Source organism: Gavia stellata, chromosome 8 (assembly GCF_030936135.1).
Source record: "Gavia stellata isolate bGavSte3 chromosome 8, bGavSte3.hap2, whole genome shotgun sequence".
Taxonomy (NCBI): domain Eukaryota; kingdom Metazoa; phylum Chordata; class Aves; order Gaviiformes; family Gaviidae; genus Gavia; species Gavia stellata.
Window position 1 is genome coordinate 45,467,235 of NC_082601.1, and position 143,132 is coordinate 45,610,366.

Below are 143,132 nucleotides of genomic sequence, written 5' to 3' on the forward strand. Positions count from 1 at the left end.
CTAAAAATTGTACTTTTTCATCCCCCAACTTTACTCTAACCAGGGCTTCTGTTGGGGAGGGTTCCGATTCTTCCCCCGGTCTCCCTCAGTCTGAATCTATTGTCATCATGTTAGCAGCCTGATTTGGCATCTTCTCACGACCTTGTCTTCTTAACTGCGGGCACTCCCTTTTCCAGCGTCCTTTCTGTTTGCAGTAAGCACACGGATTTATCTCCAGCAGCATTCCGACCCTCCGTACTCCACCAGGAAATCTTTTTCGCTTTATGGGAACTCTGAACTTGCTAGTTTCTTGGGCTATGGCTACTGCCAGCATCTTACTATCTTTAAGCCTCTCCTTTCTCTGCTTTACTTCCTCCACCTTTTCCCTGTTGTTGTACACTTTGCAGGCACGCTCTAACACTTTGTGCAATGAGCGGGCATCTGCCCCCTCTAGTTTCTGTAATTGCCGTTTTATGTAGACTGTCCCATAAAGATGTGGCCCAACGAGACAGCGTCTGCTTCATTGTCTGGATTCAAATCAGTGTATTTTCTTGCAGCCTCCATTAGTCTTTCAAAGAAAGAAGAGGGGTCCTCATTCTTTCCCTGAATGACCTGATACAATTTAGACCAATTCTTTGATTTTGGAATTGCATTCCAGACACCATACAGAATCACTCGTTGGTACTTGGATAATAATAACCTTTGAGCCTGGACGTTAGGATCCCAATTGGGATTATTGGAAGGGGAATGATCCTATATCCATCCTGCTATTGCAGCTTGAACATGCACTCATTCTGCCTCCTCCTTAGCTTTAGCCAAAAATCAATCTTTTCTCATCATAAGAAACTAAATTATTCAAGACAACTTGCAGATCTTTCCAGTCCGGATCCTGATTTTTGATTATAGTCTCCATAACCTTTGCCACCTGCTCGGGGTCCTCCCTATATACACCTGCCATCTCCTTCCATGCCTTTAAATCCGATACCGAAAACGGCACTTTTACCCAAACTGGTGGTCCGTCTGGTCCTACGGCTTGTCTGAGGGGGGCTTGTACGTTAGCCTGTACATTCCGAGCATTTCCCCTCCTAGTTCTCCCCGCCACCAGACTAAAATCCTCTTCGCTGGAACTGTCAGAATCATTGTCTCACTCTTCTCTCCTTCTGTTCCTACCCCTCCTTGGTACAACCAACATCTCTACCTCTTCCTGTTGCTCTTCTTCACAACTCTCTTTATATTTATTGCATTGCTTGCTGATGCCGCACGCTGAACAACAATGCTTAGGCGCTTTCTTTTTCTCTGCCTCTAGGGCTAATACACCACTTTCACTTGCACTCAAGCCACACTCCTTACGTATGTTATAATGATCCCGCAAAGCAAAGAACAAATTCACGTATGGTACCTCATCCCATTTTCCTTCACGCCTACAGAACAGCACTAACTGTAACACAATGTTGTAATTTATACTTCGTTCTTAGGCCATTTCTCCTGATCATCCAGAGTATACAGAGGCCACCAGTGATTGCAATATTCTATCCGTTTTTTCCGAGTAAGGGGATCACCCCCAAACTTGCTCCAGTGGTTTAGCATACACCCCAAAGGGGAACACTTAAGAATCCCCCCTTCAGTAGATTGTCCAGCACCCATGATGTAAAATGACCACGTAGATGTGTCCAAATCAAAATCCAGATTCAGGGCGTCCCTGTAGTAGCATACAAATCACACAAAATTATACAGTAGTGTACTCCCGATATCAATACCAGCAACTTAACAACATGTACTGAATTCAGATACGACTTATTTGCAAGCAACCAATACCAATATCAATATTAATATCAAATACCAATGTTGTTAGTCTCCCAGAGAGCTGTCACAGAAACTCACCCGACCAGGGAATCGGAGGGCCTCCCCGAAAATGCTCCAGTGCGCTCAGGAGTCCTCACAATTCGTCTGGTCCATCAAGATTCTGGAGAGCAGGTCCCATCTGGGTCGCCAAATTCTGTTACCGAAAATCGTAACGAAGAAAACTCTCCAAACCAAATGATAGTTTAGAAAGCCGACATTGGTTTATTGCAGCGGCGGGTGCATGGGGGATTTCTCCTCCTAACATGCATACCAGGTTAAAATCATGACAGGTATTTAAAACAATTACCAAAGTTAGTTAGGCCTACTGGTTCTACCCCTTGATTAACTATTGGTTAATACTTTTCTTACTTCATCTTAAAGTTACAGTTCTCTTTTAATTCACCACACCTGCTGAGAGAGTAGGGGGCTTAATTGGGTTGGGGTCTTTTCTAGCTAGGAGGTGTGTTCTTTAGCATTAGAATGAGATTATAGTGAGACAGGTTAACTCTAGGGCACTATTTTGGAAGTCCATTCTATTTTTCTAAGATTTGTCCTTGTGTTAATCATTATTGTTAGTTAGTAGAGAGTTGGTGAAGACAGTCTTTATCTTCAGTATGTCTAAGTGCCAGGTGCAGTTGTTATGAAGTATCTTCTTTACATTCTTCTGATTCTTCTTGCTTGTTTTTAACACTTGTTTTTGACCTTGTTTTTCAAGATGTTCTGTAACATCAAGACCTGATCCAGACTGCCCAATTCTGATTGAAATTGTGTCAGTTGCTCCTGCTTGTGTCTGAAGTAAATAGGAGTTAGGTCAGATTTGCAACTAATACAGATGTGTACTCAAAACCTCCCCTGAGATCCGAAATTGGTGACTGCTGCTTTCAGGGCCATTAGTTAATGAAAATGCCCTGAAGGCTGTAGTCAGTAAGAATAAGGCAATGTTGAGTCATGCACATTGCATTCTAATGGTGAGCAGATGGACCCCCTTTGTCTCCTGAAATGGCTGAAGAAGGGCAGTTTTCACTTGGGGCTGCTCTGCTCAGAAAAGAACTGGATGGAAAGAGCTGCCCAAGTGCAGCAGCCCTCCTACCTCTGTGTCTGTGTGTGTGCGTGTGTTTGTGTGTGTGTGTCTCTGTGTGTGTGTGTGTGTGTTCAGAAGTGCCTTTCTCCACCTTGCTGCTTCTCGGTCTGTTAGTAATTGAGCTGCAAGTCATCTGTGAATGAATGGGTGCTATTTCATTCTAGCCCATGTTGCCACGTGGCTGAATGGGGTTTCATCTTCTGTCTCTGAGCACGGTAAAGCTAGGCAAGCATTAAAAAAGAGAGACATGGAAGGACCATCTTTTGGCGGCGGTCCTCCACTTTTCACAAACTGGAGAGTTCGTGAAACTCTCCAGGCAGGCGGCTGTACCTGACTGCAGATATGCCGGACATCTAACCCCACAGCAAATGTGGAGTATGAGACCTTTTCTCTGCTATGGGACAAGACCCTGCTTGTAGGCAGTTGCTGGAGAACAGCTGATTCGTGTTAAACTTATACCTTCATTTTCCTGTGCAGTATCGTCTGCATTGCAGTTCTATCCACAAAGCTGAGATGCTTTTTCCCCTGCCTTTCAGGATTGCTGCAGGCATGTGTTTTAAAGATATGTTGATCTAGCCAGCATGCTGTAAGGGTATGGATAAGATCAGGTTTCTCAGTGATACTTTTTCTTCCCACCAAGTTAGACTGGTAAAAGAGATAATTTTCTACTAAGAAAGCTCATTCTATATGTTGCTAAAAACACTGGGCTGCTCAGACATTAGAGAAAGGGGCTAATTACAGAGAGAGAGGCTAGATAAGTCTCTCCATAGTAGCAACAGCACTGTGTTGAATGTGAGTTGTTTGCTAGCTCTTGTGACTGTCCTTTTCCCAAATAAGTATTGCTGGACTTGCCTCGCAGGTAGGAGAGCTGAGTCCCTGTGAGATCAAACACCTTGCCTGGTCCCTGGCAGAGCTGTCATTAGATGAGTGCGAATCTGTGACCGTCAATGTCATCCTTGGTGCATCTTCTGTGCTGCCTGTGGCACGGGAGGGATTTTTTCTATCTGTAGGAAAGAGAAAAGGTTTTGGGTTGGTTAAGAAAATGGGGAAGGTTTCTTCTCTGTGGCCCGGTTGTCCTGGGAGTCCCCGTGCTGCTTTGTAAGGGAAAGTTGCAAGGCTGTCTCTGTGGTGGAGCTGGTGAGTGCAGCACTGGTGACAGGACAGCTATGTTTCTGATGTGCCTGTTTCAACCCCCGCCAGGGGCTCTGGTGTTGGTGTTCGGAAGCTAGACAGTGCCTGTGCTGTCAGGTCTCATCTCAGAGCCTGCAGCAGGGCTTTTGGGGATGGTGGCTGATAGTGCTCTGTGTCCCTCTAGCACTGCAGCAAAGGAGAGGTTACTAATGCAACATGGCTGCCTGTTGCCCTTGGCTGGATGCTCTTTTGTTTCTGCAGGAGGGTAAGAGCTGTGTAAACAACGCTTCTCAGGGGATGGGGGGGAGGATTTGGAGCCCTGTAGAGCAGCTCCCTGCATGGACTGTTACCTGTGCCTCTAAGGAGACCAGGGCCAAGAGCCTGGTTTGGTCAGACCCTGCTAGGGTGGAGAAGGGTGGCTTGTCTGAAGTGCTGAGGTGGGTGGCTTGCTTCTGTGCTGGGCTGTGTGCAAGTGTGATCCCCCCCTCTGTGCTTCCTTGGGACTAGCTGCAGTCTGTGCTGTTTGAAATGTGTCCTTTGAGCCAGAAACGCAGGCAGCCAACTGAGAGCCAAGTGTGAATTGGGAATGGTGGCTCCAAGGTGAACCTGATGGTGAGAGTTGGATATTGTGAAGGAAAACAGAGGTGAGCTCATGGGGCAGAGAGGGTGTTGGCAAGGGAAGAGGGGCTTGTTGGTCCCTGTGGGGTTGTATGTACAGCCCCAGGAATGGAGAAGGAGCAGTGATGTAAACCCTGTACCTCCTCTGAGCTGGTGGTCCTGAGCATCCGTGGTGGTGTGAATTTCAGCTTCTGGGCTCTCCTTTTGAAAGCGTGGGTCTCCCCTGGGGAAGATGGCTGATGCTTCACTTTGTGGCTAGTTTGCAAGTGTTCTTGGAACTGATAAGCCCTGTCCTGAGGAAGAAGCCTGGAAGGGACTTGGTCTTCCCTGTCTCAGCTACAGCTGTGTCTCTGGCAGCAAGCTCTGTGAGAGGGATGATCTTTCCACCTCCAAGCATGGTGAAGCCCAAGACTGGGTCAGAAAGCGGTGGCTGCAGTCGTCTACATCCTGCAGGACGTCCTGAACCGTGTGTGTAGGCTTGCAAAGTATGTACACCCATGTTGGTTTTAATTTCGGGTCCGTTGCTGTTCAAAAATGGCAGCTTGGCAGTGCTGCCTGGTGTCTGTATCCTTCAAGAGCCATGGTTATGGTGAAGAAGCTACTGGACAAGCTGGCTGTGGCCTCCCCCTGCTCAGGTGCCAGCACTCTGTCTGGTAGCGTACAGCTGCAGCGACACCTCCCCACTGTGCTCTCTGGGAATGCAGTGTATTCCTACCCCTCAAAGTCCCCGTTAGCTCGAAAAAGTAATAATCTGTAGTGTTCACCTTCTCTGCCATTGGAAATTAAGCAGCTTTGGCAGACCGTGTGTGTTTTGGGAAACGCTGGAGCCCCCCGAGGGCTTTGTGTGCAAAAGCCGAGAGAATCCAAGAAAGCTGCTTTTTGCAGAGAGCACCGGTCCCCTTCTGCTTGCTCACCAGAGCCTTCAGTTTGGGTGTTAATAAGTGAAAATGAGGGCCCTCGTTCTCCACGGAGAAACATTCTTGGGCACTGTGGTAATTTCATGCCTGGAAGGAGTCATATTTGCTGTATAATTTTTGTAACTTAAACCAACCAAATTAGCCTTGAGAAACTATAGTTCTTAATGAGAGTATTGAACTCTACGCTCCATTAGTTGGAAGCATCACCAGGCTCCTTGCACAAAGGGTGGACATCGGGTTTGCAAAGTCAGCAAGTAGTCTGATTTTATTAACGCTGGGGGCAGCAGCGATCCCTGGGTTTAAGGTTGTTCATAGTACTCCGAGCACTTAGTAGAGTCAGGCACACAGTCCCATCAGGTCAGCTGCCCTGGCAAAATGAAGCAGCTAAGTGACATTTACCTTCCTTCTGTTCCCACCGGAAAACTTGTAAAAAGGAATAAAGGACAGTTTGGCTACTACTAGAGATTGGGTTAATAATGCCAGTAAATGGGATTCCAAAAGCAATGGAAGCGGGGGAAGGTGAGAAATGCCAGCAGGCCCTGGTGTGTGTTTGTGGCTCGTGGGACTGCACCCACAGCAAAAGGCTGTTTTGGCTCAGGGAATGTTTGTTCTGGGGTTTTACTGCTATGAATCTTGACTGTGCCACTTAAATACGGTCTAATCACGGAACAGGGTGGGGAGGCCTTAAGTTCTCCACTTCGGAAGGATGCTGCAGCCTGGAGACGTGGGTGTGTCCTCTGGCTCTGCCGTGAATGGGATTCTAGAGTTTCAAAGTTCCGTTGTTGCTCCTTCCAGGTGAGCTGAGAGATGGCCACTGGCAAGATGCATCTGTCCATGGGGTCCTCCAAAATGGCTGATGGATTCCAGAGCAAAGTGGTAGCACCTCGTTTTCCAAAGCTAGTTAGAGAGACAGAGGAGTCTGTAACTGTAAGTACCTGCTGTGGCTGGGCAGGACCTGTGTTAAGGCTGGAAACTCCCCCTGTGTCCCTCCTTCGCCTTCCCCTCCTGTTGTCTAGCAGCACTGTGAAGCTGGACCCCACCTCCCCATCGCTTTGCTGCCCGGCTTCTGCCGGAGGTGGCTGTCATGGTGCAGTGGGGGATGGAGTGCGTGCTGCTTTGGGGAAAGTCCAGAGTCTTGCCTGGAGGCCAAGTTAAATGAATGTCCTGGGCATTGCACTGGCATAGCTGAAGCGTGAGTGTGTGCTTCGTTCCATCCTCTTTGTGTGGGCAGTAATATCTTCTGTCACGTAGGCATACTTGCCAGTGCTGCTCTGACCGTACCTGCCCTCCAGGCAGCCGGGCATGTGGTGGGCTGCTTGAGCTCTGCCTGAAGACGTGGCTGGTCCCAGACAGAACAGGTTGCAAAACAGTAATTGTATCTCATATCCTGTGTGGAGCACGGATCCAGCCCTGCAAACAGCAGTGGAGTCAGGGCGATTCCTCCTTCCCATCCAAGATGTCCCCTTTGCTGACTGGAGCTCACTTGACTGGAGATGACCTAGTGCTCAGGGTCTGTGAATGAGATATCTCTGTGTACTTCTGCAGAGGGGTCTGTGAGGCCAGAACAGAGAGAAAACAAGTGCTAATTAAGAAGAAATAACTAAAACTTGGGCCCATTCCTCTCCACGTCAGTCTTGGCACAATGCTGCTTTTCTGCTTTCCTCTGACTCACCCAGCTGTGACATCACACACGTGTTGGTTGTGAGAATTGTGCAAGGATAGAGTTTGGGGATTTCTGATAACTCATCCCCACTGTCTTCAAAGGTCACTGGCTCAATGCAGCAAAACTAAAAAGAAAACAAATGCCCGAAGAGCAGAGATCCCCAAACATGTCACATCAAATCACGAAGGAGAAGCTAACGGCGGGGCAGAGCCACTTGGTTAGAGCGTGTGTGTTCAGCTCTATATCATTAATTTACTGATGTTAAATATTTCAGCAGGTAACTTAGGGGACTTCCAGGACTATCCTAGTGGCTGTGATCACAAATTATTCATCAGTGGCAGTTGAAGAAGAAAAGCCTTTCTGAACAAAGGCATCTGTGTAACTCTTGCTGGTGTTTTGCATTTCAGCTGACTCCTTCGGCCTTCCTGAAGGAGATGTCTCTCACCACGGAGCAGAGGCTGGCCAGCACTGGGGAGATGAGGCGGCCCCGGATTATCCAGCTTCTAGACATGAGTGAAACCTCCCATCAAAAGGTAGCCTTTTCCTGCCCTTTTCCTTGCTGTGGGTGACATTTGAAGAGGGTGCGTGCTTGTGACAGGCCTGACTCCAGCTTCTCTGAATACCTCGGTGACTAGGTCCTGTTGTCCTTTCCAACTCCCGAGTGACTAGTGATAGGACAAGAAGAAATGACCTCAAGTTGCGCCAGGGGAGGTTTAGGTTGGTTGTTAGGAAAAATGTCTTTCCGGAGAGAGCAATGAAGCATTGGAACAGGCTGCCCAGGGAGGTGGTGGAGTCACCATCCCTGGAGGTGTTCAAGGAACGTGTGGACATGGCACTGCGGGACATGGTTTAGTGGGCATGGTGGGGTTGGGTTGGTGGTTAGACTTGATGATCTTACAGGTCTTTTCCAACCTTAGTGATTCTGTGAACTGCTGCTGGTGGTGGAGTTCCTTCTGCTGGGGGAAAAGTAAAACATTTTTCCCCCATGAGGCATTGAAGTCCTGATATGCTTAGTAGCCAATACAAATAACCTCTGCTGAACTTGGTGGGTTTTGCTGGAATTTAGCTACCAGTGCTAAAGCCCGATACTGGGGGAAGGCTGGGGCAGGACACCAGGGTGCGAGCTTGCCATTTTCCATCCTCCTGCTGAAATAGTCATATCTCGCTTCGGTACAGTTGCTGGCAAATGCTTGGGGCCATAGGACTCCCTCAACGGTGGCAGCATTGGCCTTTGAAAGCTGAGGGCCTACGGTAATTATTCAAGATTTAACAAAACCAATTGCATTAATGCTTTGGGTTGGAACAATGTGTGGGACCCTTGCAGGGTGTTAGAAATTGCAGGCTGCCAGGTATACAGGGGAATCACGCCGGGCAGAGGCGATGTGGAGGTGCTTTATCTGGATCAACGTTTACTTTAAAGCTGCTTTTCTTACAGGACTGCTCAGTACAACACGCAGTCCAAATGGGTAGATTGCTGAAGTAGGCTGTTGAGTGGAAAATTGCCAGCCAGAGACCTGTAACGAATTGGTTAAGGATTGCCCTAGACAGCACGGGAGGTTGGGAATGCGTCAGACGAGTGCACAACTAACTGGCAGTGTGCCGCCGCCACACATGGAGACCTGCCCATGTCTTTCGAGGGGGAGCAGTGCAGCTGGAAGAGGGGAGACAAAGCAGGGAGGAATTTCCTCAAAGTAATGCCTCTGCTCTGTAAGCATTTGTTGTTTGTGTATGTTTTCAGCCATGCTTCTGCAGTGGTGTTAATTAAGAGCAATAATAGAATACAGTAAAGCATCCCTTTTAAAGCTCATGGCAAAAGGAGATCTCAAGTCCAGTCTTACTCAAGTTGCCCAGTAATGCTGAGAAAAGAGCTGAACCTTATCACCATCCAATGTTCCCCTCACATGTCTTTTTCCTAACTACTGTTACTTTCTTGTTGGCCTTACCTCCTCTGGTACTGTTCTCTTCTTACTGATTTCTAGGCTCTGTATCAAAAAATGATATCTGGGGATGTGTGGGACTTGGTCTCTCTGTCTCAGAGCAAAGATCATCCCGAAATGGTTTCCCATGGAGTCTCACGTAAATTCTTGGGTTTCGCTTTCTCCGTGAGCGCTCATGGCTCTTTCAGTAAGTGCTCCGGAGCTGTGTGACCCCGTTAGCACAGGGCTCTGCTGGAGGTAAGCGCTGCCTTGCATTTTGGAGAAGGAAACCTGGAGAAACACCTCCCAAAGGAGCTTATTAGCTTGAACGCGCTCAGCGTGGCCCAGAAACTTTTGCTGAGCTCAGAACACAGGTGGGTGAGCTCCTGTTTCCCTAGTGTGAGCTGGGCAGACGTACTCACCAAGAGACTGTACTTCCCAGGAGATCAATGTAGGAATCTCATTCATGAATCTTCTTCCCAGCAGCTGAACCTCTCACTGCTCTCTCTTGCATCTCCAGTTCTCCTCAGTTGACCTGGACCAGAGCTTGTTTCAGCCTTTTCCATCAGAGGTGGTGTTTCAGAGCTACGTCCCCTGCGAGGTCTATGAAGCGCCGCTGATTCTGAGGAACACCGACAAGGTAAGTGCTGGGACGTGGAGGTTTAATGCCGTGCTGGAAGAGGAGAGCAGTGTAATTCACGTGGTATACAGCATAGCAAGTTATCTGCTGCAGCGCAGCACGTCAGAATCAAATGTCTCAGCACCTTTATTTTGCAAGCTGGTGGAAATCTTCCCATGCTGGAGATTCTCCCCCTGATTTTGGCCATGCGTTGGTGGTATCTAGCCCAAAGGAGCTTTTCTAGTGAGCATCCTTCCTCTCGAAATCCCCGGACTGAGGGGAATGTCGAGGGCTGTACAGTCCGTATCTGCCCTCATGCTTTACCTCGAGTGTGTATCGTGTCCTGGTGGCTCCTTGGTTAACCTTGGTTTCTGGCAGGGCATCTCTGCCTCTCACAACCTGTTTAGCTGCCTCTGCAGCTCACTGTCAGAGCACAGGGGTTGAGTCTTCTCTGCTTTATGTTGGAATAAGTTACAATTAGTGGTGTTAGCACTCCAGAAGGGGTGTTTTGAAACAGCAGTGGAAGCGGACTGATTTAGCAGGAGCAGTGGGAGGCCTTTAGGGGCCACTTTAGGCTCCTGCTAAGTTTAATTCATTTCTGCCCAGGTTCTTCTAAGGCAACGTGGCTCTCTGCTTTCCCTTTGGAGAACCACAGCCCATCCACAGTAACATGCTCTTGAAGGTCTCCACCTTTACTTGAAAAAATTGTGATCGTTTTGAGATTTCCCAAGGAAGTTGAGAAGGGAAAAGTTGAAAAACGTCAGCAATTTTGTTCCACTGTAAAGAGGAGAATTGAGACCTTCTGAATTTCATCAGGGGAAATACTTGATGGAGTGAGGCATGTGCCAAGAGCAAGCTGGTGGGAAAAGAGAGGAGCGAGGAAAGGAGCTGAGTTAGAAGGTGCTCTGGGAGAGAACATTGTACAGGCAAGGGTTTCTCTTGACACCTAGCAGTAAGTGTGCTGGCAGCAGAGAAGGGTCAGAAAAAGAAAGGTGTAATTAAAGACAGTCTTGTGTACTGAAGAGTAAGACGTATCCATGAGAGGAGGGCGGCAGGATGGGAAGATGGAAGTGTGCACGAGAGCGGGTGAATTAACCACCTCTCCAAATCTCCCTGTTGGGGGAAACAAACAGGTGGACAAAAAAGCGCTGTTGGGGCATATGGCAGGTGGAGGAAAAGCAAGAGAAGTCAAAGTATATTGTGAGATGACAGGTTTTGACAGGGACACGGTTGAAAAGGAGACCCTTTGGCAAGGGAGGATGCAGGCGTGGTCCCTCAGTTATTCCTGGAGAGTGCTGCGCCATTCCTGGTCTGGCGTTCAGCTCGGGGATATTGGAAAGATGCAGCGTGGATGCCCATGCCCCAGGGATACCATTTATGTGGTCCACAGTGATTCTGGGCACTCTTTGCTGTAGGTATCCTTTCCTGATTAAAGTGTGCCTCAGTTTCTCTTTCCCTATGGCTTTGCTTCATTCCCACTAAGTCTTTTGGCTTCAGGTGCTCCGTTATCCAAGTGGCACTTCAAAATGTTTGTCTTTGCCAAGTACCAGCCAACAGGCAAACAGTTAATTTGCTCTATTCCTGCTTCCTCAAGTGGAAAAGAACATCTGCATCAACATTTCTGCCTTTCCCAGTAAAAAATCATAAACTTGTACAGCTGCACCTTGGGATTTGTATGCCCTGGAAAGAGGAGGCAATGTGTGAACTGTTGATTTTTTTTTTTTTCCAAAATGAATTAGTTTTGAAGCTAGTAAGACCTCAACCATTGGATAGTGCTGGTGTGAAAGTAAGATCGGCTCTAAGGAAAATCCTTGGCATATTTAAGTACACAAAGTTAGAGATGATAGTCCTAAGAGAGGTTATTATATTTTACTTTCGTTGGCTTTTGATAATGTCCTAGAGAAAAGCAACATGTGCTCTGTCTCAGTTTTCTCACCAGTTTCCCAGATTCTTCTGAATCATACTGACTTATACTGCATGGTAGCCTGGTGCTGTCTGCTCCATCAAAATCCAGCTGACAGCAAAGTGTATTCCAAAGAGAGGCTCTGTAATCATTCAAATACAGAAGCGCTTTGCTACATACTTCCTGTTTGTACCTGTGTTTTGTACAAGTGCTTTTCTGTCTTCAGGCTGCTCCTCACGTCTTCTGGGTGGCTTTTGCTGAAGGTCTTAACTCATCTCCCAAGGGACTTGGTGACCAAAATGTTTGTCTGCAGTGTGAAATTGGCTCTGGGAACTCGCTGCCCCAGGGCATTGCTGGGAGGAAAGAGTGTTTGGAGAGTTCAGGACTGCCTCAGCCGTGGGTTATCAGGCTCGGGTGGGTAGTGCAGAATGGATCTCCACTTTTGCCAAGCCTCATGTGGGTTCGTTGTTTCTCAGTGAAGCTGCCTGTCAGTCAAAATCACCTGTTTTAGACTTTCTGAGATGAGGTTTGGTGCTCAGGGGTTGATATCCGTGTGCTAGAAAATGCCTGTGTGCAGTCTCTGTGTTTGTGGCATCCCAGAGGGCAGAAACTTGCAGCAGGGTGCCTGCAGGGACTCCCGGGTGTGGGGAGGAATGCCCAGAGATCTGCCTTGCCTGCACTGGCAGCTGCCTGGCTACAATCAGCAGGCAGCAAGAGGCTCCGGAGAGCTGAGATTGGCTTTTAATAATGAAACCACACTGTGAGTCAGTGCTGGTCATGCATCTCAAGGCAGAAAATGCCTTTGAAGCCCATAATTGATAGGCACAGCCTGGGGGGTCGTCTGGCTTGCCATTATTGTGGTAAGTTGACTGCTCTGATCTTCTGCATCAGCCTTTCCTTGTAGAGTATCATGCTTCTTCCTTGCTTCTCTACAGCCCCCTTTAAATTCTCTTAGCCATCTCCTTGTTTCTGGGGTTGTCCCTTTGTTTTCCTATGTTCCTCCTTTTGCTCCTCAGCTTGCTTTTATTCCCAGTAAGGCCACAATGTCTGTGGTCTCCTTCTCTTGTTGGTCTGCCTGCATGACTCTGTAGCATTGCAGCTTGACTGCCCTGCTCAAACCCGGTATGTTAGAAGTGAATTTCTTCCTTGCCCCAGTATAACACGTCCTGTTTTGCCTTCAGATGATACATTCCCCCTTTAGAGGTGTGATGGCATGGATGTGCGCAGGCAGAAGCAAGCAGGTTCTCGGGGTTTGTTGACTATGTGGATGACTTGATTCTCGTATCGTATCGCCATGCTGCTGGTGTCTTATCTGCTTGGCACTTCCTTCACAGCAGGGCATTGCCCTACTGCCTCTGGCCTGGAGCTATTTTGCCCCAGCCGAAGGGATTCAGGTCCACCCTTGTGTATTATGTGTATGTACCTCGAGAGGTAAAAGTGCTTTGGAAAGGTGATTGAGGAAGGATGTCACCAGGGCATGGCTAGGTCTCTTCTCCTCGTGTTTCCACAACTGGCAAAGTCATAGTTTCATGTCTTTCCTGCAGGTTCCTCGTCTGGTGAAGGTCGTCCTGGAGAGCTCACCTTATTTCAAGTTGATCGGCCCCAGGGATGTGTACCGTAAGGTAGCACCTGGCATGCGTTCCACTTTCCGCATCCTTTTCACCCCTGAGGAGAACAAGGTGAGAGTGGAGGTGCCAAGAGGTTGGTGCCTTCAGGGGAAGCTGCACCTGCAGGGCCGGATTCAGACCAGGGCATCTGGTGTGGGTTTTGTGGAACTGTCCTGGTTTTGGTGGGGTTGCACTGGATCTAGAACTGGGGGAAACTCTTTCCCCATGGTGAAGATTATGCTCTCACAGGCTGGAGGCTCTTCCGTGTTCCAGACTGTTTTTATCCTTCAGCGCTGGCACATTTAACGTAATGTCTATTGGCTTCAGGGATAAGAGAGTCTACTGTCTGTGGTGGGGCAGCCTCTCAAGGTGTCGGTTTGTAGTATCTGTGCGTTGCTGCATAATTATGGGTTTGCTCCACTAATTATAGATACAAAGGTCTGTTTAAAAGTGACCTGTTATTTGGGGGACCCGAAGTAAGCCTGATCAGAGTGAGGACCACCACCTTTGAAAACTGCAGTCACCTTAATGTATATCACGTTGGACACAGTAGTGACACAGCTGAACGTTGTGTCTAAAGTAATCGCTTTTTTTGCATGCCGGTTCTAGTCCACACCCTGCTGTGAGGTCTGCTCCAGGCTGCAGCTGGTCACATCTTGGCATTGCAGGGTGCTGCTAGGCGCTGCAGCAGGGACTCGCAGGCTGTGCTTTCCCTCCCTGTGCTTTCTTGAGCGTTTGTGAGGGAAGGTGCACGTGGAACAGTAGGAAAGTGTCAGGGAGGGGTGTTGATAAGATGTTTAGCCATCTCAATGGCAGGGGTGTAATTATTATGGAAAATCCTAGAGGCATGAGTAGATCCAGAGAGGTTTTCTCTTTCCCACTTGGCAGCCACTTCCCTGCCTGGCTCTGGACTGGAGCAAAGATGATGCTTTTTCATCCCCTGTGTTTCCAAGCCTTGCAGCCGTGCTGTCCCTGAGGATACTCGCCTGTCTGCGATCCAGCTGCGAGTGTAGGGGAGAGGGAGTGCTGTGCCCGTGGCAGGGAGCCAGGCTAGTGCAGAGCCACTGAGCTCTAGATGTCCTTAACTCAGCGGGAGGTTGATGTGCTGCAGATGACAGTGAGACATCTGCCTGGCAGAGCATGTCTAGGACTAAAGGGGCAGGTACAGTCTGCAGGCAGACCCCTTACCCCAGAGCCTGTGGGCAGTAATACCGGTGTGGCTGTGTCTTCATGCGTGTTATTGTGGTTGCTCTGTCACCTGGCGCCTATTCCGTGCCACACATACTTTTGCTTGGAGGTTTGAACACCAGTGCCGTGGCCCTGGCAAGTCTGATTCTCAGTGCTGTGATGCGAAGGGTCAGTGCTGTTACCTGGAGGCTTGTTAATACAGAGGATTTAGTCCATGGCAGGGAAGGGAGGAAGCATTGCAGGCAGACAAAGACAGGCAGGCTGACTCCTTCCACCAGCACCCTCCCACCCCTTAGCACTGTTTTTCGCATGACTTTGTTGGAGAGGCAAGGTTAGGGGATAGCTCTGAGCGGGCTGGTGTTTCTGCAGCAGGCCAGAGGTGCAAGATCTCTTTGGGCATAGCTGTTTTCTCATCTTCCATTTGCGGCTTAGATTCAGTTTAACACTTTGTCCTGTCCTCAAACAGTATGGATATAGAAAACTAAAGAGGGAATGCCCTGTGGTGCCTGGCTCCCCATGCTTGTGAAATAATCTGTTCCTTTGGAGGGACTGAGAAATTATTTAACATCATTAATATTTAGGGTAAAAATTATGTTGGCCTCGGGCAGTTCTCCATGCTACCCAAGTGACACGAGAGCTTAATGTCACTGAGGTAGGCTTTGCAAAGTACACTGGTGCCTTTAAAATGTGATTTATTAGTATAAATTAGTGTTCATCTTTGGGGTGGAAGAGGTAAACGGGCGCCCATGAAGGGCGGCAAAGTGCTGCTCTTCAAGTTTCGAGAGGCAGCAGAGCAACACGTGAACATCACCACAAGTAGAAGTAGGGTGAGATAACCCCCAAGAGCACTGATGATCAATACTTTGTCCCTTGTCTTGCCCTTGAACAGGTGAGCATCTGGATAGGGAGCTCTGCCAGCGAGAGGTCCTCTGCACAGCTTTGGCGACAGCCTGGCGGGTTTCTGCTGAACTGGGTTTTGTGCCCCGTGCAGGGGTTGTGCAGGGCATTGGTAGAGGGGTGCGTGCTGCTCGGTGAGGAGCACTTGGGGGTTTATACAGCTGAATCAGAATTTTGTACAAATCGAAAATTTTGTCTCGTCCTTGGTGGAGCGTGAGTCAGCGAAGTACCTGAGTGCTGTAGTTCAGCTAGAAATGCATCAGTAGCACGGTCAGGAGGTGTACAGCACCTTGAAAACCCCTTAGCGAAGAGGCAGGCTCTGGGAAATGGTTCTGTAAAGCCACCTGCGTTGGGCTTGCAGTTGCTGGCATGCAGAATATCTGTGGTTTAGCTGTGGAAGGCTTATGAGTGCTCCCTTGGCACAACCTCTGCCTCTCTGCTGCTCCATGATCCACTGGGATTGTGGACAACCCAGTGAATCGGGATGCAGGTACAAACCCCTCTGTCAAGGTTGGCAAGTCTTCCTGGTGTGGAGCTGGTTTCTATAATTCTCTTGATTTGAATCTGTTCTTCCCCAGGGTACGTCTGACTTCAGTGAAGTCGCTCACGATTCAGGGGAGTAAAATTGCAGCTAAGCCCTAACTAAAAGGACCATGGGAGTTGTTAGTGGCTGAAATGCCATGTGCCATGCAGGCCTTTCTTGAAAAATGAGCCATTTCCTATTGTCTCGCAGTCATTTGGGAATGTGCCACGTGATTGGACTGTCAGAAAGTGAATAAATAGCTGACATGTCTCTTTGTTTATTGGCACTTGTGTTACAAATATGAAATGTTAATTCTTCTGTTGGGCAACATATGCAATTAGTTGTTCTTGCTGCTTCTGATTGACGCATTTCTGTTTTATGGCTCCGGTTGTACAGCGGGGGTGTTCTCGTGCCACCTGTGTTCCCGGGTGTCCTTGCGTGATGGTCTGACAGTCTCTGCCTAACTGGAAACCATTGTGGAACTGACTGGCAAATAAACAACAGCCAGAAATACTGACATTTGTGTGTCCTTTAGGCTTATCAATAGATTATCTTAAAGGAAGAAGGAAGGAAGACGACTATAGAACCACAGCACAGCCTATTCTGTTTTGTCCTCTTGTTCTTTTCACTGTAGCAATACAATATTTTCGGGCAATCCAGGTTCAGTCTGTAAGGTTTGCAAAATTCATTACCGATGCTCAGTGGAGGCTGAATTAATGCTCATTGATTAATATGAAATATGACAGGACGATGAGCTGTTCCATTACTGAAATGAACTCCTTTAAAATTCAGTCCAGCCGTGTTAGATGTTTTGTAGCACACGGAAGCTATTCCAAGTATACTTTCAAGAAGACTCCTGGGAGGAGGAAAGGGGCAGAAGATCAAGGCAAATGGCCCTGCGCAAAATGAACCTGGAGCAAAGGGTCTGATTTCAAAGCATCCTGTGACTTGGTAGCTGAGGGAGGCAGGAGGAGGGGTACCCCTTCTCGTCTGAAGCCATCTTCATCCTCCAGCCTCCCTCTTTTAACAGCCCTTATTTTCCAGCCTTGATGGTATCATGGTTTCAGCAGGGAGCTTGCCCTGTTTGACTTACTATGCTACCTCCTGCTACAAGGATCTCTTCTTTGCAGTTGCCTGCTGCAAGGAACCCAGTGAGGTGTTTAGGATCGGTTCTACAGTAAAACTGACATCCGAGTTTGCTGGCATACTGGGCAGTTAAGGCTGATATCCCTGTGACAGTAATGAATGTTAGCCTGAGTTTGCAAAGAGCTTGAAGTGACACCTTTGATACAAGCAGTTGCTTTAATTTCAGCGGATGCTAATTCAAATGCCATCGGTGATGCTTTGCAGGCCAGAGCTTGTAACTTACTGCTTATCAAAGGGGAGTAAGAGAAGAGGAACCATCGTACAATGAACTGTATTTTCCCTGAAACTGAGAGCGGAGCTGTATGAAGCATGAAGTTGTATTTTCATGAAAATCTATAGCCTGAAGCTGCATCTAAACACAATGGTCTTTAAAGCATGGAAGTGATGCAACCCCTCCCTCACCCAGGCATGTTTACTTAGAGACCTGGTTTTAAACAGCCTGCTAAGGGTTTGCAGTTGCAAAGTCAAACAAGATTTTAAACTGGCTTGGACTGTACCCCTAGACTGTGAGTAAGTGCATAGCAGAGTTGGTAAGACAGGGCAGTGCTGCTGTGGAGAATTGCAGCCTTGATCTTCCAGGGGAGGGCGGTTCAGCTTTCAAAAGCTTACAGGACCATGGATTCACAGCAGTGTGAGCAGCCAGCTTCTGCCTAGCACCCCTCTTTCCTTGGTTTTCCCCCCCCACCCCGTTTGGCCTGACGCTGCATTCAACTTTGCTGCGAGGTCCCACTTTGGGGTCCTAGAGCGCGGTTGAAGGGTCAGCACGTGCTGAAGTGCTTTGAGTCAAGCTTTGTAGAGGATGCAGCGTCCCAGGGAGTCCCTGGAGAAGGGGCTCAGCACACAACATGTGTGTATGTGAATGACAAGAGGCAGCTTTCTCTCTCAAAGGTGACGGTTGTCTCTGCGAGACCAAATCCTTGTTGCTTTAGCCTTGTCTTCGCACGCCTGGAGAAGTCCCTTCCCCAGGCGCTGCTGTGCAGGCAGTCCCAGTGCCCCTCACTGGCAGCGGAGCTGGGAAGGCTGCCTGTGCTTGCTTTTGGGGAGGATTGATTCCTTGGGCTCTTATTTGCATTGCTGCTGATCTCCTCCTTAGCAATGACAATGACTTGAAAATTATTTCCTTTTAATTCCCTCAAATGGCTCCAACTGTTGAAGTTTTCTTTTTTCTTTATCCCCCTGCTGATCTGAACTCCTTGCATCCTCCTCTGTCTATCTGGCATCTGGAAGGGAGAGATAAGTAAATATGGCATGCCAAGACTTAATAAGGCACGCAGATTTCAATTGGATTTACAATGCCTTTGTTACAGTAGTGTGGCCAAAATAACAAAAAAAATGTAAATAGGATTCTTTATTTGCTAATGCAGTTTCTGAGGATCTAAACAGTCCAGGATGTGAAGTACCCAGCTAATAGGTGCTTTAAATTCACATGGACTGCCCATAGCTTTTATTTTAGAGGGCTTAGGCTGCAAGGTTGAGTACAAAATTGCTAATTCAGAAGGACTTGCTGAAGATGAAATGCATTCCTGAAATGTGATCTTCCAGTCTGTAGGTCATTTGCTGCAGTTCCTTTCCTGGTATTTTGCCTTCCAAATATGAGAAGCAAAAGCCCTTCTGCAATATCCAGTGTGAATATTTGAGATACCCAGAATAAAAGATCCTTCTTGATTCTTTTTCCACCTTGGATGTGACAGCGTCTGTTACTGCAACCTTAAACCCCAGCCAAACAGGCGGTTGGTAAGCGCTGGGTGTTAACTTTTGTGCTAAAGCTGTAGCTCTGTGTCTGTGCCTCGTCTGGCTGCTGTAGGTCCCTTGCAGGCTTGGAGAGGGTGGGTATGGGAGCAGGAAATCCCAAGGGCAGAGGAATCCGAATCTTGTCTGGTTGAGGGGGTTTGCTGCTGTGTGCAAATCCTAAATTGTCTGCTTGCTGCTTCAACAATTATAAAAATACCAAACGAGATAAAAGCACTGAGTGGAAAAAAGATCAGGAGAACAAGTGAGTGATAAGAGGCAGAGCTTTTATCAACTGGTCACTAAGAGCTGCTGGAGGTAATGGCTCCTGGCCCTACGAATCAGTTTTACCACTGCTTTCAGCGGGGGGCAAGGTGATACTTCCAGCCCAGCTATGCCACACTGTAGATCTGGAGATTGATCTGCTCAACCCTACAGCAGAATAATTTTGGTGATTTGATTCACCTCCCTACTGCTAAATGCCAGACAGCTTGAGGGGCGGGGGGTCTGTCTGGCTCTTTTCTGAGCAAGCCAATGACTGGGAATAGCAGAGCTGAGTTTGCTCTGGTCGGGATGTCTGACCTGCCTCAGGGAGGCATGCTAGCAAGGCAGCAAGTCGCTTATTCTGGAGACTGTACAAAAGAGAGGTGATGAAGACATCAGCCATGCAGCGGAGAGGAAGCAAAGCTGTTTGCTGCCTCCCCTGAGGCTAGGAGGAGATGTAAAGGGAAATTGAGATTAGACAGAGGAAGAGCTCTCTTTAAGCCTAGGGCAGAGCTGGAACAGGCTGCTGAGGGCAGGGGTGGAGTTGTTAGTGCTTTCAAGTACTTGTCAAACATCTCTTGAGTAGTGTGGGTACAGAGCTGAGCCAGTTCTGGGGTGGGGAGGTGGATCAGATAACCTTTTAAGGGTGTGTGTCCCCAGCTTTGTCTCCATAATGCTATGGGAAGGGGTGGGAAATACACCTGTACCCTACACTCAGCTGATATAAACCAATTATTGTGTCCAACTTGTTAAGTATTTCACCAGACTGACTCTTGATTGTGCATGTGGCAAAGTCCTTCTGAAAGTGTACCTGAGCATCCCCTGCCAAGCTTCAAGGAGGTCACTGCATTGCTGGGATTGGAGTTGGCCCTGTGGCACAACTGGGTTCTTAGTGGTGCCTTTAATAGTCTGCAGTGGCGATCAAGGCAGGTTCTTGTTACTGCTGTAATCCCGTACATGAAATGACTCTATTTTGGTGCCTCAGAATCCAAGTGTCAGATGATTTTGTCTGGATCTGGCAGCTTGCTGAGAAAGCAGGTGACTCAAGGGGGTTGTTCCTTCTTTGCGAGTTAGCAGCCCTGTTCAAGTCGTGCTCCTGGACTGAAAGGTCATTAAGGCAAAAAGGACTATTATATTATTGAATGCCCCTGTTGGAGTCCTAGAAAACAGCAGCTTTCCTTCTGCCGTGGGGATGGTACTAAACGGACTGTGCTGAGATTGCTTCTTTCCCTGCAGGATTACTTCCACCAGGTCACCTGCATCACGGAAAGGGAAAAGTTCGTTGTGCCGATCCGAGCTATAGGTGCCCGAGCCATCCTGGACTTCCCTGACCAGCTGAACTTCGGTGTCTGTCCAGTCAAGTACAGCACCCAGAAAACACTGCTGGTTCGCAACATCGGGAACCGGGAGGCCCGCTACCGCATGAGCACTCAGAGGTAAAGGAACTCAACATCTTGCTTGTGCAAAACACTGTTGCGTGATAATAGATTTGGTAAGCAGTAACAAAAAAGAACCAGAGCATCTGAGCTGCTGTATTGCAGGCATAGCTGGAACTGGGCAGGACATGTGGGTCTGGCAGTTGCTTACAGTGTTTTAAGCATGATACAACCTTCGATGAAACTCGGCAAGCTGCAGGGAAGTTTCATACTGCAGTGGTGTCTCCAGCACAGCATCTCACAAGACCACTTCTGTTAGTTTGAAAGAGCAAGTAAAGGAAGGCAACCTGACCGCCCTTGGGCTGTATGGGATAGTGCGTGGCAGATGACAACTCTAGGAGCTCAGTTCGTGTAGACCAAATGAGTGTTAGAAAATGACCAGCTATGAGCTGGTGGAAGAGACATTGAAGAGTTGATCAGCAGCTGTGTCTCTATTGGCAAGTAATTCTGAGCAATTGCAGATCAGTCGATCAAAGCTGAGGGTACTGAGGTCCTGACAGTAACAACGTGTGGTCCAGGAACTTTGTTTTCCGGTAGGTTTGGTCTGGTCCCTGGGAGCAAATATTCTTACGTAGAATGAGCTCTTAAGTGGAGACGAGCAGACACGGGCTTCAAGACTGCACTACAGCCCCCAAGCAGAATGCTACTGAGAGCCCAGGCAAAAGATGCAGCAACTCTGTGGTGCAGGGGTTGGGGGCATTTTCTCCTAGAGCTTTATCTCTCCTAGGTTTCCTGGAGAGTGCTAGAATGTTAGTAGCTAGCTTGCAACCTGCTGATGGTAAGTACCTTCTGAAATGGTTGCATACCACTCTCAGCCAAATACACCCGTGCTCTGGGAGGCCACAGCACAGGGTATTCCGGTGGTCCCCTATCAAATGCCTGATGTGAGTGGTGTTGCAGTCAGCCTGTGCTGTTCCTTTTGGTCTCAGAAGGTAGTCACCGGTTTTGGGGTTTGCTGAATTGGAGAGGGTAATGCGTTTTTGACACCGCATCTGCAAGGAAACCAGTTCAGTTGGTTGATAATGAGCTGAGAGTTGTTTGGTCCCAGAGGTCTTGGTGTAGGAGCCGAGGTCAAGAATGCAGCAAAGACCCACTGTCTGACTTGGTGCACCTGAGTAGCCTCAATTTCTTCCCCAGGAAAGCAGGGCTCGAAAGAAGACTTCTTACTTTTGTCCTGTGAAACGTGAGGGTCCAAGAGGAGCTTCCACCAAAGCCTGGCAAAGCTATTTAAGCAGGCCTCCAGGATGCTATTTCAGCAGGCTGCTGCTTATCGCTGTGGAGAATACATAGGCAGGAACTTGCAAATCGGTGTACAGTTTTCCTCGGGGCTGTCCAGATCTAGTTGTCACCACCAAACTAAATACCCAGTAAAGTCAGGCATGTTTTTGCAGTGTCCTTGCCAACTGCTCTATTGAGTGCAATGTCATCAGCTGTCACTACTTAGGTGAGCAAAGTTCAGCTGGCGCATGGCTCCAGTTGTCCTCATTATTTTGGTGTGCGCATTGCGTCCTCTAATCATGGTAAAACTCTCCAGAACGTGGTTTTAAGGTGACGAATTGACCACCAGCAAAGCACTAAACCCAGTAACTTTTGTTTTCTAAGTGTGGCTGTACAAGAGCCATGAAGCTCAGCTGCCGTTGTGCAGAAGCATGTTTTACCTGACTTAGCCCTAAGCATTAAAGCATCGAGTTTTGTTTCTATCAGCCAAGAGCTGTTTACCTGGTGACAAATCATAACTGCTCATCTTAAATCCACAGTATGCCAACACATTTTCATAATTATTTCCAAGACATTGCACAGACTTTGTCTGGTGGGCCAGGCAAACAGTTACCGAGCTTGGAGTACAAGCCGGAGTCCCAGATTGCATTGCTTGTGAACAGAGAGAAAACCTCCTGTTAAACTCGCCTTGCTATGCTCCTGTTAATGGCGCTTCATTTCGCTAGGGATTTAATTGTTCAGGCTGTAAATGGGATACTCCTTTTGTGTTTTGTTTCCATGCTGTGGTATCACTCCAGTCTGCATTTGCATTCAGATTTTTCCTGTTGTTCTTTTCTTCTTAGAGCAGCTTTCATTGAAATGCCAATAAAACTCGCCCTTTCTTAGGCTAAACCAGGATGCTTTCAAGGTAAAAAAAAAAAGGATTCTGCAAATTGAACCATAACTAGTCCCGGGTCTTCAAAAAGACTTTTATTCTGTGTCTGATTTCTAGGCTGTGATCTCATTGAAACAGGTATTGCCTTGACATTTGCATCTCTTGAGGTGAGGTTTCTGGGTGGCAGGAAAAGAAAAATTCCTGAGGAAATCAGCATCAGGTCGTGCATGCGAATAGCTGTTACCATTTCTGTGCTCTTCACAAGCCGTTTTCTGATGGTATTGCTAGCAGTTGGACTCCTGAGGCTGCAGAGAATCGGACGCAGAGCATGGGGGAGATGAGGTCATTTTATGCCATGGGATCTTCTGAGGGCTGGATCTCTGCAGAAGCGGGAGTCAGTCGCTCTGTTTCTGATCCTGTATGTTGTGTTTGTCTTCCGCTGGCTGTGGTTTGTTTGCTCCTTGCTTGCGCAAGTGAGCTGAAGGGAACTAGACTGCCAAAGGAATACAGTCCCCAAATCTCCCGCAATAGTCCTGATAGCTCTCTTTGCCTTGCAGCCCTTTCTCCGTCGATCCCTCCGTCGGGACTCTTGGGATTGGTGATGCCATGCAAGTGACAGTGGAGTTTCACCCACTGAAGACGGGGCACCATTCCAGGTCCTTGGTAGTTCACTACGACACAGGTAAGTGCTGGGCGCTGCGTGGTGCACGCTCTCTGCGTCCTTCAAAGCAGAGCCCTTTCTAAGCAGAATAATGTTAAGTTTGCTTTGTGGGCAACTTCTAAAAGCTTTTCTTCCAAAAGCTCTGCATGTTTCAGTGCTTAGAAGTGAACAGATAAGGGGCAGAGGCTGAGCCTGTCCTTGTTCTGTATGTCCTGTGCACTGGTCCCTCGCTGGGGGACCCTGGTGTCAGCATGGTGTTCTGCACCAAGCACCTTCTCGTGACAGTCTTCCACCATCATTCCCCGTTGTCCCAGCCACCTCAATTCCCTGTCCAGGTGTACCTGCCCTGCCCCAGCTTTACCTTGGATAAAAGTGAAGAGTAGTTGGTGTTGAGGGGGTTGTTAAAGTAGATCCCCTTGAATGGGAATGAGATTTTGGAATGCTGTTTTTCTGGGAGTTGCTGAGTGGAGGAGGTAGGAACCTCGACTCTCCATTGCAGCATGCGTATGCACGCATGAAGTTTTAGTCCATGACAACTCTATGTTTGAAGCGTAATGTGGGGAACACATGTCTCTGTCAGACTCTCTCCAGTGCCTGCTGTCTCTTACACACCTCTGTCCCATGTACTGCTTCTCCATCGTCTTGCCACAGACCTTTTTTTCCATGTTGCCCTCTACCCATCTACAGCCCATGCTTCCCAACATCAGGACTAAAGTAGCCAGGAGTTGAGGGCTCTTGGGATTTGGCAGGAAGTGCTCAGTGCCTCCCGAGATAGATGTAAAATGTATGCTAGGGTACGAGAAGCCAAGATCAGGCCACAGAAATACCGTCAGCTTTGTAAGTCACTTTAAGAGTAAGTGGGGAGAACTCAAGAAAAAGGTGCGACATGTTAAAATGCTTCTGTCGGCCTTGGTTCAGCAGAGGTATCTCGTGATGCTGAACTAGACGCTTTCTCTGTTGCGTGTATGCATTTGGTGTGCGTTTTCTCTTGCTTGAAAGAGAGGTTTGTTTTGTCCCTATTCCTGACTGTTGGTCCTGGGGAGCATGATATCCTAATCCAGGTGATAGTGTGATGCTTTAGCCCAGCAGTGAACATTTTAGTTGTCTCGAGTTTGTAGGAGTTACAAAAATGCTCCTTTATCTTCCAAATGCTCTTTGTGGCTTTATGAGTTGTCACAGCTTTGTTCAATATTTGTCAGTTAATGACATATTCCCAGAGAATGGTTTATGCTCACTCTGAGAAGCTCATGGGATGGGTAGCGCTTTCTTGAAAGAACTACTGAAATTTCGGGTAGAGAAGCACCAAAAAGTGCCTCATTTGTATGCATCTAGAGAATCTATAGGATAAAATTCCAAGGGCTAGATCTTTCTTTGATTCTTGTTCTTAATGAAAGAGAGTACTGGAAAAGTACTACTTTTTCCCTGGAAAAGTACTAGTACTTTTGTGTAATTTCTGACTAATAAGATTATTTCAGGCCCTCAGGTTCCTGTTTTGTGACAAATCATGACAAGTCTTTCCTTATTCACATTTCCCAGGCCATTCGTGGCTTTACAAACCTCTCCCATTTATCTCCCATACGGATTCCTCAACCGAGAAATCTGTTCAGTCTTCATATAGAAGCTGCTCCATACTTTTAATCGTAGTTTCTGCCCTTCTCTATTAATTTCAAATGCTTCAGCTAGTTTTTTTGAGATCAGAACTATACCCAATACTTCAAGACCCACGTGGCCATGGGTTTAGACAGTGAGGTGACAGTTTTCATGGTGTTTATTTTGTAGTAGTTTGTCTTGATCGTTGTGGAGGATTAGCTTGTGTTTCCATAAACCTGAGTTGTGCATGCTCGAAGCACTGTGCCTGTCTCCCATTTCTTGGGTCCTGGCTCATCTGCTTGCCAACGTATGCCGAGGATTCAGCGCAGGGGAAAGGTAATGCTTATAAAGCATGGCCGTCTCTGTAACTCTTCTGAAGTTCAGTTATTTTTATATGCTAAATTGTCCATTCTAGGAGGCAGATTGTCCAGTCCTTGGAAACATTGCTGGTGTTCTCCCAGCGTAACTCAGCTCTGGCCACAAATCCCTGCCACTCCAGACTGCCTTAAGAGCAAAGAAATGGAGGATTGTACAGGCATGAAGGCTGAATTCTCCATGTGCAGACATGAATGACTGACCGTAGAGATCTACTGTTTTAAGGGCGAGTCTTGCCTCATTCCCCAACCCGGCTCCCAGAATGAATGTGATTCTGCTGCGTTGCCTGGCTTAGGATTTAAGGAGTCCGTCCAGCTCTCCCCTTGTGGTGTTGCATGGCAGCCTTTTAAAGGCAGGTGCATCCACTGGCTGCCTTGCTGTAAGCCCTGCAGTGAGGAGAAGGCTGTGCCTTTGCAGAGGGATGCCCTCCAGGCCATGGCCGGGTTGCTGCGCTTGTCAGTTGGGGCTGGCTCGGAGGCTTTAAGCACCACTCCCTAGAAATGCCATTTCTGGAGAGCATGTCTGATGTTTGCTGTTTGCATCTCACCTGGGAAACACTCACCCACAACAGGAAGAGTGGGCTTGGTAGTGATGTTTGAGCTCGGTTGACTCCCAGGAGTTTGTTGGTTGGGAAGAATGAAGGTTTGAAAGCTCTGGGAATGAGGGAGCCTTTGGTGGGAGTCTGTTCTGGAGGGTGCGATGCTGGCAGGTACCCCAGCAAGACTCCAGCCATTAATCAGTTGATGTGCACAGGCAAGGCTCTCTCCTCTTCAGCTTGTTCTGAGGTGGAAAGCAAAGATGTCCTCGCTCTGGTCGTTGAATAGCTTGGGAATATGCAGCGTAGACTTGCACCCTCAGGCATAAGCAACAGGATCCAGGCTGAAGAAATGGGCTTGCAGGACTGTAATGGGCGGTCTGGTGTGGACCGTGCCCTACCAGTCTCATTTTGACATATCTTCACAAACAGCAAGTTGAGGGTACTGCTTCTACAACACAGTGAAGTTCTCTTCTGCGTGCCATCCTGCGGTGGGCTGTCCCTTCACTTGTTCCTCTGAACCTCCCTTTTCTGCCCACATGCCCCCAGGCATCTTTGCTTGCCAGCAACAAGGGATCCTCAGGAGAGACCAACCACTGGTGGTGTGCCTGCAGGAGACCCTGGTCAAGCTATGACTGTGGTGGGACTCCTCAGAGTCACCTGAATGACTTTGATGCAGAATTCCCCATGACCTGGGTGGGATGGCAACCCAAAGGCCACCTGGGCACGTCTGAAAAATCTCACTGTAAATGCTGTCACCTTGGGGATAAACCTCTACAAACACACCCAGAAATAAGGTGGTTTAGATGGTGTCCAGGACATCCTTGTGCTGTACACAGGCAGCTCTCAGGATGAGATAAATGTGCTGATCCGTGGAACTGCTAATACAGCTAAAAGCTGTAACGGTTTCTTCTGTTACGTGTGGTTTGCTCTCTTCCTGGTACTTCCATCAGCAAGTGAGGTGAGCAAAGACTGCCCTTTGCTTTGTTGCAGGTGAAGATATTCACACGAGCCTTTATGGAGCAGCTGGAGATGTCAACATCAGGCTAGACAGGAACTCCTTGGCAGTTGAGAAGACTTACCTCTCGCTGTCAAACCACGGATCCGTGGTCATCCACAATCGGAGTGAAATCATAGCCCACTTCCAGTGGAAGGCTTTTGCTACACAGGAAGAGGAGGATCAGCGGAAGCTGAGGTGCGTTTGAAAGATTCGCTTCCATAAGATACGCTGCCCAAGGGTAAAACTGACGTGTGGGCTCAGGGGTGTTGGTGCTTTTGAATGGTTTAGGACAAGTAAACCATCCCCAGCATCAGGGTGCGTGTCACTGAGTTTCAGGGTACTGGAGCTCAGCACTTCCCATTCCAGTTCCACCCGTACCCCAGCTGAGGAAGATGTTTTGGAGAGGAAAGGTTGGTTGCAATGACTGGATAGCAAATTGGTGGTTTGTGGGAGCACAAAGCACTGAGGTCCAGACATCCCTGGGCTACAGAGGGTCCATGAGGCTGAGGAAAGTGTCAGCACTCGTTACCTGGGACGTAATGTAGCTGCAGATACCATAACTATTATGATAGTCACTGCAGTTTTTTCCCCTCCAGCTTTGATAAGGTGGCAGGCTCCTTTTCCAGCGATGTGCAGGGTAGGGTGAAAGTTGAGGCCACCCTGCTGTAGGGTGTTAATTGCCTCACGCTGCCCTGGTTTCCAGCACAAGGAGCTATTTGTGCCCTTCCTTTGAGGCTGGGGAGAGTTTGGAGGTGGAGGGTTCTGCAGGGAAGGTAGGGCAGCACAGGACCTGGAAGTGCATTTGGGCTTCAGCCACCCATGTCTTCATGGTGGTGAGAGATGGGTCAGGCTCTTGAAAGTGTGTCTTTGCTCAAGCTTTGAAATTCCCATTTCAGGCAGCAGAGAAACACTTGCAGCCCGGGGGGGTGAATTGGAAATGACACTTCAAAGCTTGGGTGATTTAGGGAATCCTTGTGTGACTTTTCAGACTTGGATGGATGTAGGTATATAGGAGTTAGTCTGAACCCATAGCTGATCAGGAAACTGCCTTAAAGTGGAGCACTTTCTGAGGGCCTCTGAGCAAATAAAGTGCAACGTAATTAGGTCAGAAATGCCTTGAAGGCCAAAACTAGTTTTCCACTGTTCTCTCTTTTTAATGACACAGTGTGTGACTTCTGTGCAAGCTCAGTGTGTTGAAAGGAAACCTCCTGACCTTCTCTTGGTACTTCCCTGGCCCATTCCTTGACCATCTCTTCCCAGCTGCCTGTCTCAGCCTGGACCCTGAGTGTTCCTCTTTCCCCTCAGAAGCAACCAGGTTTCCCCACAGTAGACTTCAACCGGATTTTTTTTTTCTTTTTTTCCAATTACATTTGATCTCGTGCCAGTTTGTGTCTTAGAGTCTGAGCAGGAGGTTTTGTTCTTCCTTACTTGGAAGTCTTAGGGATGGTCATAGCTCTAAGGCCACTGTCCTGCTGTCAGAGAAGCAGGGATCCCCTGGTGGAAGGCAGTATAGGGAACTGGGAGCAGGCGTTGTTTGCTTATCCCCGCGGGTCCAAAAAGGAAGGAAAAAGAGTGATGCTCGTAACCTGCAGCTGAACCCCAGGTGCTTCTCCCCTTGCCAGTGAAGCCCTGCAGTGGGTGCTCCTTGATCTTTATCTGCCTCCCCCGAGCAGCTCTATGGTGGGAAAAGGCAGTTGAGGTTGGTGGATTCTCCATCAGTTGTGGCAGTGGCTTTGAGCCAGGAGGCTCTCTTGAGGGCTGCTAGCTTTCCAAAACCTCTTCTTAACTTGTGAGTGTGGAGTAAAACTACCTGCCACGCCAGGGAGCAACAAGTGATCATCTGATCCATTTGGGACCCCATGGCTCGGGGTCAGCCCCTTGCTGAGCTGCTGCTGGTGCTGCTGTTCCTCCCCGAGTGCGTTGCTGCCCCTGCACTTACCCGGCAGTCTCTGCAAATACGTTGCTTATTGAATTATCTGTTTGGTTTGTCTCTCCCCGTGGCCGCAGGCTGTGTCGCAGGCTGCAGAGGCAGGAAGAGGACAAGACGGATTGCTTCCTCAAGGAGTGCATGGTGGACCCCACTCTCCGAGAACGCCTTTCCCTTCTCTCCCGCACCTTCCGGAACCAGAGGGCAAAGGTGCAAGGAGACTCCATGCTTTTCTCCGATGATGTCTTCACCATTGAGCCGATGGTAAGCTGTAGCTGAGAACCTCCCCTCCTCCTCCTCCTGCTCCTCCCTGAATGAGGTCACTTGGCAGATCCCTGCATCAGCTGCCTTGACATGCCGAGAGAAAAGGTCAGGTTTCTAGTGAGGCTGGGAGAGCTTGTTACAAAAACCACTTCTGAACTGCGGGCTCCTGACAGGCAGTGAGAGCCTGCCTAAAGCTGAGCTACTGCAAGGGCTATAAATAAGTGTTCTTAGAGTGCTCAGAGGTATTGATTATTATATGTAAGGGCACACCTGACGCATACTGTATGGGCAGTAACAAAGGGTATTAGAGCATTGTCAGTTCACATATTGACCTGAAGAATGAAACGGTCCTGTGTGGAAAGGAGGCCAAATTCAGCCCAAGTTTAGTCATGGAAACACCAATCCCTTTGTATAAGCTGGACTTACACCATGTCTGAATCTCCCTTCCAATGGCATCTGTGAGCCTGGACACAAGACTGGCAGGTTTTTTTTGAGTTGTATGGCACATAGGTACAGAAAAACCTTTGCTTTTCTGTTTCTGCAAGCAAAACCCCATGCCCTTCAATCAACCAGAGCTCTGATTCTGAGTATTTGCATGGTCTGAGACGAAGAACGCCTGCTGTCTGAGCAGTGCAAAATCCCTTCTCATCTTGGAGTGAACCCTAGAATAAGCCCAACCTCTTCTTTTTTTAAAATAGGTGAAACTAATTTTTTTTTTTTAACCAAGGAAGGGGATCGTGTTCTCTTCTTGGTTACTCCTTTAGCCCATCGAAGGCTGAGAGCCAGCAATGCCAGCACAACTGCAGTTTCACACCACTGTAGCTGACAGCAGCATGGTGTGACCAAGAGACTGTGTCAGAGCAGTAGGAGTATTGTAGAGTGGGAGCTGATGAGCTGAGCCTGAAGGGCATCATACGATGCATTAGAGTTGATTTTGGAGTGTGTCCCAGGGCTCCTGCTTCGTTACAGTTGGAGTATGACTCCAGAACTAGCTCAACCCCGCCTTGAGCTCCTGAAGTGCATTAAGGTGAGGTGCAGAAGTCTGGCTGCCCACAGTACTGCGTGCTGGTACTCCATGTAATGATGTACAGACGTGAAGTGTAGCTAGGTCCCTTTTCCTTAGACTGGCTGGTACCTCTGAAGAAATCCTGCTTGATTCGCTGGAATTTGTTTGCCAGTTGGGTTGCTTCGTTGTAGCCCTAATTTAACAAAATGCCTCTCCCGGGTGCCAGTAAAGGTAAGGGACTTGGGACAGTTTTTTGCAACCGCTTCCAGACTCTTTTATAAATGTTGTTGGCAAGTGTTGCTTGCTCCTTGCTCTTCACTGATGCTCTAAATATAGGCTACAGGGCTGTGCTTGAAAACAAGACATGTAACGTTTAAAGATAAATGGTTTTCTGTCCGCTTCTGTTTTAGGAGGGAGATGTCTGGCCAAATTCTTCGGCTGAAATCAAGGTGATCTTTAAACCCCGAGAAGCCAGAGTGTATCAACAAGCGGTCTACTGTGAAATCTCAGGTACAGCTCCTTTCTTCTGCTTCTGTTACCCATGGTGAAGGTGAGGCACAAATAGTCTTCCAGCCCCCTCGGTTCTTATGTAGTTGCTGGGAAGGGTGGGTGGTCAGCAGGTCAGGGCTGGCACATGCCCGCTGTCCCTGCGGTTTCCAGGTGATCTCCTGTCCAAGGCCAGCCCTCGCGATGCCTGGCTACAAGCTTGGATCACTGATCCCAGACCAACCAAGGCAGTGAAGGGATAAGCTTTCATGCCATGGGTTTGCCAGCATTTGCTCTGCTGCAAGGTGCCTGGAAAGGCCAAAGAATGACACAGCAGAACAGCTTTCGTGGACGAGCACTAAGCCCCTATAGACCATATACTTCCAAGATGAATCTTTATTACACGGATGCATCATCAGACGCCTGAGGCAGCAGGAGCTGAGTTACAAATGTGCTCCCAGATCCTGGATCACCTCCCGCTCCCCAGATGCTGTCAGACCTCAGGTGACTGAGCCCCGCTGAGTGCGGGGTGTCTGTGAAAAGACCACTTCTGGCCAGCCTGTGCTTCTCTCCCTGTGTGGGAATTGTCACCTCGTGGCTCGGCGTCTATGGTGCATACGGGTAGCGTTGCACAGGCCTTGCTGTACTGAGCAGGGTGAACGTCCTCCCTGGGAATCGGAATCCGAGCAGTCCGCTAGACAAGCTTTATGCCCATCCTGTCTTACGGAAGTGCTGTCAAGTCTTCTTCTGGGAGCGGTTACTGTTGATGTGCGTATGGCCGTTAGCAGGGAGCTTCGCCTTGCTTGGGCTCGTACTTCTCGGCTCCTGTGCTGTTGTCTCTGATTGCATCAGTATAGATGGCAGATTTTTATCTTCAGTTCTGTTTTGTGAGCTTTGTGCCTTCACTGCATGGATTTCAAAGCTCATCTAAGTGTGTGGGAAGAAATTCAGAGATCGTGTTTTAAACTCAGCATCCCGTTTTCAGGGTGCAAACTGATCACTAAATTAGAAACCAGCCCAAGGGCATATGTCCTGAGGGAGGAGAAGGGTCCCGTATCTTCTCCCTGGAGCATCTAGAGCTGGTCCCATCCATCGTGGAGTCAGGGACTAGCATTGAGGCAGGCTGGAAAATCCAGGGCAACAGAGGGAATTACTGTACTGAAATGGCAATCTCTCCCCAGGCCGAGAGGCCAGGCTGCCCCTGTGCATCAAAGGTGAAGGCATAGGGCCCCGGCTCCGCTTCAACTTTGACCAGCTGGACATCGGGAAGGTTTTCATTGGATCAGCCCACAGCTATGAGGTGAGCAGGAGGGGTTCGCAGGGGTTGGGCTGGATCCTCACGGCTCCCGGGGCAACGCTGAGCCTCGTGGACCTGGGGGATTCCTGGCAACTGAGGCAGTTGTGAGCAGGGAATATTTGACATACTAGTCAAGTTTGGGGGGTTTCACAGAATCTGGATACTTTTGGTGGGGTCTGAAAGGTGTATGTTTTCGTGAAGCCCTAGTCCCTGCTTTTTGGCAACGTCCATTTGAGATCAGCTGGGAGGCTTCATGCAAAAAAACCCCCCTTGACACATGAAAGCAGCACTGGGTCAAAAAGAGAAGTATTCAGAGGCTTTTGTTTCAGCCCTAGATGCAAAGCACCTTTGTACTCTGGCTCTTAAAAAGCAGCTGGAACAAATTTACTGTGTTTGAACTCAAGTCCCTTGCAAAGAGTTTTCAGTTAAGTGCATCCTACCGATTCCTGGGAGTCAGAGGAAAGCCGTCCAGCCTCCTGGCTCAGAGCTGTCCCTAGGAAAGAAATTGGGAGTGCTTCCCCTCGCTGACGAGCCCCTCACCACGCTTCGGGCTTGGTGCACCTCTGGCTCTATGAAGAGCAAAGCATTTCTGGAAATGAAGCAAAGGCACTTTCTATATATTTGCCTCCCCCCAATGATGTCAAGTCTTCTGCAAAAAAAAAAGATAGAGCAAGTGAAAGAGGTAGAAGACGAGGCAATACATCATGCCAGACACTTTCAAAACCTTGACTGTGGCAGGGAAGGACACATTAAGGTGTTTTCTTACGGAAATATTGTGTGCTCAGTGCATTTTTAATGCTGATACTTTATTGATTCTCTCTCTATCAATTTATGATTTTCATTACTTGAGAAAATGTGATGAAGTAGATGAAGCTGTTAGTGCTTTGCTAAGCAGCTAGACTGGAGGTAAACCTCAGCTCAGCGTCGGATCCCTAAGTGCAATTTGTAACGAAGGTGTAAAACACACAAGAGGCGAGAGTAGTGTTCAAGTTACCATTGTGGACTTTGAATACATGCATATTTTCAGCAGCAGCTGCAAAGTTGAAAAACAAAGGATGTTTCTATGCTTCTGTCTCAGTTTTTCTGACAGGTTTTGCAAGGACAAAAATTAGGGAAAAGAAATTCAAAGCAGATAGCTAAGTCCACGGAGATGGCAGGATTTCACCCTGCAGCAATCAGAAACTTTACAGCTTTGCTTTGGGTAGGTTTGTTGGTGATTGACAGCGTGCCGGTACTCACAGGCAGATGTGGGCATTTCTCGCCCAACATGAAAAGAGCTGAATTTCAACAAACGCTGCAGGATTGTGTTACTTGTTCGAGGCAGTAGATCTCTCGAGCATTCAACAAAATATGGTTTGGTTCTAAATTTGCAGTTTATTCCAGTAATGGTAAAATCTTGGATGGTGGCTGTGAATATTTAGGAAAGAGAACTTCTTTGGAATAGATGGAGCTGCTATGCACCTCACGCTCATTCTTTCCTGACATGTCTGTTGGAGCAAAGACTAAGAAAGTATCACCTTAAAGAAGAAAGAAGAGAAACCTAACTTCTATACAGTAGCAGAGTTGGGGAGTGCTTCTGAAGTTGGTTATAGTGCTAGCCTGAGGGGTCTTCTACATGCAGTGAACTTGTTGGCTGCAATGGAAGCTGCCCATGTTCTGCCCTTGGCAGGACCAGGCTCATCAGGAGCAGAAGCAGTTGTGTGATGATCCACTAGTAACTGCCCTTCATTGCCCTTAGGGACGGGTCTGAATCAACTCGCTGATGCTGAGCAGGTCCTCTGCACTGCAAGTCAGAGTGGACTGCTCTGTATCAGTAGAGTAAACCCAGCGTGACTCTGTTTAGATGAAGTTATCACTGCTTTGCATGTAAAAACCCAAAGGCAGAACTTGTCCTGTTGCATATTCTTTGGCTTCTGCCAAGCAGCAGCACACGGCATCTTCTGTCTTTTTACAGATGTTACTTGTTTAATGGGAGAACAAGTCAGCCTTGTGTAAGAAAGGAAGATTCCTTATGTATTTCCATTTTGCTTTCTTGCTGCTGCAGGCGGTCCTGTTTAACAAAGGAGCCATCGATGCTTTCTTCCGGTTGGTCCCTCCAGCTACAGCTCTGGGCTCCTGCTTCACCTTTCTGCCCCGGGAGGGCACCATTTTGCCGGACGGGCTCCAGGTCATCCGGATCTCCTTCAGTTCCACCATCCTGGGGCAGTTCACAGAAGAATTCAAGTTCAGTGTGAATGGATCCCCTGAGCCTGTGACCTTGACTATCAGGTGAGGAGGGTTATAGGAGCTTGGTGGGCACATCTGTAGCTCTCTCTGGGTAATCAGCTCCCCCCTACCTCATTTGATGATGGAGCAGAGAAAAAAGGGGTTGTCTAAGGTCTTTGTCTTGGCTCAGATCCTAGCACCCCCCACTAAGAGCCAAGACTTTTTAACCTTGACTCCAGTTTGAACCTTGCAATTGCAGCAGCCAAGAAAGTGTAATTGTCTACGAGAGGAAATCATAGAATGGTTTGGGTTGGAAGGGACCTTTAAAGGTCATCTAGTCCAACCCCCCTGCAGTGAGCAGGGACATCTTCAAGTAGACCAGGTTGTTCAGAGCCCCGTCCAGCCTGACCTTGAATGTTTCCATCTACCACCTCTCTGGGCAACCTGTGCCAGTGCCTCACCACCCTCATTGTAAAATATTTCTTCCTTCTATCTAGTCTAAATCTACCCTCTTTCGGTTTAAAGCCATTACCCCTTGTCCTATTGCTACAGGCCCTGCTAAAAAGTCTGTCCCCGTCTTTCTTATAAGCCCCCTTTAAGTATTGAAAGGCCGCAAGAAGGTCTCCCTGGAGCCTTCTCTTCTCCAGGCTGACCAACCCCAACTCTCTCAGCCTTTCTTCATAGGAGAGGTGTTGCATCGCTCTGATAGTTTTCGTGTCCCTCCTCTGGACCTGCCTCAACAGGTCCGTGTCTTTCCTGTGCTGAGGACTCCAGAGCTGGACCCAGTCCTGCAGGTGGGGTCTCACCAGAGCCGAGTAGAGGGGCAGAATCACCTCCCTTGAGCTGCTGGCCACCTGTGACCATGCCTCCTCTGCTCTCAATACGCAGTTTAACTTTCAAAGTCTTGGGTTCCTCTGGGAAGCAGCTTTGCCTTCATGGTTGAGCCAGGGTGGCTCTGTGACTTTCTAGGACACTGTTTGCCCAGAATTTGGCAGCAGCAGATTCCTTTTGTGACCCTTTGACATCTCTGTGTGAGGACCCTGGGGCTTTAAGTGACTGCCCGTGCTGGAAAAAAGTTTGACTGGAGGCCGTACGGGAAAGGTGTGGAGATGCCTGCTGCCCTGTCCCGGTACCCAGGAGCTGAAGTGACTCCTTGCTACAGGTAGCTCATTCCCCCTTGGGCCATGGCAGACAGTGTGATGGTATCAGCTTTGGGCAGTAGATGGTCTGGGATGTCCCCCTGAACACCCAGCAGGGCCAAGAGGGCTTTGGAGAGGGGCCAGCCTGGGTGATTCTGCAGCCAGAAGCAGTGTTTTTAAAATCCTCTGTTAACATTCCATACAAAATGGGTAGCAGCAGCATCAACATCATCTCTCATGCTAATGCATTGGGACAAGCTGTCCTCCCGGCTCTTGTGCAGTGAGTGCTACGGTACCTCCTTTCTGCAGCCAGAAACGTGCTGATGCAGGAGACAGGAAGCTCTGCAGCAAGTACTGTCACAAGGACTCGGGCATCATCCCCTGGGCTGGTGCCATTGCAAAAGAGAATCCTGACCGAGCAAGAGGGGAGAAGAGGGGAAAAAAAAGCTGATGAAAGGAGAGGCAAAGCTCATTTCTCAGGACCACAGCAGCATGCGAACTTGTCCCAGCAAGTCTTAACCACGAGCTGGTGGGATCATGTGGTGTAGGCAGGGGAGCTGATGCTGGGTGCTCTGGAGCTTTGGGGCTGGTTGAAGTGGTCCTTTTTTCCCCACTGGTGCCCTGGCTGCCAGTGCCCAGCATGTCCTCCCCTTCTCTGTGGCCGCTCTGCCCTGTTCTGCCAGCACGGCCCTGAGCTCGGTGCAGACCTTATGTCTCAGTGAAAGAGGATTGCTGGTCCTTTTTTATTTATTTCTTCCCCATCCTTGTATTCCTCCTTTCTAGGTGGTGGCTCCTATGCAGCCCATCTGAGGGTACCCCAGCATGCCCACCTGCTCCGGTACAGCTGTCCCTCAGCAGTAATTCCCATTGCAGTCCACTCTGCTCTGAGATGTCATCTGCCTCCTTGATTTCTGCCTTGCCTTAGTTTCAAGGATCCCTATTCAGTCCTTATCTCTCATTCTCCAGCCCCGCAGCTCAAGCTGTTTGTTTTCAAGGCCTTTGAGATGTCCACCCACCAGGTGAAGCTGAGCCTCCCTTGTCGGGAAGTTTGAAGCACTGGATTTAGTCCTCCATGGAGAAAAACTCCCAGCTCTTTTGAATGGAGGCGAGCTGGCTGGTGGGAGACTGGGCTGCAAAGGAAGGAAGGAATGGGGATGAGTGTTGAAGCGGTTCCTCTCCCACCTTGTGTTATCCTTCGTGCTCTGCAAGGACCCTGATCTCCCTTCACAAGTGCATTATTTAATGCTACTGTAAAACACGGTAGTTGCCAAAACCACTGCCTTTTCCCCCATTTTTTTGCGAGCTGTACTGTTATCAGCTGTGGTGCACAGGGCTCCGGGTTGGCTCCTTGCTCAAGCCTTCTGGGCAGTCATTCAGGTTTAACTTCCCTGAGCACAGATACGGCGCACTCAGCAGAAATGGCAGTCATTTCTCCGCTTGCCTGGCAAGGCTCATCCTTGGCAGTTTCCCAGTGTGATCCCCAGTCATGGTTGGTTTGGAGGTAGTTTTCCATCGTCTCGTGGCAAGTGCTGTGGCAGAAAGCACGCCTGCTCCCTTTGCTGTGTCCAAAGCAAGGTGTTAGGGCTTGGGCAGTTAGGTCTGGTTATGTGAGGTCCTTGGAGAGGGAACTTCATCATCATCATCAGGGATTTGCTCCCTGACTTAGTCTCAGGAGCTGCTTCAGCTCCAAGAATCGAGAATTAGTATTGGATTGCAACTCCTGAAAGTCAGTTTTTGAGTGCTTTTTAACTATGCAATCAGAAGATGCCCAAACCATAGGTGATTCTTCTTGGGAAGGAACCCAACCTTACAAGGTCCTGAATGCTTGTTTCTTTGGTGTTTAGAAAGGGATGCTGGAAATGGGACACCACGGATGAACGCAGGTCCCTCCTGCGGGATGCTTGAGTCTGGTCATGTGCCAAACAGAGTCAGTGGCAGTCCTGTGACTAAAACTAGAAGGCAGCGTTCACTGTGGTCCTTGATTTTTAACTAAGAGGCAGAGCTGGCATTGATTGGCATCAACCATGAAATAAATTAATGGCTGTTGTGCAGCTCCAAGTGCTGATTTCAGGGGATTTTGGTGAGTTTTGGAGTTTGGAGCCTGGCTGCTGAATTTAAGGACAGGTGAGGAGGTGTGGTGGGTTCAGGACACCCGTGTTCGGTGGTTGGAGACGTGTGTTGCTCTTGGATGTGTCAGCTGGTGCACTGGTGACAAGCTGATCCTTTTCCCCAAGATTCAGCTGTCCGCTGTGTAGAACTGTTGCTGCTCTTGTGTCAGTGGGTGTCTGGGAGCTCCCCTGGCATCATGCCTCCAAATCCTGCATGCCTCATGATTGCATGGGTCAAGATGATCTGAGGACAAGATGTTCATATACTCCATGGGAACACCAGTTCCAGCAAAGAAATACCAAAGCAGAGAACCTGCAGCTGGCAAAGCTAGTACAATGGGTCCACTTTTGCGTGGAGACCTCTGTGTCAGCACGTTACAGATGGGGAAACTGAGGCACGGAGCCATCACTTGTTCAGGGTCCTTCATCAGGCCAGCAGCAACTTGGGGGCATACCCTGCCTGACATGGTGCCCTAAGGCACATCAGCAGCTCTCAGCTGCTGACCACTTTGCTTTGGCTGTCTCCTGTCCACATGGATGCTGTGCTGAGCAGAAAGGCGACGGGTTGATTTGAAACCCGCTGTGGTTCTGAGACCAGCTTTTATCCCTCCGAGCAGTAACGAAAGCCGAACACTTTGCATTTCTCTTTAACCAAACCAATGCCTCCTCTGCCTGTCTTTGTCCTCACAGGGGCTGTGTCATCGGACCAACTTTTCATTTCAACGTACCTTCCCTCCGCTTTGGTGACGTCTCCTTCGGTGAGTGTTCCCTGGGCTTGGAGCATAGGTTGAGAGGTCTGTGCATCACCAAAACAGAGCACCTGAACAGAAGAGCACCTGTCACTTGTGTTCCTCCATAGCAGCCTTTGAGGTGTTAAAACCAGGGCTGCTGGTGGCTTAGGCAGTGTTGTGCCATCATGAGGTCAGATAGGACCAAAGGAACAGAAAGTCAGTGTTTTCTGGTGTCCCTCATAGTCTGTTCAGCCCCAAGCTCCTAATGCTTGGCAGCAGAATGGCTGTGAAAGTCCTTGTGCCAGAAGGGCCCAGGGGATGGGACTGCAGGAGAAGGGAGTTGAAGCCACATGCTAGCCTGTAGCTGCTCTGGGTGAATGTGCGTGTTGCAAGGGGAGGACACCATTTCCCCCACCTGACCTTCAGTGTGAGCTGTTGATTAGTGCTGTGAGGGCACCTCATTCTCACCTCCCAGGTAATATGCCCAAGCAATAGCTCGGCATCGGGCACTGATGTCCTCTGAGATCTGGGCTCCTTCTCCTTCCCTGCCAAAAGCCCAGGTCTGCTGATGGAGCCAGTGGCTGAGCGTCCAGAGCATCTCCATTAAAGTGCAGATTCTCGTTCTCCACCTCCGTCTCACAAAAGGCTTTGTACTGAGATGTTCTAAAGTTGAATTGTGAAATCAATTGTGATTGAAGGGCCATTATCATTCTGCACCCAGGATGCCTCTGTGTTTTCATGCTGCTCATGGACTTTCTAAGAAAACTCATTACCTTTCCTGAGCTGCTTCCTCCCCTCCCTACATCACCACTCTGCCATTTCTTTATTTCCTTTTGAAGAAATAAAACCAGAAACACAGCAGGCAGAAATATGGTTATGTAATAGGAGCTTCATCCTACTTAATCTGATTTCGTTAATAAGGCCTTTTGAGCTGAAGGCAGCTACTGTATTTTTGCTTCTTTTAGCTCTGCTGCTGACTGTTGTCTGCATCTGGAGACTTCGGTCTCCTTTGGGACTGTGAAGTCTGTGTTTGTCCTTTCTGTGTGTCTCCTGCCTCCCTGCTGGAGTAGTTGCTGGAGGTGGGCAGTGGTCACTGTCGATGGGCATGGATGAACTACCTGCTGTGTCTGCAGTTGGTTTTCCTCCCCACCTGTATTCAAGTAACGCTTGGTAAGCAGGCCATGGGAGATGTCTCCTCACAGAGCTGGCCGTCCAAGGCAGATGTCCACTCCAGAGCAGGTTGTGGGCTGATGTCCTGTCTCTGCAGCACATCCCCACCAGGTGTGGTTGTATCACTGCTTTTCCATTATGGAAAGCAAGTATCAAAGGTAAAGTGATGTAAACCCTTGCGGGCAGTAACCAAAGCCAGTGTGCAGCATGGATGTGATGTCCCCGTTTGTTAGGTAAGGTGAGACACGGTTCCTGCTAATTTCTAAGCAAGCATCAGGCTTGCCTCCTGTGAAGTGGGCTGCAGGTTGTCACGAGCTGAGTCTGATTGCCCCCAAACAGGAGATGCCTTGAGGATGCTGCCTAGAGAAACTGCATTAGAGTGCTTTGCATCGTGCTGTAGTAGCCAATTGCATCCATCCTTTCTTTTACTGGAGCTTCTCCTCGATGACAATACACTGCTTTTATATATTGAAAACTGTGGGAGTGTTCGTGGAGTTAACAGGGAATGTTACGGACTGAATTTTCAGAAAAAATGGTCTGTCTGGATGTACGCTCATAAGCGAGAAATAACTGATGCTGGTTTTGGGGCATGTGAGAGCGCTCCTCAGGTAAAGAGAGACAAAATTCTGGTGTTCGGCATCGCTAAGAGTGGGCATTGCCAAGGAAACAATCTCTGTGATCAGCATAAAAGAGAGCTTAAGTGACGATGAATTCCTTGCTTAGCTTCTCAACTAGCTGTGGTTCAGATTGAGAAGAGCTAAACTCCAGGCACAGTTTTATCCTAACAGGATATTCACACCAGGACTCAGGGGGATAACTGGGGTGTAAATTCATATTTGTGTCATTTCCTAGGCTTTCCTTGCACCTTGTCGTGTCGCCTCACTAACACCTCCTTGGTGCCCATGACCTTCAACCTTCGCATTCCTGGGGACGGCTCGGGAGAGCCCAGTGTTACCAGTTTTGTTCCTTTGTCGGACAACACTCACTCATACTGGAGAAGGGGAGCCCAAGGTCTTGTGAAGCCAACCGAATTTACCATCACGCCGTGCAGAGGGACCATCCGCTCCCAGGGGGTCGTGGATATCCAGGTATGGGAAGAGTCCGGCCATACGTGCTTCAGCAGGTGGAGCTGAAGCTTCACTGATGCATGAGAGGGCTTTAGTGCTGCCAGCATAACGCGAGTAAGATATATGCATTAGTGTTAGGCTTTTGTTGGCTGGGTTACTCTGGGACGTTTCAGAAGGAGCACCGTTTTGTTTCCAAAATCCTGAGCGGAAGGTCTTGTACCGTATAGTCAGGTACAGAAGCCACTCCTGTGTTTTTGAGAGCTGCTTAGAGCGATCTCTTGGATTTACAGTGGGCAGAGGAAGGATGAGGACAGAAGGTGGCTGTTAAAAAGAGAGATGTCATTGGATAAAGCAGTTTGCCTTTCTTCCCAGTCTAATTTCTCCTGTCCTTTTGAGCAGGAGGAGCTGTATTCACTGCAGCGATCCCCAAGGGGGACTGCAAAAGCTCTGGCAGCCGTGAACTGCACAGCATCTGCTGGGCCACGTTTTGCTCTCAGCTTCCCCCTGTAAAGCTGAACTCATTCTGTTCAAGTCAGCAGATTTCCTCTGGATTTATGCTATTCTAGTCGAGATTACAAACTGGTCCCTTAATTTTAATACAGTGGTGAGTAGAGCATTAGTCTAATTGTGCTTTAATTTAGCTTGCATATACCCTGATAACTGCACGGTGTATTTAACAGAGCAGATCTTGTCAGAAGACTTTTATTACTCGCAGAGCCTGTGCTCTGTACATGGACCAGCAGAAGAATTAGGGCAAAATCCTCCCTTTCCTTACTGTGGAAGGAGAACCGGAGGACACCACACATGGACGATGGCTTTTGGGAGCGATGAAGTATTTGATGGTCTTCTCTTCCGCCAGGTCACCCTGTGTTCCAACACCGTGAAGAGATACGAGCTGGCACTGGTGGTGGACGTGGACGGCGTTGGCAAGGAGGTGTTGGCATTGCCTCTCACAGCCAGGTATCACCGCTTCCCTTGCAGCTCATCGTCTCTCCTCGTGCACCCCCCACCAGCACACTGCCTTGAACGCGGTTTTCTGGCTCCATCTCCAAATGAGAAGCGTTGCTTAATGAGCTAGTTCTACCCAGCTAGCTAGGAGAACAGCAGTGCTTTGAAAGCAGCCCTCGTTGAGAAGCACCTGTGCTCAACGGACAGGCATGGGGCTGAGCCTTTTTCTAAAGGGAACAGTAATTATATTCATGTTTGGCCTGGCTTTTGGTGCTTGAGGTGTAAGAAATTTCCAAAGGGCTGCCTCTCCTTCTTCCTGCAAGTGGTGGACTTGTGCTGGGTTGCAACCAAAATGCAACATTCATTTGGGACACAGTGATCAGCCTGCTGAAAGCTGGTGTCTGGTTCAGTTAACGAAGGCATGTGCAAATGGGGAAGGGGCTTGTGTCAGGATTGGTGAGGGGAAGTAGAGGCAAGATCTTAGGACGGGGAAAATAGTCCTTGATGTGGAAGGTGAGCTCAGGTTTCTCTGCTTTCCTCTGGTCCTTCTGAGACGTACTGTTCTCAGATGTAAGCCAAAAGCTGTTCTTGCTGCAGCCAGATTCGATGCTGTTGTGCTGCAGTGGGTGTCAGTTGAATTGCAAGAGGCAGAGTCTTCCAGTCAGTGCCTGGGCTGCAATTCCGTAAAAGAAGTGCAAATGGGAGCAGACAGTGTATGGACCCGTGAGGGTCAAGGAGCAAGGTGGCTACAGAAGTGGGGAAGGGGTGACCAGCCACTGCGTGAGGCAGGTGGTGGCTTGTGCCCTCTGCTGCTGGGGTAAATGGCTGAGTTTTCAGGCAGGGCAAGAGAGGTATGGGAGAGGAGGGAGTAATTTTTACTGAGATTGTGGGGTCTTGTGTTCCCTGAGGCTTGGTGAGCCCTGGTCATGGGTGGGAAGGCTCCCCTGGAGCTCATGCCTTGCTGGGAGCGTCAGGAGGGTGCAAGGTGTCTTTGCAAGCCTCCTGGGGCAAAGGTGCCCATCAGACAGCTCTGGGACAGGGCACAGTGCTCTGCCTGGGCACTTGGCAGCCTCTACAATGCTGAGACTCAGGGTTTGCTCCTCCTTTACAAGAGGTTGTTGTATAAAAAGAAATTAAAGGCAATTTATTGCTGTAGGGGTCTTAAACGTCCATTTGACAGTGACACGTGTTATGCGTCATTTCATGCTATTTGGGGAGTAAACAAATTCTACGTTCTCTCAGTATCTCCAATTCCCTTTTCGTCATCTCTTTGCCTAGATGCGTCGTTCCTCGGCTGCGAGTGCTCAACCCGGTCATGACATTTGGACGGTGCTTTCTAAAGTACCCGTATCGGCAGATGCTGACGCTTGAGAACGACAGCAATCTCCCAGGCTGCTACACAGTTCTTCCTCAGGTTTGGCATCGCATCCACCTCCTTTCCTCAAATGTTGTCAAGGGGTATATTAGGAAAAAAGGAGTTTTGGAGAAGACCTTGCTGGTTCATATTCAAACCTAAAGGTTTGCTGAGAACAGGAACCTACCTGAATAGAAACTTTAGAAAGCAGTTAAATAGGAACCTGCCTGAATATAAACTTTAGGAAGCAGTTCATAGTCTAGTCTTTGGGGTGCTTTCCCGTAGGAGAACTTAGAAGGTCATGAAAGGCTGCTGCAAGGAGGCTGCCAGCACAGGAGCGGGTGTTTGTGCCTGCAGCAGCTCTCGGACCCCCTCAAGATGCTAAGCCCATACTAGTCTTGCATCTGTTTTTGTGCCTTTCTCCTTTCTCCTAGGGATTTTTAAAAATGTGTGTGAATTGTCATTGTGGCAGATGTCAAGGAGTTCAGAGTGACCTTTGAGGAAGCTTTAAAGTTGGTTTTGATTCTGTGCCTTATAGGAACACAAGAAGGATGCTCCTGTGTGGTACTCCAGCCCCACGCCATGCGGGATTATCCAGCCTCGCAGCTTGGTGGAGGTCCCGGTTACACTGGAAGCCCAGGTGACGGGAGAGCAGGACACAGTGGCTCGTGTCGCGGTGTTTGGGAGCGAAGGATCCCCGCTGGTGAGTGCTAGGGGAGATGTGTGCCTTTGTGCGACTCATCTTGGTGGGGCATAAAGTGTACAGGGATTCTTCCTGGGAAAACATGAACTTGTAATATATGGCTGGCGTGGACAAGGAAAGAAGGGATCCGTGGCATAAGCAATGGCTCATGCCCAGAGAAGAGGAAGGATGGTATTCTCTTAGGTGGTAATCTAAGTGTCTGACACAGCATTTCATTATGGATATGTGAGATGGGATAACAAGCCCAGTCTAAAATGCAGCACGATCCCTGCCTCTCCTACTCTGCTGTATTATTAGATGAGCAGCAACCGCTGCTTCATTAGGACTTTTGCTCAGGAGCTCACAGGGACCTCCCTGAATCCTGCTAAAGCAAGCACGTAAGAAAACATGCTGAAGTGATGTTTTGTGCAAAGCTGGATTTAAGCTTTTCTGAAGTCAGGCCCATCATGTTTGAGAAATATCCATCAAATCTCTTTGCCAAAACTCCCAGCCAAAGACACGTGAGTCTCCACACCATTTGCATACACAACAGCAGCAGCGACAACAAAATGTAGTCGAGAGAACATTGTATGTAGTGTCCTGGCTTCATCTAGCTGAAATCTAGATGAAATTTAGTTACACTTTAAATGAAAATGATACTAACTTTTGAAGCTTTTGAGAACTTTTGAACTTTTGAGAGGGTAGTGAAACATTGGAATAGGCTGCCCAGGGAGGTGGTAGAGTCACCCTCCCTGGAGGTATTCAAGGAGCGTGTGGATGTGGCATTGTGGGATGTAGCTTGATGGACATGGTGCTGTGTGGTGTTGGGTGGGTTGGTTTTTGGTGTGTTGTGCCTTGTTGTTGTTGTGTGGTGGTTGGCTTGCCTTTTTTTTTTTTTTTTTTTTTTCCCAGGTTGGACTTGATGATCTTACAGGTCTTTTCCAACCGTAGTGATTCTGTAAATATAAGGCATGCTTCCCTTCAAAAGAAGGGTTTCCCCCCACTAGAATTTATGTCTGTTATTCATATAATACCAGGAATACACACAAGCACAAATCAGAGGCAAGTAACTTGCATGATCTGTACTCTGAAGAGCCTGCTTTGCTTCTGACTTGTGCTGGTTGTCACAGGTGTCGCTTTGGGAGTGTTAACGAAGTTAGTCTCCAAGTGGGGCTGTGCAGCAGCAGAAGTCAGGGAGGGTGCTTTGGGGCAAGACTGAGCAGGAAAAGGGGTGGGAGCAGGCACAGGGTACAGGGAAGAGAGCTAACAGTGTGGAGGAGGTGTGAAAAAGCAAGCGTGGGAAACTGGGTTTCTTTACCCCCTGATACCGGGAGCTTGTGGCTTTCAGATGGGATGGCTCCAGATCCCACACGTGCTCCAGGCCTTCTGTTTCAGTCTTACCACACTGGAAATTTCAAACCACCCTAATTATCCCTCAGTCTCGGAGTACCTTTAGAGCTGTCTAATCTTTTTAAACTTTCCCTGTTCTTCTTGATCTTTCCTACCTGCTTCCTGGAGCAGAAGATCCATTTAGTGAGCGTTGGAGAAGGACCAGTTGTCTCCGTGCACCCGAGTAAAATAAATTTTGGCCGTATCCAAGTTTTACAAGATGCTTCCCAAACTCTCCGCCTCTGCAATCAGACTGTCATCCCTGCATCCTTCTGGGCAGAGATGGTAAGTATCTGTGGGGCTCTTTTCCAGCAAAAATGGTCCATAGCAGCCTGTGACTTGACCTTTCTATGCAACATTTCCATATCGCTCCCTGAGGGAGAAAGGGAGATATTCCATCACAACGTGGCAAGAGGAGCCTGGCTCTGGGGGCAGTTTTCTCTGGGGAACCCCTCAGTAAAATAGAAAGTTTGCGTAGATGTTTGAGCAGAAATGAGTCTGGATCACTTTTACAAGTTGTCCCTTTGTTTTGTGGAAGGTATTTAGCTCTGAGAGTCATGCTTTTGGAGCTCTAGGCGATGAAGGGAACCCTGTGGCCCTTTGCTCCTGAAAGGGCATGGGTTTCCCTGTGGTTTCCCTGTTCCCTCTGCATCTGCTTTGCCTCAACCTCCAGCTGACGACAGAGACTAGGGTGTGAGGTCTGTCCTCCAACTGCTGGTGGTGAGGCGAGTTTCACACTTATAGGGGGTCACCCCAGCTGGATTGTTGCCCAAAAATATGCTTGTAAGGGTGGTGTAGTGACGGAGTCTGTAGACTCCGTAGGGTTGCAGAGCATCTCTGGAGACTAGCTGCAGAAGAAGGTTATTTAATTCATGGAGGCTGCCTAGTGTGACAAGCTGCGTAGCAGGAGGAGAGCTTGGCTGCTTCCCTGGCAGGGGGAGCGGGGCTGATGCAGGCGGGAAGGGCTCTGGTGCTGAGGCTGGGTGGGATGTGCTCCCCACTGGAGGGGGGATGGAGGCAGGAAAACAGGGTTTGGAGGGGGTTTGTGCTTCTCTGTGCTAGGTGGGTTGAAGTTCTGGGGCTGGTTAACCCAGGCTGAATTTCCCTCTTGCTGCTTTTGCAGCTTGTTCGCTCCAGTTTCTGTGCCCAGGAGCATAAACATAACCTCAAAGTGGGGGATTCCCAGGGCAGCTTTCTTTGGCTCCACAAGGAAAATCTGCTTTCCATCTCTGCAGAGAGCAAGCCACCTCGGATGGGTGGTACTGGTGTATAAATGATGGGGTTTGCATGCTTGTACCCAAGACTGACCTGCAGAGCTCCGTTTAGGTCCTGCCATCGGGGTGTGATGCCTTCCCTCCCTCCCCTGGGCAGCTTGCAGTGCACCCAGGGAGCTTGCAGGGGTGTATCTGCCTCTCCATTGCCTCAGTGCCCTAACTTATGGGACTGGGCAATAAATCCCATCCTGCTTCCCAGCGATCTCTGCAAATATTGTGCTAATCAATAACTCGAACTGTAATATGAGGTGGTTCAGGGATGGTTTCTTTCCCTGCAGCAAAGATGGCCTCTGCTGTTCCATAGCCCCTCTGCTGACTCCCCAGCATGGAGTTACCCCATGGTGAGCATCTCAGCTTCTCAGGATAGCTGCTGCTATCCTGGAGATGTTCGAGGAGGCAGGTGCTGGGAACCTGCTGGATCAGCCGTTTCAGCAAGGGCTCTTCAGACCCTTCAGGACGGTGATGCTGAGCCTGCCTGATGGGAGCAGCACCGTGGCAGGCGAGGTGTGCTCGAGCTACTCCCTTGCCCTCAGCAGCTGCCTACTTTGGTGCTGTTTTGTTGCCTCGGTTGAAGTTTTGCCCTTTGCTGCTGCCTGGCAGTTTATTGATGGGAAAAAGAGGGGACTGAATAATTTTGGAGATAAAATTTGAGGTGCAGTCGGGTGTCAGGGTGACCTGCACATGTAGCTCTGAGAGCAGAACTGGCTCCGGCCGTCCCTTAGCCTAGCTGGTGGGTGACCTGGGCATCCTTCATTCATTTGCGCCCCTGAACCCAAGTCTTGTGTTCTCGAAGATGCCAAAGCTGCTGCTTTGATTTCCTGCTTGGAGATTGCTGCAGGACAGCGAGCTAGGATTTCCCTGTTTCCCGTTTGATGGCTAATCTCAAAACCCTGGCTCTTTGCAGTTAGGCTTCTGGATCACGGTCCCCACTCGAAAGAAAGAGCTCTTGATTGAAATTTTCAGAGCAGTGTTGGATCGGCAATATTACAGCATGCTGACTGGCAGCTCAACAACCTGAATGAGATTAGATTAAGGGGCAGCAACAGGGCAAATAAAAGGCTGGTGTCTTGTTCAAAACAGAAAAGGAAAATGCTGTAATGCAGATGGCCATGGTGGTATCCTTAACCACCACATGCAAATTGCTGTTCCTGTCAAGTCGAGCTTTCTTCTTGCTTTATGGGAGAAAAGAGCATTATCTGAGCAAGCTGAGATGTTTTTTGTGGATAACTTCACTTTGGGATAGAGACTTAAGGAATCACCTGGAGTACTCCTCATCATGCACAGGCTTCCCCGTGCCCCTCTTGTGTCTGTCGGACGAGTTGCGGGGAGCAGCACTGAGCATCTCTGCCACCAGAAGGAAGGAAATAAAAAACCCCTCCAAAGTTGTGCCTTGAGATGGGACTTTTTGGGTTTGTAGTGGAGTGTAGGGACTTCATACCCTAGTCCTTGGTTGGCTTATCCCTGCTTGCCGGGGTAGCTGCAGGGCTGTGACCCTTGGGGCCAGCGTGTTATCCCGTGCTCATCCACTGAATCCTGTGTCTGTCTGACGTACCTTTCTTTGTCAGATTGCTTTCCCAGCTGCCAGGCAGCCCTGTTAGAGCATCCTGTGGATCCCGCAAGGGGAGGATTTGCCTTTTTTGTGGTAAAAAAGACTGGAGGAATAGGTCAACATGAAGGAGCTGCTGCAGCTTAGCTGGGGGCTGATGCGACCTGCTGAAAAAAGTGGCCGTTTCTCCTCCTTGCTGTCGCTGTCATCGTCTTTTCCTGTTTCCCTAAGTATCTGATTTTTGCTGTATTGACAAGTGCAAAAGAGTTGTATTGATTAATGGAAGCGTTTGCTTTCCCTGCAGAAAGGCAGAGAGAAAAAAGCATCTTTCTTTGATCATTTCCTACTTGTTTGTTGTCACTCTGTCTCCTCAGGCATCTTTTATTTGGCTACCAAGAATGACATGTCTCAGCATCACAGAAGGCAGCTGCGTATCACACCTGTGAGATCAGGAAGGAAAAGACAAGGCCTAGGGTGCAATTTTTGTTCATCAGCGGCAGCTTTCTTCTGCCTGCATAACCACCATGCTGGGTCTGTTATGTGCTACCGCAGGGAGGCAAACAGTGTTTTCCTGGTGCCTTGTAATGAGGGAGGAGAGAGGAAAGCTTTCTTGGGACTTCCCCTTGTAGTGACGGTGCTCTGTTTCCTAATTTTGGGTTCCTGTCTCCTTTGACGGGATCCTTGACCTCCCTAATCCAGAGCCCTGTGCTCCTGATGGAGCTCACTGCCGCGTGGTCTCCAGCAGCGGTCATCCAGCCAGATGTGTTGTCGTCTTCAGGAGAGCACCTGGGGAGCAGATCCCCTTCCACCTTCCCAGGGATGAGCTGCCCTCAGATTCAACTGGAGCTGATGTTGCAGAAGAGACCATGTTTTGTTTATTTAAAAAAAAAAAAAAAGAAGCTGCACCTGTTTATCTTCTCACTGGGATTCCCTAGAGAGAATCAAGTGATTTTCAGGCAGCATATAAAGAGTTTTGGTCAAACTCAGTGTAAGCAAGGAGAGAACATGCAGTTCCCATTCCCATATTTGCTTCTCTCCTCATTTAGTGCAGGTTTTGTTTCATTTCCTGATTTCATTGCATATTATCTCAAGCTTTTGATGACATTCCCTTTATTAAAGAAATGGTCATATGGAGAGACAGCAAAACAGGGAGATAAACTTCAAAACAGTGCCGATAAAGGGATGCTGTTTTAGTGATTCTGTTTTTTGTTCTGGCTGATGTGCGATTTTGTTGTTATCTGAGCGAATTACGCAGGCTGCGGGGAGGGAAGGCTTTGAAGAGCCTGGAACTGAGTTTATTAGTTTTGCCAGTGCCTGGAATAATTTTGATGCCTTTGGCATGGTCCATCCTGGGATGCAGGCATGCAGACCTGACGTGCAGTCAGCCTAAGGAGTTTTCATAGCTGGGGCACCTCCCCACGCTGCCGGGACCCTGAATGCTCAGCAAGTTACTGCTTCCCTGTCCTCCCGCTAGTCTTACCCTCGTTAGCAGAGGTCATTTGGGGGGGGTTATTTAAAATGCTTTCCATGACTTTGAAGTGCTGCTTGGTTTTCTGGTGTTCTTCTCCCTTGGGCTGGCTGGTGTCCTGTTAGAGCTCAGTGCCACCAGGCTGACAGATGGAAACTCAAGCTGACTTCACCTGGATCAGGCACTTGGATCATGTCAGGCCTGCAAGCTCATCCTTGCTTTTCATTAAAAAAAGAAGAAAAAAGCCTTTTCTCTTAGAATACTGCGGTGTTTTGGGTGAGTAGTGCCTGTCGTCCCAAACACAGCACTGAACTGTGGGGTGCGTGTGCCACTAACACCGTGATGGACACTTTGAAGCCGTACATCTACATCCCAGTGCATTTCATGCTGGCCGGGGAACATTGCATGCGTTTCTCTTTGTCCGCTGCAAGCTTGCTCCCTGCAACTGTGGTTTTAAATGGACCGGGGGTCCAGCCCCCTCATTGCCCCATCTGTAGCGCAAGGTGCATGAGAAACCAGAGGAGGAGAATGCTTGGGAAGCCCGGGCCATGCCCACAGGGCATGTCTTGCCCTTTCTTTCTGCTTAGTTCTTTACTGCCCTGCTGTAAACACTTAGAGCTGAATGTTTCAAAGCCAAGGACAGTGGGACACCTCGCTGCAGCTGGTGATCAGTGGGGACCGAGTGCTTCAGTCCTTCAGGGGCTGTTGAGAAGCACTGCCTAACTCTTGGGAGAGACGACTTTGGTGTTGGGGTTTTGATCAACCAGTTTTGCAGAGTTATTCTTCAGGCTCTCAGCAGTATCCCCCAGGCACGTGGCTGCCACGGTGGGATTTGAGCAGTCCTGGCTTCCTCTGGCCTTGAGCCTTCATGCAAACCCAGCCACCATTGTTGGGAAGCCAGGAGAGAGAAAGTAGCTTCCCTTGGTGCGCACTCCAAAAGAGAGACCAAAAGAGGAGGGGGAATAACCTTCTCCTGAGGATGAGCATCTCTTGGGTTGGGCAAAACGGGGTTAATGAAGTGAGTCTGTTAAAGGAGGGTAAACTACAGGTTGTATAAGCTCCTGCAGAGTTGCTGTTTGCAGACACCGTAGCTTAGATTTAGGGAAATGAAGCCTTTCTGGTTTTTATCCTCGTATCTTTAGTCCTTCCTTTTCCTGCACCCCTCAAGAGACCAGGGTCCATGGTTTCCATGCTAAGTTAGTGTTTGGCTTGTCTTGCAGGCTGGCAAACGCTCGCGCTGGAGGATTGAACCCAGTAAAGGAGTGATCCCCCCCGAGACGGAGGTGTCTGTGACCATCATCGCAAACTTGGACGACACGGAGAAATTCAGGGACGAGGTGAACCTGTTCATAGAGAACAGCCGTTCCTATGTCATCCCCGTCCGGGCTGTCGGCATTGGCACCACCATTGTCACCGACAAACCCTTTGGTCCGGAGCTCAACTTGGGACGCCACTTCAGGTAGGCTACCTCTCAGTTCCCGCTTCTGCCGTGGGCTCAGCCAGGAGGAGTTTTGCTGTAGTCCTTCAGGCTAGTTCTCCTTCCGTGCTCAAGGTCCTGGCTCCGTTTCACTGAAGCCACAGGAATTCCTTTAGAAGCATTTTGTGGCCATTTAAAAGATGTTAGATGCCCTCAAAAGCCACCAAAATGGACACCAGTTGCTAAATTGTCACTGAATTGCCCTTACTTATAATACCTTTATTTCCTCACTTTATCAAATAAAGATACGGAGGAAGAACAGTAGGTCCCCGAAGCCTCCGGCTGGAAAACACTACATCACGAGTATAAACATATATCCCTTTGCAATAACATGGCTTGCTTTTTCACTCACTGTGGAGTATCATCTTGCAGCAGCGGAAAACCGTGGAGGTAGCTTGTTAGCAACTCCTCGACTAAAGTAATGGTGCTGCTTTATTTCCCCTCTGCCCGGGAGTCCTGGAGGAGCAGCAGAATTTGTCTTTGCCCTGTATCATGCCTCAGTTCACTCGTCATCCCCAGCTCCCCTGCCAGGCTGCTCTTTATGAGACGTAGTTGCTCTTTCCTGGTTTCTCCTGCCTGCTTTCCTCCCTGTCTCCTCCGTCAACGCCGCAGCAGCAGCCCGGGGCACGGGCAAGCGAGGGTGGCTGCAGGCCCAGCTCTGAAAGGGAGAGGAGGAGAGGTCTGCTGAGGTTGGGCGGGATAAATTGAGAGTATTCATTGAAAGAGCTTGGCTGGGAGGAGGGGATTTGTTGATGCTACCGTGTGTGTCTGAAACCAGGCACGTCCTTCTAAACAGGGGAGGGAAATAAGCCTTTGCAAAGTGCTGCTTGCCTTGTGTTGGAGACCTTTTGGGGCGAGAGGCACCATCTTCTCGAGGTGCCTGTTGCTTTCCCTGGCCGCAAAGAGGGTCCACAGTGCTCCAATACCTACATTTTTGGTTAGAAAGAGCAGGTTAATCCTACCTTAAGCATTTAGGATAGATTTTCAGCAACTTAAATATGCATCCACAAGCCATCCACATCAGCAGGGACGTTGCAGGGAGGTTGGTGCTTGCCCAGCGTGTCCTGTGCTCTGTGCAGCTGCAGATTGGCTACACAACACAGGGGACAATGTTGGGGTGGTTCATGTCATTGTGCTCTGCCCCCCTTCACCCGCAGGCTCTGTTTGGAGTTGTTGCCGTTGGTGTCGGCTGCAGAACTGCCACCGAGTGAGCTGTGGTGGGACTCCGGTAACATCTCCGATGAGTTGGGCTTTCCCAGAGCCACAAATTCTGCATCTCCCCAGAGCTGCTCTGAGCTTTCATCCGTTGCTCTCCACAACACACACCATTTCATACTAAACTTGTAAACCTCATTATTTTTTTTTAACAGTCTGTTTCACAGACTTTTTTGTTCTATAGTACATGCTTGTGTGTTTGTATTTAGCTGCTTATGGCAGACATGCATTTTGTAAGCCACATGTTCTGTACCTTTCAAAAAGACAATAACTGTTCCAGGAACTCTTCATTTCCTGGTCATGCTCAGGTTTATAGAGGGTAAAATAATGACTCCAGACTAGCCTGCGGTTAGTGTTTCTTTACCTGAAGGAATCAATTTCCATTGAACATTCATCTGGCTTTATATCTAGCTCTAGTTCTTCATCTCTGGTTGTCGCTCCGTTCCCTCAGCAGCTAGAGCTGGTCTTGCTGCCGTGTTCGTATTGGGAAAACCTCTGTTGATCCTGTGTTCTCAGAGTGCATTTGTCTCCCTAAAACACAAACCCAGCTGCACTGTTGAGGCAAAGGGCGATATGTTGGGGGCGATGAGGGTTGGCTGCTCCCTAAGGGATGGGGGGATGAGGGGGATCCCACCAGTGAGGCAGGTGGTGCCCAGGTCACCAGATGAGTCTGTATACCCTGCAGCCTCCCCAGTAGCATCTTTGGAGGAAGCCATCTGAGGCAGCAGCTCCCAAGGGGAAGGTGAAATGGCAGCGAAGCTGTTCCTCCCTCCACTTGCAGCCAGGCCAGGCCAGCTCAGTGTCTGATGCAGCGAGACCTGCAGGAAGCCCCTTGGAAAAATACTCGGATTATTAAGCCCCAAAGGCTGGTGATGCTCTGTCTGCAGCAACTGAGATGATGTTTGTGTTGGGTCTGGCTGAGATGGAGTTAATTTTCCCCATAGCAGCCCTCATAGTGCTGTGCTTTGTATTGGTAGCTAGAAGGGTGCTGATAAGGCACCGGTGTTTTGGGTACTGCTGAGCAGTGCTCGCACAGCACCAGGGCTGTCTCTCCAACATTCCCCCCTCCCCGCTAGGCTGGGGGTGGGCAAGATCTTGGGAGGGGTCATAGCCAGGACAGCTGACCCAAACTGCCCAAAGGGATGTTCCATCCCATACGACGCCTGCTCAGCAATAAAAGCTAAGAGAAAGGAGAAGGAAGGGGGGGCATTTGTTATTACAACATTTGTCTTGTGGAGCAACCGCTAAGCGTACTGAAGCTCTTCTTCCCGGGAAGTGGCTAGACATCACCTGCTGATGGGAAGTAAAGAATAAATCTTTTCTTTTCCTTTGCTTCTGTGCGTGGCCTTTGCTTTTGCCGTATTAAACTGCCTTTCTCGTGACCCACGAGTTTTTTTCCATCTTATTTTCTCCCCGCCCTGTCCTGCTGAGGAGGGGAGTGATTGAGTGGCTTGGTGGGCACCCGGCATCCAGCCGAGGTCAACCCACCACAATGTTCTTCAAGAAGCTTTTCCCTGCTGTACACAACCAGAGCAGCTGCTGGATGGTGACAAACTTCGGGGCAACCAAGGTCTGGCTCTTGCTGTAGCTTTGAGCTGGGTCAGCCTTTTGGGAGGTGGCTTTATTGCTGAGTGTGCAGTCGGATAATGCCTTCAGGGTGCTGAAGCTGGGTGATCGCTGGGAAATGGCAGCTCCCGTGACATTTTCCATCTCTGCTTCTCTTCTAGCCTGGACCCCTGCTGCTATCACTTCAAGATGACGAATAAAGGGCGACGCACCCAGTACCTGTATTGGACAACAGAAGGTTTCAGCCCATTTCACCGGCATCATCGTCTCCCTGCCATTGGTACCACCAAGGGCAAAGACTCTGCCCAGAACCCCAAACCTGCCTGCCCTGTGTTTAAGCTTCAGCCTCTGAGGATGGAGCTGATGCCGGGCAAGACTGTGGAGATGACGCTGGAAGGCTTCTCCAGCACTCCGCAGGTGAGGTCCCCCATGAGGGCTGAGCCTTTCCCATCAGATCACGTCCACTGGGAGTTCTTTTGCAGCCCCTTGACATTTGCCTGCGAAAATGAGCAAGAACTTTCCAGAAACTGTTTTAATGCCACAAGTTACCACGGCAGCACCAGTTGCTTTTCTTGCTGGCCACCATCAGTTGCTAAGGCTTTTTTGTGTTTCTAGAGCTACCATAAACCCAACTTGCTGACACCAAAATGGGGGCTGAAGGAAGTATTGCTACTTCAGGGGCCAAGGGCAGGTTATAAGGTGTCATGTGCTGAGGCAGAAAGGAAGGGCGGGGCAAATAAGTTCTACTTACACTAGGGGCACAGGCAGAAAGTAGATTAAAAAATGCAAGGTCATCTATCTGGGGGAAGCAGCGAGCAAAACAAACCACCTGTGAAGGGAGGGAGTGTCTGGGAGCAGCATCATTTTTCCTCTGTAGACAAACGTAAGCAGAGGGCTTGTCTAGCACTGAGTCCTGGAGGAGAAAAAACGAACAGGGTGTGTCAGCTCTAATGATCATTCCCCATGTGGGAGTCTCTTCCCAGGGATCATTATAATTGACAGCTTGACTTTTGTCAATATTTCCAGAACAGCTCGCCCCAGTCTCTCAGCTAGCCCCGGTGTCCCAAGGGCAGCCAGGTCTTGCAGCACCCTTGGATGGCAGCTGAGAGGGGAGGGATTTCAGCAGGGTCACTGGGTGTTCCTCCTGGACCCTTCTTTCCAGGGGAAATCCAACTCTGCAGAGAAACTGCCAGCTACCCCTGGTGTGCATTCCCTGGCTCCAGGACCACTGGGCACAGATGTTTAAGCAACTATGGACTAAATCTGCATTAAGCTCCTGCTGATACCAGTGCTTTGAAAGGTTTTTTAAAGGGTTGCCTGAGTGGCAGCTTGAGGAAGACTTGGTTACTCACTCAATTGACTGTGATGGGATTGTCCCTGTGCAGTTCTGAGCCCAAAGGTTTTGCTGAAGAGGGAAAAAGGTACTAGAAAGGAAGGAAAATGATCAGGGCATTGGTGAGGGTGTCTTGCCCGGAAAGGCCAAAGGGGATCTGTGAGCTCAGCTGTGGCTGCCTGGTTCGTGCCGTCAAAGCCCAGACCCTGGGAGTGGGCTTTCCACCTTACTTGGGGTCTTGGGAACTTAATTCTCTTCAGGTTGGCCAGAAGCCCAACTGCCTGCACTGCACGTGCAGCACAGATGATTTTGGAGGCTGTAGACTCCGAGGAGTTGTTGGGTTGTGGTGTTGTACCAGAGGGAAGAATGAGAAATGACGGGAGGAATTTGGGAAAGTGAAACCATGAGAAATCAGGAAAAAGTCTTGAACATAAGAGCATCCAGCTTCAGGAGAGGGTTTTCATGTGGAGTGCAAGACATCTCTTTCCTAGGGAGATTTCTTTTCAAAGCAGCTCTAGGAGGGCACAGTACATCCTAGGAATGAGTGATCCCCTCTTTACCTGAAGGCAGGCTGGCTATTTGGGTTTTTCCCATGTATCCTTTCCACTAAGCTTCCAAGGGAGGGTTTGCTGGCATTGGCCCTTCTACCACTTGTTTCCCTTAATGTAGTTATATATTTTTTTAATCAGTTCCTACAGCTTTCTGTAAGGATTATGCTTAGCGATGGGGCACATCAAAACAAGAATCATTTGGGGCAGGGATTATTACAGTTGTAGACAGCACGTGACTCAAGTGCCTTTTGTGGATGTTGGGGTGTAGCGGTATGGATGTTTGAGTGCAGCATAAATAGGGTGTAGCATAGAAAGAGAGAGGGCTGTTGAGGAGACGAGTGACTGTCACTTTAGGGCAGTAATACCTGTTGATGGCCAAGATCCCATGGCACAGTTTTTATCCAGGCTATCAAAATCCTTTATTTCCACGATCGGGTGGCTAGCAAATGCGGGGTGTTTTCTGGACGCCCTGCTAGCACCCGCTGGGTGACGTGTGACTCTTGCATGCAGGTAGTGAAGGAGCGGCTGCTGTGTCACGCCATGGTGGGGAGCAAGGCAGGGAAGGCACAGATCATGCAAGTGGACGTCACCTGTGAGTTTGTTGCTCCCATTCTGCAAATATCCTGCAGAGAAATCACTTTCCGGGTGGAGAAGGTAAGTCTTTGGATTGCATGCTGGCATTGAATAGCTTGGCTGATGACTGAGAGCCCGTGGGGTGTGTGTGCTTGTGTTCAAAGGGGGAAGTTAAATATCTTGTCCGAGTCCTCAGGGCTTTGACTATTGATTTGAGCAGGACCAAGTTTTTGCCATTAACACCGAGATCATTATTTCGCTCCTCTGGGCTTGGGGACAGTCTCACCAGCCGTATTCGGCCTTTCTTGAGGTGGATACAGAATTGAGCTGCTGAGCCAAGGGCACAGGGTGAGACGTGTGGGACCCACGAGAACAGCGTGGGCTTTGCGCAGCCCCCTCGTGTGCTGGGGCTGCGGGTGGGAGAGCAGAGAGCTGCAGCTGGGCGATGCTAAACCTGCTCCTCACCCCTCCTGAGGTGCTTTGTAAAGTGAGTGAGGATGTTTTTAGGGATGGGACTGGTTTTTAACTTCACCGAAGTAAAACCGAGATTACAGCTGCTCTGCTGAGGGGGATCGTGGCCACTTGTAGAGAGACACCAGTTTCTGTACTCAGGATAAAGGGAGGTTTTTGAGGATCCTCCTTCAAGGCACGGTGAAGTCTGAACACTGATCCTGTAGGGGAGCTGAGAAAAACTGATGTAGCTGTCAGCTCCTCAGGCTGATGAGGGAAAACTGTCATCTCTTGTCTCTCTTTGCCTTCTCTGCTCTTGGTATGCTCTTTGCATTTCCCCAAGCCTCACTTTCTTCAAAGGACCCGCAGATGTCCTTCAGCTGCAGTGATGGTAATACCAACACAAAGCAGGAGCCCTCTAGTTTCTGGATCCTGACTCCTGCATCATCTTTCCCTCTCCCGCGAGGTGTCTGAAAAAGAGAAGATACTTCATTATTTAGTTTCTGTGTTTTCAGGTCTCTCCTCTGGTTCCCAGGCTTCCAGAGAAGCACAAAATCCTGTGAGCAGGGAGTTCAGATTTAATTAGAAGCTTTTCAGCTCTGCCTGATGTCTGCCTGTGGTCTGCTTGATGCCACACGCTCTGATTTATCAAGTACTACGAAGCTGCAGCTGATTGATGTCAATACACCCAGAAGTAGTTTCCCAAAGCCTGTCTAGTTTATATAAACCACGCAGAGACAAAAGCTCTGGGTTCACTTTCTCTTTTGATCTTGTTCAAGCAGCTGCCTCCTCTCGGGGTCCTATCCCCCCATCTGTACATGAGACTGTTTCCCTGTCCCCCGGGGGATGCTGTAGTTTCTAAAGGTGAAAAGCCTCTGATCTCCTTCAAGGAAACCTTTCTAGAAGGGTAGAAGTGAATAAAAATAGTAAATAGAGATGTATGCTCTTTTGGGGTTGAAAACCTTGAAATGCATCAGAAAAGGGAAGGAGGTCCATGGCCGCTTCAGGTTGTTTTTTTTCCTTGTCTCCTGTTTCTGTAGCAACCCAGTGATGTCCTAACTCTTCAGTACCAGCCTCTTTCATTAAAAAGCATGTCCTCCCTGCCACTCAGCGTTGTCCTGGCCTTGGAGCAACCCTTCGTGATCTGCGATGCGGACCGGCAGCCCCTCCCCGCAGATGTTCAGGTGAGCAGCCGTGGACCTTCCTGCTGGTGGGGTTTGAAGAGGGAGGAGAGTGGTGGTGCATTTCTGTTGGGAGGTCCTCTGGTAGAGAGGTTTATTCTTTAGAATCAGCAGTAGACTGGCCTGAACTAAATTAGGTTTGAAACGAGTTGCTGAAGGAAACGAAATATCATCTGAATTGGGGAAATGCGTCCTGGCTCTAAGCCATGAGGAGAGGGGAGCGTGCAACTAGGTCTGGGCACGCCATGTAGTAAAGGTGTCTCCTGGAAACCATCCTAGCTCTCCAGCAGCCATCCTTGGATAACCTCAAGAGCAGCTTGCTCCCTTCAAGGGCAGCCCTGCTTTCAGGAAGGCTGAGGATGCTCCTCCAGCCCCTCCCTGGCACCTGCCCCGTTGTTGGTGGAAGGTGTTGGGTATGGACTCTGCTAAACGTGTTGTGGTAGGCACGGCCACCATTTCTGTGCCGTGCCAGTGACTAGCACCTGCAAGGGTGAGGCTGCAATGCCGTTGCGCTTGTGCTGTGAGGAAAAAGATGTTCCTCTAGAGTCAGGGCAAAAGGCCCTGGCTTGCGAGAGTGCTGGTTTGGTTATGTATTCAGCGTATAGCTTCTGTGGGTCCAGAATTCAGGAGGACAATATTTCTTTCCCTCTTGTATGGATGCAGAGCCCAGAGGCATGAGCCTGAGATAGTCTCAGACCAGAGTGTTGTGGTGCTTGCGGGCAGGCGCACACTGTAAAGAAAAGGAAGGATGAACTGAGAAGGCCACGTTGGGGTCACACGTTGAATATTTACATTTTCATGCCGTCAGACCTTGGGACTTCATCACACTGGTGCTTAATACTCTTCATCTCCTTGCAGCCCATGAAGCTGGAGATAGGAGAGGAACTTCATCTCTCCATCAGCTTTAACCCTGCTTATGAAGAGGGTTTGAATATCTGGGTAGCAGAGAAGGCTCTGAAGATACGCTTTCTCGAGCACCCTCAGGAGGAGCAGGTCACCGTTCGGGGAGAAGTCTACTTCCCCAATCTCCATTTCCCAACCATGGCCGTGGACTTTGGGTGCCTCTTGAATGACACCGAAGCTGTGCGTTATGTCAGGATGACAAACTGCAGCCCACTTCCTGTCCGGTACCACTGGTCATTCCTGATGGACAGCCACGTGAACCAGATGAGGTATGTGCGCCTCTACCCTCTCCTTGAAGCTCTTCTTCCCGGTGTCCTGTTTGTACTTTGCAAAGACCAAGCTGTTTGCCTGGCATCCGACGAATTGCTTTCAACTTTCCCTTGTGGAAAGAACACCTACCAGCTGTGGTCAGGCTAGATGCACAGGGAATAGGTGATCTCCACCAGTTTGATGCTGGGAAAGAGGCAGCATTCTGCAGGAAAGCTGGTGTGGAAAGCTGCTTTCTCAGACCTTCGTGGCCTGAGGCAATTACCACCTTGGTGAAGTGAGTTTTCATCTGCTCAACTGCACGTTACATTCGCCAAACAGCTCTTTAGTGTCTTACAGCGAAATGGCAGGTTCTGCTGCAGGTTTGGGTACAGCTGTAGGTGTTGGTGGGAGGACTTGTCTGAACATCCCCTCGGAGCAGGGCCACCCAGCGCTGGTCTGTGGTTTCCAAGCCAGTCGTGCAGTCCTGCTGGAGCAGATCTATAAACACATTTCTAGCAGTTCCTCCTGCTGTGGCCTCTCTACATAGTACAAAAGTCTAGTCTGGGCAGTTTTGATTACAGTAGCAAATGGTTTTTCCATAATGCCTTAGGAAACCGAGCAAAGTTAGCCATTGTGCATTGAAGTGCTGCTATTACAAATAGTAGAGATCCTCAATAAACAGTTTTGTTTAGGGCATTGGGATCTGTCTCAGAGGAGACAACCTACTGGGAAGTGGAAATTAGCTATGGTTATGAGGAGGGCTTGGGGGAGAAGACCTGGGCGTTGGGGTAGCCCATTCACAGCTGGGTCTTGGCAAGTAACAAGAAGTGTTTAGTGTGGCCCTTCTTGATGCACGGCACCTTCAAGAACAGACCCTAAAATGCAGAGGAAAGTCTGCAAAAGCAGGTGGAGAGAGGTGGGCAGGGGAAGAGGAGCAGGGCTGTAAGCTCTGCTTGGAGGCCCCTGTCATCTCCTGGTAAATGAGATTAGGGTTTAATTACCAGCTAAAGGGAAAATCTAATTTTGATGATAGAACAATGCATGTATTTTATAGTAAGAGAAACAAACGTATTACAGCAAAGCCTGTGTGGAATTAATTTCCTCTGGAGCCACTTGTTGGCCGATTGCCTGTTTATCTTGACTCTTCTTTTTTTAGAACCAGTTTAGGTTTTTGGAAATGTAAATGCTGAATCAGTTTTCAGCTTTTAATTACCCCGGTCTCCACCTAAAAAGGCTTTGCTGGACCTGAGCCTGCAGGTGCTCATTCTTCCAGTGGACACGGAGTCACCCAACTCTGCTGAGTCGGTAGCAGCTGAGGGTCCAGAGCATCTGGCAGGATAGCAGCCTCGGCTCCAAAGGGTTTGGCATAGCCCCTTTGCTGGCTCGTTAGCACTGTGGATGTTACAACAGCTCCCTTTTCTGCTCTGCATTTTAATTAAGCAGTAATGTACTCTCTCTGGGTCCCTCAGCAGACACCATGTGATCCTCTGTGGCAGAGCTGGAAATGAAGACTGTCTCCAAGCTATTCACACCTCAAATGGCTCGTGAAGAGCCCTGCAGAAGGGCAACATGTCAGATGTTATTTCTGGTCCACATTAAGCACTGTTGGTATTCTAAATTGTCCGATCAAGGTCACTCAGTCTGACACTGAGGGAATCAAACACGCGGTCCCATGAAGGTGAGATCAATAGAATTTAACCGTCCATACATCTAACCTCGCTGGAGCCAATCATCAGAGGCTCCCAGCGTCAATCAGACACACACACACATTTATTTTGGCCAGGAGAGAAAAGTGTTGTTTCTCTGCCTGGAGAAGATGCTGTGTGCTTGGATCTCTTTTCTTTTTTCCTCTAATTGTTCAACCCATTTTTTCCTCCTTACTCTTCAGTCACTGCTGCTACTTTGAGCAGAGCAATCATAGAAGCAGCAGAGTCCAACCGTTGCTGTGTGGCTGGACATGCCCAACTCACACCAACCCATGCCCCTTCTCTGACACTGCTGAGCCATAAATCTCTCCTGGGTACTCTTCTTCTCTGTGGTTAGAGACAGAGTGAGAATAGGCTCTCCTTACCTCTTGGACCTTTGATAGCTCAAAGCTGAGTTAAGCCTTTGCACCCAGATGTTTTCTGCGGTGTTGGAAAGGATCTCCAGAATGGCCCAGCAGGAGATAATAGATCTGGAGTCAATTTCAAACATTCCATCATCTTTGTTATCTTAAAGGTTTCTTCTTGAAAGACAGATTTGTTTCCCTTTCTAAGGGCAGTACCCAGCTCCTCAGCTTTGTTTGGGATTCCCATCAAAAGGAAGACATTAAATCCAAGGGATATACAGGGATTTTCTTAGAGACCTGTGACAAAGGCTGCCAAAGGCTCACCCCCAAACTTAGCTGTTCTCTAGAGTTGTTATCCTTTATTAAGGATCCATGCCTTGTCATTTCCTTTGAGCATTGCTGTTCCTGCATCACCTCTTTGTCCCCTTCACGCGAGACATGTTCCCTCCCTGGGATAGAGCTAACACACGCCTTGCGCTCCGTGTGCCAGGATGGATCAGCAGGGGCTCTGCACCTCCGTGGCACATGTCAGGCCCCCTCCATGTGTTGATCTGACGTCTGGAGAGTGGGAGAGTCTTGGCTACAAATCCAGCATAATGAATTGCCAGTAGATTCTTTGGGGAAAGGGATTGTTGGGCTAAACATGTAGAAGATGACTCTTTCCTGTCCATCCAGGATTTTTCAGCCAATTTGTTTTGAACAAACCAGCAGTCTTTCTCTACCCAAGTGGATCTTCCTATAGCATTAGGAATTCCTCATGCCTCTGCCCTCTCTCCGTGCATGTCCCCTGGCAGGTTGCATTGCAGGGACCCTGCGAGCCAGATCCCAGCCTTGTTACTGACAAAAAACCCCCACAACCCCAAGTCTGTTATACTTGATGAGTTTTTTTGCTTTGTTGTTGGTTTTATAAGAAGGAAGAAATGGAAAATGTAGAGAGTGAGAAACAGTGCAAGGCAAAAATCTGACAGCAGTGCTGTGTCAGCCACCGGAGGGGAGAGGTAGCAACATGAGCAGCGAGAATATACATCCAAAATGCCTACGTCCACCGTGCCCCTGATGGCGGGGAGTCTGGGATGGGTGACAGTAGAGCATACCCCCTTCTCACCCCGCAGTGCTGTCAGCTCCTTGGGGCAGTATGTTTTGGGCTTTGGTAGCCCTGTGGGTGCTCTTTCTCCTGCTTCAATCTCATGGGTAACTTAGAAAAGGAGGACTGAGTCGTGATGGAAGTGTGCTGCTGAAGGTGTCCTTCAGCTGCCTGTGGTTTGGCAGCAGCCGAGAAGCGGTTTGCTCAGTGTAACAGAGAAGTGGCCTCTTCTTTCTTGGAGACGAAGTCTCTTGGAGCAAGGGCTGGGTGCCAGGAAGGCTTCACTTCTGGGGTGGCAGTCCGGCTGCCGTGAACGGCTTACGGAGAGGCTCTGTACTCGTGGACAGAGGCACTGGGGAGCTGAAGCAAGGGAGACTTGGGGAAATTTGTGACCTGTTCCCCTCCAGAAAGGATAAAAAGTAAATACAGTGAGTGCCAAGGAGGGGTTTAGAGCCAGGAGTGAGTGAGCATATGTTGTTACCAAGTCTGTATTAGAGACATAAACCCGTATACTAGGTGTGGTACAGTGATGCTTTATCAGAACAAAGGTTGGAGGGTGATGATTTCCTATTTGAAATGTGTCTGTAAACTTGCTTCTTCTCTACGTTCACCTTCAGCATGGTGACCCTCGCCATGTACCCTCCAGCTCTGTGCCTTCCAGCATGACACTGCTTTTTCCCAGCTCATTTGCTGGGAAGCTGCAGGTTTGCGACAGCTTCTGCTGCCCCGGGGCTTCTGACCAACGGTTTCACTGTTGAGCACCTGGAGGACTTTTACCTGGGCCATCGCAATGGAGGTTGGAGCCCAGAACGGCTGCGTGGGAATCACTTCAAGTATTACACTTGGGTTTTCTGAGGCTCAGCCTCCTCCTTTGTATAAGGGTGACAGACCCCGAGAGCTTTCCTTTGCCCTGGCAGATGGGGGAGCAGCCCCAGGGTGTTGGAGGAGTGGATTTAGGGCAAGGGAGGTGAAGGAGAACCCATTGCTTGGGTGAAAAGTGCTGCACATCCCCCCTGAGGTGCTGTCAGGCAGCTGATTCTCTCCCTGGCTTTGTCCTGTGCCATCAGGACGAAGCTTGGGAGATGTCCATGTGTCATCCATGCCCTGAGTGGGCTGAGGTTGGACGGGGGTTGCCTTCTGGTTTTACAGCTGGCCAGCAAACGCTGGTTGGAAGGTGACTTCTTGCTCTGCCAGCAGTGTTCAGCTAGGGAACCTGGGGAGCAGCCGACTTCTCTCTTTGCTTTCTGAATGTCTTCATTACCCAAGGCACACAGTGGGAACCCAAGGTACGTTTGCACTGCAAACAGCATCCCTCTCCCTATAAATGCCATTATGCCTGTGCTGCCGGGATGGCTCATGCTTTAATTGCTGCTGGGCTGCTGCTCAAGGCCCCGTCTCCGCAGAGCTTTACTGTTTATGAAACAAAATGTTGATTTTTTCCAGACCTCGTTTCTCTTAATCTCTCCAGCTGTTTCTCACCCATTACACTTTTCCTACATCCTGCAAGCTCTGCATCACACAGCTTTCCTTAAGGGAAAACCCATCTGAACCCACTGGCATCACTCTGCCCAAGAGTGTCATTTCTAGTATTGCTGTGCTCTTTGCTGGTGCATCCCTGTCTTCACAGGAGAGCTGAGAAATCTTTGCACTCTTAGGAGCGGGAGCTCAAGCCAAATTTGAATCCCTGTGTCAAATCTTCACATGTTTTTGGGTATAAATCTGCACTGGGGATTTTTGTGCTGATTCCTTCTAGTCCAAGGTGCTTGCTAGCAGACAGGTGATGGAGAGCTCAGCTCCCTGCCAGTCCCATCATCCGCCCGGAGCTGGCTGCTGCCGAGACAGGGATTGACATCAAAAACCCTTCCAGAGAACGGGGATTTTGTCCTGTGTGAGGCTGGACTCTCCCAGGACAGTGAAGCTGATGCTCCTCCTTCTGTACAGCCACTCTTTCCCCTCGAGAGGCTAATACTGGGATGGTGGATGGACAGCAAGGGTTTTGGGTTGGCTTCAGATCCCTTGCGGCTTACTGGCTGGTTTAAGGCAGACGAGGAGAGTACCAGTCAGGGAGATCATTTCCCAAGACATCATCACGCATTTCTTTTTCAGAAAGGGTGGGATCTGCCCGGCATGTGCCAGTGCTCTGTTTTCCTGTTGTATCACTGAGGAGGCAGGAGGTTGTCCCAGCATGGAGTAGAAGCAATGCTTGCTTTTCCTCTAAAAGTCAGTTGGCCAAAGCCAGTGTTGTGGTCCCCAATGGCTTCTTTGCCAATGGTTTCTTTGGCCACAGCCACAGCTCCATGTGCTGTAGGTGAGGAGCCACTCCGTGCTGCGATAGACTCTGCTAAATGACACTGTTAAAAAAGAAAAAATCATCTCTCATCCAGCTGGCCCATCTCTTCATCCCTGAAAATAGCCACAGTGTGAAGAACCACCATTCCTGCTGCCCTCGTAGCTGCCAGGAGCATTGATTCACAGAATCATAGAATATCTCAGGTTGGAAGGGATCTATAAGGTTTATTGAGTCCAACTCCCTTCTCCTCGCAGGACTATCTAAAACTAAACCATATGCCTAAGAACATTGCCCAGATGATCCTTGAACTCTGACAGATTGCCGTGCTGCTCGCAGAAGCAGGTGGATTGTCTTTGCCCACTCAACAAACAAGTAGCAATTGGGTTAAGAGAGTATGGCCCCTGTGTTCAAACAGCCCTGGTGAGGACTTTGGGATGTTGAGGAGGTATCACCATAAATCTACACCTCCTGACTCAGAGAGGGAGGCAGGCAGGGGCAAAGTGGGGGGAACCCTTTAGCTCTCTACAGCAGAGCAGCTTGGGGAGGACTTCAGCTCACAGGGAGATTTCATGGGGCTCTGCAAAGGAGCTGGAGTTGTTATTAACAACTCTCAGGAGTTGTTATTAACCCACAGTATTCATCAGAAGCGCTCTAAGAGCCGCAGTTTCATTTCCTCGCTAGGATGGCTCACAGGTAGCAGTTTTGGGACAGCCGCTGTGATGATGGCCAGGCTCATGCGCTGAACTGGTGCGTGGCCTGGTGCGTAGCTGGAGGGCTTCAGGGTGCTCCTGGCCCTGGATATTTGTACTCCCATGCTGCAGGCATCTCCCTTACCACCCAGGAGAAGTAGTGTTCAGCTGCAGGCTGCCCAGAGGCACTGCTGTTGCAGCTGAGCTGAATTTATTTCATCCTTATGTAGATGCCCAAGTTCGTGGCTGCTGGAGGTGTTGAGCAGTTTGGTCGCCCATCGGTGCACCCCAACACATATTAAGGTGCCTCGGATGAGAGGAGCGAAGGTTGTGCAGATGGGCCTGGAGATGGGTGATGCTCTGCAGGGGCAAGCGAATGCCTTCGTCCCCTCCAGTCCTGGTTTGTTCTTCCACGCAGACAGTGCCGCGGTCGTCTTTGGGGTCCCCCATGGGGTCCCAGCAGGAGGCAGAGGGAGGGCTGGGGAGGGGTGATAGCACCGCTGCTCATCGGTCCCTGCTTGGGGAAGGTCGCCTGGGCCAAGCCTTGTTCTTGCATGTGGTTGCAGGAAGGCCAAGTCAGGTGAGACCTCCTGGGGGTTGTGAAGAGCAGGGCCTCTAATCCAGAAAAGAAAAGCAGCCTTAAATAATAAGCTACAAAGCTAAGGAGAAATATTCATTTGGGAGCATGTCATTAAAGGCACCAAATTCCCAGCTGGGAAGGAAGCATCCAGACTGCTGTAAAAAAATCTGCCTTGTTTGCCTATGGGGAACACCTGCAAATAGGCACAGTGACAGGCAGGCATGGTTCGAGTGCGTGGCATTAGAAATAGGAGCAGAGTTACTGTGCGATTTGAAACAGGAAACATAATCTGAGTCACCTGGGAACGTTTGAAAAAGTTATACCATCTACTTTTTCCTGAGAGATGTTGGTCAAACCATAAACTCAGCTCTGTTTGTAAAACGAGCCGTAGAACTGCTTTGTGAATCATTTGCCAAATTGCCGGTTTGCATTTAGAAACTGCTGGGGAGGTAACCACTCTGTCAGTAAGTGCCACGTCAGTTCCAACCTTCTTTCAGCAGAGCTGCTGCCCTTTTAGCGCGAGGTGCTATTGGAGCCATTGTTCTGGGATCAGGGAATACCTGCAGCACAGCAGGGAGCTGAATGTTGTCATCGGCGTTTGCTGTATATTGATTAAAAATGGCCAGAGCTTCCATCCCCAAAGTACTAATCGCTGCTGCTTTGGCGCTCATCAGGGATCAATGGGCTGCTTAATTGTGAGTCTCTGCCTGGAATTGCTCGACGTGTCTTTCCGTGTTGCCTTGCGCGTGCGAGGGTGTCCCACGCTGGGCTCCGTGGGTGCCCCGAGCGGTGCTGGGCTCTGTCCGGTCCGGGCACAGCAGGCTGCGGGCTCCACCCCTGCTCCTGCCTGATGGTGCTTTGAGAAAGCCACCAGCATCCCTGCTTGCTCGTAGTGACCTGTGGCTGCGGGTAATTATCAGGGGAAATATTCAGGATAAAGGTGTAGTAGAGCTGCAAAATTTCTTGCTTTGGCCCTCTGCGTGAGGAAGACATGGTCCGCGGCGGTGGGTGCTTTCAGGAGGGCACCGGTGGGTCTGTACTGGCTCATCGCGGTCCAGATCTGCCCCTTTGCATCTCAGCCTCACCTTTTTGCACAGTTTGTGTCTCTTCTCCTTTTCTGCTGCACTTTTCACCTCCCTACAAGCCATTCCCCTCTGTCCTCTTCCATTTCTCCTTGCAGCCAGTTGCCAGCTGCCTGCACAGCTGCTATACCAGCATCGTCCCTGGGCAGCCCCAAGCGTTGTCCTGCTCCATCCTGGTTTCGGAGCTGCTGGGTCAGACCCATCACTGAGCTCACACCACCAGTGCCCAGCCAGGGGCCGCATCCTGCCAAGGGGCCGCTGGTGCAGGCTCCCCTTCCTCCCACTGCAGGTCTGTGACCAAAGTTACGTTCTTTTCCAGGTTCAGCCCTCCAGCACCTAAATTTTTCATCAAAGCCCAACCACCTAAGAAGGAGGGAGGCCGGTCGGCGCGCTCAGCATCTGCAGAGAGCAGCTCCAGGGACGGGGGTGCGGAGGAGCCAGCCGAAGCCCTGGCAGCAGTGGGGGATCCTGCCCAAGAGCCAGCAGTTGGAGATGACTCCCTGGAAGCAAAGGTAGATTTTCTTCTGTGCCTACCACCTGCGTTGCCTCCCCCAGCTTTCCACTGAAAAGCCGTGCTCGTGCCAACCTCCCTTTTTGCTGCCCTGCTGCCACATGCCCTGAGAGCGGGCTGGGCATCAGGGCCAGCGGCTGGACGCGGGGCTTCTGGGGAGGGAGAAATAGGACAGTTTTGCTTGGAGAAGGCCACTCAGATTCTCCTGACTTATGTTGGGTTTGGGATTTTTTTTGTTTTTTGTTTGGTTTTGGGGTTTTTTGTTTACAACATCAAAGGAGGCTTGTATCTGCATCATGATGTGAGGGCTTTCAGTTTCCTTTCTGTCTCAAGCTGTGCCAAGTACTGATCTGCATGTAGCACCTTCTCAAGCCCAGCTGGAGCCACCCACTTTCACGCTTCTGCCTTCCCCCAAGAGCCCGTGTTGCAGTGATGGCCGCAGAGATGACTTTTTATAAAAGAAGGCTTTGCAGACAAAGTTGCCTTTGATGTGCTGACCTTCCTGGTGAAGCTTGCTGCTTTGGAGCTTGACCTTGGTACTAGTGGGAGCTGGCATGTTGTTGTGCATCGTGTGGGACAGAGGCTGCTCCTAGGGCCATGGAAAAGGATGTAAGAGAGCCCGAGAGGCTCTGAAAGTGCCAGCGTTGACATTAAGTTCAAGGAGGGGACCTGCACATGCTTACATCCAAATATCAGCAGTTTTAATGTTGTAACTCTGCACATTTTTTCTGAATCAGGAGAAATTATACGCTGTAGACGTAAAGAATAGTGTGGCTGAATGTTTTTTGGATAGAAGCATGAAAAGATCTTTATTTTGTGCTCTGTTGACATGTATGCATGGGAAGTAAACCAGGGAAATACAAGTGGACGTGGCTAAGTAGGATCCAAAATTGCTTCAAAGGATTCTTCTGGATTCAAAGGATGCTTCTAGATTGCAGTTTGGTCTTCTGCTTGTGTCACTCTATCAAGGCAATCGCCATATAACCTCCCTGGGGAGGTGGGAGACCACAGGCCTAGGAAAGATGTGGGTTAGCATCTTTGGGAATATACACTTGACAAAGCTTTGCTAAGCTTGAAAACGTAGAGACAACAGAAAGAGCATCGAGACGAGAGAAAACTCTTCCCTCCCCAGTGCTTTATCTACTGGGGAGATGGAGCCTCTGATTAGGTCTAAGGATGTCCTGTAAATATTCTTGCAGATTCTGCTGAAGTCACGGCCACAGCACAAAGCACTTCTTCACATTAGTGAACAAGGGGGTGTTCTTAAATGTCAAGAGCAGTCGCAAAGCCCTCTTTTATAAATAGGGGTCAGAAGTCCAGGGATGAGTTTCCTCTTGAGACATGGTGCCTTTGAGGTTCAATACCAGCTCTTGGCTGCTGCAAGACAGAAAAACATCTCAGCTGCCTTCTTCAGGAAGGTGCTGTTGGAGAAGAATGACCGAGCAGAGATCCTCAGCTCTCCAGCACCGATGAGTGCATGAGATGAAACCTAAGCACCATCTGAAACGGGATAGTTGTGCTGAGCACTTTCTAAGTCCTCATTTTCCTGTTTTTAATGCGTCTCACTTGCAGTTGTGTTCCTCTTTTTGTCACAGAAAACCTAACCTGTCAAGGCATGGGGTTCTCGGTGTGTTCCTCGGGCAGGAGTGAGCAAAGCCAGGCTGGCACGAGGGTGCAAAGTACCCTTGAGGTCTCTGCTAGGACTCAGTGCTGGGCGCACGCAGCTTCCTCGTGCAAGCTTGCGTGTAGGAAGTGCAGATGGAGCCCATGTCTCATCTGTGGGTGGGCTCGGACCCACGCTCAACTGATGTGAGGGACATACCCCTGCTTGATTTGTGCCCAGGTCCCATCTCAGCTGCTCCTGTCTTGGTGAGGTGGTGGAGCCTGCAGCAGAGTGGTCTCACCCAGACCAGGCAGCTGCTTTCTGCAGCTCATGGTGCTTGTTTTCCAGTTGCTGTCATCCACTGCTGCGGAGCTGGAAGGTGCTGCAGAGATGGAGGGTGCTGCGGAGACTCAGAGCCGGGTGAAGATCAAGGAGTTGATGCCGTTCACGGAGGCAGAGCCCCTCACCTTGGGAGTGGAGGAGGTAAGTGGGAATGTGACTTGCTTATGTAGCCCCCGCTCCCACTGGTGGCCCTCGGCGCTGCTCACAGAGTGGCGTCACAGCCCTCCCAGCACGTCGCACAGCACTGCTGAAGCAACCGGTCATTGGAGAGGCCGTGCAGGACATGTCGTAGGGTTGGCCAAGGACGTTACCTGTGTGGCGCCTATGGAGGGCATTATTCGTCCCGCTCTTACTAATCAAGTGGTCGATAGGAAATTTTTGCAGTAGATTTTGCTGCAGCATCTTGAGAGAGCAGCATGCAAATCGTAGAGAGGAGACGTCCCAAGTTACTTTGATGTACTGTATTAATGAATGTATTAGTTGGTGAGTATGGGAGATTTTTCCCATGGTTTCTCCACTGGAAAGTGTCATGGATGCAGGATGAGATTAGGATGATTTTGCCTGTGTTTGAGGAGCAGGCCCCTCCAGTCATGTCTGTCCTTTGCTTCAAGCCATGGCTGCTCTTCTGCATCAATTTGGATGCTTGACATCTTGATCTCTCCTCCCCTCCCCTCCCTCCAGGTTTTTGACATCCTGCCGCTGTACGGTGTGCTGCAGCCGGGCGAGAGCGAGCGGGTCACATTCACCTTCTTTGGCCACGCAAACATCGTGGCCAGCGTCACGGCACTGTGCAAGGTGGAGGGAGGCCCGACCTATGAGATCGCGCTGAGTGGGGAGGCTTCGCTCATTGACTACCTCCTAGACACCACGGAGATCGACTGCGGGCTGAAGGTACCACGCGCTTCTCTTGGCAGCGGTCTTTAAAACCATCGCCGGCGGGTTGCTGCTGACCTTGGTCTAGGGGTCTCTCCCCTTCCCAGCTACTTTGTCAGCTGTACAACCTTTGAGTGATAGGTCCTGCATCCAAGGTGGTTTTTAATGGCCATCTCCATCCCCCCCCAAAGCTGGGAATTGCTCCTCTTCAAGGTTCCTAACGCTGCCTCCTGGGGCAGGCAGGATCCCAGCGGTGATCTCCAGAGGGACGTGCCTTGAGACATCCATCCACTGATCCGCTCCTAAAGCCTGAGGTGCAAGGAGATGCTCTTTTTCAGTGCTCTCGATTAATCAACAAAATAAACCAGGGAGGAAGTTAACTTGGGCTTCCTGTCACTGAAGCTGGAGAGAATGTCCCAGAATAATCCCCACTTTACTTCTTTTTGGTTAAAAACCCCACAGATATTTCCAGCTGTTGGCCCTGCATGTGTTGCACCGTCTGTCTCCCTTTTTGCTGGTATTTTGCTTGCAAGTACTTGTATGCAGGTGGCTTTTCCTCTGAAATGCCTTGATGCCTCCTTCTTTGTTTCAGCTAGATGTTGGATGACACCTTAAAGGGCAGAGGGCTTGTATCCCCTCGTTTCTTTGTTACTGGTCTTTACATGGTTGTTATTGCACCTCTGCGTGCTGCCGTAAATATCTATTCCTGTGTCGGGCTAAGAGGTACTCTGTGGCTGTGGGCTCCCCAGGTTAACCCGGGAGAGTCAAGTGCCCATATGTCCTCTGCGGTCCCTGCTGCTGTGCTGTGTTCATTTCCTTTCAAGCCAAAGAAAGAGGAAGGAGATTCCCAGCATCAGGCCTGTGTCTGTAACTTCCCGCTCCTCTGTCCTCTCTTCAGCTGTTTAACAAAGTCACCAAAGCAGAGGTCACCCTGCAGAACAGCGGCAAGGTGGGCTTCACCTACGCGGTGCTCAGCCCCAGCGCGGCCACTGCCGACAGCCCTCTGCCCGGCGTGCCCCTGGTCATGCCCAGCACGGTGAGTACGGAGGTAGCACAAGCGATTAACCCTGGCCCTTTGTCAGGCTGCCTAGGAGAGGGTTGTAGATGCCCTCTTCCTGCGAGCTTCCCAACACACAGCTCTGCTCAGACCCGCGCAGTTGTTGCCGTAAGCAGCATTGTCGGCCCTGGCAGCTTGACAGGGCTCGCTTTCGCTGCAGCTGTGTTGTGCACTGGATAAGGGCTCGGGGGACCAAGTGGCAGGATGTGTCCCGCTCAGGAGCTTGTCCCTGCAGCGTGGAGGGGAGCGGGGAGCTGAGGGTCCAGCCCCGCGTGCAGAGGGCAAGCCGAGGAAAGCTGCGGCTGTGTCCTGTCACCCCGAGCCATGTTGCCATCTGCTTGAGTTTGCTCTCGACCTGGCTGGCGTGAGCCCAGCCCGGGGATCGGACAGTCCTTCTGGAAGCCTGGAGAGGAGGTGACCTTCCTGGCAACACCTTCTTCCCTAGATCTCATCCTCGTCCCTGCTCCTGCGTTTCCAGAGATGTATGTTTGCAGGTCATTGTGAGTCCAGATAGGCTCGTGCACCCTCGGTGTAACCGCACAGGCAGGAGATGTTTGGTTGGGGTCGTTAATAAGGGGTGAGGCCCTTCAACAGCAGCCTGGGAACCACTGACATGCTGTGAGAGGAGCTACTGGGTCTGCTGAGAGTGCAGGCAGTTCACGCATCTTCCACAGCGGCTGGTAAAAGAGCTTTTATTTATTTGGTCTGGCTCTTGCTAGCAGAGGTGTGCTCATGCTGAGCGAAGGGTAGTCTGTGCTGTGAGAATGCATCCCTACAGGCCCTCTGAAGGACACAGTGCATCCTGGTGTAGGAGACTTCAGCTTTTGGGTAGAAGAGAGCTAGAAGGCGATGTTGTCTGATGCTTTCTTATCTTTGAGAACGTGCCTTCTCTTCTCAGCGTGTCTATCGTCTGAGCCATCCCTCCACCAAACCCTCTTTGGTTTACATTCCCTCCCTCTTCTCTGGTGCCCTGCAGGGTTACATTGGACCTGGCAAGGAGCAAGTGCTGAAAGTCCGTTACCTGCCAGGAGTGCCGGGAGTCTTTTGCAGGACTTTCCAGGTCCAAGTGGGTCACCTGGAGCCGAAAGAAATCTCCCTCAAAGGAGAGGGGATCTTTCCCAGGACCTACTTGGACCTGCCGAAGAACACCAAAGGTGAGCACTGCCTGTCTGCTCCCCAGGTAGGTCCCCGGCTTTTTCCCCCATGTCATATCATATGGCCATAGGGCAGCTCCCACCCATCTCCACCAGGCCTGGAGGTTTCAGGGCTGTCATACCAACACTCAACCCTCTGGTTGCTTCCTGAGCGTCTAGCAGATGAGCCCATGTGGGCTTTGCCCCGGGAACCATCCTGCAGAGCTTGCCAGCATATCTGTTGGTGGCCTGCAAAGATGATGCCTAGACAGAAAAGCTTGGGAAAGCTGTAATGCGGGCTGGCAGGGATTTTGTCAGGGTTGGCTTTGCATCGCGTTGCAGGGGATGAGATGCTCCTCTGTGGGGTGGAAGATGGGTGATTCAGAGAGGAGTAGCAGCATCCATTTTGCATAGATTGCTCGAGGAGTTTGTTTCTGGGAGAGGCCAGCATCGGGGGAGTGGGACTTCCCAGCTTAAGTGGGCATGGTGCTGTGCCCACACTTCTATTTGTGGATGTTTTCTTCCTTCAGGAACCAAACAGTATGAGAAGATCCTCAGAGGCAAAAGCAAAGATGGAAGAAGACAGCCAGAGGGATGAAGCAGTGGTTCTGGGGGAGGCTGCGGCCGTGGAGCCACCCACGAACGACTCGGGCACCGTGGTGAGAATGGCTGCTGCCCTGTTTGTCACGTGCCACCCTCCCGCCATGTCACTTGGGCCCCTTGCACCCTGCAGCAGGCTTCCTGGTACCCTGCTGGCACTTGGGACCTCCCTGCCCGCATCTGGCCATGATCACGCATCAGCTCAGCGTTGCCCCGGGGGCTGCCCACCTCTGGTAGTTGTCCCTCCTGTAGATGCACCAGCTTCCGGACTACCCCAGGGAGCGATCCTGAAGACCATGCTCATGTGATTGAATTTATGGTACTCTGTGAATGGAGATGCAGGTCATTGCTGGGGTATTTGTGAGTCACACGCCAAGCCCTGCCAGGTTTACAGAGCTTCATAGCAGCAGCCTGACTGCGCCCTGGGACCGTGCTGTCAGTGTTCGTCTCCAAGAGGCACCAGCTTTGTCGTGGTTCCGTTTTGGAGAGAGCTTTTGTCCAAGCTGCTTTGGCAGTGGCTGGGGTCAGGCAAATACTTGGAGCGCTGAAAGGTTCCTGGCTTGTCTGTCTGTTTGTCTGGCCAGATCAGCTTTTATAACAGTGACCGGACAGGCAAAGATGCTGGAGTTCATTTCCCCCCAGATCAGGTCCTGTCTAAGAGAGCAGGAGGTGTCAGAGACACTGAGCAGGGAGACAGGAGGACCCCATCGCCCCTCTCAACAAAGCAGGGTGGGATCCTCTTTCAGAGACAAGCCTCTCCCTTGGGAAGGGCCTTTGCTAACCAGCCACCGTCTTTGCTTTCCTCAGTTCGACACTCGGCTGCAGATGCAAATGGAACAGATGCTGATGGAGGAACACGCCCTGGAGCAGCAGAAAGTTCTCGCTTCCGGTCCCTCTGAGGACACTGCCTTTGACTAGCGTGCTCATCGGAGGCTTCTCAAGTTAGTGGGGACTCCCGTACCCTATGTCCAGGCACCCCAAGGGTAACACCCGGTGGCACACCCCTGCTCCTGAGAGCTCCTTGTGCCTGCAGAGCTGGGAATAGCTGGGCACTCAGCTCCCCACCGATGATGGGTTCTGTTCTTAGAGCTGAGGGGGTCCAGTGCTGACCATCAAGCCCATCCAAACAGCACAGACAGCATCCCTGCTGACCAGCTCTGAAAGAGGCAGCTCAAAGCTGGCGTCTTTGTTCCAACTAACAGATCCCACTAAGCAAAAAGAGCCGGGAACGGCACAGGTTGACAAAGCCTTGACAAGCCCTACATCAGGTGTCTTGGGTGCTGGTGGGACTGCAGGGCTTACCTAAGTAACTTGTCCTTCCTTTTCTCCTTCATGAGGAGGGACGGGCACCATAAGCTCCAGTTCAGGAGGAAGAGGCTCTGCAAAACAGATTGTTTAGGTGTTTTCGTGAGTGGGATTACTCTGGCAAAGGACCTTCCCATGAATCTTGTAGGTGTTGATTACTGCATTTACCAGTGCTCCTCTGGGGACAGATCTGGTTGCAGAGCAGTACAAATGAATTTTTTGTTAAGGTCCCACTGGTAGCGGAAAAAGCCTTGGACCTACACTCCCCGTGACTTACCAGAGACTTATTACCAGGTGGTAAGGCTTGGGTTTCACTGGCTAGAGTTGAGTTTTTACAGCAGTGAATACAGAAATACCCACTTTATTTGCATCTTCCATCCACTTGGAAACATAGCCAGGCTGTGGTTTAAGGGCGCTCCTTACTCCTCCTTTCAGAGCTGAGCTGCCCGAGGAGTATGTCCTGGACTTTGGCTATGTCATTCTCAGGAACATCCACACACACATCGTGAAGATCACCAACACCGAGCAGTTCCCTGTGTCCTTTCACACCGATGGACGTGTCCTGTGTGACACAGGTAACCAGTGCTGGGGAGACTTCACGTGGGCTTGAAGGAGCTGCCTCTGACAGATTAGCTTAAGCCACTGGACATGGGGAGTTTTTCTGAGTGCTTATTTGTATAGCTTTGTCCTCCTTAGTACGCCCTGCTTGGTGCCTCGGAGCCTGAGTTGTCCTGGCCAGCAGTGCTCAGAGACCTGGCCTGCCTGTGGCTGCCCTAACACGTGATTGCAGGGGCTGGATGTGCTGATCACTGTGGTCACCTCTGAGCATCTTCTGCTCTTGGCTACCGTGAGCATCATCTGAGTTTTTGTGCACGCAGTGGGTTTGCGTTGCAAACAGATGGCCCCTTGGTGGTTTGGAAGTGCTTTGGTTTAGAGTTCATAATGTCTCAGCACTTCTGTTCAGCCTTTATTGAGCAAACAGCCTGTGAGGTCCTCTGGTGTATTAAAATAGGCTTGCGAAACAGGCCTTGAGGTAAGGCTGCAGTGCCATCAGACAGTGACTGGCTGTGTCTGAAGGATGGTCAGGTGTCTCCTCTAAGTTGTTTTCCAGGGAGCACCACAGCCTGTGAGAATCGTAGTTGGAAGTTCTGCTTTGGAGAGGTCTGCGCATCCTTCCCTGGGTTGCCTGATAAAGGAATTACTGGTGCTCGTCAGCTATTATGTTTCCTTTTGACTGTGCAAACCTTGGATTCTGGCTGTGAAAAGCCTTTCTCCTTGAGCGGTGGCAAGGGAGAAAGAGTGGCAGGCTTCTCCAGAGAGGCAAAGAGCTGCCCTCTTCTTCACAGAGCTACCAGCCAGGACACCCCTATGGCCTTAATGTGCTTGTGACACATTTCCTGTCGCTTGAGTGTCTCAGCTGCTTTATTTTCATCTGTTCAAGGTTTCAGCGTGGACCTGGACCGTGTGAAGCACCTGCCCTGCTGCAAGACCAAGACATTTGCAGTGCGCTTCGACCCACCAAGTGCCAATCTGCCACTGGGAGCGGTGGACGTGCTCCTGCCCATCAAGGTACCTCACGGTCCCTTGCCTCCCTGTGCCCACACCACCTTTTGGGGCAGGCAGCAGGTTGGGGACAGCAGTAGATGTCACTTGGGCTCTCAGCTGGATGCTCTGTCCTTCACTAGGCAGCAAGAGGCCCCACGTTTCACGTCCACCTCCGTGCCAACGTGACTGTGCCGTCCCTCTGCCTCTCCAGGGACAGACTGGAGTTCTCCGCTGTCCAGTGTGGGCAGTGCCAGGAAGAAACCGCCCAGCTCCACAATCAGCTCCAGGTCCCCTGTAAATGGTTCATCACCATGAATGAGCCTGTTAAGAAGGTAAAGCACAGACAACGTGTAGCGCCTAACTTCTTGGTTGGGTTTTCTTTGCCTCTCTTGCCTTTTCTGCCCCTGTGGCTGCCTGAGCACTTGGGCTACAGCTCGTTGAGGAAGCTTTAGAGAGTACCGAGCAAATCGGGTTCGCCTGGACCTGTTCACTAGCTGGTGCTTCACTTGTCTGCCATCTTCCCCCATTCCTCCTCCAAGGACAGTGCCTCCCCATCTGCCTGCCCTGCCTATGTGTCTTCCCTCCAGTTCTAGACCAGTGGTGGCCGCGGCTGGTTTGAATGTGGATGCTCTCAGCACCGTGACAGTATCTCAGAGCACTGCAGGACCTGAGGGTCTGTTCTCGCAGACCAGGGAGACCTCCCACAATGTTTTTTGTGCTCAGGTGGACAAACGTTTGCCAGCGAGGGTGCATCAGAAGCTGCTGCAGGAGTCGAAGGCCAAGCCCTGTGTTTTCAAGGTGCTGCCCTCGGCTGGAGCCCTGGCCCCAGGACAGCACTGCAACGTGCAAGTCAGGCTTTCCCCCCCAGAAGAGGTGAGATTGGCAGGTGTCACCCCCAGGAGGTGTGGCAGGGCAGTGTGGTAACAAGAGCCCAGCACAGGGAGGAGGAGATGAGGTCTGCCTGCACATGGAGCTTTCTGCAAGCCCCGTACCCACGGTGCCTCAGTTTCCCCTGCAGCGCACTCTTCTGAGAGGGGCTTTGAAATGCCAATGGGGAGCTGGCACAGAGAGCATCAGGGCACTGCGGTGTGGCTCCCTCTCGGCGCATGGGGGGAAATCTGCCTGTTTCCCCTCATCTTCCTCCTTGCATGGGCGTGCTTGCAGGCTGTAACCATCTTGTCTCTGGCTTTAACCAGAGCCAAGCACTGAGCATAGAGGAAGACCCTTATTTCTAGCCCGTGAGAGCTCCTCTGCCTCCTTCACGTAGCTGACGTTTGCCTGATGCAGCATTGCCAGGACTGTGTCTGGGCAACATAACCCTGAAGAAGGAGGTGAAGCAGCCCCTGAGTCCTGTGGGAGCTGAGTCCACCCATGAGGACCTTTCTTATGAGCATTGCGCTCCCTCATGACTGACTAGGTGGAAACATGTGGTAGTCTGTTTTAGATCCATCTGATCCCCAAATATGCAGTTCCACTTCACAGCAGGATGCATCCCAATTACTCAGAGCCAGCGTGCAGGTGCCGTAGCCCCTGCTGTAAGTTACTATCTGTTTTCCATTCACCTTAGAGGTACTGGTAACATCCCTGACCTTGGGGCAAGGGTTGAATTTGAGGACCTGTCACCTGGGACTTCATGGAGGAGCTCTCTGCACTTCTCTCTTTTCAGAATTCCTACAGAAGCGAGCTGAAGATTAACATTTGCTAGAGCAGCCAGCCCCTCCAGCTGCAGGTCTCGGGGCAGGGGCTGGAGCCACAGCTGGAGTTGAGCCCCGCAGTGCTCGAGCTGGGAGCGGTGCTGCTGTACAGCCGTGGGGCGGAGGGGGACGGTGGTGGTGAAGAACCCATGCGAGTTCCCCATCGAGTTTTACTCGCTGGAGTTCAACCAGCAGTACTTGCTGAGGAGCAGGTGAGAGGGAAGGTCTGGTCTGCACGTGCATACTCCTGTAGCTCCACAGGGCTCCAGCGTTCCCAGGCTTGTGCCGGGGAGATGGAGGCAGTCCCCAGGGCAAAATCTGGTGGCATTTGAGGGTTAGCCAACTGGGCTGGCAGGCTGTGGCGGGGCTTGGATAGTCTGTGTTGTTGGGAGGAAGAAATGAGGGAGAAGATAGGTTGGGTGGGGAGTCTGTTCATGGGATGGAGGTGAAGAAACACATCCCGTCTATGGTTTCTCTTCCCTACGCACACAGATCCTGCGGATGCTCAAGGACTGCGTTTGCCACACCACCTTCTTGCTGCTTCCACACGCCCCGGGTGAGAAGCTGCCCCCAGAGGTGCTGGAGTACTATCAGGACCAGAAAAGACTGCAGGATGAGCAGGCAAAGCGCAAGACTGGGGAACCAGCAGGCCAGGACAACGGTGAGGGTTTGGCATTGGCTGTCCTGAGTGTGGACACAGCAGGGAGTCCAGCCCACCTCCCCTGAGCTCTCCGTGACCTCATTCTCCATGGAAATCCCATGCTTTTAGCAGCCACCGGTTCCCCAGCTTGGTGGAGGAATTCCCAGGTGAAAGTCTGTGGCTTGGAATGCGCACCCTCTACCAGCCCTGCGTGCAGTCTAAGCAAGCTCATATCTGCCTACCGTGGACTGGGGGAATAATCAGGATATCCCCTTGTGTCCCTCATCCACAAAGAGTAGGACTGGATGAGTTCTTCAGCCGGTAGAACCAGGTCTAATATCACAAGCTCTTTTGTATTCGCTCCTTCCCAGTAACAAAAGCACAAGCTCAAAATTCTGAGGGCAGAGACAGCCTGGGCAGGGAAACTCTGCCTTGGGAGTTTCTCTTCTTGGGAAGTTTTCCGTCTTTTGCACGTGGCCGTGCAAAGTGATGAATGGCAAGAGCAGATTGCCTGGCCACATTCACCCTCCTCTTCCCTCCCCATGTCCTTCCTCCTCAGCAAACTTTGAAGATGTCCAGTCTGTGTCAGACCAAGGAGGAAAGCACTCTGCTGGGATTGTTCACACCATCTCATCCCATAACTCAGTCGTTCCCTCCTCCATTCTTGATGAAAGCCAGTCCAGCAAGGTGGACTCTAAAGTTGAATGTGGAGAGGAGGAGGAGGAGGAAGGCGCTGAGGAAAGACGTGGGACAGGTAATAACGCAAAGCCCTTCACCTATTTTATGTCTGTTGTGGCAACAGGGCCTCAGTGGAGGACTTCAGTGTCACCTCCATCACTTCACTGCAGCCTGGTGCCATCTTCGCTCCTGTGGGCCCTGAATGCACTCTTGCATATGAAGTCTGTAGGATCCTGAGAAGAGTCTGGGGCAGGGACAAGGGAGGGGCAGGGACAAGGGAGAGGCCAGGGAGGTTTTTCCCAGCTGGCTGGGCTAGCATCCCTTTTTCTCCCAGCAATTCCCAGTCTCTTGCTCACCATTCCTCGCTGGCTTCGATATCCTATAACAGCCGCGAGCTCCATAGCCCCCCACCAATGCTGTGCCATGGGCATCTCGATGCATTTGTATCTTGTCTGCTGGTTGCAGAGCAGTCCAGTTGTTCCTCCTTATCTCCCTTCTGTTGGATACACTTGTAACACCAAGCTGCCCCCCAAGGACCTCACCTCTCAGACTTGTGACATAGAGAAACCATTAAAGTATGGTTTCATACACATGGCTAGGGCTACTCCAAGTTGCATTCAGTTGCAAGGCTAGCACGACCGTCGAGCAACCGGTGCTGAGTGTCTTCTTGTCTCTACAGGGGGGACAGCAAGACCCTGGTGCTGCGAACCAGTACCCCACTGCCCGTGGCCTGGTGGGTCAGTGGGCTGGAAAACCTCGGCGAGGACTTCTCCACGTCACAAGATGAGGGCATCGTTGCTCCCCGCACAGAGTTTGGTGTGCATCTCTATTTCAAGGCCACAAAGGCTCTAAGCATTAAAAAGATCATCTGACTGGAGGTGAGGAGGACTGTGCCCTCCCTGGCAGAGCAGGGCAGAGTGATCGCTGTGCTTTTACGGATGGAGACTGTGCTTGAAGGGTACCCTGCCAAGAGGGCAAAAGGATGAGCCTTCCCGAGATTCCTTTCTACCTGCATTGCTGAGGGCCAGGCCCTTAGCAGCAAGGGACTCTCACTGAAGGATAACGTTTTGGAAACTAGGTGACTCCTAGGGTGCTCTTGTAGCTGAGCTTCATGGGGCAAGTATGCTGTGGAGTCTGCAAGAGATGTACTGCTGTACAGCACCTCAGGAAGAGGTGCTGCCTCTGCGTGGCTTACGTCTGGGTTACGGGGCTTCGTCCTGAGCCCGTACAACACCAACTTTGCTGCTGTGCATGGTTGAATGCTGTTGTTTGGTTGTCCAGACTTGGGTGTGCTCCCTGCAGCCATCCTGGAGTCCATCTGGGGCTCTTAACATAGAGCAACAAACTCTCAGCCTGGGATTTTGTTCCCCACGGTTTAGGGGCTGTGTTTCAGTGAGGGTGCTGGGTGGTTGAAGAGGAGAGGGTTGGTCGTCAATGCTCTGGGACACCTCACACTTCTTGTGGTTGCTCTAACATTGCCTTGCTTCCCAGGGTGCTTTAGCAGCAACACTGCTGCTAGAGGAGTGCCAAGGTGGGCTGACAGGGTTTCTTACTGTGTCAGAATCTCCCTGGGTCAGCCCATGAGATGAACAGGTTAGGAAAGCTTAGGAGTCGCACAAATGCTTGTCAAGCAGGGGAGGCCAGGGTGGAAGCAGCTGGCAGAGGCAAGGCCTCGTATGTTGTCTACAAAAGAATTGAGGAGAATGGTCCAAGCAGTGTTTGTTTGCTTCCACCTCAGGTTTCAGGTGCAGAAAACGTGCTGGGGATCGTTCAGATTGAAAATACCCAAATCCTTGCGGAGGTGTATGATGTTGCTCTGAGCATCAGCATGTCTAAAGGTGAGTGGATGCCCCCGAAGCCAAGTAGTCCGGGTGCATGGCATTGCCTTGGCAGGTGGGCAACCAAAGCACTTGGGACAGGATGAGGTACCACGCAGGCGTGGCACGGATACATAACGCACGTATCCTCCAAGCTGCGTGGAGTGAAGCACTGTCAGGGCACAGAGAGAGCCTTGAGTCTCCCAACTCTAAACTTTGAAGTGTGCAGCTTCATGTGCAGATTGATTTGGGGCCTTTGAAATGACAGTGATGTGAACAAGCAGTTGGCAACTCCTGAAGGCTCGGCATGGCACAGAGAGTGGTTGGATCTGTGCTTGGAAGCAAGGAGATGGAAAGCGAGCTCCTTAGCTGCTAAACCCTGCGGATATTCTCCGAGTAAGGGAGAGGGCAGCAAAGTAGCTAGAGAAAACTTCCCAGAAAGGAAACTTGCTGAGAAGGGTTTTGTGCCACCTGAGAACTCCAAATCTGTAACTTGTCACTTGGTGTAGTCTGCAGCAGCTCTCAAATATTCACCATTTCTTACCTCTCTCTGTGGGTTTTCTGCAGGTACAGGCAGCAGCGTGGATTTTGGGATGCTTAAGGTCCTGGATGATGCAAAGCAAGTGCTGGCTCTGAAGAACCAAGGGAAGTACGAGATTGCGTACAGGTGGGTCCAGCTGCGGGGTCCATGAATGCATGGTGCCACCACCTGCCCAGGCCTGCATTCTCCTTCTGTCCATGGTTAGAACCTGTTCCCATGCTGGCTACCTCACGGTTCAAGCAAATACAAAACCGGGGCTCTCTAATCTCAAATATTTTAATAGAGAATCCAGCCACGCACCAGCAGTTGTTCACAGCTCAGCAGGAACCAGAAGGAGAGACCCTGAAATGTAAGCCCCTCACTGCGGAGGTTCATTGCCTGTTTTGAGGGTCAGCTCATTTCTCTTTATGAGACTCTTTAAAGGAGGGAAGGAAAAACTTTGGTGTCAGTTAGCTTACAGCACTGCTGACTGTCTGCACTCTGTGTCAAGATCTGGGATTCCCCGAGCAGAGCTGGACTCTTTCCCTTGTATTACTTTTTATGGTCCTATGCAAAGTCCCGGCTGTGCTGGTGGCACCGGTATTTTTAACTGCAGAGGTCTGTTCCTTCCCTTTCACCTCAGTTTCGAGCTGGAAACCGCAGATACCAACGTACGCGACTTGGCATCCCGCTTCACTCTCCAGCCGCAGAAGGGCGTGCTGACTGCCTCGTGCAGGTCCGGCTGCTCTTCCACCCCAAGATGGAAATGAGCATTGAGGACAAACCCATCCTGCAGTGCCAGGTGAGCTGCCTGGGCCAGGCGGTGTTAGCACACCGTGTCTTGGGAGTGTAAGCAGGACCTGTGTCTTCGGGAAGGAAGGCTTTATTTGGGGAACCCTCTCTCATCCATATGAAATCAATCAAGTCTTTCAGAAACCATTTGTGGTGCTTCCTAAGCAGAGCTGAAGCTCTGGCTCTGGAGGAGGCGTTTAAGCAGGGAGGGTGAGCTGATGGGGACTTGGGGTGGCATCAGGGGACAGAGATAGAGGCTGTCCTCTGCTGTATTTACCAACCCCTCCTCCGTTTGCAGGTGATTGAGCCCAGCATCTGTGAAGGAGGCGAGACCATTGCCATCATCCCCGTAAGGGTGTCAGTGAAAGCCCTGTTCAGCAAGTCCAGCACTTACCCTGCCTCGCTCATCAACTTCAGTGCCAGGACGAACGGCAAGAAGAAAACCTGCACCTTCTATTGCAAGCTGAGTCCTAAAGCCCTGGGTTAAAGGACAAGTTCTGTTTTGGTTTTGTGATCCCCTGCGGAGAAATAAAGGCGAGCTTAACACCAAGCGACCAGGCGATTCCATAGAAATCCTTTATTGATTGCAGACAAAAGTGATAAAATACCCCTTACTACCTTTATAGTTATAAAATTCCCAAACGAGGGGTAAAAGGAAAAAGAAGGAAGAGTAAGAACAGACAAGAAAAAGCGAGAAATAAAAAAGAAAGAGATATCACCACCCTTGGTTCCAGCGATGTCTTCTCCTGCGTAGTGTCTGGTTCGTGGTTCCTGGATGGTGGAGTGCCATTACCCAGTCTGTCCTGGTGTCTTTTGTAGTCTCTTTCTTCCTGGGATCCTCCCTTCAGGTGGAGTCTTGACACACAGGTGCACTATGTACTTGGAGTACTTGGAACGTTCTCGAAATGAGTCTGGGGGTGTGTGGGGTCTTGGTGGTCAATACAGCCCTCCTCCGGTTCTGACCACGATGTGACCTTTTCCTTGTGTATGCGTCTCATCAAAATGGGGGAGTTAAGGCAGGAGACGACACCGCCCTGCCTCCGCGAAGCTCGCCACTTCCCTTTTTCCCACTGACTTGCAAAACCGGTTTGTTTAAGGCATATCTAATAGGCCACACATCCTGTTTGTTACACCACCCCATGACTTTAACAGACGTTTTGTCAAATTTCGAGCCTCAATTTCTTCCTCTAGGGTGGTGATCCTCAGTATTGGACAGATGGAGAAAAGAGAGATGAGATAGAAGACATCGTACAAGTACGCGAGACATCGCACTATAGCTATCCCTATCAGTAAAAATATAAATCTGATTACCAATGTTAGCCCAATTTGTACTAGCCATCTTCCCCACCCTGTGAGTCCCAGAGGTTTTAGCACAGATATAACCCATGACCCAGGGGTGAGTCCATTAAACCAATCTTTAGGTGGTTGTGATTGGAATAGGTCAGCAGTCTGCTTGGCGATTTCCTTCATTTTGGCACGGGCTTCTTCAGTAGAGGTAGTAGCGCTGTGAACGGTGATACAACATTTGCCGTCGGTCAGGTTTAACATTCCACAAGCACCCTGTTCTTTAACATAGCCAATGCTAATCTATTTTGTAACGTCATTTTAGACATTTGTTGGACTTCTTGTAAATTCAGTTCTCCAAAAGCACACCCGGTCCAATGACTCAACACATGCAACTGCCAAGCCACATTTTCCAAAACAAATCGATGTCTCTGTGTTGCGTTAAAGGACTGAGCAATTTGGCAGAAAATAAACCCCCTTCCATTCCAGCTTGTCCTCAGATATCGGAGGGGCTGGGGGCGGCTGGGCTTAGATTCTGAGTGATGCCCAATTTCCTGTATTACAAGTCCGATCATGTTCAATACATACAGTGGCACGTTAAAAGGAATGCAGTTTCGAAATTTGTCTGTCAGAGCCCCAGGACTTTCACTGATTCGTTTAGCAGAGCCCCAGCAAAAGGACTTGCACTGAGCAGAGGCACAGAAATCGCAATCAGTTATTTTATTGAAAGCGACAGAACCAGAATCGAGATGGCCATTGATAGATCCACTGACTACAGTAGTGCTACTAATTAAGGTTAATATTGCTAGCAAACTTGATAGTAATACAAGAACCCGGGGATAACTTTCACCCAGAGGATTATCCAAATTCCACATTATCCACCCCGTGACTATAGTCACTCGGATCAAAATCCAAATCACACTTGCATAAAATCGCTTTTGGGGATATCCCTCACATTAGACGACTTTTCCTCACTCCAGGGCTCACCTTCAATTCTGTACAGCCAGAGATCATACGCACCTGATGAGTTAACACCTGGGTGAACACAGATTTGACACAAGCCAATATCGTACAGAAAACAGTGACTACAGTAACTACAATAATCACAGATTGCAATAAAGAAGCAAGCCATCCTGATAGGGAAAATCCCAATCCATGTAACAGCTTGCTCAACCAGGTTGTTTCCGTCTCTTCTCTCACTTCACGGCTGGCCTTTGCCACACATTCTATGTGATCTAGTTGTTCGTCAAGGTCTTTAGTTACATTTGGTATATGAACACAACAAGTATCATTTACTAAACCCAAATATCCGCACACTCCATTTTCATACAGCAATAGCAGACCTAAGGCTGCTCTGTTTTGCAATGCTGTTCTCGATGTTGCCTGCAGTTGTTCATTTAATTTCTCCAGTCCAACCCGAGTCGCATTAGCCAATGCTTCAATTTGTCCCGTAAGGTTATACAGCATCATGCGATTCTGGAAAGCCATTATCTGGGGTGTAAAGATAGATTCCAAAGTCCATCCAACTACCGTTCCTGTGGTCGGATGCTGCCAAGGGTCTTCTGGTTCCCATCTGATCTACCCCCGTAGGGGTGGCACAAGAGGTTGTTTTCACCAGAGAGGACAATGTGTCAACAATGCCAATGCACGCCGACGTCGCCGACCTTCCACTGGCAAATCGGTAGTCCATCACTAGTAACCCAAACAGTGCGTCCCCTAGAAGGCAATGTTAGCTTCTTACAATTTATATGGGTATCATTAACTGTCAAACGTGACCAGGTGTCATTGATAGAGGTGGCATAGTTACACCAAATACAACCCAGCCGAAGGGCTCGAGCTATCAGGCCCAATTTCTGAGTTCCGCTCTTTTTGCTATTGCAATTGTGAACTTTAGTACAGTTCCAATTATAGTGTTTTGGTTTAACCGAACAGGAAATCTTAAAATTAGTATATACATCAAAGAGGGTATTTGATGGTCCAATAGTCCCATCCCAATCAGTGGTCTGCATGTGATGCCAGTCACCCGTTTGGGGTGCGTCCCATATTTTGGGTAAGTGCATTCCCCAGGGAAATTTGTCACATGTGGCTTTGATTGTTGCAGGAGAATATTTACCCTCCCAGCAGGTCTCTTTTTGGCCAATGTACGACCAGCCAAGAGAATATGTTGTAATGTTTCCAAACTTCATCTTGCCCACACTAGTTTTTGTCATGGCTGTAAAGGTTCGATTTAGATCAAGGGTTAAAATTCCCCAGTCCAAACCTGAAGCAGCAGGTAGAGGCAAACATGCAGTTATTTGTCTGACATTATGCATGTGCCCAAAAGCACAGGTCAATCGCAATATAAGGTTTGAGGAAAAAAAACATCCACAGGTAGTCAACAATAGAATACTCAAACTATATTCTACCAGCATCATGGTTAAAACTTGCAGTTGCCAAACTATCATCAATACTACGAAAGCAAGTCAGATTGTTAGAGCTAATTGCTAGCCTTGAGGACACTCCAGCTCCACGTAGGATAGGCCGTGGTTCCAGGTGTAATTTGTTGTCGTCAATGTTTCTGCAAGGGAAAACAAAAGAATGCTCGGTCGTCTTCTGACCGGCAGAGTTATGTTAAAAGGTAGGTACCACCCATCTGGTACTAATTCGGTGTATTTTCCCAGAACCGTCCTTTGCTTCCCAAGCATAGAGGTTCTTTGGGGTTGTTAATACCATTGCCACTGTTGAAAACATATCCTTTATATCTAGGGTTGCCATCCATGTGTGAGATGCTCCCTGGATTTGGGTCACTAACTTTGCAATATTTGGTACAGCGTCAGTTAAAGGTGCTGCATTGGCATTCAGTCACCTATGATCCGTTTGGCTTTTTTACCGACCAGACAGGAGAATTATATGGGGAGTGAGTGCGAGTGATAATACTTCTTTTTTCCAAGTCTGTTACCACCCCGTCAATGCCCAACTGCACGGTCGCTGGCAGTGGGTATTGTCTCACATTAGTAATTTTTGATGGGGGTGAGGGTATGGACATCTCCAATAAATTTATGCTTTTTGCCTCATCCCCTTTTCTGTTAACTTGCCCAGCGAAGCTCCAAACTGAGCCATCAGGGAGTTTCCATGTTCTACCAAATACTAAATTAAATCCCAATACGTTAGTATTGGCTGCACCTACGAATACCTCAGTTTGAGTCAATTTATCTTCTCCCGGGAGCCATAAAGTGATCTTCGCCGTGGGGCATTCCTTTATGATCCCATCAATCCCAGCGAAGTTTAGTTTGCAGTGGCCAGGTTTGACATTTAGGCGTTCTGCCATCTCCTTAGTAATCACTGATATTTGGGTGCCAGTATCAATAAGAAAATCTACAAAAACTCTCCGGGGTCCCACTGGTATAGCAATAATTGGTTCCTGATGTTTCCTGGAAGAGCTGCTGCGTAGCTAACACCCTCCGGGCAGGATGGCTCACTGTTCTCCCGAGGGACATGCGTTTTTTGACACATTATCTGTCACACCAATCAAATCCCTCTGTGGCGCTGAGGGTGGGGGTTTGTCAGGGGCCAAAGGTCTCCTTTGGGACCAACCTCCCTGGAGCGAGTCCCTTCTCCTGCTCAGCACTTTTACCAGAGCTCGGACATCAGCAGTGCGTGAGCCGTGTAACAACCGTCGAGGCACTCCTATCGCCACAGCCTGTTGCCAGAGGTCATCGCGCTCCTTACCAAATTTAGTTTTGACCTCAGGTTTTGGCTTAGGAGTATGGACTTGACGGACTCAGTGAGGGGGGTGGTTGTGGGGCCTCTCGACAGTCAAATAGACCCAGTCCATCCTGCGTCCATAATCTACCAATTCCTGAACAAACTCCCCCCAAGTAGTTGCACGAACCTGTTCTGCCTGTCTTCGTCGTGCACCACCCTGTTGCCCAGCATTGTGGGTGGCCCGTTTGTGATCTTGCACATTTGCCACATGCATCTTTAGACTATCTGGGAGTGTACGGATAAGGGGGGTCAATCTAGCTGGATCAATAGGGGCTGACATTGGGGAGCTCCTTAACAAGGAACTGTCCATGGGACAGTTCGCATAGTGGTACGAACATCGTCCCTCCCCTCATTTGTGACTTCAGTTTTAATAAGCGGCCATCTGGATACCGGCTCTGGGGTATAATCCTAATTGGAACCCTCCCCTGGTTCATCAGAATCATCATCATCATCATACCAGGTATCTCCATCCCATGTTTCAGGGTCAGCGTGTCGAACAATTTTGCGGATCTGCGCTGTGGGATCGCTAGCTGTCTGCATTGATTCCAGCACAGAGCGCAACTTTTCCCGAAATGGACTTTCTATAGGTTTTTTCACCAACAGCCAACAATAGTGTCTTAAGCAGCTCATTTTACTTCTTTAAATTTGCATTTCTATTAGGAGGGTATCTACTTGCCTTCCTAACAGTTCACGTTCAAAATGTAGTGATTTCTGTAACACATCATTGCATGACTTTAAGGTAACATTCCACATCTGCAGTTCGTTCGGGAGGCAGGAACTCCTTAGCCTCCTTCTGCGCACACAATAAACAAGCTCCTAAAATAGCGCAAACAATTCCTTTACCCTTACCATCCTTAACCTTCTGCTCACTCCTGCACTGTTCGATTCGCTCTATTAGTTTATTTTCATCTTTCCAGAATTTCTGGGCTGACTCTAGTCCCGTGTGGGACGGTGCACATTTATATTTTTGTAGCAGTTTATCCATAGCAATGCTGTCCATGACGCCAATTTTTACTGTCGCGTTAAAAGGAATGTAGTTTCAAAATTTGTCTGTCAGAGCCCCAGGACTTTCACTGATTCGTTTATCAGAGCCCAGCAAAAGGACTTGCAGTGAGCAGGTGCACAAAGAGCGCAGTTAGTTTTTTGAAAGCAACACAACAGGTTCGAGATTGCCGTTGATAAATTCACTAACTACAATAGTGCTACTAATTAAGGTTAATATTGCTAACAAACTTGACAGTAATACAAGAACCCGGGGATAACTTTCACCCAGAGGGTGGGAGGCGCAGCGCGTACCCAGAGAGGCGTCCCTGCCTGGGGTGGGGGAAGAGAACACAGCCCGTCGACTGCTCCGTCAGGTATCGACGTTCTTCTCTCCCACTTCAACAATCATTTTCTCCCTCTTTTATCCCCAGAACTACGAGGTTCCCCACCCACCCCCACCCACCCCCACTATGTGACATGTAGCATGATTTGGGTGGAGAAACGAGTGCTATAGTCGTACATGTTTAGCATGATCTTTGTAATCTTCATTAGCATATGCAGGGGTGTGAGTTGTAATATGCATTTCACCGGTAATGAGGCAAAGGTCAGTGATCGGACACGAAGCCTTTGGAAGAAACAAAGAACCATTCAGGTTTCTGTTATCTTGCTCTCTTTGCTGACCACAAGCAGGGCTGTCCTGCCTCCACAGGGCCCCCTCCTTATCTGCACCCTGTGTTAGCCAGGCGGGTCTCCACTCCCCGCCTGGAGATAGCAAGGTCAGTCTTAACGGCTCTTTGTGCACAGGAATCCCACCTCATTATCCAAATTCCACACCTTCTCCTCCTCCTTAGGAGTCCTCCTCTTGACTTCTCCTCCTCCTCAGCAGACCTTGCCCTACTCCTCTTCCTCCGCCTGACCCTCAGAAGCCGTTATTCTCAGCAGGCCTCCTCTTCCTCCTCCTCCTCTTCAGGAGTCCTCATCTTGCTCAGGAGTCCTGCTCCTCCTCCTCCTCTATAGCAGTCCTCCTCCTCAGGAGTCCTCCTATGTCCTCCTCAGAAGTTCTCTTCCCATTCAGGAGTTCTCCACCTCTTCTTCAGGAGTTCGCCTCCTTCTATTCCTCAGGAGTCCACCTCCCCCTCCGGACTCCTCCTTCAACAGAGTTCTCCTCCTCAGGAGTCCTCCTCTTCCTCCTAGAGGAGTCCTCCTGCTCAGGAGTCCTCCTCTTCCTCCTAGAGGAGTCCTCCTGCTCAGGAGTCTTCCTCCTCCTCCTCAGGAGTCCATCTCTTCCTCCTCCTCAGGATTCTTCCTTCACCTCCTCAGGAGTCCTCCTCTTCAGGAGTCCTCCTCTTTCTTCTCCTCCTCCTCCTCCTCAGGCCTCCTGCTACACAGGATGCCTCCTTCAACAGAGTTCTCCTCCTCAGGAGTCCTGCTCTTCCTCAGCAGTACTCTTCCTCAGCAGTACTCCTCCTCAGAACTCCTCCTTATCTTCTTCAGGAGTCCTTTTCCTCCTCCACCTCCTCCTCCTCTGAAGTCCTCCTTCACCTCCTCCTCAGGAGTTTACCTCTTCCTGCTAAGGAATTTTCCTCCTCCTCCTCCTCCTCCGGAGTCCACTCCTTCTTTCTCCTCAAGACCTCTCTTCCTCCTCCTGAGGGAGGCCTTCTTCTCCTCAGGAGTCCTCCCCCTTGTCCTCATGACTGCTCCTTCTACTCAATAGGAGTCATCTTCCTCAGGAGCCTTCCTCCTCCTCCTACTCAGGACTCCTCCTTGTCTAGATTCTGCTCCTCAGAAGTCCTCCTCCTCTTCCTTCTTCTCCTAAGGAGTCATCTTCCTCCTCCTCCTCCTCAGGAATCATCCTCCTTCTCCTACACAGGATTCCTTCTGGTACAGAATTCTCCTCCTCATGAGTCCTTGTCCTCCTCGGGAGGACTTCTCTTCAGGAGTCCTCCTTCCCTTCCTCCTCATCAGGAGTCCCCCTGATTCACCTCCTAAGAAGTCCTCCTCTTCAGGAGTCCTCTTCCTTCTCTTCCTCCTCCTCAGGAGTCCTCCTATGTCCTCCTTATATGTTCTCTTCCTCTTCAGGAGTTTTCCACACCTTCATCAGGAGCTCATCTCCTTGTCCTCCTCAGGAATCCTCCTCTGCCTCAGGACTCCTCCTCCTCCTACACAGGATGCCTCCTTCAACAGAGTTCCCCTCCTCAGGAGTCCTGCTCTTCCTCAGGAGTACTCCTCCTCAGAACTCCTCCTTCTCTTCCTCCTCCTCAGGAGTCCTCTTCCTCCTCCACTTCCTCCTCTTCAGAAGTCCTCCTTGACCTCGTCCTCACGAGTTTACCTCTTCCCACTAAGGAAGTCTCCTCCTCGTCCTCCTCATGAGTCCACTCCCTCTTTCTCCTCAAGAATTCTCCTCCTCAGAAGAAGACGACCTTATCCTCCTCAGGAGTCCTGCCCCTCGTCCTCATGAGTGCTCCTTCTACTCAATAGGAGTCGTCCTCCTCAGGAGCCTTCCTCCTCCTCAGGTCTCCTCCTTGTCTAGATTCTCCTCCTCAGGTGTCCTCCTCTTCCTCCTCCTCCTTCTCAGGAGTCATCCCCTTCTTCCTCCTTCTTCTCCTAAGGAGTCGTCTTCCTCCTCCTCCTCAGGAATCCTCCTCCTTCTCCTACCCAGCACTCCTTCTTGTACAGAATTCTCCTCTTTGGGAGTCCTGTCCTTCTCAGGACTACTCCTCTTCAGGAGTCCTCCTTCTTTTTCTCTTCCTCAGGAGTCCTCCTCTTTCTTCTCCTCCTCCTCCTTCGCAGGACTCCTCCTCCTACACAGGATGCCTACTTCTACAGAGGTCTCCTCCTCAGGAGTCCTGCTCTTCCTCAGCAGTACTCCTCCTCATAACTCCTCCTTATCTTCCTCCTCCTTACGAGTCCTCTTCCTCCTCCACCTCCTCCTCCTCCTCTGAAGTCCTCCTTCACCTCCTCCTCAGTACTTTACCTCTTCCCACTTAGGAATTATTCTCCTCATCCTCCTCAGGAGTCCACTCCCTCCTTCTCCTCAAGAGTTCTCCTCCTCCTCCTCAGGAGACCTTCTCCTCCTCCGGAGTCCTCCCCCTTGTCCTCATGAGTGCTTTTTCTACTCAATAGGAGTTGTCCTCCTCAGGAGCCTTCCTCCTACTCAGGTCTCCTCCTTATCTAGACTCTCCTCCTCAGGAGTCCTCCTCGTCTTCCTCCTCCTCAGGAGTCCTCCTCGTCTTCCTCCTTCTTCTCCTAAAGAGTTGTCATCTTTCTCCTCCTCCTCCTCAGGATTCCTCCTTCACTTCCTCAAGAGTCCTCCTCCTTCTCTTCATCCTCCTCAGGAGTCCTCCTTCACCTCCGCAGAAGTCCTCCTCTTCAGGAGTCCTCCTCCTCTTCTTCCTCCTCCTCAGGAGTCCTCCTATGTCCTCCTCAGATGTTCTCTTCCTATTCAGGAGTTTTACACTACTTCATCAGGACTTCTCCTCCTTCTCCCCCTCAGGACTCCTCCGCCTCCTCAGGAGTCCTCCTCTTCCACCTCCTCCTCTTCAGGAATCCTCCTCCTTCTCCTACCCAGCACTCACTCTTGTACATAATTATCCTCAGAAGTCCTCATCCTGCTCAGGACTGCTCCTCTTCAGGAGTCCTCCTCCTTCTCTTCCTCCTCCTATGTCCTCCTCAGAAGTTCTCTTCCTGTCCAGGAGTTCTCCACCTCTTCATTGGCAGTTCCCCTCCTCCTCCTCCTCAGGACTCCCCCTTCAACAGAATTCTCCTCTTCAGGAGTCCTCTTCCTCCTAGAGGAGTTCTCCTGTTCAGGAGTCCTCCTGTTCAGGAGTCCATCTCTTCCTCCTCCTCAAGATTCCTCCTTCACCTTCTTAAGAGTCCTCCTCTTTCTCCTCCTCCTTCTCAGGCCTCCTCCTCCTCAGGACTTCTCCTCCTACACAGGATGCCTCCTTCTACAGAGTTCTCCTCCTCAGGAGTCCTGCTCTTCCTCAGGAGTACTCCTCCTCAGAACTCCTTCTAATCTTCCTCCTCCTCAGGCACCTTCTTCCTCTTCCACCTCCTCCTACTCAGAAGTCCTCCTTCACCTCCTCCTCAAGTGTTTACCTCTACTTGCTAAGGAATCCTCCTCCTCATCTTCCTCAGGAGTCCACTCCCTCTTTCTCCTCAAGAGTTCTCCTCCTCCTCAGGATTCCTCCTTCACGTCCTCAGGAGTCCTCCTCCTTCTCTTCCTCCTCAGCAGTCCTCCTCTTTCTTCTCCTCCTCCTCCGTCTCATGTATCCTCCTCCTCAGGAGTCCTCCTCTTTCTTCTCCTCCTCTTCCTTCTCAGGTGTCCTCCTCCTTCTCTTCCTCCTCCTCAGGAGTCCTCTTTCTTCTCCTCCTCCTCCTTCTCAGGCCTCCTCCTCCTCAGGAGTCCTCCTCCTACACAGGATGCCTCCTTCTACAGAGTTCTCCTCCTCAAGAGCCCTGCTCTTCCTCAGGAGTACTCCTCCTCAGAACTCCTCCTTACCTTCCTCTTCCTCAGGAGTCATCTTCTTAATCCACCTCCTCCTCCTCTGAAGTCCTCCTTCACCTCCTCCTCAGGAGTTTACCTCTTCCCACTAAGGAATTCTCCTCCTCGTCCTCCTCAGGAGTCCCCTCCCTCTTTCTCCTCCTCAGGAGGCCTTCTCCTCCTCAGGAGTCCTCCCCCTTGTCCTCATGAGTGCTTCTTCTACTCAATAGAAGTTGTCCTCCTCAGGAGCCTTCCTGCTCCTCCTACTCAGGACTCCTCCTCCTTCTCCTACTCAGGACTCCTTGTACAGAATTCTCCTCTTCAGGAGTCCTCGTCCTCCTCAGGAGTCCTCCTCTTCAGGAGTCCTCCTTCTCTTTCTCTTCCTCAGGAGTCGTCCTCTTTCTTTTCCTACTCAGCCTCCTCCTTTTCCTGCTAAGGAAACCTCCTCCTCAAGAGGAGGACTCCTTCTCCTCTTCAGGAGTCTTCCTACTCTTCCTCTTAAGCAGTCCTCCTCTTCAGGAATCCTACTACTACTACTACTCACGACACCTCCTTCTACAGTGTTCTACTCTTCAGGAGTCCTGTTCCTCCCAAAGAGCACTCCTCAGGAGTCCTCCTTCTCTTCTTCCTCCTCAGGAGTCCTTTTCTTCCACCACCTCCTCCTCCTCAGGAGTCCTCTTCCTCCACCATCTCCTCCTCAGGACTTCTCCTTCACCTCCTCCTTAGGAGTCCACCTCCTCTTCCTCCTCAGCTCGCCTTATGCTCCTCAGGAGTCCTCCTCCTTATCCTCATGAGTGCTCCTTCTACTCTAGAGGTGTCATCCTCCTCAGGAGTCCTCCTACTACTCCTCCTCAGGACTCTTCTTTGTCTAGATTCTCCTCCTCAGGAGTCCTCCTCCTCTTCCTCATCCATCTCCTCAGGAGTTTTCCTCCTCCTCTAGACTCCTTTTCCCCTTCCTCATGAATCCTCCTCCTCTATCTCATCTATAGGAGTCCTTCTCCTCCTCCTCCTCCTCCTCCTCCAGAGTCCTCTTCTTCTTGAGTCCTCCTCCTTCTTCTATGGAGTCCTCCTCTTCCTCTTAAGGAGTGTTCCCCATCCTCCTCCTCCTCTGTAGAAATCCTTCTCCTCAGGTTTCCTTTTCTTCCTCCTCAGAAATCCTTCTCCTCGTCGTCAGGAGTTATCCTCTTCCTCATCGTTCTCTTCCTCCTCCTCCACTTCCGCCTCAGGGGTCCTCCTCCTCCTTTTTTCTGGAGCCGTCCATGTCCTCAGGTGTCCTCGGCCTCCTCCTCCTCTTCTTCCTCCTCAGGAATTCTCTTACTCCTCCTCCTCAGGAGTTCTTCTCCTCTTCCTCCGCCTCATCCTTCTCCTCAGAACTCATCGTAATCTTCCTCCTTCACCTCCTCCTCAGGAGTTCTCCAGGCATCTCCCAGAGTCTTTTAACCTCTTCTTTAGGGATGTGAGATCCCAGGTAGCAGCCCCAGACTCCTCCAAGGAAGCTTCCTGAGACATTTTTTCTTCTTTAGAGGAAGTTCTCTCCTCCGGGTCCACCCCAGACTCCTCCGAAGCAATTTCTGGAGTCTTCTGACCACTGCTTCAAGAACCTGAGATCCCGGGTAGCAGCCCCAGACTCCTCGAAGGAAGCACCCAGAGTATATTTTTCTCCTTTGGGTGAAACTCTCTCCTCCAGGAACTGCCCAAGACTCCTCCCAGGCATCTCCAGGAGTTTTTTCACGTGTGCTTTAGGGACCTGAGACCCAGGGTAGCAGCCCCACACTCCTCCAAGGAATCTACCCAAGATGGTTTTTCCTCTTTTGGAGAGCAGAGTGGATGGGCAGAATCACCTCCCTTGACCTGCTGGCTACACTGCTTTTGATCTAGCCCAGGATACAGCTGGCTTTTGGGCTGTGAGCGCACATTGCCAGCTCACGTCCAGCTTTCCGTCCACCAGTACCCCCAAGTCCTTCCCTGCAGGGCTGCTCTCAATCCATTCATCCCCCAGCCTGTATTGATACCGGGCATTGCCCCGACACAGGTGCAGGACCTTGCACTTGGCCTTGTTGAACCTCATGAGGTTCACATGGTCCCACTTCTCAAGCTTGTCCAGGTCCCTCTGTATGGCATCCCATCCCTCAGGCGTGTCAACTGCACCACTCAGCTTGGTGTCATCTGTAAACTTGCTGAGGGTGCACTTGATCCCACTGTCTATGTCACTGATGAAGATATTAAACAGTACTGGTCCCAATATGGACCCCTCAGGGACACCGCTTGTCACTGATCTCCATCCGGACATTGAGCTGTTGACCACTGCCCTCTGGATGCGACCATCCAACCAATTCCTCATCCACTGGACAGTCCTTCCATCAAATCCATCTCCAATTCAGAGAGAAGGATGTTGTGGGGGACTGTGTCAAAGGCCTTACAGAAGTCCAGGTAGATGACATCCGGAGCTCTTCCCTTGTCCGCTGCTGTAGTCACTCTGTCATAGATGGCCACTAAGTTGGTCAGGCAAGACTTGCCCTTGGTGAAGCCATGCTGGCTGTCTCGAATCGCCTCCCTGTCCCCAATGTGCCTTAGCATAGCTTCTAGGAGGATCTGTTCCATGATCTCCCCAGGCACACAGGTGAGGCGGACAGGTCAGTCGTTCCCAGCATCCTCCTTCCGATCCATTTTAAATATGGGTGCAATGTTTCCCTTTTTCCAGTCACCAGGGACTTCACCTGGCTGCCATGACTTTTCAAACAGCATGGAGAGTGGCTTGGCAACTACATCAGCCCATTCCCTCAGGACTCCGGGATGCATCTTGCCAGGTCCCATAGACTTATGTACGTCCAGGTTCCTCAGGTGGTCACGAACCTGATCTTCTCTTACAGTGGGAGCGACTTTGCTCCCTCAGTCCCTGTCTTGCGGTCCATCGATAACCACCAGTGGCGGTCGTGATGGCTGCATCTGGTGGTGATGGCTGCGTCCGGCTCAAAGTGGATTCGGGAGACAGATAACAACACAATAGCCAAGGGTTGATGTGGGCAATGTGCCCACCTAACCACAGTGCTGGTCAAAGTCCCACTCAAGCCAAATCTGGAAGAAAGAAACTAAGATCTCTGTGGTCGGTATGCAAATATCACTAGGAGTCAGTCATCTTACCCCCATAAATAGTGAGCAGCCCAAGAGCCCTTTGAGCTCTCCTGCACGGCAGTGGGCTGCACGACGGGATCTCCCCTTGAGCAGGGACGCCTCCCAAGGTTACGCCTGCCGCAGAGATCCCTTACGCCTCGGTGTTGAGAGAGTCCTTGCCGCAGCAGATCCTCGGTAAGTGACTAATAGCTTGCTAAACTTTGTAAGCCTCACTAAGATTATATCTTTGATTGCTTGTGCACATATAATCCTTTAGACATAAACCGTTGACCAAGTCCAAGACCAAGTTTGGATCCAGCTGCATCTAGCTCTATGCAGTAAATAATCAAGTGTCCCTTGCCATCGAATCTTGTTAAACCATTGTCACATTTACTATGGAACAGCAATTTAACAAAGTTTGATATCAATAAACATATTGCTGCTTCTCTCTTAGGAGCAAAGTGCATCTATCATGCCATCCACGACATGCTGTCCATTACCTGGCTTAAGAAGTTATCCTCAGTGCTCTCCGGGAGTCTCCTGCATTGCCTACAGCTCGCCGTGCTACTTTTCCAGCAGATGTTGGGGTGGTGGAAGTCCCCCAGCGGGACGAGAGCCTGCGAGTGCGATGCCTCCTGTAGCTGGAGTGAGAAGGCTTTGTCAATAGGCTCCCCTTGATCTGCTGGCCTGTAGTAGACACCAAGCATAAGGTGACCTTTGTTTCCTCAGTCTCTAATTCTCACCCACAGGCTTTCAACTTGCTCGTGGCTATTCTCCAGAGACAACTCTTCACAATCTATCCATTTCTTGACATAGAGGGCAAGCCCTCACCCCCTCCTTCCTTGCCTGTCCCTTCTGAACAGCCTGTAGCCATCCATAGCCCCACTCCAGTCATGGAGTTCCTCCCACCAGTAATGGCAACTAGGTCGTAGCTTTCTAGCAGCACGGTGGCTTCCAACCCCTCCTGTTTGCTGCCCATGCTCCGTGCATTGGTGCAGAGGCACTTCAGCATGTCACCTCCTCAGAGGAACACACATTAATTCCTTTGAGGTATTAAAAGAAGCGTGAGCAGCAGGTCAGGGGAGGTGATTCTGCCCCTCTACTCCGCTCTGGCGAGACCCCAACTGGAATACTGCGTCCAGCTCTGGAGTCCTCAGCACAGGAAAGACACGGACCTGTTGGAGCAGGTCCAGAGGAGGGCCAAAAAAAACGTCAGAGGGAGGAACAAATCTCCTATGAGGAAAGACCGAGAGAGGTGGGGTTGTTCAGCCTGGAGAAGAGAAGGCTCCAGGGAGACCTTCTTGTGGCCTTTCAGTACTTAAAAAGGGCTTATAAGAAAGATGGGGAGAGACTTCTAACAGGGCCTGTAGCGATAGGACAAGGGGTAATGTCTTTAAAGTAAAAGAGGGTAGATTTAGACTTGATATAAGAAGGAATGTTTTACAATGAGGGTGGTGAGGGATTGGCAGAGGCTGTCCAGAGAGGTGGTAGATGCCCCATCCCTGGAAACAGTCAGCTTGGACGGGGCTCTGAGCAACCTGACCTAGTTGAAGATGTCCCTGCTCATGGCAGGGGCGGGGTTGGACTAGATGACCTCTAAAGGTCCCTTCCAACCCACAACATTCTATGACTCTGTGATTTCACTGTTGTTTCCCTCTTGGCTCCTATTACCTCAGGAGCCCCCGGCTCATCTCCGTAAGACTTCACCTGTGCTGCCCTGTACCCAGCACATCTCAGAGCAACGGGCTGAGGGCCCTCGCTAGCACCCTGTCCCGCTAACCTTGGCGTGTCATCCCACAGCTTGTCAGGGCAAGCCTGATATCATCTCCCTCCCCTTCCAAGTCTAGTTTAACACTCTGTCAATGAGACCCGCTAGCTCGGCAGCAAAGACCCTCTTCCCCCTTTGAGAAATCCCATCCGACCCCAGCTGGCCTGGTGCCGTGTCAGCCTCCCCATTATCAAAAAACCCCAAACTGTGATGGTGACACGAGTCACAGAGACCTGTATTAACAGACCGGGTCCGTCTGTTTCCTTCCAGCGCATGGCTCCCCCAGCCCAGCTCCGTCTCAGCCCCCCGACGCCCCCCCACCTTCCTACCTCCCCCCGCAGCTCTCCCACCGGGCCGAGCAGGCGCTCCGCTGGGTCACCCCTCCGCAGCTCTTCTCGCTCCCGCCCGCCGGCACCAGCCCCAGGCTCCGGCACGCCCGGCAGCCCGAGGCCCGGGCGGCTGCCCCTTCTCGGGGGGGCTCTCTCCGGCTGCCGCCGCCGGCCTGGCGAGCGCAGAGGACGCGGCTTTCTGCCGGCGGGGCACCGCAGCCGAGCTCCTCCCGGCTGCCACGCCGGCCTCGCCCGCTCCGGGCGCCAGCGCTGCCCCGGCCGCTGTCGAGAGCCGCGGGGGGCGGCCGCGGCCCGGCGCGCCCAGACCTGCCGCTCCGCTCCGCTCCGCTCCGCTCCGCTGCGGGCCGGGCCGGCTCCGGAGCGGCTCCCCTCGGCCACCGGCCGCTCCTGTCCGTTACAGCGCGGGGCGACCGCCCGCCGCCGCCCCGGCCCCGCCCCGGCCCCGCCCCGGCCCCGCCCCGGCCCCGCCCCGGCCCCGCCCCGGCTCTGGCGGCAGCTGCCGGCGGCTCTCTCCGCGGCCCGGGCGCTTCCCGCCCCGGGAGCCCCCCGCTGCGCCCAGACCTGCCGCTCCGCTCCGCTCCGCTCCGCTGCGGGCCGGGCCGGCTGCGGGGCAGCTCGCCCCGGCCACGGCCCGCGCCTCTCCGCCACAGCCGGGCAGCGGCCCCAGGCCCCTCCGGGGGAGCTTCCCGCGGTGCTGGAAGCAGCTCTCTCCTGCGGGACCCGCCCGCCACTCTGCCGGGCGGAGGCACCGCACCCCCTCGGCCGCCCCTCCTGCCGTGTCTGGGACCGCGCCACAGCGAGGGGGTTCGGGTGTCCCCGGGGACGGGGACGGGGACTCACCCCGGTCGCTGGGACACGCGTCCTGGCGAAGAGGACGGTGCTGTGCGAGGGCCTTCGAGGGGGCGGGGACACGCGGAAACAAACTTCACAGCTCACACAGAGGTGTAAAGCCGACAGTGGTCTATTGCGGTCCCGGGTGCAAGGGGATTTCTCCTCCCAACATGCACACCGGGTTAAAATCACGACAGGCATTTAAAACAGTTAACAACGTTAGTTACGCCTCCTGGTTCTACCCCTTAATTAACTATTGGTTAATACTGTTCTTACTTCATCTTAAAGTTACAGTTCTCTTTTAATTCACCACGCATGCTCAGAGAGTAGGGGGCTTAACTGGGTTGGGGCTTTTCCAGCTAGGAGGTGTGTTCCTTAGCATTAGAATGAGATTATAGTGAGACGAGTTAACTGTAGGGCACTATTTTGGCAGTCCATTCTATTTTTCTACGATTCGTCCTTGTGCTAATCGTTATTGCTAGTTAGCAGAGAGTTAGTGAAGACAGTCTTTAATATGTCTAAGTGCCAGGTGCAGTTGTTAGGAAGCATCTTCTTTACATTCTTCTTTCTTACTTTTAACCCTTGTTTTTCAAGATGTCCTGTATAAATTCCTCCCTTTTCTTTCCCCTAAGCAAATTCTTTGGCGTTTAAAAGTGGTTCGTTATGTTTCATTATTATTTTTAGTGTCCACACTTGCCCAATAAGTTCCCTGAGTTTACACCAAAGGCTAAGATTTACTATTGTTAATGTTGTCGTAGCTATTAGTAACACCAATATCGGGTGGGTCATTATGTTCAAGATTTTGGTAGCTGACAGGGAATACCCCCTAAACACATCCCACCAATTGTGCTCTCCCTCTGACCTCACTCGTTCCACTGCTTGGTGTATTTCCTCAGCATCATGATGGACAGTAATTAAAGTCTTTCTTCCACTTTCTTCAACTTGTTTTAACAACCTTTTTAAATTTTCATGATGCAATAGTTTTCTTATTAGAGGGAGATTCATTCCAATAGGGGTGGGCTGTATATCCTGAATCAACGTATAATTAAACTGTAGCAATTGATAAGTAGTAACAGCAGCCGTGTAGTTAAAATCACATCCTGTAAGACTAACAAAGTTGCAAATGCAAATATTTGAATGGTTGCTCGTGTCCACCATTTGATCATCTACTTGTACAAAATCACACTGACTTCTCAGACAAACACATCCCATACCCCTGTAAATTATGATGGTTCTTAGGGTCTCGTTGGGATGCACCTCAAAGTGACAAACATTTTGTTCAGTGTCAAGACAAATATCTTGCCCTTTGATGGTGTTTCCTTCACAAATAAATCCTTGCTGCTCTCGTACGACACAGGCCTCGACATCAATAGTTTGCCACTTATTCCTGTTTTTCATAGCCCATACCCTATGTTCTGGGGGATAAAGTACAGTTCCATGGTAATTTAATCCTAGCGCAACAATCGGGTATGTTATACACTAAAGCTTTATATATTGTTAGTACAAAAGCTGTAGCTGTGTTGTTAGTAGGGTCAAATGTAAAATTAACCAAATGCCACCACGATTGGAATCTCCTTTTAAATTTTGTTGCGTTATTCCAAATCACCTTTCGGATTTCTTTTGGTAGGATTCCGTCTTCACCTTCCCTAATGATTGCAGCTGCTATTGTCTGTATCCATAATTGAGCTTGGATACAACTGAGTGCTGTAGAAACATTAGTCTGAGCCACGTCTCATGCATTTATAATTAGTTCACTGTCCTTTTCTTTAAGCTTATCCCACTGTGGTAACACATTTGCTGTAAGCCATTGGCCAGTTCCTAAAGTGAGGAGGGAAGATCTTAAAGGGTTCTGTATTTTGTTCAGATCACTGGTCACCGTGGCGAGTTTGTTCCTTATTATCTCAGTATCTATGCTATTTAAAACTCCCAGTCCTGTTCCTACTGCACCAATCACATGTCTCCTTTTTCTCATTCGGGAAGGAAGGGTCCTCTTATGTGACCATGATGTCCACCCCATATGTAAGGGTCTTATAAATGACGAACAAGCTGGTTGAACGGTGGAAATATCGTTCCGTGTTAATAATTCCACTCGCTTAAGAGCCCATATTCGATTAGACGTTACCTGTTGCTGACCGACATAATTTCATTACGTATGGTCCTGTTGGATACACATATGGTCCTATGTGCTCAGGCTCGGTGGGACTTGATTTAGTAGCCTGAGTCGGGGTGGTGTAGGCAGGGGGAGTGGTGGTTTCCTCTGGTGTCTGCAACCAAAATCTAAAAGTTAGAGCTTGGGCCCCCTCTTGAGTTGCCCCCAGACATACTATGGTCACCGTTTGAGTTATATTGAAGGGATACCAACAAACCTCCTTGCTTTCACATATTGTGCTGCCTGTCCTATTGGCAGAGTCCCAGACAGCACCGCTCTTGGCAGTAATTTGGGTCTGGAGAGGAGGCGGGTTACAGAATCACAGAATCACAGAATCACTACGGTTGGAAAAGACCTGTAAGATCATCAAGTCCAACCTGAAAAAAAAAAAAAAAAAACAACCAAAAAAAAAAAAAACCACAAACCAAAACCCACCACACAACAACAACAAGCCACAACCCACCCAACACCACACAGCACCATGTCCATCAAGCCACATCCCACAATGCCACATCCACACGCTCCTTGAATACCTCCAGGGAGGGTGACTCTACCACCTCCCTGGGCAGCCTATTCCAATGTTTCACTACTCTCTCAGTAAAGAACTTTTTCCTAATATCTAGCCTGAACGTCCCCTGGCGCAACTTGAGGCCATTTCCTCTAGTCACTAGTCACTTGGGAGAAGAGACCAACACCCACCTCTCTGCAACCCCCTTTCAGGTAGTTGTAGAGAGCGATAAGGTCTCCCCTCAGCCTCCTCTTCTCTAGGCTAAACAACCCCAGCTCCCTCAGTCGCTCCTCATAAGACTTGTGTTCCAGACCCCTCACCAGCTTCGTCGCCCTTCTCTGGACACGCTCCAGCACTTCAGTGTCTTTCTTGTAGTGAGGGGCCCAAAACTGAACACAGTATTCGAGGTGCGGCCTTACCAGAGCCGAGTACAGAGGCATGATCACCTCCCTGCTCCTGCTGGCCACACCATTTCTGATACAAGCCAGGATGCCGTTGGCCTTCTTGGCCACCTGGGCACACTGCCGGCTCATATTCAGCCGGCTGTCGATCAACACCCCCAGGTCCTTTTCTGCGAGGGAGCTTTCCAGCCACTCGTCCCCAAGCCTGTAGCGTTGCCTGGGGTTGTTGTGGCCGAAGTGTAGAACCCGGCACTTGGCCTTATTGAACTTCATCCGGTTGGCCTCAGCCCATCGAACCAGCCTGTCCAGATCCCTCTGCAGAGCCTTCCTACCCTCCAGCAGATCAACACTCCCTCCCAACTTGGTGTCGTCAGCAAACTTGCTGAGGGAGCACTCTATCCCCTCATCCAGATCATCAATAAAGACATTAAACAAGACCGGTCCCAAAACTGAGCCCTGGGGGACTCCGCTTGTGACCGGCCGCCAGCTGGATTTCACCCCATTCACTACAACTCTCTGGGCTCGGCCATCCAGCCAGTTTTTTACCCAGCGAAGAGTGTACCTGTCTAAACCACGGGCCGCCAGCTTCTCCAGGAGAATACTGTGGGGAACAGTGTCAAAGGCTTTGCTGAAGTCCAGGTAGACAACATCAACAGCCTTTCCCTCATCCACTAGGCGGGTCACCTGGTCATAGAAGGAGATCAGGTTGGTCAAGCAGGACCTGCCTTTCATGAACCCGTGCTGGCTTGGCCTGATCCCTTGGTTATCCTGCACGTGTCCCGTGAGCGCCCTCAAGATGAGCCTCTCCATAACCTTCCCCGGCACCGAGGTCAGGCTGACAGGCCTGTAGTTCCCCGGATCCTCCTTCCGACCCTTCTTGTAGATGGGCGTCACGTTGGCAAGCCTCCAGTCATCCGGGACCTCCCCCGTTGACCAGGACTGTTGATAAATGATGGAGAGTGGCTTGGCAAGCTCCTCCGCCAGCTCCCTCAGCACCCTTGGGTGGATGCCATCAGGCCCCATAGACTTGTGGGTGTCCAGGTGGCATAGCAGGTGGTTAACTGCTTCCTCCTGGATCATGGGGAGCCTATTTTGCTCTCCATCCCTGTCATCCAGCTCAGGGAGACGGATACCCTGAGGATACCTGGTGTGGCTGTTAAAGACTGAGGCAAAGAAGGCATTAAGTACCTCAGCCTTTTCCTCATCCTTCGTGACAATGTTCCCCGCCGCATCCAGTAGAGGATGGAGATCCTCCTTGGCTCTCTTTTTGTTGTTAATGTATTTATAGAAGCTTTTTTTGTTGTCCCTCACGACCGTGGCCAGGTTGAGCTCTAGCTGGGCTTTCGCCTTCCTAATTCCCTCCCTGCATGACCTAACGAGGTCCTTGTATTCTTCTTCACTTGCCTGCCCCTTTTTCCAGAGGTGGTAAGTTCTCTTTTTTTCCCCGAGCCTCAGCATAAGCTCCTTGTTCAGCCAGGCCGGCCGTCTTCCCCGCCGGCTCTTCTTACGGCACATGGGCACTGCCTGCTCCTGCGCCTTCAAGATTTCCTTCCTGAAGAAGGTCCAGCCTTCCTGGGCCCCTTTGCCCTTCAGGACCGTCTCCCAAGGGACCCTCCTGACCAGTGTCCTGAACAGGGCAAAGTCTGCCCTCCGGAAGTCCATGGTAGCGGTATTGCTCACCCGCCTCCTTACTTGGCTAAAAATTGAAAACTCTATCATTTCATGGTCGCTAAGCCCAAGACGGCCTCCGACCTTCACTTCTCCCACCAGACCCTCTCTGTTCGTAAACAGCAGGTCAAGCAGGGCACCTTCCCTTGTAGGCTCGCTTACCAGCTGCGTCAGGAAGTTACTTACATTAAGGAGTCTACAACCTATCTGGACCTCCTTTCCTTTCTCAAACGTCCAGGTATAGACCGAATTTATTCTTTCCCATTCAGTTGGTCGCAGTGTCATGTTATTATTATATATTACCACAGTTGCCAAATTCAACACGTTTACATCCTTTCCCCAGCTTCCCGTATACCCAAAATAAGAGTCTGTCCAAGGCCACTCCCAACAGTGGTTACAGTTCAGTAGAGTCATAAGAATCCATATCATCGCTTTCGAATGCGAATCTTCAATGGTCCCATAGGTGTCGATTCCCATCGTGGCTTAGGGGCTTTCTTCACTCTGGTGTGATGCACCCACGAGGTCTGCTCTTTAATCTGGATCGCTGTATGGGATGTCAGCAGCACCTGGAAGGGGCCTTCCCATTTCGGTTTCAGAGGTGAATCTGTAAAGGACTTTACATACACCTAATCACCAGGCTTAATATTATGCACTGGCCCATCAAGACCTTGGGCTCTGGTTCCTAAGACAAGTTTCTCTATCTGTTAGAACCAGCAGATATCAAAACCCTCCTTTTCTTGGAAGTTCTGAGAAATCAATTTGCCACTGCTGCTCTGGATTGTTTCCCTTTCCTATTTGTCCTTGTTGGACTTTAGGGCTTACCTTAGGATTATTTTGCAAACATATTTCACACTACTGTGTCACTTGTTTAACAGTGGTGTAGAGGTTCCGGGCAACTATGCGCTGACACAAATGTTTATACAATGCCTCATCTCCCCAACGGGATTTCCTGTGTTCTGCTATAACTATGGCCCACAATAACACAAATGGGATTATTATTTTGCCCTGTGGAGCCTTTGCCCACTTGTCTTTCTCTATTTCTCCACCTACGTCTTCAACTAATTTCTGATCTTCTTTGGAATACCTGGGTTCACAATCAATTTGTATTTTACAATAATTTTTATTTATTGCAAAGACTGCACCTCTAATTCACCTTTCTCAGCTGCTCTTTTGGCTTCTCGATCTGCCATAGCATTGCCCAACTCTTGAGCGGTATATCCTTTCTGATGAGCCTTGCAATTCATGATAGCCACTTTTTCGGGTTGCTGCACTTCTTCCAGGAGCCTAAGAATTTCTTCAGCATGTTTTATATGTTTCCCTTGGGTGGATAGGAGTCCGCTTTCTTTCCATATGGCTCCATGGGCATGGACTACCCCAAAAGCGTATTTGGAGTCCGTCCAGATATTAACCTTTTTGTCTTTGGCTAGCTCCAACACTGGGGTTAAAGAGATTAGTTCTGCTTTTTGTGCCGAAGTATTTGGGGCAAGGGCTGCGGATTCTATTACCTGATTCACGGTGGTTATTGCATGCCCTGCTCTGCGGACGCCTTGTCGAACAAAGCTACTTCCATCTGTGTACCAGGAATCCTCAGCGTCTTCCAGTGGCTCCTCCTTTAGATCTGGTCGGCTGGAATAGACCGCTTCAATTGTTTCCGGGCTGTCATGTGATACCAGTTCTCCCGTGGTTCCACTGAGGAAAGTTGCTGGATTGACAATGTTAGTAACAATTATTTCCACATCATCCTGTTCCACCAGAACAGCCTGATATTTAAGGAATCTCTGTGGTGAGAGCCAATGCCTCCCTTTCACCTCTAATACTGTGGATAGAGTATGAGATGTCAGCACTGTAATCTTTTGGCCCAATGTAAATTTACGTGCTTCTTGACTATTTAGCACCAATGCTGCTACCGCCCCTTAAGCAGCTAGGCCAACCTTTACTTACTTCTTCAAGTTGTTTGGAGAAATAGGCCACTGCGCTTCTATATGGTCCCAAGTTTTGGGCTAGGATTCCCAGGGCTATTCCCTGTTTCTCATGGGAGAACAACCAGAATGTTATAGTAATATCTGGTAACCCCAAGGCAGGGGCTTCCATTAATTTCCTTTTCAGTTGTTGGAGTGCTTTTTCTGCTTCCCCGTTCCAGGTGAGGTCTTTTGGATTAGATGTTAACAGTTTATAGAGTGGTCTTACCAAGAGTCCGTATGTGCTGGTTTTGGCTGGGATGGGGTTAACTTTCTTCATAGCAGCTGGTATGGGGCTGTGTTTTGGATTGTATGGGGCTGTGTTTTGGATTTGGGCTGGAAACAATGTTGATAAAGCAGGAATGTTTTAGTTACTGCTGAGCAGGGCTCACACAGCACCAAGGCCTTTTCTGCTCCTCACCCCACCCCACCAGTGAGTGGGCTGGGGGTGCACGGGAAGTTGGGAGGGAACACAGCCGGGAGAGCTGACCCCAACTGACCAAAGGGATATTCCATACCATATGACATCATGCTCAGTATATAAAGCCGGGGGAGGAAGAAGAAAGGTGGGGACATTCGGAGTAATGGCGTTTGTCTTCCCGAGCAACCGCTACGCGTGATAGAGCCCTGCTTCCCTGCAGATAGCTGAACACCTGCCTGCCGACGGGAAGTGGTGAATGAATTCCTTCTTTCGCTTTGCTTCTCCGTGCGGTGTTTTTTTTGCTCTACCTATTAAACTGTTTTTATCTCAGCCCACGAGTTTTCTCACCTTTACTCTTCTGGTTCTCTCCCCCATCCCACCTGGGGGGAGTGAGTGAGCGGCTGTGTGGTGCTTAGTTGCCAGCTGGGCTTAAACCACGACAGTCCTTTTTGGCGCCCAACGTGGGGCTCGAAGGGTTTGAGATAATAACAGATTCAACAGAACTTCTATCCTTTAAAAGTTATAGGTCAACATTAGTCTGTTTAATTTGCACCATGATCTTCTTTTTGCTATACCTGTTAAAGATTGGCCTGCGCTTTTTTCAGTATGCTGTGCTCTGCAGTAATTAGTGACATTTTGCCTGGAAGATTTGTTTTTAAAACGCTGACCTTGAGCTGGGTAATCTGGTGTTTGGTCTCTGCGCTGAAGCCATTACTGTATTTTGGGTACCATCTCGTGGAGATACTTAACAATTATACTCCTTCTTCTGAGAGTTTTTTTGTGGAGGAAATACAGAACAGCACCATTGCTTCTTTCTTCTGTGATGTTGTCTCCCTCATGACAATGACCTCTCAGTACCTTGAACATCCTTGGGCAGTTAAAATACTTCTATTGATATTCCTTAGACATATTGCTTCAGTTTTCTCTAAGGTCAACAAGCAATTTAGGAATATGACCCAAGTTCCACGAGAGTATGGTCATGGGTGGCACGGCATGTGGGAGAATATGGGCAGGTATCTAGAGAACTTCTCACCTCCAATGATCTGGACTTTCACCCCTGAACAACTACAGGATCCTGGTGAAGTGGTAGAATGTTTGAAAAAAAAATGCCGTGGCTACTCCAGAGAGGCACAACTTACCGCGCTGTGCTGGGCCCTGGCCAGCATCTACCAAACACTGCTTGATACTATGCAGCACCCTCAGGGAGAAGAGAGGGGAAATAAACCAGGCACTGTATCCGTCGCCCCTATAACTAAAAAGAAACAGTGGAAGCGGAAATCAGCTCGTTTAGTAAGGGATGAAGAAGCTTCTCCTAAGAGGGAAAAAGAATCAGAAGAGGCAGCCTCTTCTGCAGCAGAGCAGCCACAAGAACAGGACGAAGAGCCTGAGATAATCAATGAAACGGAAACCACCCGCTCCCTATCCCTAAGTGAGCTACAAGATATGCGAAAAGATTTCAGCCGTCAACCAGGTGAGCTAATTCTCAGCTGGTTACTTCGATGCTGGGATATTGGGGCCATTAGTCAGGAATTGGAGGGTAAGGAAGCCCGGCAGCTGGGATCCCTTGCTAAGGACAAGGCCATTGACAAAGGTATTGGAAAAAAGGCAGGAGTCCTCAGTCTTTGGCAGCGACTCCTATCAAGTGTGAAGGACAGGTATCCCTTTAAGGAAGAACTCGCAAACTCTCGAAGGAAATGGACCAACATCGAGGGGGGCATCCAGTATCTAAGGGAATTAGCCGTGTTGGAGGTAATCTATAACGACCAGGCGTGCAAAGACCTGGATGAAATCCAATGCACACGGTCCATGTGGCGCAAGTTTGTAAGAAATGCAGCAACGTCTTACACCCACACCCTGGCAATAATGAACTGGACAGACATTGAGGCACCAACTATAGATGAACTGGCCAGGCAACTCCGAGAATACGAAGATAACCTTGCTCCCTCCATGTGTGCTTGTGTCTCGGCTGTGGACAGACACAGACTGACTCAAAACATGTTTGAGCAAGCTGAGAAGGGTAGGTTTTCCTCATCCACTCCAACCAGAGCCTCGGCTATTAAGAGTCAACTTTTCCCTGTTCAGGCGAAAGGGTACCGGTGGTGCACACCACGTGCAACCCTGTGGTTCTTCCTGCGTGACCAGGGGGAGGACATGAGGAAGTGGGATGGTCAACCTACCTGGAGACTAGAAGCTCGGGTGCAGGAATTGCAAGGAAAAACAACAGCTAAAAAGCATCCGTCCAGAAAAATGACTGCTCCAGTGTCTGTTGGACAAAGTAGAAGGGCTGACGGTACTTTTGATCCTGATGAAGGGACTTCTGTTATGCACATACAAAAACCAAGTAATGAAGACTCAGACCAGGAGTAGAGGGGCCCTGCCTTCGGCCAGGCGGAGGAAAGGGACAACCGAGTGTACTGGACTGTGTGGATTCGATGGCCTGGCACATCAGCCCCACAGGAGTATAAAGCTCTAGTGGACACCGGTGCACAGTGTACTCTAATTCCATCAGATTACAAGGGGGCGGAATCCATCTGTATTTCTGGAGTGACAGGGGGATCCCAAGAACTGTCTGTGTTGGAGGCTGAAGTAAGCCTAACTGGGAATGAGTGGCAAAAGCACACTATTGTGACTAGTCCAGAGGCTCCATGCATCCTTGGCATAGACTATCTCAGGAGAGGGTACTTCAGAGACCCAAAAGGGTATCGATGGGCTTTTGGTATAGCTGCTTTGAATACGGAGGAAATTAAACAGCTGTCTAGCTTGCCTGGTCTCTCAGAGGATCCTTCTGTGGTGGGGTTGCTGCAAGTTAAAGAACAGCAGGTGCCAATTGCTACCATGACAGTGCATCGGCGACAATATCGCACCAATCGAGACTCCCTGGTTCCCATCCACAACTTGATCCGTCAACTGGAAAGTCAAGGAGTGATCAGTAAGACTCATTCACCCTTTAATAGTCCCACATGGCCTGTGCAAAAATCTAACGGAGAGTGGCGGTTAACAGTGGACTATCGAGGCCTGAATGAAGTCACACCGCCGCTGAGTGCTGCCGTACCAGACATGCTAGAACTTCAGTATGAACTGGAGTCAAAGGCTGCCAAATGGTATGCAGCAATAGATATCGCCAATGCGTTCTTCTCGATCCCTCTGGCAGCAGAGTGCAGGCCACAGTTTGCTTTCACATGGAGGGGTATCCAGTACACCTGGAATCGACTGCCCCAGGGGTGGAAACATAGTCCTACCATTTGTCATGGGTTGATACAGAGTGCACTGGAACAAGGCAAAGCTCCCGAACACCTGCAGTATATTGATGACATCATTGTGTGGGGCAATACAGCGGAGGAAGTGTTTGAGAAGGGGAGAAGAATAATCCAGATTCTCCTGAAAGCTGGTTTTGCTATAAAACAAAGTAAGGTCAAAGGGCCTGCACAGGAAATTCAGTTTTTAGGAATAAAATGGCAAGATGGGCGTCGTCATATCCCAATGGATGTGATCAATAAAATAACAGCCATGTCTCCACCAACTAACAAAAAGGAAACACAAGCTTTCTTAGGTGTTGTGGGTTTCTGGAGAATGCATATTCCAGGTTATAGTCTGATCGTAAGCCCTCTCTATCGAGTGACCCGGAAGAAGAACGACTTTGAATGGGGCCCTGAACAGCAGCAAGCCTTTGAACAAATTAAACGGGAGATAGTTCGTGCAGTAGCGCTTGGGCCAGTCCAGACAGGACAAGATGTGAAAAATGTACTTTACACCTCAGCTGGGGATAACGGCCCCACCTGGAGCCTCTGGCAGAAAGCACCTGGGGAGACTCGAGGTCGGCCTCTAGGGTTTTGGAGCCGGGGATATAGGGGATCTGAAGCCCGTTACACTCCAACTGAAAAAGAAATATTAGCAGCATATGAAGGAATTCGAGCTGCTTCGGAAGTAGTTGGTACTGAAGCACAGCTCCTTTTGGCCCCTCGATTGCCTGTACTGGGCTGGATGTTCAAAGGGAAGATCCCCTCTATGCATCACGCAACTGATGCTACATGGAGTAAGTGGGTTGCACTGATAACGCAACGGGCTCGGATGGGAAACCCCGACCGCCCGGGAATTCTGGAAGTGATCATGGACTGGCCAGAGGGCCGAAACTTCGGACTGTCACCAGAGGAGGTGACTCGTGCTGAAGAGGCCCCTCTGTATAATGAATTGTCAGAGACTGAGAAGCAATATGCCCTGTTTACAGATGGATCCTGTCGTATTGTGGGAAAACATCGAAGGTGGAAAGCTGCTGTGTGGAGTCCTACGCAACAAGTTGCAGAAACTGCTGAAGGACAAGGTGAATCAAGTCAGTTTGCAGAGGTGAAAGCCATTCAGCTAGCTTTAGATATTGCTGAACGAGAAAAATGGCCAGTACTTTATCTCTATACGGACTCATGGATGGTGGCAAATGCCCTGTGGGGGTGGCTACAGCAATGGAAGCAGAGCAACTGGCAGCGCAGAGGTAAGCCCATCTGGGCTGCTGAATTATGGCAAGATATTGCTGCTCGGGTAGAGAACCTGGTTGTAAAAGTACGTCATGTAGATGCTCACATACCCAAGAGTCGTGCCACTGAAGAACATCGAAACAATGAGCGGGTGGACCAAGCTGCTGGAATTGAAGTGGCTCAGGTGGATCTGGATTGGGAACATAAGGGTGAGCTATTTATAGCTCGATGGGCCCATGACACATCAGGACATTTAGGAAGGGATGCAACATACAAATGGGCTCGTGATCGAGGGGTGGACTTGACTATTGATGCCATTGCACAGGTTATCCATGAATGTGAAACATGTGCCATAATCAAACAAGCTAAGCGGCTGAAGCCTTTTTGGTATAGAGGGCGATGGCTGAAATATCAATACGGGGAAGCCTGGCAGATTGATTATATCACACTACCACGAACCCGCCACGGGAAGCAGCATGTGCTTACAATGGTGGAAGCAACTACCGGATGGATGGAAACATACCCCGTGACCCATGCCACTGCCCGGAACACTATCTTGGGCCTTGAAAAGCAAATTTTATGGCGACACGGCACCCCTGAAAGAATTGAATCAGACAACGGGACTCATTTCCGAAACAACCTCATTAACACCTGGGCCAAGGAGCATGGCATTGACTGGGTGTATCACATCCCCTACCATGCACCAGCCTCCGGGAAAATTGAACGATACAACGCAATATTAAAAACTACACTGAAAGCAATGGGTGCTGGGACATTTAAGCATTGGGATACACATTTAGCAGAAGCCACTTGGCTAGTTAACACTAGAGGCTCTGCCAGTCGACCTGGCCCTGCCCAATCAAAACCCCTGCGCACTGTGGAAGGAGATAAGATTCCCGTAGTACATATAAGGAACTTGCTGGGAAAAACAGTCTGGGTTATTCCTTCCTCAGGAAAAGGTAAACCTATTCGCGGGGCTGTTTTTGCTCAAGGACCTGGGTGCACTTGGTGGGTAATGCAGAAGAATGGGGAAGTCCAGTGTGTACCTCAAGGTGATTTAATTCTGGGTGAAACTAATCCATAATTTGAGTTATATGTTACAGGAATTACTATAGCAGGAACCACCTGAACCAATGGAGGACAAGCCTTACAAGAAGCAGTGCAAGTGCAGCAGTGACCCGACCTGAGCTAGCTGTGGTGCCCAATAACTCCATGCAATACAACACCTTTTCTCTCCTGAGTGACCACCATAACAGATGGAGCCCAAAGTTATGGACTACATGAACTCAATGGACATTTATGGACATTTTACAAATATTTCACAGGGGTGGTCCATAGACTAAGGGAAGGATATCTGTGTACTATGTCAAAGGATGGGAAGGGCGATGATAGGGAATGAGAACGTTTTGGATGGTGTGAGACCTGAGCATGATGTAAATGGTATGGAATAAGGGGTGGAGAATGTGCTGGTTTTGGCTGGGATGGGGTTAACTTTCTTCATAGCAGCTAGTATGGGGCTGTGTTTTGGATTGTATGGGGCTGTGTTTTGGATTTGGGCTGGAAACAATGTTGATAAAGCAGGAATGTTTCAGTTACTGCTGAGCAGGGCTCACACAGCACCAAGGCCTTTTCTGCTCCTCACCCCACCCCACCAGTGAGTGGGCTGGGGGTGCACGGGAAGTTGGGAGGGGACACAGCCGGGAGAGCTGACCCCAACTGACCAAAGGGATATTCCATACCATATGACATCATGCTCAGTATATAAAGCTGGGGGAGGAAGAAGGAAGGTGGGGACATTCGGAGTAATGGCGTTTGTCTTCCCGAGCAACCTCTACGCGTGATAGAGCCCTGCTTCCCTGCAGATAGCTAAACACCTGCCTGCCGATGGGAAGTGGTGAATGAATTCCTTCTTTCGCTTTGCTTCTCCGCGCAGTGTTCTTTTGCTCTACCTATTAAACTGTTTTTATCTCAGCCCACGAGTTTTCTCACTTTTACTCTTCCGGTTCTCTCCCTCACCCCACATGGAGGGAGTGAGTGAGCGGCTGTGTGGTGCTTAGTTGCCAGCTGGGCTTAAACCACGACAAGGTGCCAGCCCTGAAAGATGTTGCTGGTCCTCATCTCCCACTGGTAACCTCTCAAACGAACTACAAACACTTGGGCTCTGAACTTCTTTAGGCTACTAAAACTTCCAACATACACAGCCTCTCCTGCTCAATCTGGCCAGAGCTCAACGCCGAAATTGCAAACGTCCAGCGATTGCTCCTACACTAAAGGTGCCAGCCCTGAAAGCTCTTGCTGGTCCTCATCTCCCACTGGTAACCTCTCAAACGAACCACAAACACTTGGGCTCTGAACTTGTTTAGCCTACTAAAACTTCCAACGTACACAGCCTCTCCTGCTCAATCTGGCCAGAGCTCAACACCGAAATTGCAAACGTCCAGCGATTGCTCCTACACTAAAGGTGCCAGCCCTGAAAGCTCTTGCTGGTCCTCATCTCCCACTGGTAACCTCTCAAACGAACCACAAACACTTGGGCTCTGAACTTGTTTAGACACTCAAAGGTCCAGACGTATCATCGCTTCCTTTCGCTAATTCACGTCAGAGCTCAACACCGAAATTGTGAACGTCCAGCGATTGCTCCTACACTAAAGGTGCCAGCCCTGAAAGCTGTTGCTGGTCCTCATCTCCCAGTGGTAACCTCTCAAACGAACCACAAACACTTGGGCTCTGAACTTGTTTAGGCTACCAAAACTTCCAACGTACACAGCATCTCCTGCTCAATCTGGCCAGAGCTGAACACCGAAATTGCGAACGTACAGCGATTGCTCCTACACTAATGGTGCCAGCCCTGAAAGCTCTTGATGGTCCTCATCTCCCACTGGTAACCTCTCAAACGAACCACAAACACTTGGGCTCTGAACTTGTTTAGGCTACTAAAACTTCCAACGTACACAGCCTCTCCTGCTCAATCTGGCCAGAGCTCAACACCGAAATTGCGAACGTCCAGCGATTGCTCCTACACTAAAGGTGCCAGCCCTGAAAGCTCTTGCTGGTCCTCATCTCCCACTGGGAACCTCTCAAACGAACCACAAACACTTGGGCTCTGAACTTGTTTAGACACTCAAAGGTCCAGACGTGTCATCGCTTCCTTTCGCTAATTCACGTCAGAGCTCAGCACCGAAATTGCGAACGTCCAGCGATTGCTCCTACACTAAAGGTGCCAGCCCTGAATGCTGTTGCTGGTCCTCATCTCCCACTGGTAACCTCTCAAACGAACCACAAACACTTGGGCTCTGAACTTGTTTAGCCTACTAAAACTTCCAACGTACACAGCCTCTCCTGCTCAATCTGGCCAAATTCATCACCGAAATTGTGAACGTCCAGCTACTGTTCCTACACTAAAGGTGCCAGCCCTGAAAGCTCTTGCTGGTTATCATCTCCCACTGGTAACCTCTCAAACGAACCACAAACACTTGGGCTCTGCACTTGTTTAGGCTACTAAAACTTCCAACGTACACAGCCTCTCCTGCTCAATCTGGCCAGAGCTCAACACCGAAATTGCGAACGTCCAGCGATTGCTCCTACACTAAAGGTGCCAGCCCTAAAAGCTCTTGCTGGTCCTCATCTCCCACTGGGAACCTCTCAAACGAACCACAAACACTTGGCCTCTGAACTTGTTTAGACACTCAAAGGTCCAGACGTATCACAGCTTCCTTTCGCTAATTCACGTCAGAGCTCAACACCGAATCAGCGAACGTCCAGCGATTGCTCCTACACTAAAGGTGCCAGCCCTGAAAGCTCTTGCTGGTCCTCATCTCCCACTGGTAACCTCTCAAACGAACCACAAACACTTGGCCTCTGAACTTGTTTAGACACTCAAAGGTCCAGACGTATCATCTCTTCCTTTCGCTAATTCACGTCAGAGCTCAACACTGAAATTGCGAACGTCCAGCGATTGCTCCTACACTAAAGGTGCCAGCCCTGAAAGCTCTTGCTGGTCCTCATCTCCCACTGGTAACCTCTAAAACGAACCACAAACACTTGGCCTCTGAACTTGTTTAGCCTACTAAAACTTCCAACGTACACAGCCTCTCCTGCTCAATCTGGCCAGAGCTCAACACCGAAATAGCAAACGTCCAGCGATTGCTCCTACACTAATGGTGCCATACCTGAATGCTGTTGCTGGTCCTCATCTCCCACTGGTAACCTCTAAAACGAACCACAAACATTTGGGCTCTGAACTTGTTTAGGCTACTAAAACTTCCAACGTACACAGCCTCTCCTGCTCAATCTGGCCAGAGCTCAACACCGAAATTGCGAACGTCCAGCGATTGCTCCTACACTAATGGTGCCAGCCCTGAAAGCTCTTGCTGGTCCTCATCTCCCACTGGTAACCTCTCAAACGAACCACAAACACTTGGGCTCTGAACTTGTTTAGGCTACTAAAACTTCCAACGTACACAGCCTCTCCTGCTCAATCTGGCCAGAGCTCAACACCGAAATTGCGAACGTCCAGCGATTGCTCCTACACTAAAGGTGCCAGCCCTGAAAGCTCTTGCTGGTCCTCATCTCCCACTGGTAACCTCTCAAACGAACCACAAACACTTGGGCTCTGAACTTGTTTAGACACTCAAAGGTCCAGACGTGTCATCGCTTCCTTTCGCTAATTCACGTCAGAGCTCAACACCGAAATTGCGAACGTCCAGCGATTGCTCCTACACTAAAGGTGCCAGCCCTGAATGCTGTTGCTGGTCCTCATCTCCCACTGGTAACCTCTCAAACGAACCACAAACACTTGGGCTCTGAACTTGTTTAGCCTACTAAAACTTCCAACGTACACAGCCTCTCCTGCTCAATCTGGCCAAATTCATCACCGAAATTGTGAACGTCCAGCTACTGTTCCTACACTAAAGGTGCCAGCCCTGAAAGCTCTTGCTGGTTATCATCTCCCACTGGTAACCTCTCAAACGAACCACAAACACTTGGGCTCTGCACTTGTTTAGGCTACTAAAACTTCCAACGTACACAGCCTCTCCTGCTCAATCTGGCCAGAGCTCAACACCGAAATTGCGAACGTCCAGCGATTGCTCCTACACTAAAGGTGCCAGCCCTAAAAGCTCTTGCTGGTCCTCATCTCCCACTGGGAACCTCTCAAACGAACCACAAACACTTGGCCTCTGAACTTGTTTAGACACTCAAAGGTCCAGACGTATCACAGCTTCCTTTCGCTAATTCACGTCAGAGCTCAACACCGAATCAGCGAACGTCCAGCGATTGCTCCTACACTAAAGGTGCCAGCCCTGAAAGCTCTTGCTGGTCCTCATCTCCCACTGGTAACCTCTCAAACGAACCACAAACACTTGGCCTCTGAACTTGTTTAGACACTCAAAGGTCCAGACGTATCATCTCTTCCTTTCGCTAATTCACGTCAGAGCTCAACACTGAAATTGCGAACGTCCAGCGATTGCTCCTACACTAAAGGTGCCAGCCCTGAAAGCTCTTGCTGGTCCTCATCTCCCACTGGTAACCTCTAAAACGAACCACAAACACTTGGGCTCTGAACTTGTTTAGCCTACTAAAACTTCCAACGTACACAGCCTCTCCTGCTCAATCTGGCCAGAGCTCAACACCGAAATAGCAAACGTCCAGCGATTGCTCCTACACTAATGGTGCCATACCTGAATGCTGTTGCTGGTCCTCATCTCCCACTGGTAACCTCTAAAACGAACTACAAACACTTGGGCTCTGAACTTGTTTAGGCTACTAAAACTTCCAACGTACACAGCCTCTCCTGCTCAATCTGGCCAGAGCTCAACACCGAAATTGCGAACGTCCAGCGATTGCTCCTACACTAAAGTTGCCAGCCCTGAAAGCTCTTGCTGGTCCTCATCTCCCACTGGTAACCTCTAAAACGAACCACAAACACTTGGCCTCTGAACTTGTTTAGACACTCAAAGGCCCAGACGTATCATCGCTTTCTTTCGCTAATTCACGTCAGAGCTCAACACCGAAATTGCGAACGTCCAGCGATTGCTCCTACACTAAAGGTGCCAGCCCTGAAAGCTGTTGCTGGTCCTCATCTCCCACTGGTAACCTCTAAAACGAACCACAAACACTTGGGCTCTGAACTTGTTTAGCCTACTAAAACTTCCAACGTACACAGCCTCTCCTGCTCAATCTGGACAGAGCTCAACACCGAAATTGCGAACGTCCAGCGATTGCTCCTACACTAAAGGTGCCAGCCCTGAGTGCTGTTGCTGGTCCTCATCTCCCACTGGTAACCTCTCAAACGAACCACAAACACTTGGGCTCTGAACTTGTTTAGACACTCAAAGGTCCAGACGTATCATCGCTTCCTTTCGCTAATTCACGTCAGAGCTCAGCACCGAAATTGCGAACGTCCAGCGATGTCTCCTATACTAAGGATGCCAGCCCTGAATGCTGTTGCTGGTCCTCATCTCCCACTGGTAACCTCTCAAACGAACCACAAACACTTGGGCTCTGAACTTGTTTAGACACTCAAAGGTCCAGACGTATCATCGCTTCCTTTCGCTAATTCACGTCAGAGCTCAACACCGAGATTGCGAACGTCCAGCGATTGCTCCTACACTAAAGGTGCCAGCCCTGAATGCTGTTGCTGGTCCTTATCTCCTACTGGTTACCTCTCAAACGAACCACAAACACTTGGGCTCTGAACTTGTTTAGGCTTCTAAAACTTCCAACGTACACAGCCTCTCCTGCTCAATCTGGCCAGAGCTCAACACCGAAATTGTGAACGTCCAGCGATTGCTCCTACACTAAAGGTGCCAGCCCTGAAAGCTCTTGCTGATCCTCATCTCCCACTGGTAACCTCTAAAACGAACCACAAACACTTGGGCTCTGAACTTGTTTAGACACTCAAAGGTCCAGACGTATCATCGCTTCCTTTCGGTAATTCACGTCAGATCTCAACACCGAAATTGGGAACGTCCAGCGATTGCTCCTACACTAAAGGTGCCAGCCCTGAAAGCTCTTGCTGGTCCTCATCTCCCACTGGTAACCTCTAAAACGAACCACAAACACTTGGGCTCTGAACTTGTTTAGGCTACTAAAACTTCCAACGTACACACCCTCTCCTGCTCAATCTGGACAGAGCTCAACACCGAAATTGCGAACGTCCAGCGATTGCTCCTACACTAAAGGTGCCAGCCCTGAGTGCTGTTGCTGGTCCTCATCTCCCACTGGGAACCTCTCAAACGAACCACAAACACTTGGGCTCTGAACTTGTTTAGACACTCAAAGGTCCAGACGTATCATCGCTTCCTTTCGCTATTTCACGTCAGAGCTCAGCACCGAAATTGCGAACGTCCAGCGATGTCTCCTATACTAAGGATGCCAGCCCTGGTAGCTGTTGCTGGTCCTCATCTCCCACTGATAACGTCTAAAACGAACCACAAACACTTGGGCTCTGAACTTGTTTAGACACTCAAAGGTCCAGACGTATCATCGCTTCCTTTCGCTAATTCACGTCAGAGCTCAACACCGAGATTGCGAACGTCCAGCGATTGCTCCTACACTAAAGGTGCCAGCCCTGAATGCTGTTGCTGGTCCTTATCTCCTACTGGTTACCTCTAAAACGAACCACAAACACTTGGGCTCTGAACTTGTTTAGGCTTCTAAAACTTGCAACGTACACAGCCTCTCCTGCTCAATCTGGCCAGAGCTCAACACCGAAATTGCGAATGTCCAGCGATTGCTCTTACACTAATGGTGCCATACCTGAATGCTGTTGCTGGTCCTCATCTCCCACTGGTAACCTCTAAAACGAACCACAAACACTTGGCCTCTGAACTTGTTTAGGCTACTAAAACTTCCAACGTACACAGCCTCTCCTGCTCAATCTGGCCAGAGCTCAACACCGAAATTGCGAACGTCCAGCGATTGCTCCTACACTAAAGTTGCCAGCCCTGAAAGCTCTTGCTGGTCCTCATCTCCCACTGGTAACCTCTAAAACGAACCACAAACACTTGGCCTCTGAACTTGTTTAGACACTCAAAGGCCCAGACGTATCATCGCTTTCTTTCGCTAATTCACGTCAGAGCTCAACACCGAAATTGCGAACGTCCAGCGATTGCTCCTACACTAAAGGTGCCAGCCCTGAAAGCTGTTGCTGGTCCTCATCTCCCACTGGTAACCTCTAAAACGAACCACAAACACTTGGGCTCTGAACTTGTTTAGCCTACTAAAACTTCCAACGTACACAGCCTCTCCTGCTCAATCTGGACAGAGCTCAACACCGAAATTGCGAACGTCCAGCGATTGCTCCTACACTAAAGGTGCCAGCCCTGAGTGCTGTTGCTGGTCCTCATCTCCCACTGGTAACCTCTCAAACGAACCACAAACACTTGGGCTCTGAACTTGTTTAGACACTCAAAGGTCCAGACGTATCATCGCTTCCTTTCGCTAATTCACGTCAGAGCTCAGCACCGAAATTGCGAACGTCCAGCGATGTCTCCTATACTAAGGATGCCAGCCCTGAATGCTGTTGCTGGTCCTCATCTCCCACTGGTAACCTCTCAAACGAACCACAAACACTTGGGCTCTGAACTTGTTTAGACACTCAAAGGTCCAGACGTATCATCGCTTCCTTTCGCTAATTCACGTCAGAGCTCAACACCGAGATTGCGAACGTCCAGCGATTGCTCCTACACTAAAGGTGCCAGCCCTGAATGCTGTTGCTGGTCCTTATCTCCTACTGGTTACCTCTAAAACGAACCACAAACACTTGGGCTCTGAACTTGTTTAGGCTTCTAAAACTTCCAACGTACACAGCCTCTCCTGCTCAATCTGGCCAGAGCTCAACACCGAAATTGTGAACGTCCAGCGATTGCTCCTACACTAAAGGTGCCAGCCCTGAAAGCTCTTGCTGGTCCTCATCTCCCACTGGTAACCTCTAAAACGAACCACAAACACTTGGGCTCTGAACTTGTTTAGACACTCAAAGGTCCAGACGTATCATCGCTTCCTTTCGGTAATTCACGTCAGATCTCAACACCGAAATTGGGAACGTCCAGCGATTGCTCCTACACTAAAGGTGCCAGCCCTGAAAGCTCTTGCTGGTCCTCATCTCCCACTGGTAACCTCTAAAACGAACCACAAACACTTGGGCTCTGAACTTGTTTAGGCTACTAAAACTTCCAACGTACACAGCCTCTCCTGCTCAATCTGGACAGAGCTCAACACCGAAATTGCGAACGTCCAGCGATTGCTCCTACACTAAAGGTGCCAGCCCTGAGTGCTGTTGCTGGTCCTCATCTCCCACTGGGAACCTCTCAAACGAACCACAAACACTTGGGCTCTGAACTTGTTTAGACACTCAAAGGTCCAGACGTATCATCGCTTCCTTTCGCTATTTCACGTCAGAGCTCAGCACCGAAATTGCGAACGTCCAGCGATGTCTCCTATACTAAGGATGCCAGCCCTGGTAGCTGTTGCTGGTCCTCATCTCCCACTGATAACGTCTAAAACGAACCACAAACACTTGGGCTCTGAACTTGTTTAGACACTCAAAGGTCCAGACGTATCATCGCTTCCTTTCGCTAATTCACGTCAGAGCTCAACACCGAGATTGCGAACGTCCAGCGATTGCTCCTACACTAAAGGTGCCAGCCCTGAATGCTGTTGCTGGTCCTTATCTCCTACTGGTTACCTCTAAAACGAACCACAAACACTTGGGCTCTGAACTTGTTTAGGCTTCTAAAACTTGCAACGTACACAGCCTCTCCTGCTCAATCTGGCCAGAGCTCAACACCGAAATTGCGAATGTCCAGCGATTGCTCTTACACTAAAGGTGCCAGCCCTGAAAGCTCTTGATGGTCCTCATCTCCCACTGGTAACCTCTCAAAAGAACCACAAACACTTGGGCTCTGAACTTGTTTAGCCTACTAAAACTTCCAACGTACACAGCCTCTCCTGCTCAATCTGGCCAGAGCTCAACACCGAAATTGCGAACGTCCAGCGATTGCTCCTACGCTAAAGGTGCCAGCCCTGAAAGCTCTTGCTGGTCCTCATCTCCCACTGGTAACCTCTCAAACGAACCACAAACACTTGGGCTCTGAACTTGTTTAGCCTACTAAAACTTCCAACGTACACAGCCTCTCCTGCTCAATCTGGCCAGAGCTCAACACCGAAATTGCGAATGTCCAGCGATTGCTCTTACACTAAAGGTGCCAGCCCTGAGTGCTGTTGCTGGTCCTCATCTCCCACTGGTAACGTCTAAAACGAACCACAAACACTTGGGCTCTGAACTTGTTTAGACACTCAAAGGTCCAGACGTATCATCCCTTCCTTTCGCTAATTCACGTCAGAGCTCAACACCGAGATTGCGAACGTCCAGCGATTGCTCCTACACTAAAGGTGCCAGCCCTGAATGCTGTTGCTGGTCCTTATCTCCTACTGGTTACCTCTAAAACGAACCACAAACACTTGGGCTCTGAACTTGTTTAGGCTTCTAAAACTTCCAACGTACACTGCCTCTCCTGCTCAATCTGGCCAGAGCTCAACACCGAAATTGTGAACGTCCAGCGATTGCTCCTACACTAAAGGTGCCAGCCCTGAAAGCTCTTGCTGATCCTCATCTCCCACTGGTAACCTCTAAAACGAACCACAAACACTTGGGCTCTGAACTTGTTTAGGCTACTAAAACTTCCAACGTACACAGCCTCTCCTGCTCAATCTGGCCAGAGCTCAACTCCGAAATTGCGAACGTCCAGCGATTGCTCCTACACTAAAGGTGCCAGCCCTGAAAGCTCTTGCTGGTCATCATCTCCCAGTGGTAACCTCTCAAACGAACACAAACACTTGGGCTCTGAACTTGTTTAGACACTCAAAGGTCCAGACGTATCATCGCTTCCTTTCGCTTATTCACGTCAGAGCACAACACCGAATTTGCGAACGTCCAGCGATTGCTCCTACACTAAAGGTGCCAGCCCTGAGTGCTGTTGCTGGTCCTCATCTCCCACTGGTAACCTCTCAAACGAACCACAAACACTTGGGCTCTGAACTTGTTTAGGCTACCTAAACTTCCAACGTACACAGCCTCTCCTGCTCAATCTGGCCAGAGCTCAACTCCGAAATTGCGAATGTCCAGCGATTGCTCTTACACTAAAGGTGCCAGCCCTGAAAGCTCTTGCTGGTCCTCATCTCCCACTGGTAACCTCTCAAACGAACCACAAACACTTGGCCTCTGAACTTGTTTAGACACTCAAAGGTCCAGACATATCATCGCTTCCTTTCGCCTATTCACGTCAGAGTACAACACCGAAATTGTGAACGTCCAGCTACTGTTCCTACACTAAAGGTGCCAGCCCTGAATGCTGTTGCTTGTCCTCATCTCCCACTGGTAACCTCTCAAATGAACCACAAACACTTGGGCTCTGAACTTGTTTAGACACTCAAAGGTCCAGACGTATCATCCCTTCCTTTCTCTAATTCACGTCAGAGCTCAACACCGAAATTGCGAACTTCCAGCGATTGCTCCTACACTAAAGGTGCCAGCCCTGAAAGCTCTTGCTGGTCCTCATCTCCCACTGGTAACCTCTCAAACGAACCACAAACACTTGGCCTCTGAACTTGTTTAGACACTCAAAGGTCCAGACGTATCATCGCTTCCTTTCGCTAATTCACGTCAGAGCTCAAGCCCGAAATTGCGAACGTCCAGCGATTGCTCCTACACTAAAGGTGCCAGCCCTGAATGCTGTTGCTGGTCCTCATCTCCCACTGGTAACCTCTCAAACGAACCACAAACACTTGGGCTCTGAACTTGTTTAGCCTACTAAAACTTCCAACGTACACAGCCTCTCCTGCTCAATCTGGCCAGAGCTCAACACCGAAATTGCGAACGTCCAGCGATTGGTCCTACGCTAAAGGTGCGAGCCCTGAAAGCTCTTGCTGGTCCTCATCTCCCACTGGTAACCTCTAAAACGAACCACAAACACTTGGGCTCTGAACTTGTTTAGCCTACTAAAACTTCCAACGTACACAGCCTCTCCTGCTCAATCTGGAGAAAATTCAACACCGAAATTGCGAACGTCCAGTGATTGTTCCTACACTAAAGGTGCCAGCCCTGAAAGCTCTTGCTGGTCCACATCTCCCACTGGTAACCTCTCAAACGAACCACAAACACTTGGCCTCTGAACTTGTTTAGACACTCAAAGGTCCAGACGTATCATCCCTTCCTTTCGCCTATTCACGTCAGAGCTCAACACCGAAATTGCGAACGTCCAGCGATTGCTCCTACACTAAAGGTGCCAGCCCTGAAAGCTCTTGATGGTCCTCATCTCCCACTGGTAACCTCTAAAAAGAACCACAAACACTTGGGCTCTGAACTTGTCTAGACAATCAAAGGTCCAGACGTATCATCGCTTCCTTTCGCCTATTCACGTCAGAGCTCAACACCGAAATTGCGAACTTCCAGCGATTGCTCCTACACTAAAGGTGCCAGCCCTGAAATCTGTTGCTGGTCCTCATCTCCCACTGGTAACCTCTAAAACGAACCACAAACACTTGGGCTCTGAACTTGTTTAGCCTACTAAAACTTCCAACGTACACAGCCTCTCCTGCTCAATCTGGAGAAAATTCAACACCGAAATTGCGAACGTCCAGTGATTGTTCCTACACTAAAGGTGCGAGCCCTGAAAGCTCTTGCTGGTCCACATCTCCCACTGGTAACCTCTCAAACGAACCAGAAACACTTGGCCTCTGAACTTGTTTAGACACTCAAAGGTCCAGACGTATCATCCCTTCCTTTCGCTAATTCACGTCAGAGCTCAACACCAAAATTGCGAACGTCCAGCGATTGCTCCTACACTAAAGGTGCCAGCCCTGAAAGCTCTTGCTGGTCCTCATCTCCCACTGGTAACCTCTAAAAAGAACCACAAACACTTGGGCTCTGAACTTGTCTAGACGCTCAAAGGTCCAGACGTATCATCGCTTCCTTTCGCTAATTCACGTCAGAGCTCAACACCGAAATTGCGAACGTCCAGCGATTGCTCCTACACTAAAGGTGCCAGCCCTGAAAGCTCTTGCTGGTCCTCATCTCCCACTGGTAACCTCTAAAACGAACCACAAACACTTGGCCTCTGAACTTGTTTAGGCTACTAAAACTTCCAACGTACACAGCCTCTCCTGCTCAATCTGGCCAGAGCTCAACACCGAAATTGCGAACGTCCAGCGATTGCTCCTACACTAAAGGTGCCAGCCCTGAAAGCTCTTGCTGGTCCTCATCTCCCACTGGTAACCTCTCAAATGAACCACAAACACTTGGGCTCTGAACTTGTTTAGCCTACTAAAACTTCCAACGTACACAGCCTCTCCTGCTCAATCTGCCCAAAATTCAACTCCGAAATTGCGAACGTCCAGCGATTGCTCCTACACTAAAGGTGCCAGCCCTGAAAGCTCTTGCTGGGCCTCATCTCCCACTGGTAACCTCTAAAACGAACCACAAACACTTGGCCTCTGAACTTGTTTAGCCTACTAAAACTTCCAACGTACACAGCCTCTCCTGCTCAATCTGGCCAAAATTCACCAAAGAAATTACGAACGTCCAGCGATTGCTCCTACACTAAAGGTGCGAGCCCTGAAAGCTGTTGCTGGTCCTCATCTCCCACTGGTAACCTCTCAAACGAACCACAAACACTTGGGCTCTGAACTTGTTTAGACACTCAAAGGTCCAGACGTGTCATCGCTTCCTTTCGCTAATTCACGTCAGAGCTCAACACCGAAATTGCGAACGTCCAGCGATTGCTCCTACACTAAAGGTGCCAGCCCTGAATGCTGTTGCTGGTCCTCATCTCCCACTGGTAACCTCTCAAACGAACCACAAACACTTGGGCTCTGAACTTGTTTAGCCTACTAAAACTTCCAACGTACACAGCCTCTCCTGCTCAATCTGGCCAAATTCATCACCGAAATTGTGAACGTCCAGCTACTGTTCCTACACTAAAGGTGCCAGCCCTGAAAGCACTTGCTGGTCCTCATCTCCCACTGGTAACCTCTCAAACGAACCACAAACACTTGGGCTCTGAACTTGTTTAGACACTCAAAGGTCCAGACGTATCATCGCTTCCTTTCGCTAATTCACGTCAGAGCTAAACACCAAAATTGCGAACGTCCAACGATTGCTCTTACACTAAAGGTGCCAGCCCTGAAAGCTCTTGCTGGTTATCATCTCCCACTGGTAACCCCTAAAACGAACCACAAACACTTGGGCTCTGCACTTGTTTAGGCTACTAAAACTTCCAACGTACACAGCCTCTCCTGCTCAATCTGGCCAGAGCTCAACACCGAAATTGCGAACGTCCAGCGATTGCTCCTACACTAAAGGTGCCAGCCCTGAATTCTGTTGCTGGTCCTCATCTCCCACTGGGAACCTCTCAAACGAACCACAAACACTTGGCCTCTGAACTTGTTTAGACACTCAAAGGTCCAGACGTATCACAGCTTCCTTTCGCTAATTCACGTCAGAGCTCAACACCGAATCAGCGAACGTCCAGCGATTGCTCCTACACTAAAGGTGCCAGCCCTGAAAGCTCTTGCTGGTCCTCATCTCCCACTGGTAACCTCTCAAACGAACCACAAACACTTGGCCTCTGAACTTGTTTAGACACTCAAAGGTCCAGACGTATCATCTCTTCCTTTCGCTAATTCACGTCAGAGCTCAACACTGAAATTGCGAACGTCCAGCGATTGCTCCTACACTAAAGGTGCCAGCCCTGAAAGCTCTTGCTGGTCCTCATCTCCCACTGGTAACCTCTAAAACGAACCACAAACACTTGGCCTCTGAACTTGTTTAGCCTACTAAAACTTCCAACGTACACAGCCTCTCCTGCTCAATCTGGCCAGAGCTCAACACCGAAATAGCAAACGTCCAGCGATTGCTCCTACACTAATGGTGCCATACCTGAATGCTGTTGCTGGTCCTCATCTCCCCCTGGTAACCTCTAAAACGAACCACAAACATTTGGGCTCTGAACTTGTTTAGACACTCAAAGGTCCAGACGTATCATCGCTTCCTTTCGCTAATTCACGTCAGAGCTCAGCACCGAAATTGCGAACGTCCAGCGATGTCTCCTATACTAAGGATGCCAGCCCTGAATGCTGTTGCTGGTCCTCATCTCCCACTGGTAACGTCTAAAACGAACCACAAACACTTGGGCTCTGAACTCGTTTAGACACTCAAAGGTCAAGACGTATCATCGCTTCCTTTCGCTAATTCACGTCAGAGCTCAACACCGAGATTGCGAACGTCCAGCGATTGCTCCTACACTAAAGGTGCCAGCCCTGAATGCTGTTGCTGGTCCTTATCTCCTACTGGTTACCTCTAAAACGAACCACAAACACTTGGGCTCTGAACTTGTTTAGGCTTCTAAAACTTCCAACGTACACAGCCTCTCCTGCTCAATCTGGCCAGAGCTCAACACCGAAATTGTGAACGTCCAGCGATTGCTCCTACACTAAAGGTGCCAGCCCTGAAAGCTCTTGCTGATCCTCATCTCCCACTGGTAACCTCTAAAACGAACCACAAACACTTGGGCTCTGAACTTGTTTAGACACTCAAAGGTCCAGACGTATCATCGCTTCCTTTCGGTAATTCACGTCAGATCTCAACACCGAAATTGGGAACGTCCAGCGATTGCTCCTACACTAAAGGTGCCAGCCCTGAAAGCTCTTGCTGGTCCTCATCTCCCACTGGTAACCTCTAAAACGAACCACAAACACTTGGGCTCTGAACTTGTTTAGGCTACTAAAACTTCCAACGTACACAGCCTCTCCTGCTCAATCTGGACAGAGCTCAACACCGAAATTGCGAACGTCCAGCGATTGCTCCTACACTAAAGGTGCCAGCCCTGAGTGCTGTTGCTGGTCCTCATCTCCCACTGGGAACCTCTCAAACGAACCACAAACACTTGGGCTCTGAACTTGTTTAGACACTCAAAGGTCCAGACGTATCATCACTTCCTTTCGCTATTTCACGTCAGAGCTCAGCACCGAAATTGCGAACGTCCAGCGATGTCTCCTATACTAAGGATGCCAGCCCTGGTAGCTGTTGCTGGTCCTCATCTCCCACTGATAACGTCTAAAACGAACCACAAACACTTGGGCTCTGAACTTGTTTAGACACTCAAAGGTCAAGACGTATCATCGCTTCCTTTCGCTAATTCACGTCAGAGCTCAACACCGAGATTGCGAACGTCCAGCGATTGCTCCTACACTAAAGGTGCCAGCCCTGAATGCTGTTGCTGGTCCTTATCTCCTACTGGTTACCTCTAAAACGAACCACAAACACTTGGGCTCTGAACTTGTTTAGGCTTCTAAAACTTGCAACGTACACAGCCTCTCCTGCTCAATCTGGCCAGAGCTCAATACCGAAATTGCGAATGTCCAGCGATTGCTCTTACACTAAAGGTGCCAGCCCTGAAAGCTCTTGATGGTCCTCATCTCCCACTGGTAACCTCTCAAACGAACCACAAACACTTGGGCTCTGAACTTGTTTAGCCTACTAAAACTTCCAACGTACACAGCCTCTCCTGCTCAATCTGGCCAGAGCTCAACACCGAAATTGCGAACGTCCAGCGATTGCTCCTACGCTAAAGGTGCCAGCCCTGAAAGCTCTTGCTGGTCCTCATCTCCCACTGGTAACCTCTCAAACGAACCACAAACACTTGGGCTCTGAACTTGTTTAGCCTACTAAAACTTCCAACGTACACAGCCTCTCGTGCTCAATCTGGCCAGAGCTCAACACCGAAATTGCGAATGTCCAGCGATTGCTCTTACACTAAAGGTGCCAGCCCTGAGTGCTGTTGCTGGTCTTCATCTCCCACTGGTAACGTCTAAAACGAACCACAAACACTTGGGCTCTGAACTTGTTTAGACACTCAAAGGTCCAGACGTATCATCCCTTCCTTTCGCTAATTCACGTCAGAGCTCAACACCGAGATTGCGAACGTCCAGCGATTGCTCCTACACTAAAGGTGCCAGCCCTGAATGCTGTTGCTGGTCCTTATCTCCTACTGGTTACCTCTAAAACGAACCACAAACACTTGGGCTCTGAACTTGTTTAGGCTTCTAAAACTTCCAACGTACACTGCCTCTCCTGCTCAATCTGGCCAGAGCTCAACACCGAAATTGTGAACGTCCAGCGATTGCTCCTACGCTAAAGGTGCCAGCCCTGAAAGCTCTTGCTGATCCTCATCTCCCACTGGTAACCTCTAAAACGAACCACAAACACTTGGGCTCTGAACTTGTTTAGGCTACTAAAACTTCCAACGTACACAGCCTCTCCTGCTCAATCTGGCCAGAGCTCAACACCGAAATTGCGAACGTCCAGCGATTGCTCCTACGCTAAAGGTGCGAGCCCTGAAAGCTCTTGCTGGTCCTCATCTCCCACTGGTAACCTCTAAAACGAACCACAAACACTTGGGCTCTGAACTTGTTTAGCCTACTAAAACTTCCAACGTACACAGCCTCTCCTGCTCAATCTGGAGAAAATTCAACACCGAAATTGCGAACGTCCAGTGATTGTTCCTACACTAAAGGTGCCAGCCCTGAAAGCTCTTGCTGGTCCACATCTCCCACTGGTAACCTCTCAAACGAACCACAAACACTTGGCCTCTGAACTTGTTTAGACACTCAAAGGTCCAGACGTATCATCCCTTCCTTTCGCCTATTCACGTCAGAGCTCAACACCGAAATTGCGAACGTCCAGCGATTGCTCCTACACTAAAGGTGCCAGCCCTGAAAGCTCTTGATGGTCCTCATCTCCCACTGGTAACCTCTAAAAAGAACCACAAACACTTGGGCTCTGAACTTGTCTAGACACTCAAAGGTCCAGACGTATCATCGCTTCCTTTCGCCTATTCACGTCAGAGCTCAACACCGAAATTGCGAACTTCCAGCGATTGCTCCTACACTAAAGGTGCCAGCCCTGAAATCTGTTGCTGGTCCTCATCTCCCACTGGTAACCTCTAAAACGAACCACAAACACTTGGGCTCTGAACTTGTTTAGCCTACTAAAACTTCCAACGTACACAGCCTCTCCTGCTCAATCTGGAGAAAATTCAACACCGAAATTGCGAACGTCCAGTGATTGTTCCTACACTAAAGGTGCGAGCCCTGAAAGCTCTTGCTGGTCCACATCTCCCACTGGTAACCTCTCAAACGAACCACAAACACTTGGCCTCTGAACTTGTTTAGACACTCAAAGGTCCAGACGTATCATCCCTTCCTTTCGCTAATTCACGTCAGAGCTCAACACCAAAATTGCGAACGTCCAGCGATTGCTCCTACACTAAAGGTGCCAGCCCTGAAAGCTCTTGCTGGTCCTCATCTCCCACTGGTAACCTCTAAAAAGAACCACAAACACTTGGGCTCTGAACTTGTCTAGACGCTCAAAGGTCCAGACGTATCATCGCTTCCTTTCGCTAATTCACGTCAGAGCTCAACACCGAAATTGCGAACGTCCAGCGATTGCTCCTACACTAAAGGTGCCAGCCCTGAAAGCTCTTGCTGGACCTCATCTCCCACTGGTAACCTCTAAAACGAACCACAAACACTTGGGCTCTGAAGTTGATTAGGCTACTAAAACTTCCAACGTACACAGCCTCTCCTGCTCAATCTGGCCAGAGCTCAACACCGAAATTGCGAACGTCCAGGGATTGCTCCTACACTAAAGGTGCCAGCCCTGAAAGCTCTTGCTGGTCCTCATCTCCCACTGGTAACCTCTCAAATGAACCACAAACACTTGGGCTCTGAACTTGTTTAGCCTACTAAAACTTCCAACGTACACAGCCTCTCCTGCTCAATCTGCCCAAAATTCAACTCCGAAATTGCGAACGTCCAGCGATTGCTCCTACACTAAAGGTGCCAGCCCTGAAAGCTCTTGCTGGGCCTCATCTCCCACTGGTAACCTCTAAAACGAACCACAAACACTTGGGCTCTGAACTTGTTTAGCCTACTAAAACTTCCAACGTACACAGCCTCTCCTGCTCAATCTGGCCAAAATTCACCAAAGAAATTACGAACGTCCAGCGATTGCTCCTACACTAAAGGTGCGAGCCCTGAAAGCTGTTGCTGGTCCTCATCTCCCACTGGTAACCTCTCAAACGAACCACAAACACTTGGGCTCTGAACTTGTTTAGACACTCAAAGGTCCAGACGTGTCATCGCTTCCTTTCGCTAATTCACGTCAGAGCTCAACACCGAAATTGCGAACGTCCAGCGATTGCTCCTACACTAAAGGTGCCAGCCCTGAATGCTGTTGCTGGTCCTCATCTCCCACTGGTAACCTCTCAAACGAACCACAAACACTTGGGCTCTGAACTTGTTTAGCCTACTAAAACTTCCAACGTACACAGCCTCTCCTGCTCAATCTGGCCAAATTCATCACCGAAATTGTGAACGTCCAGCTACTGTTCCTACACTAAAGGTGCCAGCCCTGAAAGCACTTGCTGGTCCTCATCTCCCACTGGTAACCTCTCAAACGAACCACAAACACTTGGGCTCTGAACTTGTTTAGACACTCAAAGGTCCAGACGTATCATCGCTTCCTTTCGCTAATTCACGTCAGAGCTAAACACCAAAATTGCGAACGTCCAACGATTGCTCTTACACTAAAGGTGCCAGCCCTGAAAGCTCTTGCTGGTTATCATCTCCCACTGGTAACCCCTAAAACGAACCACAAACACTTGGGCTCTGCACTTGTTTAGGCTACTAAAACTTCCAACGTACACAGCCTCTCCTGCTCAATCTGGCCAGAGCTCAACACCGAAATTGCGAACGTCCAGCGATTGCTCCTACACTAAAGGTGCCAGCCCTGAATTCTGTTGCTGGTCCTCATCTCCCACTGGGAACCTCTCAAACGAACCACAAACACTTGGCCTCTGAACTTGTTTAGACACTCAAAGGTCCAGACGTATCACAGCTTCCTTTCGCTAATTCACGTCAGAGCTCAACACCGAATCAGCGAACGTCCAGCGATTGCTCCTACACTAAAGGTGCCAGCCCTGAAAGCTCTTGCTGGTCCACATCTCCCACTGGTAACCTCTCAAACGAACCACAAACACTTGGCCTCTGAACTTGTTTAGACACTCAAAGGTCCAGACGTATCATCCCTTCCTTTCGCCTATTCACGTCAGAGCTCAACACCGAAATTGCGAACGTCCAGCGATTGCTCCTACACTAAAGGTGCCAGCCCTGAAAGCTCTTGATGGTCCTCATCTCCCACTGGTAACCTCTAAAAAGAACCACAAACACTTGGGCTCTGAACTTGTCTAGACACTCAAAGGTCCAGACGTATCATCGCTTCCTTTCGCCTATTCACGTCAGAGCTCAACACCGAAATTGCGAACTTCCAGCGATTGCTCCTACACTAAAGGTGCCAGCCCTGAAATCTGTTGCTGGTCCTCATCTCCCACTGGTAACCTCTAAAACGAACCACAAACACTTGGGCTCTGAACTTGTTTAGCCTACTAAAACTTCCAACGTACACAGCCTCTCCTGCTCAATCTGGAGAAAATTCAACACCGAAATTGCGAACGTCCAGTGATTGTTCCTACACTAAAGGTGCGAGCCCTGAAAGCTCTTGCTGGTCCACATCTCCCACTGGTAACCTCTCAAACGAACCACAAACACTTGGCCTCTGAACTTGTTTAGACACTCAAAGGTCCAGACGTATCATCCCTTCCTTTCGCTAATTCACGTCAGAGCTCAACACCAAAATTGCGAACGTCCAGCGATTGCTCCTACACTAAAGGTGCCAGCCCTGAAAGCTCTTGCTGGTCCTCATCTCCCACTGGTAACCTCTAAAAAGAACCACAAACACTTGGGCTCTGAACTTGTCTAGACGCTCAAAGGTCCAGACGTATCATCGCTTCCTTTCGCTAATTCACGTCAGAGCTCAACACCGAAATTGCGAACGTCCAGCGATTGCTCCTACACTAAAGGTGCCAGCCCTGAAAGCTCTTGCTGGTCCTCATCTCCCACTGGTAACCTCTAAAACGAACCACAAACACTTGGGCTCTGAACTTGTTTAGGCTACTAAAACTTCCAACGTACACAGCCTCTCCTGCTCAATCTGGCCAGAGCTCAACACCGAAATTGCGAACGTCCAGGGATTGCTCCTACACTAAAGGTGCCAGCCCTGAAAGCTCTTGCTGGTCCTCATCTCCCACTGGTAACCTCTCAAATGAACCACAAACACTTGGGCTCTGAACTTGTTTAGCCTACTAAAACTTCCAACGTACACAGCCTCTCCTGCTCAATCTGCCCAAAATTCAACTCCGAAATTGCGAACGTCCAGCGATTGCTCCTACACTAAAGGTGCCAGCCCTGAAAGCTCTTGCTGGGCCTCATCTCCCACTGGTAACCTCTAAAACGAACCACAAACACTTGGCCTCTGAACTTGTTTAGCCTACTAAAACTTCCAACGTACACAGCCTCTCCTGCTCAATCTGGCCAAAATTCACCAAAGAAATTACGAACGTCCAGCGATTGCTCCTACACTAAAGGTGCGAGCCCTGAAAGCTGTTGCTGGTCCTCATCTCCCACTGGTAACCTCTCAAACGAACCACAAACACTTGGGCTCTGAACTTGTTTAGACACTCAAAGGTCCAGACGTGTCATCGCTTCCTTTCGCTAATTCACGTCAGAGCTCAACACCGAAATTGCGAACATCCAGCGATTGCTCCTACACTAAAGGTGCCAGCCCTGAATGCTGTTGCTGGTCCTCATCTCCCACTGGTAACCTCTCAAACGAACCACAAACACTTGGGCTCTGAACTTGTTTAGCCTACTAAAACTTCCAACGTACACAGCCTCTCCTGCTCAATCTGGCCAAATTCATCACCGAAATTGTGAACGTCCAGCTACTGTTCCTACACTAAAGGTGCCAGCCCTGAAAGCACTTGCTGGTCCTCATCTCCCACTGGTAACCTCTCAAACGAACCACAAACACTTGGGCTCTGAACTTGTTTAGACACTCAAAGGTCCAGACGTATCATCGCTTCCTTTCGCTAATTCACGTCAGAGCTAAACACCAAAATTGCGAACGTCCAACGATTGCTCTTACACTAAAGGTGCCAGCCCTGAAAGCTCTTGCTGGTTATCATCTCCCACTGGTAACCCCTAAAACGAACCACAAACACTTGGGCTCTGCACTTGTTTAGGCTACTAAAACTTCCAACGTACACAGCCTCTCCTGCTCAATCTGGCCAGAGCTCAACACCGAAATTGCGAACGTCCAGCGATTGCTCCTACACTAAAGGTGCCAGCCCTGAATTCTGTTGCTGGTCCTCATCTCCCACTGGGAACCTCTCAAACGAACCACAAACACTTGGCCTCTGAACTTGTTTAGACACTCAAAGGTCCAGACGTATCACAGCTTCCTTTCGCTAATTCACGTCAGAGCTCAACACCGAATCAGCGAACGTCCAGCGATTGCTCCTACACTAAAGGTGCCAGCCCTGAAAGCTCTTGCTGGTCCTCATCTCCCACTGGTAACCTCTCAAACGAACCACAAACACTTGGCCTCTGAACTTGTTTAGACACTCAAAGGTCCAGACGTATCATCTCTTCCTTTCGCTAATTCACGTCAGAGCTCAACACTGAAATTGCGAACGTCCAGCGATTGCTCCTACACTAAAGGTGCCAGCCCTGAAAGCTCTTGCTGGTCCTCATCTCCCACTGGTAACCTCTAAAACGAACCACAAACACTTGGCCTCTGAACTTGTTTAGCCTACTAAAACTTCCAACGTACACAGCCTCTCCTGCTCAATCTGGCCAGAGCTCAACACCGAAATAGCAAACGTCCAGCGATTGCTCCTACACTAATGGTGCCATACCTGAATGCTGTTGCTGGTCCTCATCTCCCCCTGGTAACCTCTAAAACGAACCACAAACATTTGGGCTCTGAACTTGTTTAGGCTACTAAAACTTCCAACGTACACAGCCTCTCCTGCTCAATCTGGCCAGAGCTCAACACCGAAATTGCGAACGTCCAGCGATTGCTCCTACACTAAAGTTGCCAGCCCTGAAAGCTCTTGCTGGTCCTCATCTCCCACTGGTAACCTCTCAAACGAACCACAAACACTTGGCCTCTGAACTTGTTTAGACACTCAAAGGCCCAGACGTATCATCGCTTTCTTTCGCTAATTCACGTCAGAGCTCAACACCGAAATTGCGAACGTCCAGCGATTGCTCCTACACTAAAGGTGCCAGCCCTGAAAGCTGTTGCTGGTCCTCATCTCCCACTGGTAACCTCTAAAACGAACCACAAACACTTGGGCTCTGAACTTGTTTAGCCTACTAAAACTTCCAACGTACACAGCCTCTCCTGCTCAATCTGGACAGAGCTCAACACCGAAATTGCGAACGTCCAGCGATTGCTCCTACACTAAAGGTGCCAGCCCTGAGTGCTGTTGCTGGTCCTCATCTCCCACTGGGAACCTCTCAAACGAACCACAAACACTTGGGCTCTGAACTTGTTTAGACACTCAAAGGTCCAGACGTATCATCGCTTCCTTTCGCTAATTCACGTCAGAGCTCAGCACCGAAATTGCGAACGTCCAGCGATGTCTCCTATACTAAGGATGCCAGCCCTGAATGCTGTTGCTGGTCCTCATCTCCCACTGGTAACGTCTAAAACGAACCACAAACACTTGGGCTCTGAACTTGTTTAGACACTCAAAGGTCAAGACGTATCATCGCTTCCTTTCGCTAATTCACGTCAGAGCTCAACACCGAGATTGCGAACGTCCAGCGATTGCTCCTACACTAAAGGTGCCAGCCCTGAATGCTGTTGCTGGTCCTTATCTCCTACTGGTTACCTCTAAAACGAACCACAAACACTTGGGCTCTGAACTTGTTTAGGCTTCTAAAACTTCCAACGTACACAGCCTCTCCTGCTCAATCTGGCCAGAGCTCAACACCGAAATTGTGAACGTCCAGCGATTGCTCCTACACTAAAGGTGCCAGCCCTGAAAGCTCTTGCTGATCCTCATCTCCCACTGGTAACCTCTAAAACGAACCACAAACACTTGGGCTCTGAACTTGTTTAGACACTCAAAGGTCCAGACGTATCATCGCTTCCTTTCGCCTATTCACGTCAGAGCTCAACACCGAAATTGCGAACGTCCAGCGATTGCTCCTACACTAAAGGTGCCAGCCCTGAAAGCTCTTGCTGGTCCTCATCTCCCACTGGTAACCTCTAAAACGAACCACAAACACTTGGGCTCTGAACTTGTTTAGCCTACTAAAACTTCCAACGTACACAGCCTCTCCTGCTCAATCTGGACAGAGCTCAACACCGAAATTGCGAACGTCCAGCGATTGCTCCTACACTAAAGGTGCCAGCCCTGAGTGCTGTTGCTGGTCCTCATCTCCCACTGGGAACCTCTCAAACGAACCACAAACACTTGGGCTCTGAACTTGTTTAGACACTCAAAGGTCCAGACGTATCATCGCTTCCTTTCGCTAATTCACGTCAGAGCTCAGCACCGAAATTGCGAACGTCCAGCGATGTCTCCTATACTAAGGATGCCAGCCCTGGTAGCTGTTGCTGGTCCTCATCTCCCACTGTAACGTCTAAAACGAACCACAAACACTTGGGCTCTGAACTTGTTTAGACACTCAAAGGTCCAGACGTATCATCGCTTCCTTTCGCTAATTCACGTCAGAGCTCAACACCGAGATTGCGAACGTCCAGCGATTGCTCCTACACTAAAGGTGCCAGCCCTGAATGCTGTTGCTGGTCCTTATCTCCTACTGGTTACCTCTAAAACGAACCACAAACACTTGGGCTCTGAACTTGTTTAGGCTTCTAAAACTTGCAACGTACACAGCCTCTCCTGCTCAATCTGGCCAGAGCTCAACACCGAAATTGTGAACATCCAGCGATTGCTCCTACACTAAAGGTGCCAGCCCTGAAAGCTGTTGCTGGTCCTCATCTCCCACTGGTAACCTCTAAAACGAACCACAAACACTTGGGCTCTGAACTTGTTTAGGCTACTAAAACTTCCAACGTACACAGCCTCTCCTGCTCAATCTGGCCAGAGCTCAACACCGAAATTGCGAATGTCCAGCGATTGCTCTTACACTAAAGGTGCCAGCCCTGAAAGCTCTTGATGGTCCTCATCTCCCACTGGTAACCTCTCAAACGAACCACAAACACTTGGGCTCTGAACTTGTTTAGCCTACTAAAACTTCCAACGTACACAGCCTCTCCTGCTCAATCTGGCCAGAGCTCAACACCGAAATTGCGAACGTCCAGCGATTGCTCCTACGCTAAAGGTGCGAGCCCTGAAAGCTGTTGCTGGTCCTCATCTCCCACTGGTAACCTCTAAAACGAACCACAAACACTTGGGCTCTGGACTTGTTTAGCCTACTAAAACTTCCAACGTACACAGCCTCTCCTGCTCAATCTGGCCAGAGCTCAACACCGAAATTGCGAATGTCCAGCGATTGCTCTTACACTAAAGGTGCCAGCCCTGAGTGCTGTTGCTGGTCCTCATCTCCCACTGGTAACGTCTCAAACGAACCACAAACACTTGGGCTCTGAACTTGTTTAGACACTCAAAGGTCCAGACGTATCATCGCTTCCTTTCGCTAATTCACGTCAGAGCTCAACACCGAGATTGCGAACGTCCAGCGATTGCTCCTACACTAAAGGTGCCAGCCCTGAATGCTGTTGCTGGTCCTTATCTCCTACTGGTTACCTCTAAAACGAACCACAAACACTTGGGCTCTGAACTTGTTTAGGCTTCTAAAACTTCCAACGTACACTGCCTCTCCTGCTCAATCTGGCCAGAGCTCAACACCGAAATTGTGATCGTCCAGCGATTGCTCCTACACTAAAGGTGCCAGCCCTGAAAGCTCTTGCTGATCCTCATCTCCCACTGGTAACCTCTAAAACGAACCACAAACACTTGGGCTCTGAACTTGTTTAGGCTACTAAAACTTCCAACGTACACAGCCTCTCCTGCTCAATCTGGCCAGAGCTCAACTCCGAAATTGCGAACGTCCAGCGATTGCTCCTACACTAAAGGTGCCAGCCCTGAAAGCTCTTGCTGGTCATCATCTCCCAGTGGTAACCTCTCAAACGAACACAAACACTTGGGCTCTGAACTTGTTTAGACACTCAAAGGTCCAGACGTATCATCGCTTCCTTTCGCTTATTCACGTCAGAGCACAACACCGAATTTGCGAACGTCCAGCGATTGCTCCTACACTAAAGGTGCCAGCCCTGAGTGCTGTTGCTGGTCCTCATCTCCCACTGGTAACCTCTCAAACGAACCACAAACACTTGGGCTCTGAACTTGTTTAGGCTACCTAAACTTCCAACGTACACAGCCTCTCCTGCTCAATCTGGAGAAAATTCAACACCGAAATTGCGAACGTCCAGTGATTGTTCCTACACTAAAGGTGCGAGCCCTGAAAGCTCTTGCTGGTCCACATCTCCCACTGGTAACCTCTCAAACGAACCACAAACACTTGGCCTCTGAACTTGTTTAGACACTCAAAGGTCCAGACGTATCATCCCTTCCTTTCGCCTATTCACGTCAGAGCTCAACACCGAAATTGCGAACGTCCAGCGATTGCTCCTACACTAAAGGTGCCAGCCCTGAAAGCTCTTGATGGTCCTCATCTCCCACTGGTAACCTCTAAAAAGAACCACAAACACTTGGGCTCTGAACTTGTCTAGACACTCAAAGGTCCAGACGTATCATCGCTTCCTTTCGCCTATTCACGTCAGAGCTCAACACCGAAATTGCGAACTTCCAGCGATTGCTCCTACACTAAAGGTGCCAGCCCTGAAATCTGTTGCTGGTCCTCATCTCCCACTGGTAACCTCTCAAACGAACCACAAACACTTGGGCTCTGAACTTGTTTAGCCTACTAAAACTTCCAACGTACACAGCCTCTCCTGCTCAATCTGGAGAAAATTCAACACCAAAATTGCGAACGTCCAGCGATTGTTCCTACACTAAAGGTGCCAGCCCTGAAAGCTCTTGCTGGTCCACATCTCCCACTGGTAACCTCTCAAACGAACCACAAACACTTGGCCTCTGAACTTGTTTAGACACTCAAAGGTCCAGACGTATCATCCCTTCCTTTCGCTAATTCACGTCAGAGCTCAACACCAAAATTGCGAACGTCCAGCGATTGCTCCTACACTAAAGGTGCCAGCCCTGAAAGCTCTTGCTGGTCCTCATCTCCCACTGGGAACCTCTAAAAAGAACCACAAACACTTGGGCTCTGAACTTGTCTAGACGCTCAAAGGTCCAGACGTATCATCGCTTCCTTTCGCTAATTCACGTCAGAGCTCAACACCGAAATTGCGAACGTCCAGCGATTGCTCCTACACTAAAGGTGCCAGCCCTGAAAGCTCTTGCTGGTCCTCATCTCCCACTGGTAACCTCTAAAACGAACCACAAACACTTGGGCTCTGAACTTGTTTAGGCTACTAAAACTTCCAACGTACACAGCCTCTCCTGCTCAATCTGGCCAGAGCTCAACTCCGAAATTGCGAACGTCCAGCGATTGCTCCTACACTAAAGGTGCCAGCCCTGAAAGCTCTTGCTGGTCATCATCTCCCAGTGGTAACCTCTCAAAGGAACCACAAACACTTGGGCTCTGAACTTGTTTAGACACTCAAAGGTCCAGACGTATCATCGCTTCCTTTCGCTTATTCACGTCAGAGTACAACACCGAATTTGCGAACGTCCAGCGATTGCTCCTACACTAAAGGTGCCAGCCCTGAGTGCTGTTGCTGGTCCTCATCTCCCACTGGTAACCTCTCAAACGAACCACAAACACTTGGGCTCTGAACTTGTTTAGGCTACCTAAACTTCCAACGTACACAGCCTCTCCTGCTCAATCTGGAGAAAATTCAACACCGAAATTGCGAACGTCCAGTGATTGTTCCTACACTAAAGGTGCCAGCCCTGAAAGCTCTTGCTGGTCCACATCTCCCACTGGTAACCTCTCAAACGAACCACAAACACTTGGCCTCTGAACTTGTTTAGACACTCAAAGGTCCAGACGTATCATCCCTTCCTTTCGCCTATTCACGTCAGAGCTCAACACCGAAATTGCGAACGTCCAGCGATTGCTCCTACACTAAAGGTGCCAGCCCTGAAAGCTCTTGATGGTCCTCATCTCCCACTGGTAACCTCTAAAAAGAACCACAAACACTTGGGCTCTGAACTTGTCTAGACACTCAAAGGTCCAGACGTATCATCGCTTCCTTTCGCCTATTCACGTCAGAGCTCAACACCGAAATTGCGAACTTCCAGCGATTGCTCCTACACTAAAGGTGCCAGCCCTGAAATCTGTTGCTGGTCCTCATCTCCCACTGGTAACCTCTAAAACGAACCACAAACACTTGGGCTCTGAACTTGTTTAGCCTACTAAAACTTCCAACGTACACAGCCTCTCCTGCTCAATCTGGAGAAAATTCAACACCGAAATTGCGAACGTCCAGTGATTGTTCCTACACTAAAGGTGCCAGCCCTGAAAGCTCTTGCTGGTCCACATCTCCCACTGGTAACCTCTCAAACGAACCACAAACACTTGGCCTCTGAACTTGTTTAGACACTCAAAGGTCCAGACGTATCATCCCTTCCTTTCGCTAATTCACGTCAGAGCTCAACACCAAAATTGCGAACGTCCAGCGATTGCTCCTACACTAAAGGTGCCAGCCCTGAAAGCTCTTGCTGGTCCTCATCTCCCACTGGTAACCTCTAAAAAGAACCACAAACACTTGGGCTCTGAACTTGTCTAGACGCTCAAAGGTCCAGACGTATCATCGCTTCCTTTCGCTAATTCACGTCAGAGCTCAACACCGAAATTGCGAACGTCCAGCGATTGCTCCTACACTAAAGGTGCCAGCCCTGAAAGCTCTTGCTGGTCCTCATCTCCCACTGGTAACCTCTAAAACGAACCACAAACACTTGGGCTCTGAACTTGTTTAGGCTACTAAAACTTCCAACGTACACAGCCTCTCCTGCTCAATCTGGCCAGAGCTCAACACCGAAATTGCGAACGTCCAGCGGTTGCTCCTACACTAAAGGTGCCAGCCCTGAATGCTGTTGCTGGTCCTCATCTCCCACTGGGAACCTCTCAAACGAACCACAAACACTTGGGCTCTGAACTTGTTTAGACACTCAAAGGTCCAGACGTATCATCGCTTCCTTTCGCTAATTCACGTCAGAGCTCAACACCGAAATTGCGAACGTCCAGCGATTGCTCCTACACTAAAGGTGCCAGCCCTGAAAGCTCTTGCTGGTCCTCATCTCCCACTGGTAACCTCTCAAACGAACCACAAACACTTGGGCTCTGAACTTGTTTAGCCTACTAAAACTTCCAACGTACACAGCCTCTCCTGCTCAATCTGGCCAGAGCTCAACACCGAAATTGAGAACGTCCAGCGATTGCTCCTACACTAAAGGTGCCAGCCCTGAAAGCTCTTGCTGGTCCTCATCTCCCACTGGTAACCTCTCAAACGAACCACAAACACTTGGGCTCTGAACTTGTTTAGGCTACTAAATCTTCCAGCGTACTCAGCCTCTCCTGCTCAATCTGGCCAAATTCATCACCGAAATTGTGAACGTCCAGCTACTGTTCCTACACTAAAGGTGCCAGCCCTGAAAGCACTTGCTGGTCCTCATCTCCCACTGGTAACCTCTCAAACGAACCACAAACACATGGGCTCTGAACTTGTTTAGACACTCAAAGGTCCAGTCGTATCATCGCTTCCTTTCGCTAATTCACGCCAGAGCTCAACACCGAAATTGCGAACGTCCAGCGATTGCTCCTACACTAAAGGTGCCAGCCCTGAAAGCTCTTGCTGGTCCTCATCTCCCACTGGTAACCTCTCAAACGAACCACAAACACTTGGGCTCTGAACTTGTTTAGCCTACTAAAACTTCCAACGTACACAGCCTCTCCTGCTCAATCTGGCCAGAGCTCAACACCGAAATTGCGAATGTCCAGCGATTGCTCTTACACTAAAGGTGCCAGCCCTGAAAGCTCTTGATGGTCCTCATCTCCCACTGGTAACCTCTCAAACGAACCACAAACACTTGGGCTCTGAACTTGTTTAGCCTACTAAAACTTCCAACGTACACAGCCTCTCCTGCTCAATCTGGCCAGAGCTCAACACCGAAATTGCGAACGTCCAGCGATTGCTCCTACGCTAAAGGTGCGAGCCCTGAAAGCTGTTGCTGGTCCTCATCTCCCACTGGTAACCTCTCAAACGAACCACAAACACTTGGGCTCTGAACTTGTTTAGCCTACTAAAACTTCCAACGTACACAGCCTCTCCTGCTCAATCTGGCCAGAGCTCAACACCGAAATTGCGAATGTCCAGCGATTGCTCTTACACTAAAGGTGCCAGCCCTGAGTGCTGTTGCTGGTCCTCATCTCCCACTGGTAACGTCTAAAACGAACCACAAACACTTGGGCTCTGAACTTGTTTAGACACTCAAAGGTCCAGACGTGTCATCGCTTCCTTTCGCTAATTCACGTCAGAGCTCAACACCGAGATTGCGAACGTCCAGCGATTGCTCCTACACTAAAGGTGCCAGCCCTGAATGCTATTGCTGGTCCTTATCTCCTACTGGTTACCTCTAAAACGAACCACAAACACTTGGGCTCTGAACTTGTTTAGGCTTCTAAAACTTCCAACGTACACTGCCTCTCCTGCTCAATCTGGCCAGAGCTCAACACCGAAATTGTGAACGTCCAGCGATTGCTCCTACACTAAAGGTGCCAGCCCTGAAAGCTCTTGCTGATCCTCATCTCCCACTGGTAACCTCTAAAACGAACCACAAACACTTGGGCTCTGAACTTGTTTAGGCTACTAAAACTTCCAACGTACACAGCCTCTCCTGCTCAATCTGGCCAGAGCTCAACTCCGAAATTGCGAACGTCCAGCGATTGCTCCTACACTAAAGGTGCCAGCCCTGAAAGCTCTTGCTGGTCATCATCTCCCAGTGGTAACCTCTCAAACGAACACAAACACTTGGGCTCTGAACTTGTTTAGAGACTCAAAGGTCCAGACGTATCATCGCTTCCTTTCGCTTATTCACGTCAGAGCACAACACCGAATTTGCGAACGTCCAGCGATTGCTCCTACACTAAAGGTGCCAGCCCTGAGTGCTGTTGCTGGTCCTCATCTCCCACTGGTAACCTCTCAAACGAACCACAAACACTTGGGCTCTGAACTTGTTTAGGCTACCTAAACTTCCAACGTACACAGCCTCTCCTGCTCAATCTGGAGAAAATTCAACACCGAAATTGCGAACGTCCAGTGATTGTTCCTACACTAAAGGTGCCAGCCCTGAAAGCTCTTGCTGGTCCACATCTCCCACTGGTAACCTCTCAAACGAACCACAAACACTTGGCCTCTGAACTTGTTTAGACACTCAAAGGTCCAGACGTATCATCCCTTCCTTTCGCCTATTCACGTCAGAGCTCAACACCGAAATTGCGAACGTCCAGCGATTGCTCCTACACTAAAGGTGCCAGCCCTGAAAGCTCTTGATGGTCCTCATCTCCCACTGGGAACCTCTAAAAAGAACCACAAACACTTGGGCTCTGAACTTGTCTAGACGCTCAAAGGTCCAGACGTATCATCGCTTCCTTTCGCTAATTCACGTCAGAGCTCAACACCGAAATTGCGAACGTCCAGCGATTGCTCCTACACTAAAGGTGCCAGCCCTGAAAGCTCTTGCTGGTCCTCATCTCCCACTGGTAACCTCTAAAACGAACCACAAACACTTGGGCTCTGAACTTGTTTAGGCTACTAAAACTTCCAACGTACACAGCCTCTCCTGCTCAATCTGGCCAGAGCTCAACTCCGAAATTGCGAACGTCCAGTGATTGTTCCTACACTAAAGGTGCCAGCCCTGAAAGCTCTTGCTGGTCCACATCTCCCACTGGTAACCTCTCAAACGAACCACAAACACTTGGCCTCTGAACTTGTTTAGACACTCAAAGGTCCAGACGTATCATCCCTTCCTTTCGCCTATTCACGTCAGAGCTCAACACCGAAATTGCGAACGTCCAGCGATTGCTCCTACACTAAAGGTGCCAGCCCTGAAAGCTCTTGATGGTCCTCATCTCCCACTGGGAACCTCTAAAAAGAACCACAAACACTTGGGCTCTGAACTTGTCTAGACGCTCAAAGGTCCAGACGTATCATCGCTTCCTTTCGCTAATTCACGTCAGAGCTCAACACCGAAATTGCGAACGTCCAGCGATTGCTCCTACACTAAAGGTGCCAGCCCTGAAAGCTCTTGCTGGTCCTCATCTCCCACTGGTAACCTCTAAAACGAACCACAAACACTTGGGCTCTGAACTTGTTTAGGCTACTAAAACTTCCAACGTACACAGCCTCTCCTGCTCAATCTGGCCAGAGCTCAACTCCGAAATTGCGAACGTCCAGCGATTGCTCCTACACTAAAGGTGCCAGCCCTGAAAGCTCTTGCTGGTCATCATCTCCCACTGGTAACCTCTCAAACGAACACAAACACTTGGGCTCTGAACTTGTTTAGACACTCAAAGGTCCAGACGTATCATCGCTTCCTTTCGCTTATTCACGTCAGAGCACAACACCGAATTTGCGAACGTCCAGCGATTGCTCCTACACTAAAGGTGCCAGCCCTGAGTGCTGTTGCTGGTCCTCATCTCCCACTGGTAACCTCTCAAACGAACCACAAACACTTGGGCTCTGAACTTGTTTAGGCTACCTAAACTTCCAACGTACACAGCCTCTCCTGCTCAATCTGGAGAAAATTCAACACCGAAATTGCGAACGTCCAGTGATTGTTCCTACACTAAAGGTGCCAGCCCTGAAAGCTCTTGCTGGTCCACATCTCCCACTGGTAACCTCTCAAACGAACCACAAACACTTGGCCTCTGAACTTGTTTAGACACTCAAAGGTCCAGACGTATCATCCCTTCCTTTCGCCTATTCACGTCAGAGCTCAACACCGAAATTGCGAACGTCCAGCGATTGCTCCTACACTAAAGGTGCCAGCCCTGAAAGCTCTTGATGGTCCTCATCTCCCACTGGTAACCTCTAAAAAGAACCACAAACACTTGGGCTCTGAACTTGTCTAGACACTCAAAGGTCCAGACGTATCATCGCTTCCTTTCGCCTATTCACGTCAGAGCTCAACACCGAAATTGCGAACTTCCAGCGATTGCTCCTACACTAAAGGTGCCAGCCCTGAAATCTGTTGCTGGTCCTCATCTCCCACTGGTAACCTCTAAAACGAACCACAAACACTTGGGCTCTGAACTTGTTTAGCCTACTAAAACTTCCAACGTACACAGCCTCTCCTGCTCAATCTGGAGAAAATTCAACACCGAAATTGCGAACGTCCAGTGATTGTTCCTACACTAAAGGTGCCAGCCCTGAAAGCTCTTGCTGGTCCACATCTCCCACTGGTAACCTCTCAAACGAACCACAAACACTTGGCCTCTGAACTTGTTTAGACACTCAAAGGTCCAGACGTATCATCGCTTCCTTTCGCTAATTCACGTCAGAGCTCAACACCGAAATTGCGAACGTCCAGCGATTGCTCCTACACTAAAGGTGCCAGCCCTGAAAGCTCTTGCTGGTCCTCATCTCCCACTGGTAACCTCTAAAAAGAACCACAAACACTTGGGCTCTGAACTTGTCTAGACGCTCAAAGGTCCAGACGTATCATCGCTTCCTTTCGCTAATTCACGTCAGAGCTCAACACCGAAATTGCGAACGTCCAGCGATTGCTCCTACACTAAAGGTGCCAGCCCTGAAAGCTCTTGCTGGT

The 143,132-nt window shown here is 49.8% G+C and overlaps 1 pseudogene; it reads left to right on the forward strand.

The window, feature by feature from the left end:
• The first annotated feature begins 6,375 nt into the window (after window positions 1–6,375).
• On the forward strand, window positions 6,376–81,642 carry LOC132317446 (hydrocephalus-inducing protein homolog; annotated as a pseudogene).
• The last annotated feature ends 61,490 nt before the right edge of the window (window positions 81,643–143,132 follow it).